A 144,179-nucleotide genomic window follows, 5' to 3' on the forward strand; every position below is an offset into this window, starting at 1 on the left:
CCTTTGCTACTTCACTCTTTACTCTCGGCTTCATAATGTAGTGTAGAACTTTTTGTCTCAGGCCACTCCTGGGACTGGTACAATGTACCTTGTGCAGGGGCCTTGGACTCTGAGCCGCACAGATCTCAGCTTAGATTTGGATTGACCCGTATCTTCCCCCGTGGGCGTCATAAAAGGTGTCTAAATGAAAACTTCTATGGCTAGATTCTTAGGCCAACGTTAGCATTCCCAAGGAGGGCTTACGTCAGGCTGGCGGCGACCGGTCCTAAAACTCATGGCTAAATCCCTCTGATACATTAACACCATAATGAGGTTCGAAAACAGTTTAGCAAGTGGTGTGACAGCGAAGGTTTGTTTGGAACACAGAAGGTGCGCGACGAGTGGGTCGGGTTCGTGGCGGAGCTCCGCGGGCCGCTGGTGCACGAGCCGCACGGGGTCATGCCGTACGTCGTCAGCGAGCTGGACGCGGACTTCGCGCCCGTCACCCCCACGCGCATCCTCGGCACCGTGAGCCTGTCGGCGCTGTGGGGGCCGGCGGACGGGCTGTGGCTGCACGACCTCACCGTGCACCCGCAGTGGCGCGGGCGCGGGCTGGGCGGGGCGCTGCTGCAGGCCAGCTGGCAGTGGGCGCTGCGCGGCTCGGGGCTGGCGGAGGGCGCCATGGTGGAGGCGCTGGTGAGCCGGCTGCAGGGCTCGGCGGCCGCGCTGCTGCACGAGCAGGGCTGGCAGACGCGCGGCTCGTACCGGCGGCCGGCGGGCGCGGGGACGGCGCTGCCGGTGCTGCGACTGTCGCGCATCCTGGAGGCCACCTGAACTCTCATCTCGACTTGTATCCGTTACTCACTATATTTACATAATGTATACCAAAAAATGTTACGTATTTCATTTGAAATGTTATATAATGTGTATACTATGTAAGTAGGCTATTAAGTGTTTTAGAGCTCAGTTAATCTAGCCTACGCGCCGCAATCTTGCCAGCCCGGGAGGCGGCAGCGACCTACAGTAATTAAACAAAATAGAAGCACCTAATTGAACATTTCCAATGTTTACTGAGGCTGACAGTCTACACTCAATATAGCACAACAACAACAATGACAAACGTACGATCAAAGACAAAACAAAATGACTTATAGGTCAGTGTGTTCTACACACACAACTTTACAAGTTGGATGGCACTAATCGCGTTGTGCTGTGTATGATCTAATAACCACCACAAAAAAGAAATAAAATGAATTTGATTGCATTGGTTGTCATATTGAGATGTTTACATGATTTTGCAAACATGGTGATGTTACGACAGCCGATTATTTAACAATTTCTTCACTGAAATTCGCAATAACTTTGTTCTTCCATCTACGAATTGTCTGTTTATGAATTTTTGGTTATTAAGATTACATTAACTTTCATGAGGTAAAGTAGCGAACCAAAAACTAATATTGTAGACATTAAAATGTGAAACAAAACAAATTGGAGTTCTTTTTTTAAATCTTTATTGTACACATAACAATAACAGTACAGGAACAATGCAGAACGGTCTGTACCGAAGGCAAGCTCATTCATGAGTACTTTGTAAAATCCGATAAATTCATCATAAACTTATTACTTGGAGACAGTTGATTCTTTGCCGCTGCTTAAGAACAGTTGAAGCATGGAGAGGTCGACCATCAACTGAAACACAAAACGTGAGGAATGAGGGGTGGGGGGCTTGCGTCGTGCAATGCCCGCTGAGTTTGTCGCCAGAACTTCTCAGTGGATCGCGTTTCCGATCCGGTGGTAGATTCAGCGAAGCACTTCTCGCTAGGGCCAGCGATAGCAACACCCCCGGTTTGAGCCCCGAGAGCTCACCTACACGCTAGGGTAACGCTGATATAGCTTCTCAAGGCTATCAGCATGGGTAGGTATAAAAAAATCGTGCAATCGAGACTCTAGATATTTGCCTGAGTGGACACGCTGCTTGCTATTCCGCTCCTTTATTCGTATATACCGATAAACACTTAACATCATAGCTAAAAGAAAAAGCAGTGGCGATAAACGTCGGACGAACCAAAAAGAATTCATTGCAGGTTCCGGGGCTCTTGTCCGAGGACAAATCTCGATTTAAGTATTGGATATTTATGAATTTATTCAAGTGTAAGTGGTATACTGGGTATATGAAGCCGAAAACTAAATGCTCCGTAAGAAAAATCGATTCGACCAAAAAACTATCCTAAGTAAATAGTTCCGGAATAAAGAGTACTTGAACATAACGAAAAACTGTTTCTGCCCACCCTTGAATTGTTTTACGCAGGTAGTATGGATCGTACTAACCATGGTAAGGTTCGTAGTGAAAAATAAGGCTGGCCACATATAAAAAAATGCGTTTTGTGTTTTTTTATTGGTCAGATGGGTGGCGAGCTCTTTGCCCACAGTTGGGATTAATTGGGCATCAGTTCCCAGAGTAAAAATTAGCTACTACCCTCTGATATCGCTTTCCTTAAGCACTTTTTGCTATGTGACGAACAATCTGTATCTTTTAAGTTGTAATTGCGTAAGAGCTTGTATAATTCTTATCTTACGAATGTTTATGTCTATAAAACAATTCTACGCACGGAATAGTAAAAAATATCGTAAAAACCCAAAAACTTCGGGTTCTGAAGTGTGAAACTATACGAAAACGCAGCATACGCAATAGTGCAGCAGCCTTCATCCAGCGCTTTCTCCGAACGCACAAAGGTGCACGTGACGTCAGCTGATTACACTGACGCTGACACACACACATAGTTCGCACTGATTCTTCTTACAAAGATATGATAGGAGACAAGATTACAACGGAGACTTGGACCTCAGGTCTCAAAGTAGGTGGTGACATTCAGACTATAACATCTGGAGTTCCGGTACGATAACCCTTGTCAGCTAATGTACAGGAGTAAAATAATATCGCCAAGTCTCTAGCGTTTGAGGACTTCGCCAGTGCCCGCAGTCCGCTTAGACGGTGTTGGTATATCAAGCAGTTTCTGTTGTCTTTGCAATAAAGGTGAAATTTAGTAACATTTGCTGTTATCTATGGTTCAATTTTTGGTCGTACTTATTGTTTGAAATATGTTTAACGAATTTCCTATTGTCTGCTTCGTTGACGCGTTTAACTGAATGAAAGGCCTAAGTGTATTAATTCAAGGCTGTCATCGGACAGCAGATCCAAATAATAAACAGGTAGTTACTGTATCAAACTACTAATTACGACTAAGACTTTGTTTTTATCGTGATCTACATTTTTGATACGTACTTCGGCTTAATATACCCATTGTTCGACACCCTGTATATGCTTTGCCCAATATATTGTATTGATTAAATTGTATTAAGCACAATTTTCTATACAAATAAATCAAGCAAATACAAGACGCGATTATGAAATCAACAAAGAAAAATTTGAATTTGACCAGTCTCGAAGAAATATTCGCGCCGTTTTATTCCTAAATATAGCGCAAAGCGCATCGGAGGTCACCTTGAGTCTAGTGCGCGAGTGTGCGTGCGGGCGGGCGTGCGCGTGCGCGTGCAGCGCGGCGCGGAGGGGGGCGCGCGCGGGGTCGGGGAGGGCGGGCACGAGGCGCGTGAGGCCGCGCACGCACAGCTCCCCGTCCCGCACCGCGGCGCGCCGCAGGGCTGTGCTGAGCGCGGGCTGCGTCGCGCCGCTCGCCGCGTCCGACACGTCTATCAGCGTCTCCGGCTCCCAACCGGCCGAACACACGACATGTCCTAACCGTTCAATCTGAAAGCAAACAACTCCGAGTTTGGTTCATTTCTTAAATACTTCATGACCAGTCATTTGACTCTTGTTGTCATTTGTTGTGAACACAACAAAAAAAATGGGCTAAGAAAGTATAATGCATAATAACCATAATTTCAGGTACATAATATATTATGATTAATCTAGTCTTGATGAAATTAAGTTGAAATGAATTATAGAAGTTTTGAAGAACCAGTTTTAGTCAATACTGCTGGATTTGGGCGAGAAGACAATCCAGAATAATTGGATACGACCACATTGCAAATCGATTTCACGAAAATATATGTTATACAAAAATGTAATGTGGTTAAATTCAAGTCGTATCTAAGAACTTACTGTGTGAACATTCGTTAGCGTTAGAGGGAGGGATCCTCGTAGGTACCTGCTGGTCCGTAGCGCAGTTGTCCAGGAGACAGCAGAGCGCCCGGGCGGCGTGGCGGCGCAGGGCCCGCGTGTCGGCGGCCACGCTCTGCACGCACAGCCACGCGCCCACACACACCACCTCCTCCTCACTCCAGCTGCTCTCCTCTGAGTGCAACATGGAACAGACACTAGACACCACCTGAACAATCCAGATATTAATGACTCGATAGAAAAGAATCAAGGAATCCCTTTATTGAATAATACTTTTGACTTGTGTACTGACTGAAGTACAATGTACTTATTAACCTTAAAGGAGAAACCCCATTTTGGGCCTAAGCGTTACACGAATGGGATATGTACCAAAAAATTCGTCTATTTTGCTTGATTAACCTATTAAAATCTTAGCTTCATTGACAATGGCCAAGTGTAGAAAATAAGTTGAATTCAATTTTTTGTTTTAAACAATCTTTGTAAACATCTGCAACACTTATTTCAATATACGTAACTAGCTCCACAAACGTGCGGATTAGAATTAGAACATCCATAAAATAGGATCGATTTAGTGGAAATCAAGTGTAAAAAATAATTAATACTCTTTTGCTTTAGGATAAATGACTGTTTTTATAGGTATTTTAATCAATGTAAATAGAGTATGGCCATCGAATCGTGACACAACTACTTACAATGGCGGCAATTCAAAATATCTACAACTGACAACATTAAATATAGCATGAAAGGGTAGTTTTGCATTTTTATATTAATGTGACTATGCCATAGAAAAACACAAATGTATCAAATCGTGTTATGTTATCTTTAATGTTGCCAACTGAAGATATTTTGGATTTTGCCGTAAAGCAGTAATGCGTTTCAGTTTGAAGGGCGGGGCAGCCGTTGTAACTATACTGAGACCTTAGAACTTATATCTCAAGGGTGGTGGCGCATTTACGTCGTAGATGTCTATGAGCTCCAGTAACCACTTAACATCAGGTGGGCTGTGAGCTCGTCGATGGGTATCTAAGCAATAAAAAATAAAAATAAAAAGGCATGAACTAAAATGAAATGAAATGTGATGAGATAATATGGGAGCACGTAATGATTTATATTTTATATAAAAAAGCTATCATATAAATATAGTTTTTCATATAAAAAAAGTTTTCAATAAAATTAAAATAAGACTGACCTAAAGGTCTTAGTTACCAGGTCATAAAATCCCTTAAAAAAATCATTTCGTGCGCAGCGCGTTTCGCATTACTTTGTTTTTAATTTTTGGCTTTCGTTCGTTTTCGTAAACAACCTAACGCGCGATTTCTCGTAACAGGTTCCATTTTTATTTTAAAGCAACCTGTTCCTGCAACAGGTTTCGTAAAAAATTACTCATCTTTAGTAGGAAATAGCCTCAAAAATATCGTTTTTATTAAAATATCTCGAACAATAAACATAACCTAAAATGTAAACATTGTCTGATTTTACCAATTTGGCCATTGCTGGGAGACCTGAAAATTGGGCTCATGAAACCTTCTTAGGTATTGTAACTTATGCCCAAATTCTAGCACTGTAACGCCAGGCCCAAGTTTGTATGGATTTCGGGTTTGTCCTTTGGAGAAACCCCATTTTGGGCCTAAGCGTTACACGAATGGGATATGTACCAAAAAATTCGTCTATTTTGCTTGATTAACCTATTAAAATCTTAGCTTCATTGACAATGGCCAAGTGTAGAAAATAAGTTGAATTCAATTTTTTGTTTTAAACAATCTTTGTAAACATCTGCAACACTTATTTCAATATACGTAACTAGCTCCACAAACGTGCGGATTAGAATTAGAACATCCATAAAATAGGATCGATTTAGTGGAAATCAAGTGTAAAAAATAATTAATACTCTTTTGCTTTAGGATAAATGACTGTTTTTATAGGTATTTTAATCAATGTAAATAGAGTATGGCCATCGAATCGTGACACAACTACTTACAATGGCGGCAATTCAAAATATCTACAACTGACAACATTAAATATAGCATGAAAGGGTAGTTTTGCATTTTTATATTAATGTGACTATGCCATAGAAAAACACAAATGTATCAAATCGTGTTATGTTATCTTTAATGTTGCCAACTGAAGATATTTTGGATTTTGCCGTAAAGCAGTAATGCGTTTCAGTTTGAAGGGCGGGGCAGCCGTTGTAACTATACTGAGACCTTAGAACTTATATCTCAAGGGTGGTGGCGCATTTACGTCGTAGATGTCTATGAGCTCCAGTAACCACTTAACATCAGGTGGGCTGTGAGCTCGTCGATGGGTATCTAAGCAATAAAAAATAAAAATAAAAAGGCATGAACTAAAATGAAATGAAATGTGATGAGATAATATGGGAGCACGTAATGATTTATATTTTATATAAAAAAGCTATCATATAAATATAGTTTTTCATATAAAAAAAGTTTTCAATAAAATTAAAATAAGACTGACCTAAAGGTCTTAGTTACCAGGTCATAAAATCCCTTAAAAAAATCATTTCGTGCGCAGCGCGTTTCGCATTACTTTGTTTTTAATTTTTGGCTTTCGTTCGTTTTCGTAAACAACCTAACGCGCGATTTCTCGTAACAGGTTCCATTTTTATTTTAAAGCAACCTGTTCCTGCAACAGGTTTCGTAAAAAATTACTCATCTTTAGTAGGAAATAGCCTCAAAAATATCGTTTTTATTAAAATATCTCGAACAATAAACATAACCTAAAATGTAAACATTGTCTGATTTTACCAATTTGGCCATTGCTGGGAGACCTGAAAATTGGGCTCATGAAACCTTCTTAGGTATTGTAACTTATGCCCAAATTCTAGCACTGTAACGCCAGGCCCAAGTTTGTATGGATTTCGGGTTTGTCCTTTGGAGAAACCCCATTTTGGGCCTAAGCGTTACACGAATGGGATATGTACCAAAAAATTCGTCTATTTTGCTTGATTAACCTATTAAAATCTTAGCTTCATTGACAATGGCCAAGTGTAGAAAATAAGTTGAATTCAATTTTTTGTTTTAAACAATCTTTGTAAACATCTGCAACACTTATTTCAATATACGTAACTAGCTCCACAAACGTGCGGATTAGAATTAGAACATCCATAAAATAGGATCGATTTAGTGGAAATCAAGTGTAAAAAATAATTAATACTCTTTTGCTTTAGGATAAATGACTGTTTTTATAGGTATTTTAATCAATGTAAATAGAGTATGGCCATCGAATCGTGACACAACTACTTACAATGGCGGCAATTCAAAATATCTACAACTGACAACATTAAATATAGCATGAAAGGGTAGTTTTGCATTTTTATATTAATGTGACTATGCCATAGAAAAACACAAATGTATCAAATCGTGTTATGTTATCTTTAATGTTGCCAACTGAAGATATTTTGGATTTTGCCGTAAAGCAGTAATGCGTTTCAGTTTGAAGGGCGGGGCAGCCGTTGTAACTATACTGAGACCTTAGAACTTATATCTCAAGGGTGGTGGCGCATTTACGTCGTAGATGTCTATGAGCTCCAGTAACCACTTAACATCAGGTGGGCTGTGAGCTCGTCGATGGGTATCTAAGCAATAAAAATAAAAATAAAAAGGCATGAACTAAAATGAAATGAAATGTGATGAGATAATATGGGAGCACGTAATGATTTATATTTTATATAAAAAAGCTATCATATAAATATAGTTTTTCATATAAAAAAAGTTTTCAATAAAATTAAAATAAGACTGACCTAAAGGTCTTAGTTACCAGGTCATAAAATCCCTTAAAAAAATCATTTCGTGCGCAGCGCGTTTCGCATTACTTTGTTTTTAATTTTTGGCTTTCGTTCGTTTTCGTAAACAACCTAACGCGCGATTTCTCGTAACAGGTTCCATTTTTATTTTAAAGCAACCTGTTCCTGCAACAGGTTTCGTAAAAAATTACTCATCTTTAGTAGGAAATAGCCTCAAAAATATCGTTTTTATTAAAATATCTCGAACAATAAACATAACCTAAAATGTAAACATTGTCTGATTTTACCAATTTGGCCATTGCTGGGAGACCTGAAAATTGGGCTCATGAAACCTTCTTAGGTATTGTAACTTATGCCCAAATTCTAGCACTGTAACGCCAGGCCCAAGTTTGTATGGATTTCGGGTTTGTCCTTTGTACGGTTCGTAAATGAATATTAACACAATAATTAAATAAATGTTAAGGATTAAAGTTCCAAACCACAATATTTATATTTTATTGAATATTTTGTTATTTATAAACTTAAAATCATAATACATAAACAATTATTTAAATGAAAGTGTTAAAACTACACTTTTAACCCAAAAATTTATTACAAGAAAAAACAATTTTGCTTAAAAAAAAAAACTATTAGATTTGAAGTTAGTGATTAAGCAAAATTGTTCGCTCGCTGTTTTTTCTTTTAATAAATTTTTGGGTTAAAAGTGTAGTTTTAACATGTTTGATCCGGCTCGAAGGACCAAACATGTTTTTTTTTTGTTTTTTTCTTTTTTTTTTTTTTTATAAAGAGGGTTTTCTCGATTTCGAGACGTCACCCTCAAAGTTTGCACAAAAAATTTAAACGCGACGCTTTATACTTACGTCTACCAACTTATATAGCATTCTGGCTGCCCTCGACAAGGGGGAGGTCAAGATGCTGTTATAGACGCCTACATCCATTGCACATAAATCACATTCTAACATAAAGCCACTGCGCTCCGCTTCACTCCGTACACACTCCTTCATTATGTGGGTTGCATCCTCGACTACTCCACACTCGTCACAGTTTGGTGAATCGCATATTTTCATCAAAAATCCAAAACTATTTAGAGGAATGTGTCCAGACCGAAGTCTGAAGGCAGTCACAATATGGTTTCGATGCATATCTACTCCTGTGAACCAAGGGAGACGAGAAAGGCTGGGCTGTATGGTTCTATACCAAATACCTTTAGTTCGTGATCTCTCGTCAAAATATTCTTTCCAAATATCTATGCATTGTCTTCTAACTAAATAAATAATATCACTAAAGTAAGGTAAACAATCAAGAAACAATCCGTCAGTGACGGCTTCTTTCGCTAGACGATCAGCTACTTCATTTCCGTACAATCCAATGTGAGCCGGCACCCATTGCAACACTATATTCTTTTTCTGCATTTTACTAACGGTCTCCAAGATCCTGTAGGCTATCGGTGCGCCTCGAAAGATCGAGGTACATCGAGCCAAGTGTTGTAACGCACTCTTGGAGTCCGTCAGTATTACAAAATTACCGGATTCAAATGACGCGACATAAGACACTGCTTCTGCAATTGCTAAAAGTTCTACATACATTATAGATACTTTAGCCGTTAGTTTAACTTTAATAGAACCTTGCGTCTGCGGGTCGAACACTGCCAAGCCCGACTCGTCCCCTTCCTGCGATCCATCAGTATAAATTGAATAATAGTTAGAATAATTTAAATTTAAATATTGATTGCATGTACGTTTTACGAAATCACAATTATAAGTACGTTTAGCCTTTTCCAAATCATCGATTTTAGTTTTAATTATATTAGATAGGTCCACACTGCTTACCCATGTATCAAGAGAGAAACATTCCATTTGCTGAGAAGTATAAATAGGATAGATATCGAGTGATTCATGTACTGTTACTAACAAAGGTTTTTTCCTCCGTCTCCAATATACTACGTCACGACAAAGTTCTACAAGTCGATTCAGTGACACAATTAGTTTGTTATCTTTGAATGATTTAGCTTTCAACCAAAATTTACCGGCTAGATAGTACCTACGCACAAATAATGGTTGCAAATTGAGCTCCCATTCCATTACATGTATAGGCGTACTTTTCACAAAACCACCAATCACTCTCATACACTGATTTTGGAGTCTATCGAGCTTAACTGTCTTACTCTTAACTGCGTTGTCATAAACTATAAAGGAAACTGCCATAGTCTAATCTAGAACGAACGATAGATATATATAATCGTCTTAAATGATCTGGATGTACTCCCCACCCTGAACCGGCTAAAACTTTAAAAAATTTTAATGTTTTCGAACATTTCTCGATTAATTCCTCAATATGTTTGTTCCATTTTAGCGAGCGGTCTAACCGGAAACCCAAGTACTTGACACAATCTACTACTTGTAACGGTATGTTGTTAATAAAAAGGTTGACATGTTCTCTTCTATACCCTCTTTTGAATATACATACTTTACTTTTAGATGACGAGATTTCCAAGCCTATGTCTGAAAGCGATGTAATCATTTTGTTTAAAGAAGTTTGTAGGCAATTAGCACCCTCACTAATATTACTAATGCTCGTATACAACACAAAGTCGTCCGCGTATTGAGAGATAGATACCGCATCATTTGTTATATAGCTGCAGATGTGCATAGTAGCTATGTTAAACAACAACGGCGAGATCGGGTCGCCTTGAGCTAAACCTTGACCAGAAGAACGGCAAATATATGAGTTTCCAGTGTATATTCTTAATTTTTTTATTTTTAAAAAGTTCCAGAGGTATCGACACATTTTATTTCCCACTCCTATTTGATCTAAAGTCTGGATTAACGATTTTATGTTTATGTTATTGTATGCGTTATCTATATCAAGAAAACAACCTATTGTCAAGTTATTGACTGAAAACGCTGAATGGATTTGCGAAACTAAATCGACGAGATTATTTAATGTAGAACGGCTTTTTCTAAATCCGGTAGTATCCGGTGAGAGTAAATTATTTTTTTCAATAAACCATTCTAACCGATTTCTTAAAATGCTGTGGAAAATCTTACATAAACACGACATCATTGCAATAGGTCTAAATGCAGATGCGCTGTGAGGGTCACGTCCGGGCTTAGGTACAGGTGTGATGGCGATATCTCGCCACTGGGCCGGTACGAAACCGGTGTCGTAAAAACGGTTATAAAGTGATAACAATATAACCAATGCGTTCTCAGGCAAGTGCTTAATCATTGAATAAGAAATATTATCACACCCGGGTGCGGTATCCTTTGCGCGGATACAGCTTTCCAGTTCATGACTAGTGATAGGAATTTCTAATTTATAATTACAAGAAGAAAATGATGGGTTTTTAGGGGAGACGTAATCTGGTGTCATACTATACAGAAGGGTACTAGCGTTTTCGTCACTGACGTATTGTTTAGAAGTTCTACGGCCTTTAAACCATTGCATTCTTTGCCACATCTGACTTTGCGTTGTTGCGCCATCTATTGCTGTACAATATCCCTGCCAAGCTTTATGTCTAGTATTTCTGATCAGTTTTTGTGAGTCACGTATTTTTTCATTAAGTAGTTTCAAGTTCCTAGGCGTCGGATTGCGTCTAAACGTCGAAAGGGCCAATCTACGTATCGCTACTGATCGAGACAAATCTGCGTTCCAATAGGGTTTAGGTGAGAAAGTACTACTGGGATCTGTATTATATCGAATATATGGAACATGAACGTCTGCTGCTATATTTAGATATTCTATAAAATGATCGTACCCTATTTGTAGGTTCTCCGACACGATATAATTACTACATAAAGATTCCAGTAATGTCATATAACCGTCCCAATCGGCTAACTTGAAATTGCGCCGTAAAATGTTCCTAGGTAAAACATCAAAAGAGGTAGTAATTTTTATAAATAAATGGTCACTGCCGAGGGTTTCGTTTAAAATACGCCAGTCAAATAATAAAGCTAAATCGGAGGAGACAAAAGATATATCAGGCGCGGAATGTTGCAACTGACTGTTATTGTTATTAGATCGTAAACGTGTTGACTTACCATCGTTTAGTGAAATGAACCTATTATCTGTGATAGCCTCAAAAAATTTTAATCCTCTGGCATCACTTTTATTAGACCAGTTAGTGTGGTGCGCATTGAAATCGCCCAAAATTAAAGCTTTTTTACTCACCAATGAAAATAACACATCCCAATCCTGTTGGCTAGTGCGTACCGATGGAGCACAATACACGGAGAATATATATTCAATATCCCTACAATTGTGAACCTTAATACCTATTATTTCTAAACCGGGGCTATTGTTTTGTATATCAAAAAGTTGTGAATTAATAGATTTGTGAACAAAAATGGCAACCCCGCCATAGCCGTCGTCCCTATCCCTACGATAAATAATATAGTTAGTTATTTTAAGACGATTGTTCGATTCTAACCATGTTTCACTCACGGTAGCAATGTGGACTTTCTCTTTAAATAAAATATTTTCAAACTCTAATAACTTAGGTCTTAAACTTTGAGCATTCCATTGTAGTATAGTTAATTTCACAGGTTTTTTATTTTTATCCATAGTCCATAAACAGATCTAATATGTTTTTCAATACTGGCCAGTCGGAAATATTGTCTACCGCAACCAAGATCAACCATTCGATGCAACACTTAAGTACACTTTTCACTTTCGATTCTAGCGACAATGTTTTTAAAAAAAAAAAATCTTTCAATTTATTCAATAACTCTACAAAATTCACATTTCTTCTTTCCTTCTGTTCCAGAGGCACATTTTTCCCGGGCATCTCTTCTATTTCAGCTTCAGCAGCCGAGTCCAATACAGATACATCAGGTTCCCTACGACGACGACGTTGTTTTTTCGAAACCGATCGTGGTGTTTGTTTAGCGTTTTCTTCTATGTGAATCTCCGCTTTTGTCTGTAAGACGCTAGCAAAAGTCGGTGCGTTACTCTGCAAGGTTTTTGGTGGCACGGATGAGATGTACTCCATTAGCGGAGGAGCAGGGGTAGCGGTGAAACTAAACTTTTTGGGCACCTGTACTGGAGAACTAGGGGCTACATACATCGTCAGAGCCTTTCTGTAAGTGCAATTAAATTCAGCCATGATTTCTCTAAGCCTCTTTTCTTTCAAAAATACAGGACAGCCTTTATACATGGCCATATGCCCCCCTTTACAGTTGACGCAGCTAAATGTAGTGGTTTCACAGTTGTTATGTTTACCTCCACACTTTGGACAAATTTCTTTGTTTGTGGGACATCTCTTTGTAGGGTGTCCTAATTTCCAGCACAACCCGCACTGGGATACTGGGAAGACGTATCGGTCCACGCGGATTCTTAGCCCCCCTATAGAAACATGCGCAGGTATGAACGCACCCTTAAAACATAACCGCACCGACTCACTAGGTACCCATCCGTCGCCCGAGCTACTGCGCCGGTTGAGACGGAATATAGATACCAGTTCTGCTGGTTTGGGGCACGATATTGTGTCAAAAATCTCTTTGTCGGATATTTCCAAGTCTATGTCGCGAATAACACCATATGATAAATTCTTCTCCATAGCTCTTTGTACACGCCAGCCTTTATCTGCTATCTTAGAACTTTTTTCAATCCTCTCTGCGCTCAGTGGGTTCTGTACATCGATACGTACTTTGTATGGGTTAACATATTTTACGCGGTCCACATCGGTAATATCCATCTCACAAAACATTTTCGCTAAAGAAAATTGTTTCGGCAGCGGCTCACTACCAGTTAAGTACATCTCTATTTTCTCAACTTCCGGTTTAAGCTTCTTCTGCTTCGATTTAATCGTTGTCCATTCATCGTCACTGTTAGCATCTTTTCTCTTCTCTGGTCTTAACCAATCTTCCATCGCATTCATCTCTTGCATAGAATTCTCTTCTTGATATTGTTCTACCTCATCACCAATCAACTCCTGCTCACTCAAAGTACTCCTGCTCGACCGCACCTCCATTGTTTCGTGTTGATTATCTACCCTCGTTATCAGCGGCGCGGTCGCCGGCTACCCAACGGTGTTGGGTATGCCCCCAGCAACGCGCTGACCGATGCGCGGAACGTATTTTTAAATAAACAACACACTAGCACCTCGTGCGAGTGCAGCGCAGAGACTGACCAAACATGTTAAAACTACACTTTTACTAACTACTAACTTTAGATTTTTTTTTTTTAATTTTTATCCAACCTCCTTTCTCCTTTTACAATTATTACTAAAAACGAGTTGTTAAGTCCATATTACTAGTTGAATTAATGTAACCAGATTTGAAGATTTTTACATTAAACAGAATGCTGTAGCTATGTAAACGAAAGAGGATAGTATACCGTTGAAGCTAGGTCTGGCAAGTATTTAGAGCACTACTACCACTGCGGCTACGACGAGGACAAGGCGGGGACACGCTGGCTGGGCAACGCCCTGTCCTCGTCGACAGAGTTCTAAGTCTCAGTTTTGTAATGCAACGGCTAACTCACCCTTCAAACCAAAAGGTATTACGTATATACGTAGCTTTATTCCTTCATCGTGGAAGTCGTTTATGCAAATTTTTTAAGTACGTACTTTACTACAAAAATGTGTACCATTTTTTCGGGCAGGAGGTCGAGCCTCATGCGAATTGTCCGCGTCTAGGGGCGCGCGAGGTATGTGGGATTTGGCGGTCTGTAGATGCCTGGAGCAGTCAGCGGACCCAAGGATGTTTTTAGGGCTCTACCTACCAAACGACTGCCCTCTTACTCGACGGCCGATCTGCGCCCGGAGTCAGAACCCGGTCAGAATAGAGGGGTTCCCGAGATCAAAACTACAACCAGACTCGCAGCGCCACCCTTAAGGCACCTGCCCGACGGGTCGTCGAGGCGATGTTCGATACACTACGTTAGCCGTCTCAGTAAAGCAGCCCGTAAGGCCGCCACGGGCGGTGCCGCTGGTATCCTGGGATACCCCGCCGCAACCGGTTACTCTTCAACAGCAGTTCCATAGAGCTGCCTCCTTTTCTTCAAGCCAAGTATCCGTTTAAGGATCCCACGCCGTAGAAAAGGGCTAGCAAGTGTTATCACGGAGAGATTATTAAGTGACCATAATGATTGTTTTAGGGAAATCGAAATCTACATCGACTTCGTCAGACAAGATTTTCGATATTTCGAACTGTCCAATCCAATCCAAAACATCCAATATTTCAGACAACAAGTTTATTTTAAAAGTATACTGAAAAGTTTTTGTTTTTAAAATATTTCCCCGACAATTAAAATGGTAGATAGGATAGGTCTGGATAGTTCGGGACGCCTCCCTGGGACCTGGAAGCGGAGGCGCTTGCTGCGGATTACGCGTGGCGATGTGATCTCCGCTCCAGGGGGGAGCCGCGTCCCGGCGCGGCGGAAGTTCGAGCGCGGAAGCTTCAATCTCGGCGTGCCGTGCTCGAGGCGTGGTCTCGCCGCCTGGCGGACCCCGCCTACGGGCGACGGACCGTCGAGGCGATCCGCCCGGTCCTCTCGGACTGGGTGAATCGCGACCGCGGACGTCTCACCTTCCGAGCGACGCAGGTGCTCACGGGACACGGCTGTTTCGGTCGCTACCTGCACCTCGTCGCCCGGAGGGAGCCGACGCCGAAGTGCCACCATTGCAGTGGCTGCAACGAGGACACGGCGGAGCACACGCTCGCGTGCTGCCCCGCTTTCGCGGAGCAGCGCCGCGTCCTCGTTGCAAAAATAGGACCGGACTTGTCGCTTCCGACCGTCGTGGCTGCGATGCTCGGCAACGATGAGTCCTGGCAGGCGATGCTCGACTTCTGCGAGTCCACCATCTCGCAGAAGGAGGCGGCGGAACGGGAGAGGGAGAACTCTTCCTCCCTCTCGGCGCCGTGCCGCCGCCGTCGAGCCGGGGGTCGGAGGAGGGCGTTTGTCCAGCTCCGGCCCCTATGAGGAGGCAGTCTCCTCCCGGTGATGGTCACGGGGCGACCTAAGGGGGCTGAGACTGCGCCGCACGCTACCGTCACTCTAGCGCGCTGGCATCAGGAGGACGGGACGACGCGTCGGCGGCTGCGGACTGCGATGCGGTCCGCATTTTCGTCGTCGCTGTCGTCGCCGAACATACTGTGGAAGAGCAACCCGGTCGGCGGTGTATCGCGTTCCGACCCGGCAGGCTGGTTCTGGCCCAGCGGGGTATCCCGGAACACCAGCGGCATCGCCCGGGCGGCCTGAAGGGCCGCCGTACCGCGGAGACTGACGTCGTTGGTCGTCGACTATCGCCTCGACGACCCGTCGGTCGGGCGTCCTCGGGGTGGCGCCGCGTGTCTGGTTGTAGTGTTGACCGCGGGAACCCCCCTACTCTGACCGGGTTTTGACCCCGGACGGAGATCGGACGCCGGGTGTAAGAGTGCAGGGGAGTCGTTTAGTGGGTGGGCCCTAAATTCCTTGGGCCCGCGGTCTGCTCTCAACACCTGCAGATCGTAGAGTCTCACATACCCCGCGCGCCCCCTAGGCGCGGGGACCTCGTAGGAGGTTCGGCCCTCGGCCCGGAAAAAAAAAAAAAAAAGGTCTGGATAGTTAATTATACTTTTGCTTTTTTTTTTTTTTCCTACCTAAGCTGTTTTTTTTTTATTGCTTAGATGGGTGGACGAGCTCACAGCCCACCTGGTGTTAAGTGGTTACTGGAGCCCATAGACATCCACAACGTAAATGCGCCACCCACCTTGAGATACAAGTTCTAAGGTTTCAAGTATAGTTACAACGGCTGCCCCACCCTTCAAACCGAAACGCATTACTGCTTCACGGCAGAAATAGGCAGGGTGGTGGTACCCACCCGCGCGGACTCACAAGAGGTCCTACCACCAGTAATTATGCAAATTATAATTTTGCGGGTTTCATTTTTATTACACAATGTTATTCCTTCACCGTGGAAGTCAATCGTGAACATTTGTTGAGTACGTATTTCATTAGAAAAATTGGTATCCACCTGCGGGATTCGAACACCGATACATCATAAACATTTATTTTAAATGATTGATTAATCACAATTATCTTAAATGTTTTGAGCAAATTGATTTTAGAAATCTGCAATTTATAAGGGCACTGCATTATTTTCTCTTCATCTTATTACTCTTTTTACAGAAGAGTTTCCCTTAGTCTATTTAATACATTTTATTAAAATAAGTAGCATTTACCTGTTTTGTGACCCTAATTTTACCAACATCATCGAGATGCTCAGTAGATTCCAAAAAGGTCTTTATGAAGTCATGATGTGGCAAATGTGGGCTCAGTGTATGGAGTAAAGCATGGACAGAATTAATTCGCTGGTCCCCTTTGTTGGTGCTGGGATGCTGAGAAGTAGGAGATTCCAATTCTGGTAGTGTGTGTAGAGCTTGGAGTTCTCTATCCAGCTCTTGGAGGTGAGCTCTCTCCTCTACAAGCTCCAACACAGATGGCATCACAAAATCTCCACTGTCTGGCTGACACTTAAAAATGAAGTTTTTGTTTTTTATTTAGATACTGAGTAGCGGCTGGTAGTTTTTTTTAATATAATGGTAGGCAGCAGCTTGGCTCTGCTCCTAGTATTGCTAACATCCATGAGCAGCAGTAACCACTATGTGTCATATGCTCATATGCCTACAAGGGTAAAAAAAACTAGGCTAGATAGTAGAATATGCCATAAGAAAATAGAGTAACAATTTAAGTTTTCACAATCATTTACATCTTTCATGTGAAATATATTTAAATAAATGGATACACGTACAAACGTGTCTCAGGTAGCCATACTATTGGAGTAAATTCTGGGTTTCGGCCATTAAATGTAAAATATTTATTTTGTCCACATTTACTTTCTTTACATTAGCTGATATACTTTTTTGTGAAGATAGGCCCTTAATTAAAAGGTCTAAGGTTAAGTTAAAGGCCCATCACTACTTACACTTTCAGGTATTTGCAGTGAATCTTGTGGCTTGTGTGAAGTTTCTTGTTTGCCACTTACTGAATCCATAGTACTAATTTTGTTTGGAAAAGAGAAGGAATGGAATGTTCGATGAAAATCGCAGGATAATTGAATGATTGCAGTGAAGCAAAAACTTTGTACCGGTTTTTACGAAAATTGCGCGGACGGAGGAGTATTCAATTTCCCACACTTATAGAGAAGGGCAGAATGCTAATTTCCGATTTTTTTTTTATTTTGCATAGAAAATACATTTTAAGTAGATAAGTAACTCAACAAAAAAATACATTGTACACACTACCTACATGCTACCTACCACAGGTATTTGACACAACACATATGTTTGAATGTTTGTTAATTGTCAAACTTTTCTTATTGATAGTCTGTGGTCAAATTGAGAAAAAATTTATATTAATATTGTTTGTCATTAATATTTTTTTAAGGGATTTTATGACCTGTGGGTGTACTACCCATGACCACTAGTATGGAAAAATATGCGAAGTGTTAGCTGTCAGAAGAATAAAATTCAACAAGTACCAATCTTTTTTATAGGCTGGTAATAATTAAAAGTTTACTTTTAATCATAGTTATAACACAACAAATATTAATATAATATTTAGAAAAGACTATTTGACTTATGAAAGACTAGTCATGCTCAGCGGTTTCATCGGCGTTAAATTGTAAATTCAGCTACTAACGAAGCACATTGCAGTTTAGCTTAGGTGAAAATTGCATTAATTTGGAAAAATAAAACAGTCACTGAATGTAGTTTCTCAGGTTTTTTCAAAGCCCACTAAGGTCTTTGTGAATAAGCACCATTTAAGACTTTATTTCATCCTTTTTTATCTGGCTTCTTTTCATATTATCTGTTGTTAAAGTCGTTAATGTAGTTAAATAAATTAATTTTATCTTATTTTATCCATACTATTTTTCACTTTATATTATTTCTTCATTTAAGAGAAATATAAAAGGTTAGACTCTATGGTATGATACCTTCGCTTCTGCTGTTGGAAAATTGAACTACTAGTAGATAGGTACAATTTATGGTGCGTTGACAGTTGTATTGATCTCTACCTAGTCTGTGCAGTGCACTACTGTGCAGTTGACAGACCTTTATTTACTAAAATCCACCTAAAATCAAAATAAAATCAAAGGCAAATAATAATCAATAAGTAAATATCAGATAAAACGTACAAACCTAAGAACTTAATAAAATTCAAGAAATAGTGTACCTATTGTTTTGTATTTAACTCTTCAATTTTGTGCAGTAAAGTTCGATAACAATATAATACGACATAGTAACATACAAAGTGCACAACTCCAGGTTCTATTTTTCATAAAAGCGAACTAAAAAGCAGTCAAAGTGGCAGGCGGTGCGATGTGGCCGGAGGGGAGCAGTGGGAAGAGCTCGAGCGAGTCTGCAAAACAGCAAGAAGCCATCTTCAATGAGCTCATGCAGGAGTGCAAATACAGTGCGCCGGGGGCTCGACTCTCAGCCCGACTGCGCACTGCGCTCGAAAGGTACTTACATACTTCTTGCAAGTTTTTCCGTTTGAACTGTTTATTTTTACGCTTTCATCTCATTTTAACATAAGTTGCTTCTATGTAAAAAAAAAGTAATAAATAGTAATGGAGAGAAATAATTAGCTTATGTCATTGGAACAATGGTTGAAGAAAACAATGAAACTATGTTTAGATTGTTTTCAATTGAATAAAAATGTATTTTTAGTACTTTATTGTAGACAGAGGGGAATCATTAAATTTGATAAATAATATTTATCATTTTTACAAAAAATAAAACTAGTTTCTATCTTTAAAATTTATAAGTATGTTGAATAAGACAAAAAGTAGGATTCTTGAAGTTTTGTTTTATTCAAATATACATTTTCTCCTATGGAGAAATTCCCCATTATCGATCAATGAAGGTGTTCCTGTTTTTATACATAAAATACATATCTCTATACTGTGTTGTAGTTGTTAAATACCTTCAAGATGTTAAATTTAATGATATGAGGTGGCCTGTGCACTCATCTGACTTATACCTCATTGAACAGGTATTGGGTGGGAAACAACAAGAATAATATTGGTGTATCAACTTGAGTATTCTTAAAAAGCAATAAAAAATCGTATTAATATTACAAAAATAGTTTAAATCTATGGATCAAATTGAAACCTAAGTTTTGTTAGTCTTTACTTTAAACCATGAAAAATATTAGGAGCACAAGTATGGTGAGTTGATGTTCTTCAAGCTATACTGTGCTGCAGGATGAAGCCGGAGCAGCGGCGCGCCGTGTGCGACCGCAAGCGCGACGGGTGCGCGCCTCTGTTCGTGGCGTGCCGCCGCGGCAACGTCGAGATCGCGGAGTACCTCGTGCACGTGTGCGCCTGCGACATGGAGCTGCGCGGCCTGTACGAGGTGCCCGACGAGCGTTCCGTGCACACCGTCACGCCGCTGTGGGCCGCCGCAGTCTCCGGCAGCCTGGAGGCCGTCAAGGTGCTCGCCGAAGCCGGCGCCGACATCAACGCGGCCAGCGACAGTGGCTCCACGCCCGTGCGTTCCGCTTGTTTCATGACGCACTTGCCCGTCGTGCGATACCTCGTGCAGTGCGGCGCCGACATCCACCGTCCCAACCACAACGGCGGCACCTGCCTCATCAACTCGGTGCAGTCGGTCCGGCTGTGCGCCTTCCTGCTGGAGCACGGCGCCGCGGTGGACGCCCGCGACACTCAGCACAAGACGGTGCTGCACTACGCCATCCAGGAGCACCGCCTCGAGACCGTCCGCCTGCTGCTGGAGCACGGCGCCGACCCGCTGCTGACGTCGCGCGCCGGCGACGACGCCCTGCGCACCGCCTGCCTCAAGGGCGCGGCGCAGGTGGTGCGGCTGCTGACGTCGCGCGTGTCCTACGAGCGCGAGCGGCTGGCCGACGCGCACGAGCTGCTGGGAGCCACGCTGCTGGACGAGTTCAACGACGTGGGCGGCGCACTGGCGGCGTGGCGGCGCGGCACGGCGCTGCGGCACTCGGGCGGCGCGTACCTGCGCAAGCGGCCGGCGGCGGGCGCGGGGGGCGGGGCGGGGAGTGCGGCGGGGGGCGCGTCGCCCGCGCTGCGTGCGGCACTGCGCGGCGCTCGCGAGTGGCGCACGCCGGCCGACCTGCAGGCGCTGATGCACGACGTGGACGCGCTGCGGACGCAGGCGCTGCTGGTGACCACTAGGATCCTCGGCCCTCACCATAAGGACACCATCTTCCGGCTCATGTACAGGTACGACCAACAGTGCTTTCATGATCAGGAGTTTCTCATCGGATCTTCTCAGTGGGTCGCGATTCCGACCCGATGGTAGATTCAATATAGCCCAGCTCTTGCTAGGGCAAAGGTGTTAGCAGAGCCTCTCAGGCCTAGCTCCGACAGCCCGCTTACACACCCGGCGAAACCAGTATAGCCCCTCGAGGCTACTGGTAATTAAATAGGCTAAAAAACTGCTTAATTTATCACAAATAACTAGCATAAAATAGGAATTTTACAATAACGATATATTACATTATGCTGTCCCCACCCCCGCGCCGCGATGCGCGCCGTGTGCTCGTCTCTCTACAATTGTTGACAGCTTCTAGCCTTTTTTAGGATTTTTATTGTAAAGCCCAATACATATAAATCACTAAATTAAGTTATTATTTTTGTATCAGTACCGAAATTTCCCCTTCAGCACCATTTTAAAGACATCTCTGGCCACACGTCTTGGATGCTTCCTGGGCCACATAGCCGATGTAAGGCCCCGTCCTCACACCGCCCCGACGCCAGCATCGTCGCGTAATAAAAGTGTTTTCACTTAAAACATGCAAAACCTCTAGGTCACATCCCACCGAGTAAGGTGGCCTCCCTATAACAATGTGAGAGAATTTCATAACGTCCACCAGTACACCTATTTTGAGTTTGTTTAAAATGAAAAAAGTTTCGGGAATCTAGTAACTACCATTAATACATTTCATATATCTAATTAAGTGGCTTCAAGAGTGCAATAAACCCAATATAAATTATATTAAATCTTGTATTTTTATGGTGTCCTACACATGGTATTCCTGAAGTACAGAGTGGATTGTGACGTTTGCGACCGACAGGGGCGCGTCGTACGCGGACTCGTTCCAGTACGACCGCTGCATCGAGCTGTGGACCTGGGCCCTGCAGCTGCGCGTGGAGAAGGAGTCCGTGCTGTCCGCCGACACCTGCCAGGCCGCCTGCGCCCTCACGCGCCTGCTGCTGGACGCCGCCGCCGCCCGCCTGGAGCGCCCGCCCCCGCCGCCCGCCTTCTCCAGCGTGCTGGCCGCGTACTGCCTGCTGGCCGACGACCTGCCGCGCTGCCGCCAGCTGCTGGACGTGCGGCCCTCCTTCAAGGCGCAGGCCGAGTCGTTCGACCGCGCGCTGCGCTGCGTGACGCACCTGCTGTACCTGCTGCAGCTGGCGGCGCGCACGGAGGCGGAGCGCGCGGAGCTGGCGCGGCGGGTGCGCGCGCTGGTGGAGTGCGACGTGCGGAGCGCGCACACGGGCGACACGCTGCTGCACCTGTGCGTGTCGCGGCTCAACGTGGTCCGCAGCACGTACTTCGGGGAGGAGGCGGGCGGGGGCGGCGCGGGCGCGGGGGGCGCGTTCCCCAGCGCGGCGGTGGCGCGGCTGCTGCTGCAGTGCGGCGCGGACGCGGGCACGCGCAACGAGGCGCGCTCCACGGCGCTGCACGTGGCCGCCATCCCGTACAACTTCTCGACGGAGCTGGTGGAGGCGCTGCTGGAGGGCGGCGCGCACCTGGACCAGCCCAACAAGTTCGGGGACAGCGCGCTGGAGCTGGTGGCGCTGAACCGCGGGTCGCGCGTGCGGCCGCTGCGCCACGTGACGCTGGCGTGCCGCGCCGCGCGCGTGCTGCTGGCCGCGTGCCGCGCCGCGCGCCGCCCGCCGCCCTACCGCGCGCTGCCGCACACGCTGCGGGACTTCCTGCGCCTGCACGAGCCCTAGGGCCTCTCTCACTATCGTACTTTGTAATGCTCAAATTATTTTGTTGCCCTCCTTCGGTTGCTCCGACGAATCACTCTACGGACCAGCACCGCTTGTATGCTTTTGTAAATAAAACTATTTTAGTTAATTCTTCTAATAAATAGTTAATATATGTAACGTAAATTGATATTAGATAATTATATTATTATATAACTCTCATTAAGTGTACGCTAGTGAGCGAGACGCGTGTCATTTGTCAAAACATGTTTTAAAATATTTATTTAGTAAATAAATTTCATCGACTTTCACTGATTTGTTTCAGAATGTCGTACTAAATTATTTGAATGGGATTGTTTTACGGTAGCGATATTAGTCAGCCATTATTGGCTCGCGGTAATGATAAAGAAGACACGGTAGGTATAGTTGTCCGATGCGGCGTGACGTCACGGCGCCGCTCACAGATCTTTCAATAAATGGCACATGTTTAGTGGACGTTGTTTTATTTACAAACCTCAGTTACATCCTACATACAAATACCGTACTGTGTTCATATTATCAATACAGTTACAGACATATTTGATAATTTCACCTCTAAACCAATAATAAATTCATGAGTATTACAATAATAATATGTACTAAGGCCAGTTTCTAGTTGTACTTTAATATAATGACCCCGAGCGACAGCGGCGGGAGTCTGTACAAAGATTCATTTCATTTTTAATACGCTTTTATTAGCTTCAGACGTATGTATGTTACGGAATCTTTGAACATGACTTTGAAATGTCGAATTAATTCGAAATTTGGCATACTTATTAAAGACCGATGACAATACAATATGTATTTAAAAAATAATCATTGACAAAGTTGAAATTCAATAAAAAAATGAGAAATAAATAATAGTTTTAAAAAATTAAAAAAATAACCTTTTATAGAAAATCCAATAAAAAAATTGAAAATAAATTTTAATAAATTTAAATTAAAATATTTTAAGAAAAATGATTTTATTGTAAAGAAGCGTGGGGTGCTTTTCAGGATATTATTAAAAAAGTACTGATAGCATGCATCCCACGCCCTGCTTCCGTCCTGCTCAGCGCCCGGACCCCTCGCCGTGTCGGTACCTGGAGCAGGTTCTCTGAACCTTTGTTTCTTCCGCTCATTGTCAGCTCACTACGGGTGTGAAGATCCCACAGCAGAATTGTGTAAAATAAGGTATTGCAGAAGCTTATCGACATATTATATTTTATGAATAGTTTCGGCGGCGCGACGAACGATCTGCAACAGTACATCTTATATCAGCATAAATGTTATTCAATTTGATATTTTTTGAATAAAACAAACAAACTTACTGTCCATGAACAGCGTGGAACGTGCGGCGTAGGAAGGGGCTGGATATCACCGGGCGGTGAGCGCGGTGAGCACGGTGAGCACGGTGAGCGCCGTGAGCACGGTGAGGGGGGTGAGGGGGGCGAGCGTCGCGGCGGCGCTCTTGCGGGCGATGTTCCGGTTGTGTCGGTCCACGATGTAGATGCGGCCGCCCATGCCTGCGCGGGGACACGGCGGTAACAACTAACGATCTTCGCTAACGTTCAAATTCATTTTGTTCGAGATTCATATTTCGATCCTGCCTGTCGCTGCTGTCCCTGGGCCCGGGTAGCGCACATTCCGCAAGTGTATATATTTTAAGGACACGTCCTTAACACATGAACGGGTTCCATGATGAAAGCATGACATAGTGGTTAAAAAATAAATGATTACTAACGTGGGCATAATTTTCAATAATATCGTGTGCTTTGTTAATTAGGTATACTCATAACTATGCTATTAAATTTATTACTTTGCTAACATTTGAAATGCGAGCAGTAGAGAGTAGAGATAGAGACCTGCGTGCGTGAAGGAGTTGTAGTACACGATGTCCGGCCACGACGAGTTCGGGGACACGGTGAGCGCGGCCGGGCTCGCCGACGCGCACTCCCACCGCAGCGACCTGTTGTACGCGCGGAACGTCACGTAGTCCGCGTCCCGCCGCCGGTCCGCCTCCTCCGCCGCGCGGCCCAGGCACAGCCCGCCCGCTGCAACACGCCAGCCCAGTTAGTCGCACGCACGCACGCACGCACGCACGCACCCGCACGCACGCACGCACGCACCCCCCGCACGTACCGGCCGTGGGCTGCAGCAGGCCGCGGCGCGAATAGTGCAGGCCGGCGAGCACGCGCACTTGTCGGAGGGCGGAGTCCGAGAGGCGCTCCAGGCCGCCGCCCTGCTCCGCGGTCACCACCAGCGGGTGGTACTCAGTGGCAGAGTGGGGCTCGTTGCCCCCGTACACCTGCACACACAATGTCCACTAAATAAATTTGTATATAAACAACAATATATAAGTTGGCTGTCACAATATAAACTCAAAAACAAGAATCATTTTTGGTGAATGTACACGTTCGCCAAAGCTAGGTCGAGGGTCGAGCGGCGCGCTGGGAAGGCGCACGCACAGTCGGGATGCTGTTTGCAACAGGGAGGAAGGCAGGAATGTGTGACGTACGTAGAAGGTGTAGGTGAGTCCGCGGCGCAGCTGGATGTCGGGCGCGAGCTGCCCGTTGACGTACCAGGCGAGGGGGGGCGCGTGCCCCTCCGCGCGCCCCGCCACCCCCCGCGCGCCCCCCGCCGGCCCCACGCGGAACTGGAACACGCGCAGGGTGGGGTCGAACAGTTGCGCCACCTCCCACGGACTCGGCCGCGCCCTGCTGCCGCTGCACCACACACATCACGCAAAACATTATTTCTTTATTATGATACCTGAATATTTAAGGTCAGCGGTAGGAGCAAACAAGCAAACAAACAAATTTTTGCGTTCCTCTAAAGGACAATGCCCATTTTATATGGGCGTTTGGGCCCCTAAAAAAAGTTGTCCTGTCATGATGGTTTTAACTTAATTTGATAGACAAAGAAATATCGTTTCATATTCAGAAAACGATTTTATATTCTCACTCAGGTTTAAGAGAAATCTGTTTTTTTCTGCAGCTAAAATTAAGTTGTTAATTGTTTTCTTCGAAATCAATAATCGCTCTCATAATTATTTACAGTATTAAATAAGTTAATTGTGGTTAATGTTGCTAGAAATAAGCCCTTACGTACATTTTATTATTATTATATCCTCATAATAATAATAAAATGAAATGAAAATCCGGAAGCCGGCAACGATATTGTTGTTGTTGTTTTTAAATTCACAAATAAGCAGGCAAAGAGCGTAGCCTATACAGCCTAGTCTGTCGAAGTTATATATTTTTTATGTCAATAAAAAGCCGGTGTATCTCTTTTTATTGCTTTTTGGGAGTTTTGACGTCAACTCGACGAATACCACATTGACTGAGCATGAGTTTACGCAGACCTTTTATACACAATATTACAAATACAAATAATACAAATTACACAATAAACTATTAAAAAAACATTAAAATAAAACTTCAAGTGACGCTTCACTCGGGTTGCTGCCAAAACTCTCTGATCATATTATATATAATAAGAATAGAGTAATGGTAGGCCATTGAGATTTTTACTAATGGAATCATTAATATCTAAAAATATTAAATAAAATTACTCATGGTTTTAAGTAATAATTATCATTACAATATATAAATATTGAATTGAACAAAAATAAACTAAAAAGTCTGTGAATTATAACCATTAGCTTTTTATTTGTTGTTCAAGTAACAGACAACTCTTTCGTTTGGCAGCATATAGGTTTACTATAAGGCTGTATGGACTAACAAGCCCTTTGCCTATTGACGAATTTAAAAACTATGGCACTAAGTTTTGGGATGTTATCAAATAAGTAATTTATTTTTTTGTAAAACAATACCCGGGCGAAAGAAATGTTGATACATAAACTAAACAACGTAAAAAAATAAGGCATAGTTTTTCAAGTACAAATAGTTTAGACATAAAGTTGGCCCACTTTTGGGCATTGTCCTTTGTCCGACAGTGTAATTTATATAGCGGTATGAAGTAACTGAGTGTGTCTAGTTAAATGATAACTGAACCAATTTGGAATACAGTTTCCCTTCGGAGTACTCACATGGTGAACTTGAAACAGTCATTATCCGGCAGAGTGTTGTTGAGGCGTATGATGACATCGTGGCGTGGATATAGGCGATGGAAGGCGGGCTCCATGAGGGAGTCCAGCTTCCCTACAGCCCACACTACATAAAGGTCTCCGTCTTTTTTCCACTCTCGGTCCAGAGCCTCGTCTTCGAATCAAAATATTTAGATTAGATTGTGCAATTTCATCGAGAACATATTGTGAATAATTTTGAATGAGTAAACATATAAACATTTGTGCCATAACGAATTCAGAATTACAAAGTTAAAGTATAGAGAAAGGTGAGATGTTACCGGGCTGCTGGTTGGTGCGGTAGGTGATGCGCGTGAGAGAGTCCTCCCGGGACGCGTACAGCAGCTGCGGGGAGTCCAGGCCGCCCACCGCCGTGTCGCGACACACGCCGCGCCACACGCCCAGCACGCGCACGCACTGCACACACGCGGGGGTGGGGGAGGTTCAGTGGGGGCGGGGGGTCGCGGGGGGGCCGCCGGGGGGGGCGCGGGGGGCTACGTACCGGCGCCACGTCCGAGATGTTGTAGTCGGTGACGAGGCCGCGCCTCTCTGCGAGGGAGTAGCGCGCGACCGCCACGTCGGCGCCGAGCATGGCGGAGCGCTCCGCCGCGCCGGAGATGCCGAACGACATGTACTCGTCCTCCTCTATCTGCACACGACACTCACTTTGTCAAAACCACATGTACGCATCACCTTAACTGATCGCCGAGAGTTTGTTCAGAGTCCAAAAAATCATTCAACATTTTTTTAAATGAGAAGACACAACCAGACTTAATAAACATTTGAAACGATGATCAATCAGTTACCTGTCCCGCGAGTTCGATGGTGATCTCCCTGCCGTGGACGTTCCACGAGACCTGGAGGTCGCGGTGCAGCTGCTTGCACTGACTCAACTTGCTCCTGCACGTCACATTTATACAATATAACTAATGGAAACATTAAAACATTGTATTCGCGTTATTTCGTTAATTTTATATTATTATTTATATTATTAATCATTTTCCCGAACGTATCATATTAATGGTGCACCACTATCTGAGGTAGACTCTATTAGGGATCTGGGTGTGACCATTGATAGTAAGCTGCAATTCAGCACACATATTCAGAATATTACCAGAAAGAGCTTTAAAACATTGGGATTTATATTTCGCAATTGCAAAGATTTCAAAAAACCACACACTAAGATCACAATTTATAATGCTCTCGTACGCAGTACCTTGGAATATTGCTGCATTGTGTGGAATCCTTACTATGAAATATACAAGAAACGATTGGAAAGTGTCCAGAAACGGTTTCTATGGTACTTGTCTTACAACTACAATCTGGGTAGGAAGTTACCCAGCTATGAAGATAGACTTTGCCACTTTAATTTGGACTCTCTTCTAAACCGGAGAAAACTAATGGGGGGTATATTTCTGTACAAATTAATTCATGGAATAACCGACACGCCTAATCTATTAACCCAGATAAAAATATCAGCCCCTAAGTACCTACCAAGAACGAAGAAATATAAACCGTTTATAAGAAAGCCCGCTCGTTCGAATTTAGGTGCTTACTCTCCCTTAAACAGAATCCTTTGGGACTACAATAATGTCCACGGTAGCGCGGTCTCCGTCAATGTTCCTTCGGAGTCGTCCGATTGCGCTGAACTTATTTTAAGTGAAATAGATGTTTTTTCTGATTGTCTCACTACTTACAGGAAAAATCTGTCGCGGATCATCTCCCAATTAAATTAATCATAAGCAATGAATGAAATGTATTCAAATCTTAGCTGTATATTTTTTTTATTTTTGATGTTAATGCACTGTCGATTGCACCTATAATTGAGGTGACATCAGCCATGAACTTTTGTCAATTTGTCAATGTTTTGTATTGATGATCACTTTGTTGGTGCAACTTAATAAATAAATAATAAATAATAATAATAAATAAACTAATTAAAATAATAGTGGGTGTTTTCCTACTATGCTGATGCCTTGAGAAGCTATTTCAGCTTCGCTCTAACGTTTGTAGATGAGCTCCCGGGGCTGAAACCGGAGAGTTGCTAACACTGACCCTAGCAAGAGCAGTGCTTCGCAGAATCTACCGCTGGATCGGAAACGCGACCCACTGAGGAGATCCGGCGAGAAACTCAGTGAGCTGTGTCTATGAGTTAATTTGCTCGTCGAGCCCTTCGTCGCAAGCGACGGGTTCGACAAGGACGGTGACCGGTGCTTGTGGTGCCTAAAAGCACCGTTAATGGATTAAAATAATAGTGATTATGACATCCAAGTACAGGGGAATAATCATAGGCATATTAAAAATATTTCAAGATGACGTGAGCCAAGACCTACAACATAATGAAGTCGTCGTGGCCTAAAGGATAAGACGTCCGGTGTAATCGTATGTAGCGATGCACCAGTGTTCGAATCCCGCAGGCGGGTACGAAATTTTAATACGTACTCAACAAATGTTCACAATTTACTTCCACAGTAAGGGAAAATATCATTGTGTAATAAAAAACAAACCCGCAAAATTATAATTTGCGTAATTACTAGTGGTAGGCCGCCTTGTGAGTCCGCACGGGTAGGTACCACCGCCCTGCCTATTTCTGCCGTGAAGCAGTAATGCGTTTCAGTTTGAAGAGTGGGGCGGCCGTTATAATTATACTGAAGTCGATGGGCTCCGGTAGCCATGTAAGGTGGGCTGTGTGTGTGTGTGCGTGCGTGCGTGCGGGCGCGGTTTACTCGTGCGGGTGCGTGACGAGGGCGGCGGGCGGCACGTTGAGTCCGTCGGGCACGAGCACGGCGCCGAGGCTGGCGCGCGCGGACGCGTCGTACACGGAGATCCAGTTCACGTCGAATATGGTCTTGCCGCCCGGGAGCTCTAGCCGCACGTCTTCGCCCTTGTACGCGCGGATTGGCTCCAGGCTGACACACAGATAATCAGATGTTTCTACATTATTTATATATTGATATGTATAATGTTAAGTTATACAGGGTGTCCCCCAAAAGGTATATGAAGCCGAAAACTGTAAATAATGTTCTACTCTAATAAACATAGTCAGAACCCTACTTCGACAAAGCAGCGCGACACGATAACCCTCTTGTCGGGACCGCCGCTAATTACTTACCCGACGCGTCGGGGCAACGCAAAGCCGCCGTCGCCCGAAACATGTCTTGTCGGATCCTCCGGATTCGCTCTCGATGCTTTTAGACCTCTCGAGTACTAGTCACCGTCCTCGTCGATTACGACGAAGAGTTCGACGAGCGAACTAACCCATAGACACAGCCCACTGAGCTTCTCGCCGGATCTTCTCAGTGGGTCGCGTTTCCGATTCGGTGGTAGATTCTGCGACGCGCTGCTCTTGCTAGGGCTAGTGTTAGCAAATTCACTCATGTTGAGCCCATGAGTTCACCTACCCTACTGGGCGTAGCTGGAGTAGCCTCTTAGGCTCCCAGCGAATAGGTAGGCAAAAACATGTTTCCTCTTGACATATCCTTTGTGGTGAACCCCATATACAAATTAGTACAAGTATTTTTAATGGGTGTACTGACTATCCATATTCATCAGGTATTTTGAAGCCTCGTGATGAAGGCTGTGGCCCGACTCCCGTCCAAAAGTAGGCTTCTTCTCCACGGCCGTCGTATCTGAATTCTGGTATTCTGAAATCAGAAAAGTAAATTTAAGTATTGTTAGATTTATGAATAATGTCCCAGTACATCAAGGTCTAAATTTCATGAACCAAAACATCTTTAACTTCACCAAAAAAGGAAACCTATGTACTTGTGAAATACAATGATTTTGTCATTGAAATAAATGTGACAAAGAAAAGTGATCTAAAGTAGTAAATAAATAATAACTCTCACAATATGGTAGAAGCGTCAAGTACTCTCAGAGGTTTACTTGTCACAGCAGCAGAGGAGAATGCTGCTAGTGACTGAGGTGCTGGAGCAGAGAAATCTTCAGGTATATACACATCCCCAAATGCATTCTGTGAGTCTATATCATAAACGGCAAACCACTTGATTCGGGATATCCGCTTGCCTTCTGGAAGTGTGAGTCGTACTTCCTCATTGTAGTATCGCTCCAGGACATTGGTTCTGCAATTAATAAAGGATATGTAAATATAAAGCATATTTTACTACTCAGCTTTTAATTATTAATAATATTTTATGAATAAATAAATTTTGAATTTCACTGACTTGCCAAATTGATCAGGGATTATAAAACCCTGTGGGCCTGGCCTCCCAGAATCTCCAGCCCAGAAGAATGTGTCAACTCCAGTACCATCATAGTTAAAATTCACCAGTAATAGGGTCCAGTCATCTACAGCATACACATCACCTGATACCTGGAGTATTCAGTTTTCAATTAAATTAAATATTTTCTATTACTAGTCTTGGACAATGTGCTTTGGTTTTCTAAGGCGGAAATGTGCACTGTCAATGCTTAAGTGGCTGAGTTCATTAGGAAATAAAATAATAGAACAATCAACATTTTCAACAACCTGCCTTCAAGGCACTAAAATGGAGTTCATCTTGAAGATGGAAAAAATTAGGTTCATACAATAATCTCAAACTATTCTCAGTGTGTGGACATGTTTGTGTCAAAGAAAATAATAAGGCTGATGATTTAGTAAAAATGGGCTCTGACGAAACAATCATATAACCTGAATATGATGATGATGATTATAGATAGGATGAATCATGATCGCTAGGAATTATCATCTGGGACAATGGTTACCTGAAGCTCTTGTATCTCAATTCTGTTGCAGGCTTATTGGAGGTGGTATTTGGAGATGAGAAGTAGAGAACAGAGGACTGATCTATCAGATCCCTAGTTCTGAACAAGACATACCTTACCTTAAGACATAACTAAGAACTATTATAATAAAGCTTAGAAACTTATAATTGGGCATTAATGACTACTGATAAAAGTGAATACATTTTTACATTTAAGTAGCTGTAAATTAAGCAGGTGAAAATTGAATTGAACCACACTAGCAATACTTTCAAATCTTGTTTGAGAAGGAAAAGTTTTGTACTCAACAAGAACAGTTGAGGCCCTTTCAATAGCTTGATACTATAATAATAAAAGTAAACTGGATATGCACTATTGATGAATTTATTCAACAACAATTCATCAATAGTGACTCAGTTATAAATAAGATGATTGAGTAATTTCAAAAAATCTATCAGACCTTGGAATATACTGTTAAGTTCTTGGAGATTTGGCTCTATGTTTGGAGTCCAGGAAGCAGATTAGCTGTGCAATTCAATGGCACCGAGAGAACCAGTAAACAAATAGTTTAAAAAAATATTATGTACTAAATATATGTTGAATATTGTAAAAAATGATAATTTTAGTAAATATGGGTAATTTTTAAGCATATGTAAGAACGCACTCTCTACTGCAGTTACTATTTGTACCAAGACTGCAGCAACTTAATGTCAAAGCCTTGAGTTAGCGAAATACGATTTCGCCTCAAAAACATTTAAAATTATTGGCAAAATATTTACCTGGTGGTGGTAAGTATTAAACTCGCCAATAGATCGTCCTAGGTAGGGACCATTATCATCCTGCGTATAACATTCTGAAACCATTCATATTTTTGTAAAAATGCTGCATAAATAATAAAAGAGAAAGTTTATTGTTTTTGCCATTTTAACACGACTTCAACTATTATAAAATACCTTTAGCAAGTCCTATGAACAAGATGAAACCAATATATAACATCTTTATCACACTTCGTTTCACTTATGACTTATATTTTAATACTTTCTAACTTGAAGAGATTGGAACATTTCAACTTCGCAAACTTAGTTTCGTTAGTTTTGTATTCAACTTATTTCCGGTTGTTTGACAAGTTTGACATGTCGCACAGAGCCTTCGTTCTCGATTCTGCAACTTAAGTTAGCTGTTCAAGGTTGTAGAGTAGTGATTGGTTTAATTGTTTCTAAGTGGAAAACAGTCCTTTCCTATTGGACGAAAGTACACAGCTTACATACATATAATTTTTATTAAGTATTATATTTTGATGCTAGTAATCTAGTCACTTCGACTAGTAGTTCTGCTGGCTGTTTATAGATGACTCTTACATTAATTTCTTTGTTACTTGAGCAATGAAGAATCACTCTATTATTATTTTATTTAAATGTGCATGTTTTTGTTCAAGTTTGGATTCTAAGATAGTTACGACTGAAGGGCAGTATTAGAAATAGCCTTTTGTAAAAACACTCCACCTGTGCCTCATCTCCGCCCCCGGTGAGCTTAACGGCTTATTACACTTGGCTAAATGTAGTCGACCGATTTCAGAAGTTTTAGAGCAAGTTAGAAGCTTCTGATTACACTGTTCTAAATTCAGTTACTGAATCAATTGTCAGTTTAAACGCGACGAAGTAAGACGTGTCGTGTGCGTAAGAGGATGGCCCCAGTATTGTCTAGACAACAATTTTTTTTTGTTTTTGTTTATTGTTTCACAGTGACAGAAATAAATACATTTTATTCGGAAGTAAAAAACAAACTAAAACGCCCTTACGCACGGAGAGCTATGGGACGACTGAAACCATTAAGTAACTAAATGCGATTACACCTTCCTAACTGCGTTTCTAATTAGCCTTCTAAATGATTTAGTCAGCCAGAAACCATTCTTGCTACTGAATTTAGTAGGCTAATTTAGGAGGCTTACTTAATGCTATTACACTTCACTAAGCCTTTTACAATCCAATTGATACTTTGTCCTCATGTGTGTCGCTATGCACTTGCAGTTTTGACCCACTCACCATCACGTAGATTACAGATCGCGTTACGTTATTAATGTGTGTGTGACTTCACACTACATACGTTACTAAGATATTAATATCAATTAACCAATAATAATTAGTATTGAAGTGTGACTCTTTATAGCAAAGGCTTGCGCGGTGCCACTGAGTTCTGCGAATGTTGTTTTTAACAATATTTAATTTCAATCGTCGGCTTAGGGTGTTCGGCGCCTAATTAAAGGGTAAATATATTAAGTAAAGCTTATCTGAGCTTACAAGATCATCCACGCGAGTGCGTACTCGGGTTAATGAGCGCCGCCTAGAAATTGAACACTTGTATGAAATTAATATGAAGTAATAATATAATTAACTTGACTTCCTTGTGTAAAAGCTCTCGAGATGTGCTTCGACGATTTTAAAATTTAATTACGAAAAGTTTCATTAGCTTCTATTACGGATTACACTATTGTGCTATTAACCTTTTTAGTGCTGAGCTTATTTTCACGTATTTTGCAGAAATTGCTAAAGGATTTTTGAAATAGATACCAATACCAAATACCATTAATATAATGTAAATTGTACCTATCTAAGCAATAAAAAAATATAAAAATTTTAATTAAAAAAGTACGTGTGGCACTCGGGGACTGCAGCGGTAAAGCTATTGCATAGCATTTTTAATCCACTTATGCAATTATAATTAGAAAATAATAATTTAATATTAAAACAATAATAAAATAAGACCGCGCTATATTTATAAACATTAACAAAAGCAAAACATTAACTGTCCCCTTCATAAGCCAGACCGCGTGAGAGAGAGATGGGCAGACTTTTCATGATGCGCATGCAGTGCGACGTCACGCCGCGCGTTTATTCACAAAGACTGCACAAGCGCAACGTGTGAATGTGTTGAACGCGAGCTAAATGGTAGGCGGAGTGGGGTGTTAGGTTTTATTTTCGTTACGGAATTTCTTGATTCGGTCGCCGCGATCAAAGCCCGCGATAATAGCTTAAAAATACAAAAATCAATGATAAATTCACAGCTAAGTAATTTTAAATGGTTATTTAGAAAAATTATTAACTTATTAAAAATGTTCTACCTGCGCGCGCTCAGTCACGTCGTTACAGGTCTATGCTTAATAATACTTAATCAAATTGCGCAAATAGTCGGTGTTCCGATCGACACTTTATACGCATTAACAGAGTCGATCTATCGACGGTTCGCGCTCAAGCGGTTAATAACTGGAGTGTGTTTACAGTTTACCCACGCAAACACACATACACACACACACACACACGCGTGCGTTTACTCTGAGTTGAATTAGATTTTTTTGGTTTTTGACAGTTCATTTTTTTATTTTTTATTGCTTAGATGTGTGGACGAGCTCACAGCCCACCTGGTGTTAAGTGGTTACTGGAGCCCATGGACATCTACAAAGTAAATGCGCCACCCACCTTGAGATATAAGTTCTAAGGTCTCAAGTATACTTACAACGGCTGCCCCACCTTTCAAACCGAAACGCATTACTACTTCAAGGCAGAAACAGGCAGGGTGGTGGTACCTACCCGTGCGGACTCACAAGAGGTCCTACCACCAGTAATTACCCAAATTATAATTTTGTGGGTTTCATTTTTATTACACGATGTTATTCCTTCGTCGTGGAAGTCAATCATGAACGTTTGATGAGTACGTATTTCGTTAGAAAAATTGGTATCCGCCTGGTATTCGAACATCGGTGCATCGCTCAACATGAATGCACCTTATTATGGCTTATAGTGGCTTATCCTTTAGGCCACGACGACTTCAAACGACTTGTAATTCACATTTTTATTTTATTTTAAGTGATCTCAGGCCATACCTCTTGCAGTAGGAGCACAAGGCGCACAAGGCTGTGCAGCCGACCGAGCGTAATATCAACATCAATAAAAATGTATTATAATATATTCCAGGATTCTCCCGAGCAGTCTCACGGACCGACGATGGCGGTCGCTGCTTTGCGACGTCATCGTCTACGTGGTCGGATACTGTCATGGCGCCACCAGGCTCACGTCGTGGCATCGTTCCATTATAACATTGCGCGCTTACTCAAGCTCCCTCATTTGGCAAACAATGAACAGAAGGGCCAGATAAATTAGTCTGCTCAGACTATAGAGCGACCCTTCGCAGTGACCGGCTCTTTCTTTCTTTTTTTTTTTTTTTTTTTTTTTTTCCCTCTTTCCTACGCTGATAGCCTTGAGAGGCTATTTCAGCTTCACCCTAACGTTTGTAGGGAGCTCGCGGGGCTCAACCGGAGAGTTGCTAACACTGACCCTAGCAAGAGCAGTGCTTCGCAGAATCTACCACCGGATCGGAAACGCGACCCACTGAGAAGATCCGGCGAGAAACTCAGTGGGCTTCGGCTCTTTCACTTACGAGTAGTTTTCCTTAATAACTAGTACCTTTACGGTTCAGTCGGTCTAGTTGCCGCGTCGAACGCTACTCAGTCGCACTCATATCACAGTTAGATTAAACCGTAAAAATATTTTTAATTGTACAATAGTGTACAGCTCGCTTAACTCGATGTAGACTAGTTCACCGTCGTGCAGGCTGTGATCCAAGCAACTATGGATGCCGGAAATAGATACTTTCGAATCTTTGATGAAGAATTTTCTTAATTATTATTATTTCATAAACCATCGAGATAGTATTTTGGTTATGCCTTGAAAAATATAGAGAATGTTTTTTAATTTTTTTTGTTGCTTAGATGTGTGGACGAACTCACAGCCCACCTGGTGTTAAGTGGTTACTGGATCCCATAAACATTTAATTAAACATTAAATGCGCCACCCACCTTGAGATTTCAGTTCTAAGGTCTCAGTATAGTTACAACGGCTGCCCCACCCTTCAAACCGAAACGCATTACTGCTTCACGGCAGAAATAGGCAGAGCGGTGGTACCTACCCGTGCGGCTCACAAGAGGTCCTACCACCAGAGATTTTGTAAATATTACCTAGTCAGTAATAAAATAAATACTGAAAATAATTTCTGTGGCGAAAGGGCTTAGCAGCATGGTCTGTTCGTAAGTTACAAATATCTGATTGATATTCGATTGTATTAGTGAATGCGAGCGATGCTGACGGTCCAGGTCGTGGAGAGGCGCGAGGTGCCCACGCTGGTCCGGCGGAGATGTGCAACTGTTGCATAACGACGTGTGACAGCAAAAGCTCGGCGGAGGCGCGCGCGCCTGCAGTCGGTCGCGAGCGCACGGCCACAGCACACGCCGCTCTCTGCTGTTCGCCGACTACACCGCCTACACCCACTACACCGACTACACCGTCTACTGAGTGTCCCGGGATGGGGTCGAGGAGCATCGCGCTGCTGCTGGCGCTCGGTGAGTTCGCAAGTGTCGCACATTGTACACAGCCTGCTGGCATCGCTACTGTCATCGTAAACATCGAGCTTCATGTGGGTTTTATTTGATGTCCTTTAATATGAAACGTGTCCATGGATTTTAGGAGTCTTACCGACTGCTCACTTCTCACCATCTTCATGTTGGTTCATAATATTATTATTTTTTTTTTTTTTTTTTCAAAACTTGCTCAATCTTTATTTTCGTACAGTTACATAATAATAATACAGATCTAATTTCGGTTCGATTTAAATACATTCAATAATATTGTATACAAACACACAAACAACAAGTTAGTAATAATTATAAAAATATATTAATAGTGTTTTATTGAGCCAGTAAAATAGCTTTAATAAAGCATTCGTAATAATGGACGACGTGAACCAATTAGAAACTTTCATCAATAAAAAACACAATAGAGTCGTTCACGCGGCGCTGTCTCTAGCTACTCTACAGCTGGTCGGTCGCTTGTTTCAAAGAACGTCGTTGTAATCCGTGATGGTTAACTGCAACTCTACAGTTGGTTACTGTAAAGTGCGTGTGTGCCCGCTCCAGCAGGGACGGCGTCGCCTGCAGAAACCGTACGAGCGTGTGTTGAGGAACACTCCCCGAGCATAGGAGCATGTTAATTTGTTTTAGTGCAACACGATAAGCTATCCAAAACAGATTATAGTAAAATCATATTTTAGAACCAGCAGTCAGCTTGATGTCGGTTCTCCATGCGGACGGCAACCTCTCGATCATGATCTGATTAATGAAAAGTAATGAAGTGACGTGACTTTAGTCGAGGTCCTCGGACGGGCAGTACGGATTATCTGACGTTGGATTTGATTTGCAGTATGTACGTCTAATGAAGCGAGGGTGGTGCGTGCGCTGCGCGGAGAGAACTGGCCCTCGACTGTTTCGTAAATGTTGTGTTGACCGCCTGACCATGGCTTCGTATTATCCTATTATTTTTTGTTCGTAAAACGTGATTTAGTTTTTGACCGCGAACCGACTGGATGAGTTTTCGAAATATCACGAATTAACCAAAATAAAGTTGATATGATCGACTGTTGATGCTGCTTTTTAAAATGATTGTTCTCAATTAGTTCAGCGGCAGAAGGTTCTCGTGAAGAGTGTATTAAAGCCTACGCGAATCGATGTCACGGCCCGTCCGCTACATATCAGTACTCTGATTAATTTGAGAATTCGTTCGCAAGTCAGATGATGCAAACATTTTAGTGGAAACTATTCTTAATAGCGCCTTACCGTTCAATGTAGCTGTATATTTGTACCTTTATGTTGGTTTTCTAACAAAATATGTGTCTATAATGGAAGAATAATTCATTGTTCATCTTGCTTTTCCATTGCGAAAGACGTTCGTCGGCATATTGGATACACGCTCGTACTAAGTATAACATTATGAACAAAAGTGAATAATTCCCGCAGGATCGAACCCCGACATGCGATACTCGCGGTGTAGGTGTCGGCGGACTGGTTCGGTCCTGTGGTTCATGGACAACAAGCACGACGAGTTACACTAGGGGCAAGGTGTTGGCGCCAGCGCGGGCGCGGAATGTAGGCGCCGCGGTCCTCGACTGTGGTACAAGTAACAAACAACCATTGTGTTTGTTTGCGTTGAGTAGCCGCGGTGAGGTTAGCGGCCTTAGACGACATGTCGCAGTTAACTATATTTTTGGTTAATAATACCTACCTTACTATTTACCTATTGTTATTTTTGTTAAAGTAACAGCTTATACCTTTAAATACATTTACATACATAATACATTCATCATCAAAACCCTTTAACGTAATGTCCAAGTTTAATTGTGGTGGCCTACAATTGAATAACTGTATTTCAAGTATATTCAATTTTACATTCAATATATTTAATAAAGCTAAACTGAATTACAATACTCAAAGGTTGTTTAAACAGTAAAGACAAGTAGAATCGGTTGTTTGTAATGAACATTACAAACTTAGACATCATTTTATTGCAATAATTTATCCGCTCCCTTATAAATCAGTAAGTTGTAAATTTGCCAATAGTTGGTAAGCACAGCAAACCGTCCGGAGCCACATGCGATGACACAATCAACTTAAACAAATTAAAGAAGCTGCACATCGACTGCGTTCTCATGACATTAAAGAAGAATTTCGATCTTCGCTTCAACATTAATCATGTTATTGTTTTCTATAGAAGACAAAATAACATTTTTACTCGTATAAATTGATTTCCTTCATGGAAACTAATGCAGTCAAACAGTAGTTACAAGTGTGTAAAAACATCATTTATGTACACGTGGATTTTTAGTTAATCGATTTATCGACTCGACATTTTGACATCGACATTTTTATAAATATCAATCAAAGTATGCACCCATGGTATCGAGGCATCTCTGCCAGTGCAGGCGTGATTTTTCAATCCAAGTTAAGCCAATTGTGGCGAACAGGAGCCAACAAACTCTTCAAAAAGAATTTTGTCTTGCCTTTCGGGTTATGACTTTTTATGCCTTCCCAAAAGTTGGGAGCCGTTAGTGAGGTATTGCTACCGCGACCGAACTTGTAGCACGTGCTTAATCGCATTTTTATCGTGTCCATATTGATGAAGAAGATACAAATGTAGTGAAAACAATAGACTAATAATTAAAGAAAAAAAGAATTTAGAATGTATAGCCATATAACGAAACATAACTTACGTTTGAAATAACTAGTACTATAAGACGGCAACTTGTTCAATCTATCATAAATGGAGAAAGCTGTATGTATGTATTTGGTATTAAATAAGGCAAACGTGAGAGATCAGTTACAAAAATACATATCAATTGGTGGTTTATCGGATAAGTAGCTTTTCCCTCCGGGAATTGGCAGTGTTTCATTAATTCTAAATTTAACACGGCTGATATCGAGAGTCACCTATACGTACTCGTAGTAGAATCCAGCATCCAGGTTGTGCGAGTGACGTCTGCGCCCCGGCGTCCACTCACGACTAGGTGCGCCTTGAGCCCGTTCATACCTATATAAAATGAGAGAAGCGTTTTTTTGACTTGAAGAATCCAATGTGGGTCGAACGCGGTGAGCATTGCACAGACGAGCGCGAGTATGTAGCGTTAGCTCACGGCCTGGTTGTCGCCGCAGTCACGCCACTCTTTGTACCTGTTCAATTTGTGTGTCAGATTAGCGAGATTATACTCGTAATGTACCCATCCGAGAGATTTGATCTCATTCCAACTTTCATGTGGTTTCGTAAATGTTTTGTTACGGGCTCGCGGCCGGAACGTACATATGTACATACATACTCGTGTGCTGTGTACGCGCGTCATATTCACTTGGGTTCCCATGTGCTGACGGCACGGGCAGCGGTGGAATAGTCACACGATTTAACTTGACTATTCTCCTGGCTGACAAAAGGCGTCATGAATAATTCGCAGTACAGTAATTGGGAACGATATCTTAAGTCAAATAATTTGATTTGCACAGTTTACGAAACGTGCGCACCGCGCCGGTCATCTCTCTCTGCGAGCTGCGGCCGCGGGCGACTGGGAGACCAGCCTTGACTTGCTCGTTCCACTCGACTCAAAGGTCAAGCCATTACAGTGGACCATCACTTGTGGTTCGGTTGGATATAATCTATCTACTGTTCTTATGTAACAGAAGCGACCGTGCATTCGACATATTTACAAATGTAATTGTGAAATAGTGACTGGACTTTTTTGTCCAAATATCGAAGATTATCAAATTATTTGTCTGATTGTTTGTTTGGTTGTTTATCTTTAGTTCCAAGATCGTCTTCATTTATTTTACAAACGATCGATACTAATGAAATTGTTACGATAAGGAGCACGATATCTAATGTATACTAGGAACTGCCTATTTCTGCCGTGAAGCAGTAATGCGTTTCGGCTTGAAGGGTAGGGCAGCCGTTGTAACTATACTTGAGACCTTAGAACTTATATCTCAAGATGGGTGGCGCATTTACGTTGTAGATGTCTATGGGCTCCAGTAACCACTTAACACCAGGTGGGCTGTGAGCTCGTCCACCCATTTAAGCAATAAAAAAATAATAAAAAAAACTGCTCTAAACTGTACGTACGGGGATGGAAGCCGCATACGATAATATCAATAAATGATGCTTGTTGCACACCAAACAGGGGCATAGGTGTAGGGTATGAGATGGGACTCGATTTCAAAGGCATTCTTCCTACTTAAGTTGTATTTAACGCGAGTAGACTATTTCTCGAATCAAGTTGATGATTTAAACTACACAGTACGGTGAGTGCGGGCCGCTGTCGCCCCTAGTGCCCCTAGTGCGTCGTTAGCGCTGGGAGGCGAGGCCGCCCTGAGCGCGCGCAGACGTCGCTCCAGCTCGCAGATTCATTGTCATCAACCTTCTCTTCGTCTTGGTCTTACAATACAATCTATTGACTTTTAACTGATAGTTGAAGCAATTATTGGTTGATTAAATTATGTACTTTTACATCTTTGGAATGGCGTCCGCCACAGAGAGTTCAGTATCCGAAAATCATTAATTCATACTATTATACAAAAGTAGAGAGTTGTTTTCAGTAATGAAGTTGATAGGCATTGAACTATAAAAATTATTATTAAAAAACCTCTAAAATTCAGTGTCACAATCAGGTCTCAATTTTCATAGCCCTTATCTCTCGGGCATACCCTCGTACAGTTTCACGCGTATGTGGCATGCGGTACACACTACTCCACTCAATATGGAACAAAACGCGTCCTCTCGTGCCGCGGACAGCTGTCGGATTAGCATTTCATGACATTTGATGAGTTCGGTTCGTGCCAAAAAATTATATTATGAATGCTGATACATTCCGGCATATATAACTAGTCTGGCCATAAATACTGTTACATAAAAACTTTTCTTTTTTTCAACTTTTTAATTATTTTGAATTTGGAACACGTATATTTTATTATTTTTAATACTTTTTTAGATTTTGCGCCATTTCACATATTTTTTCGTGTTCATTATCAAAAATCCAATATGGAATACGGTGTTAAAGAAAATAGGATTACAGTGATCACCTTGCATAAAGTGGAGATCGGGGCGGCCGCGTGCTGTTAGAACTACAAAGGCTGTTAATGCTGTTAAGCCCCATTAAGAAGCAAAAAATCTTATCGCGAGAAATGAAGATTCCCGCTATGACTCTGTCGCGTATTATAAAACAAGACGATAAAAGTCGATATAAATGGACATGCCCTAAATTAGTAATTACAATTAAAGAGAGTGGATAGATCAAAACGCCTTCTGTCGCGATACGCAGGTGAAAGACGATTGAAGAAAACTACAATAAGCAAAATGATAAAGTGTACGCTTACAGTTCTAAAGAAGCTGCTCAAGTGGTCGGAAAGGTACAACGTGGTCATCATCCTGCGTCAGTGAAACTACATTTTTTGAAAAAGGAATTGAAACAGGAGTGAAAACTTCAACCAAAGTGTATCAAGTCTTGGATCATGTTATGAAACTTCTCAGCAATACACTTTTTAAAAATATATCGTGGACTTTCCAGAAGGACTCTGCACCTGGTCATAAGGCACGAACTACCCAAGCCTGGCTTGAAACCAACGTTTCGGACTTTATAAGAGTTGAAGACTGGCCTTCATTTAGCCCAGACCTCAACCCTTTAGACTTCAAATTATGGTCAGTTTTAGAGGACATGGCCTACTCAAGACGACGGTGACACTGAGTCTCTTAAGAAATCTATGGAGCAAAGATAAGGCATATGCGAGTTGTGTAAAGTGTCACCTTGTTACGAAGACAGAGCTGCCTCGATTAGCAGTGCACGGTCTAGTACCGGCCGAGGATAAGCTATTTGAAAGTCGTGCTTTAAAGCGGCTTATAAGCAGTGCTTAAAACGAGCTTTTTGTAACAGATTGAAACAGATCACACACCGTCTGTCTTAGTGCACGTCTGACTCAGAATCTGCAGTGTTACGAGGGATCGGTGCTCTCCCGTTAGCCGCTACTTTATAACATAATGTATTAATGGGAAATTTTGAAAATGACTACTTATACAAGTATGTTTTCATTATAAACCAGTAGCAGGTAGCGTTGAGTGACGCGCGGGGTCGCTCGACCGGCGGCGACGCGGCGACTCAGCACTTACTGCCTGCCACTGCTCCAATAAGAAAACAGTGAACAACTATTAGTTGTGAAAGTTTTGCGGTTTCACTTTTAATGCTCCAAGAAAACGTTCAATGAGAGAAACTTTGAACTGCTGCGTGCTGGTCTGTACAAGAACATAAGCTACAGCAGCTCGTACTTGTGTGCCCACCCCGCACACTCACAGGAGTCACAGAGCGCGGGGCCGGACCTCTAGCACAACCCACATATTATTAGAAATTGAATTGCTCATAACATTACAAAGTATTTACTAACCCGGTTGAGCTTAAACTCGTTTCATTCCTAATAAAAAATAATAATAAACGAAACATAATCGTTTGAATAAAAAACATAAAGAACAATAAGTACTGTGATGAGAGGGCGGCGGCTGTGAACTGTGACCTTATGGTCGCGTCGCTCGGCGCCGCGGCCTGCCGTGCTGATGTTGCTATACATATTATATTAGCGTTTTAGTGTTGTTAGTTGCGCGGGACCTGTGCGCCGACGTGTCTGGAACCGCAGCCAGTACTTCATTAGCTGATCTCGCGATATTTAACCTGTTGTTTATCTGGCGACCTTAACCCAGTATCGCTCCCGTGAGCGGAGACCGATGCATCGATACATACTGTACTGTACTGTACTGCACGCACACTAAGGTACATACAGTACATATTTGCACGAGGATCATTTTGAAATTATACGTTCGATCGATCTTAGTTGATTTCAGACGATATTTACCAAAATAATCATAATTATCTGAATAAATATTGTTGAACTAGCTGACCCGCCAGACTTTGTAGTGCCTTAATCGATAAATAAAATACCTAAACTTTTGTATAAAATAAACTTAAACAAACAAAAGGAATCCGTCCGACGGAGAACACATCAAAGGAAAAAAAATATTGTTATTTTTATTTAATTCCGAGCATTTTCATATTTATCTACCTTTTAAACTTTCTCTGGACTTCCACAAATAATTCAAGACCAAAATTAGCCAAATTGGTCCAGCCGTTCTCGAGTTTTAGCGAGATTAACGAACAGCAATTCATTTTTATATATATAGATAAGAACAATGTTGTGGATATTTTGTTTACGTGTAGTGCGTATCAGCGTATCAGGAGCGCATAGCTGGGAGTCAGTGGGTCAGAAGACAACGGTACTCGCAGCGGTGCTCCCCCCCCCGGCGACCGCGCGCCTCGCCCCACCCCCGCTGCCGCCCTCCTGCTGTCTTTGAACCCGCTACGGCATTTCCTTTTGAGAAAACATTCTTAAACAATTTAGATAAAGGAAGTATTTCTCGAAAAACAAAAGCGAGCCAAAAGCATTATTCAAGTTTTTTTAATCACAAGTTTTGAATAATTTGTTGTTGGAATATAATTTAAATGACATGTTATTTTTTCACTCTTTGAAATACATAGTTTAAATGTACCCATTGTGAAGTATTAACGTGTTATTATATGTATATTCTGTTTGTCACGGCCGAGCGGGGCGGGGGGGCAGGGGGGCAGGGGGCGGTCACACCGGCCGCAGATACAGAAACATTTAATCATTTAGCTCAACCGAAAGCCAACTCTCGCACAGGTGACATAAGATGTAGAAGTAATAATGAATCACGTGTTACAGTAATGATGTTAGTAACATAATGTAAAGCTGCGTTCACACGGGATGGTTTACACGGACCGAGTGTGGGAACTCCCCTCACGCTGCACAATCATTCGGAGGGCAACGTACTACGTTGTGTAACACGTTTACTTATTGTTCTATGTATATTTGATCCGTGATATACTCGTAATAAGAGTTTGCACTAGAAACTACCACGGAAATGTAGTGCGCAATGTAACTGTTTTATGAAAGTGCATGTGGCTCCCTACCACTGTATGATGGGCGCCTCTCATATATCAACTAATAGATTATCTAACCATGCTGATACCAAATTTTCCTAGATCAACCGTATGCAGAGCTGATAAATGATTGCATTGCAAAGTAGCGCATAGCGTGTATAGCGCATATTTCAGGTGTATAGTGGTGTTGGTGCCTTTAGGCATTCTAAGCGCGGCGGCGCCACTGACCGTTCTCAGGATCGACATGCAACGTAGCCTGCTGAGTTTATCATCGGATCTGTTCCGATCCGTTAGTAGATTCAGCGAAGTACGGTCCTTGCTCGGGCTAGTGTCAGGGAATTCTCTGCGGCCACGCACACGCTTGGCGAAGCCAGCATAATTCCTCGTGTTTAATAGCAGCAAACAGTTAAAAAACATGTTGTTATTACAATTTATCATTAAAACATAATAGCGCACTTTCTAAAGTCAAGTCGGTTAATCCTAGAGAATTTAAAAAACGTGTTTGTACATGAGAAGCAAAGATTGTGGTCGGTCATGGCGAGTAACGCGCCGAGTGTGTCGCAGCCCCGCTCCGCCCCGCTGCCCCGCGCCGCACACCAGGTGAAAGTGTGTGACGTCATCGTGTGAACGCGTCCTTACTGATCAATGACGACTTTTACTTTGATACACAACCTTAGTAGGATGATCACGGAATGATCGGCAGGCAGCCTGCCGAGAGAGCATTGTACGTGTCAGCTATTCAGTGAATGTAATTAGAGGTTTGTTAAATAAAAGTGCAGCGAGTGTCTAGTACAGAGTACATCACGATTAGAGTAGGTACATACGTACGTATTTGTAGTGAACGTGTCGTATTCGTTCGTGTAGTAGGAACTCAGGGCTAGACGCTCTAAATGTTCTATGTCCTTTAAAGAGATAAAGGACAAATTAACCCCGCCAGTCTTCATTAGCTAAATGACGATTACAAATATAGAGGAAAGAGGAATCACATCCAAGCCATGCGCAGAAAGCCGAGGTTGGTTCGGATTGCACTGAAGCAGTAGTGCGGTAGTCGAAGTATGTCGGATAAGACGTCCGACGTACTGCTCTTTCGTTCTTCAGACTCGTAATGGATCAAGACATTTTTAATTGTAAATGGTTCGAGAGATCATGCTAGAAAATCCCCCCTTAAAGTCTCGTGAAACTACACAATACCGCTGACACTGTGCCACTGTGTACAGCAGTAGTGTTGGTGTCGTAGAGATGTCGTGTGTCCACACGATTACTGAACATGAGAGTCCGGATTGTTTACTTTTCTAGTAGCCGCCGACTGTAATTACGCAGAGTCCGTGCTCAATAGCAGTTTGATGTATTGTAATTACACAGACGTGGTCGCGGACGTCGCGTGGGAGGATTCGTTTAAAAAACGCGTTGATGTCTATTGTACCACGTTAATGTCTGTTGTACAATGAGTTTTTACACTCACATATATATAATATATTATATGTACATATATGTTTCATTTATTCATATTACTTCATTTGTACTATTAACATTATTTTACTATTTTTCCAACAGACTGTGACAGTATATTGTCAATAAACAGATGATTGATTATCGGCCTCCGTCGATTTGACAACGCTTTGATCTCTGGCTATTAATTTTACTGTGACTAGCACCGGTAGAAACACCTATTTGCCTAATGGGTAAGACGTCCAGTGTCGATGACTTCCACGATCAATGAATATAACATCGTTGAGCTGCTCCATCAGTGGCGGGAGGTCCGGTCTGCTCACAGCAAGCAATCACATGTTTCGGTTTGAAGGGGTCGTCCTGGCGCGTGTCTCACAGCACTAGTGCAATATACGTTACATTAGAGTTAATGGGAACAGCAGGTGTACAGGAGCGCGCGTAGCTGGACAGGAGATGCGCCGCCTGCCGTTGTCGATGAAGTTCATCACATGTATATTGGCACGTCGAGATCATCGCACTACATACGAGTATAACAGTTTCTTCACAAGAATGTTACTTTCGATATTCATGTTTAGGATTTACTATTGATAGATTGATAGCTTGTAACGTTACTTGAGACCTTAGAACTTATATTTTTAATTTTTTTATTGCTTAGATGGACTTAGGTGGACGAGCTCACAGCCCACCTGGTGTTAAGTGGTTACTGTAGTCCATAGACATTTAGAACGTAAATGCGCCACCCACCTTGAGATATAAGTTCTAAGGTCTCAAGTATAGTTACAACGGCTGCCCCACCCTTCAAACCGAAACGCATTACTGCTTAGCGGCAGAAATAGGCAGGGCGGTGGTACCTACCCGTGCGGACTCACAAGAGGTCTTACCACCAGTAAAAAGGTGGGCTGTGAGCTCGTCCACATGACAAAGCAATAAAAAAAAAGGTTTTTTCATAAATCAAAAAGTTCTTACAATGATCGTATGTCTCTTTCGGTTCCTCTGGCGCGCCGGGGCCCGGGATGTGCTCTATCGATACTTCCTCTCCGCGGCCCTAGCTCAATGTCGCATTTTTGAACGTAGCAGTGGCTTTAAATTCACTAGCAGGCGCCCGAGTAGACTATCTCCGTTAATAATTGTTCGTCATTCCAACAACGATCATTACAGAGCTCGTTTGAAATTATAATAAAGAATATGAAATTTTAATGAATAGTATTAACGGCTCACAAGGCTCGCGTGTGGCAGGCGACGCGGTTTGAAGGTTTGGGCAGTCGTTGTAACTATACTGAGATCTTAGGACCACCTGCAGAACTGATTATATTTCTAAAACAGATCCACACGAATTAACAGTTGCCTGGTCAACATTAAGTGCCTTTTTTCTGGCAGAAGGTCGATCCTCATACATGAAGTTTCCGCGCCTAGAGGGCGCTTGCGGTATGTGAGTCTTGATGATCCGCAGATATTAGGAGCGGACCGCGGGCCTAAGAATGTCTTAGGGCCCTACCCACCAAACAACCCCTTTTACACTCTATCATCCGATATCTGATCTCCGACGGCAGAACTCGGGCAGAGTTGGATTAGGGTGTGAACCTACAGCGCAAGAACACCGCAAAGTATGTTCATTGTGGGATCTCTCCGAACTGTACCCACGGAGGCTGTGCACGTTGTGGTTACCAGATAATACACGTGACACAATACGGGTCTCGAGAGTGTTTAGAAAAAAGGGTTTTCTCTCAAAAATAATACTCTGAACGTTCAAAAATACCTAACGAGCCATAAAACATAAAACAATAAAAGACTAAAGAGAAAAATTGGAGAAAGGTCATGAATAAAATGTAATTAACAAGCGCGGGTTCATTCTAGCGTCTCATCAATACGGCCGCATTCAAATAAACTCCGTCAAGGGAATCAAATGAAAAAGCTCTCGACTAAGCCTCGTATTTACAGATGAAGCTACGGTCCTATAGACGACTCCGCAGAATGAATGTTGAGTTGCGGTGAGCATTACTGAGACTTTGTTACTCACATTCATGGACGGACAAGACGGGCGGGGTCTCGGTGATAGCGATTATATTATAAATGCGTTTATTGTGTTTCGCATCGGATCATCAGCCTGGTCTCTCCGAACCCACATCGCTGAGTCCGGTCTTGGGCTCTCCTCGTCCATCTTTTGCCAGCCACCGCGTGAAGATTATCGCACCACTTAACTGGGTGGCGTCCCATTATACGTTTGCCGCTGAGTGCTCTCCACTCGAGAACCTGTTTGCTCTAGCGAACGTCGCTTATACGGCTTATACATACATATATCCAGGCCACTACCACTTCAGGTTGCCGACTCTCTGAAATTTATAATGAGTCGATGTCTTTAGTTATCAGTCAAATTATATGCTTCAGAGAAGTTCCAATGTTGGTTCATACCGCGATTCGTTAAAAAAATGTTTTTACTTTTAATTAATACATTTTACATTTGAAGCTATTTTTCCATCTTCTGTAAGTTGTGATACCGGAATCTTTGGTTTTGCTTCCACAATGTGTGTCAACGATAGATGTTGCACTAATTACTTGTTGAAATAACTATTCGCACTATAAGCAGCTTGTGCAGATACAATTAATATAATTTCTCACTTTTCACAGTTTTATGGGATTAGATTGGATGGAAATCTCTATTATTTATAGTGAAGAGAGAGGTTGGGGGACTGTTATAATTTGGTTACGTATGGTAAGATCATATTATTAAATCCTGTAAACTGGCATCACGCCCCGCGCGTGGAACAGTTCAGTCGCTGCAGAGATAATTACGTGCAGGTAGATTGCTGAGGTCACATCTGTGTTGCGCGGCTGTCTCACCCTCAGCGACGCATTCGACGGGGGGTGTTTGTTCCTTGGTTCTGGTCGAACATATGTGACTAGCGACACGACTGTGGACGATACGAACGTATACTGATGAAGATACGGCACGTCTAGTTTATTTCAGTTATTTTCATAGTGTTATGTCCTATGGCATTTTGCTATGGGGCAATGCTGCCGATGTCGAAACGATTTTCATCCTGCAGAAGAGGGCTATTCGTGCTATTTATAATATGCACCCGAGGGAATCCTTGAGGGACAAGTTTAAGGAAATCAAAATTCTAACTTTAGCGTCCCAATACATTTTTGAAAATTTATTGTACGTGCGTAAAAACATTGTAGAATTCCCCAGAGTCTGCGATTTGCATAATGTGAACACTAGGAACAAACATAGGCTTGCGTTGCCGGCGGCTCGAATTAAGAAAATAAGCAACTCTTTCAGGGGGCTGGGTGTACAGCTTTTCAACAAGATCCCACAAAACGTTCAACTACTACCTGTTCATAGATTTAAGAAAACTGTCAAGGAACGTTTGTGCAACAAGGCATATTATAAAGTTAAGGATTTTTTACTAGATGGCACCACGTGGGAATGAGGCGTTCGCTCCTGGCCTTTTCATTTTTCATTATTATTATTATTTATTTGAATTGTATTTTTTTGACTTGTTTTTTTGTATACTGTAAATATGTTTTCTTGCTTAAAAAAAAAAGAAAATAGTTGAGAAAATACAAAAAAAAAAAAAAGGCCGCTGAGTTTGTTTCGCCGGTTCTTCTCAGGACTGTGGCTTTTTTTGGAACCGGTGGTAGAGTTAACATTTTCTTTTACATTTTGACATTCAACAAGTGTGTTTTTGATGACATCCAAGTTGAAATAAATGATTTTGAATTTGAATTTGAATTTGATATTATTCATAAAACGGAGATATTACATCGGTAGCGCTCTTGTAGATCTCCGCTGTAGTTTTTATCAATAAGTCGCTAATGAGAGTTATGACACAAGCAGTTCGTAGAAAGTGCGTTGCGGATCACGTCCGAGCGAGAGAGTGAAGTTTCTAGGGGGGCTGCATATCAGATCCGCCAGGGTTGCCACATAATTTGATTAAGATTATGTATTTTAGCAGATTCGTTGTCTCGCAACTAACTAATAATGGTATTATTACTATTAACCTCATCAGATTTATAATGACATTGCAATAAGACTGTCTCTGCGCATTGTATATCTGAGCAAACGACGCAAGGGAGCATCTGAACTAACGTAATTATATAGCAGTTCATTTGCACCACGAACAGTGTCGACCTCATAGCTACTCCACTATGCTGCTATGGAATAAATACTTTATTAGTTATTACATACGTTGTGGTCTAATTGTCTTCGAAAGACAGAGCGTAGCGATAGATGGTACAGGTGCAGATGTAAGTTTACAGGTCTTCAGTATCTTTCAGCTGGAGATTGAATTACAAACTACGACCTAATTTACTAGTTTATTAGCTTACATAGGTAGAGCAGCTCACACAGCTCTGTTGATAGATAGTTACTGGTGCCCGTGTACATCACGACGTCAATGCCGTTGTCAAGCTTGAGGTATGAGTACAACAATGACTCTTCTCCTCGAAGCTGGGACGTATTCGTAGTTAATTTGTTACCAGCTCAGTACTAGCCCTAGAGCACATGGCATCTCTAGAGAACATTCACCTTACAACGAGCTGTCAGATGCTTACGGCAGAGTTATGTGGAACGCACACATCACATTCCACAATGTGCTACGGAAATCAATCTTAACTCTTACACGTAAGGCGCACGTACATCTCGGATCAAAGAGATTGTGCAAGGCAAAAGAGTCTTTACTATAAACGCAAAAAGTGTATTACTATTGTTAATGCTCTTTGTTGGTTTTTGTGCAGCTCACTGAGGCCTGTACCACTTTCACTGAGTGCTCGTTGAAGCAGTTAGCGGTGGCATTGTTTGAAATTACAAGTCACATTGATAAACTTACAAGTAACAGTTCCGCCTTCACCCAGCATTATCCTGCGACCTCACAGGGTCCTCGGACAACAGTGAGACGTGTGTCCAACAGTCGACGTCTTGCGGCTCATAAATATGTCATCATCGTTTAAAAGTTGTATTCTGTACTTTAATATGTGTTCCTGTATCGCTCTGACCACTCTATGTTTGTGGTCTGTTATAAGAAAACTCGTCATTATACATATTGAAAACTATTAAAAATATTTGATTGTTCGTTAATCAATATTGCGTTGCACTTGGAGAGGGAGAGCTATCCTCTTGATTGTTTTGTCTACCAAATACGCATATTTCATTAGATTTGAGTTGAGCTCTTAGCAGCGGGTAGCGGTTTAGCTGTCAGCAGTGTCGGTGTCCATGTGTGTGTGTCCGATACAAAACTAGAGAATTAACTGCAACATGTTCTCGTTCTCGTTCTCCTGCGATAATATGTACTAGTGGTCCCCCGGTAGTCGAAATTCGACTATAATTAATTGAAATTATGCTTTATACACTATTATGATTCTATTGTCAAAGACTATTTATTATACTTCTATAATCACAGATTTCGCCAAAACTACACTTTAGACAAATATTAATAAAGACAAACAATATTTAATCTATTCTCAATTTGACCACAGCCTTTAAACAATAAGAAAAGTTTGACAATAAACAAATAGCATGCATGCGTGTGTGTGTCAAATACATGGTAGTGTGTGTAATGTTTTTTTTATTGATTTTATGTATTGTTTGTGCATAATTAAAAAAATATTAATATTCTGCACTACTTTTCTGTATTTTCTATGTGTGGGAAATTTTATACTCCTCCGTCGGCACAGTTTTCGTAAAAAGGGTACAAAGTTTTTGCTTCACGTATTAATATATAGATTCTTAACATATCGGACACAATATTATAAACAACATGAAGCTCTTATTTACACACAGCGCGTCCGATCGTGTAGTGCCGCTCGTCGCACCGTCACTAGCTTAGCACTCGCTTTGTACTAGATGCTGCCCGACACGCACGACACGCACGACACGCACGACACGCACGACACGCACGACACGCACGACACGACACGACGTCGCCGCATCACATGCCGTCCGACACGAATGACATTCCTGATGTTCATAAACAGTACTTTATTATCATTTTCAAATTATTTAAATTCAATTATCATTCACTAAATTATAGTAAAAATAATAGTAATCACACGTACTAGTTACTAACTGTGAGCAAGCGCGATCACACTCGACCCACACTAGGGAACAGACAGACTAACTCACAACACACAAACATCAAGTTGTACTGTTTGCAGTTGTTAGGTTTCGTTCGGTGTCTAATTCAGTTTAATGTCCACTCGACACATCCACGTTACCAAATATCGAGTTGTCGTACCAGACTTTAGCACAGATGCCAGGGATTTAATACATTAATTGAATAATCAACAGGATGTTTCTAATATCTTATACATAGTTTGGCATTGTTTAAAAAAACGACACTGAAATAAATGTAACTAAAATAATGTCTCTAGTTATCAGCTTGTGACTGATTTCTACATGATAAAGCTAGGATCGGAAGAAGAATTCGTGGGAGGATTGATTTCCTCGTAGAACAGATCACCACGGGCAAATTGTGTGACATGATGTAACACACAAACATACACACATACACGCACACACACACGCACATACATACACACACACAGGGAGCCATGACGAACATTATAAATAATATTTGAATAACATAAATGTGTAAATTCCTCAGGTATTGCTGGTGGCTTCGCTCAAGCACGGTACTATGGCAAGGACCTGGGTCCGCTGTCACAGCTCCACCACGGAGTGCGGGGCAGGGTGTACGCCGTGGACTCCAAAACTCTGTTCATCCAAGATTTCCACTACGATGGAGAGGGACCTGGTGAGCTACTATAATTATATACTTCTCTTTAAGTTATTACACAATACACACGTACGTACATATGTACATATGTATGGTATCCTGCGATGTATGGTGCGCTCGATGGAGTGGCCGAGCACCTCCGCGCATGTTCGTCGTTCAAGGGGACGCAGGTTTGAGTTTTGATTTGTTTTTTTTTGCTGAATGTCATGTGATAGTAACGGGCAGTACGTACTAGTGCAGGGATGTAGTCAAGGGCTGGAATTAAATGAGTTTCTAAAGTCCTAACGAGTGTATCCCCGCTTAGTTTCCCCGCTCATTTTTTTACAATACTTTAAACAAGTTGAGTCGAGTCGTTTTTGAAATCCCAGAGGGATATCTCCAGTATCACGCTATATAAAATGATACAGTGATTTGTAAAAAAATATTTTTTTATGTCTTTACTTGAAATATATCACGAACAATCCTGACTTAAAGAGGAATTTCAGCAAATGGTGTGATATTGTGTATCTAGCAAGGATCTCGGCGTTGTCACCCCTGACGCTCCGCAATTGAACTGGGTAGTCCAGAGGAGCTCATATTGCAATCTTCTGTGATTCACATTATAAATTTATCTATTTACAATTCCTTAAGTCAAATATTAACAACGCGCGGAACTCCAAAGAGTATTTAATTTAAATGAGCATCTTCGAACAAGCATAATTTCCATTTATCCATTCGAGATACTCAAGTAAATGAGTGAACGTGTCAGTATTTGGTCCAGTAATGTGTTGAAGTTGTTAGAGTGAGTGTCAGCGGCCGGCGGGCCACGTGATGACATCGCGAGAAGCATCGCGGGCGACGTCGTGACGCCGTTTGCACTTACCAGGGGTGAACTTGCGACGGCTCCGCATAGTGTCGCGCCCTGACCCACACGAACATCGCGGCGGCCCCCGGCCAGACAAAAAAGCTCTGTACTTGCGATGCGATTGGTGGTAATTGCTAAATATGTGACTATGTAACTAGTGGTGGTGCAAGTGACTCTACTAACGTTTTATATTTGTCCCGAATTATGAATAGTATTGAACTTGGTTGGAACGATCTTCTTTGGATTATATAACATAAGCTAGATACATAGAGCGTAGCTTTCGAATTGGGACTTTGTGTTACGAAAACCATTTAATAAAAGTTAGCGATTTCAAATTATTAGTCAATCTGAAACTTTATAAGCAAATGACACGGGCCCTCAATTTTTAAAACACGAGTACTACCCCCGCCCAATGTAATCATGTTCAGTGAGGTGTACAAAAAGTTTCCGTTCGTCGCGTCGCGTCGTATTATGAGCTGTAATACTCGTAATTGTATCAGTAAAGTTCTGTAATGTGTTACAGCAGTAAGTACCGCGGCGGTCGCGCCCACGGTCCCTCGCTACAGTACCACCACCACACTGTTGCAATTATTTCGTACATCACTAATATATACATATATTTACTATTACTATGTACATAGCTAGAACTGAGGTCATATTGAAAATCTAGTTAAATATGCAAGCAATCAATTTTGTTTGTACGAGTCTGTGCGGATGATGCGTTAGTGATTAGAGGCTGTGGTCGATGTCATACTATTGAGATTTCGACCTCATGTCTCAAGGTTGGTGAACATATACCTTCTAATGTATATGGGTTCGATAACATGCAATAAATATATAGTAGCGATTGGAATACATTTTTATTAGCGATAAGAACGAATAATCTATTGTTACTTGGATTAAAAAAAAAAATCATGTATACTAAAGTATCTTAAGCTCAGTACAAGCTTAACGGAGCGTTTAGCTTAAGCTCAGCTTACTAAATAAGCTGTAACATGAAAAACTTGTGTCAGCAGCCCCAAGTTCCACTTAGTTAAGTGTTTAATGGCCGCGCTTACCTTAACTTAAATTTGTATTTTTTTTCGGACGGTCGCAGCTGTCGGACACGACAGTCCAGTTCGATGGGGGGTCCCAGACTTCACATGTACTATGTTTGTCTTTTGTATATTGTTAATGACACTGGCAATCGTAGTATTGTAGTTACCTTGCCCTCTGCCAGCGTTCAGCAATGGAGGTGTACGAGTGACCGCACTCGCGATAGTTCTGCTCGTTTGTGTGGCTTGTGTGGAGTGCGTACGTCCGGGGGCAGGAGAGCTCTCTTAACATTGGTTTTGCACTTCCCAAAAACGTTAGCGTTTGTTTGTGTTGTATGCAAACGAAACAATAAATAAATAAATGCATTTCTTTTGACGACGTGAGCCGATGGTTCTTTACCAGCTTTAAAATGGCACCTCACTGCATGCGTCTCGACAGAGAGTCGTTCGAATGGAACCATTTAATGTTGGGCGACGTTCCTTTCAACACTGAATCTCCGACACTTCACATTATAATTGTAAGTCACGTCTAAATAGGCCGTATGCTCGTCTGCCTACAAGGGCAATAAACAAAATCAAGATTGGTCCAGTCATTAAGGGGAGCTTTTTTCTCACATGGTTGGCTGAATGAACTCACTATTCCTAACAAATCTAACCGCAGCGATGAGTTTAGATGCCATTAATAAATATATCAAAGCCAGGCTCACCGTAGCGCAGTGCTCCAGCGGAGGGACGAGCCATGCTACACGTGCACACAACACTGCACTAACTTGCCTCTTGAAGTAATTACTAGTAATTTACACAAGCGAGACTACAGGGCAGGATTTGGATTCACTCTTTAGAAGGGGTGCGGTTTCATGAAAAAACTTACATGAGGTTGATTGTAAATCTGGTGACGGTTGCGGACAACAAGTTCAACCTGCGTAATTTTGATACAAAACATTCACGCGGGCTGGTTTTAAGGTAGGTCGGCCATTTGACGTTTTGAGAACTACCTCGACAGATATTTGAAGAATCTCATACAGAATATTTCATACAATACTCTTTATTATTCCAATTGCTATCGTGGTCGACTTTTCAACTTAATTAGTAAAAAGTTTATATGGAATTGACCTCTAAGTCCTTCACGTCTCCCTCTGCATCCCCCCAGCTCCCTCCCCCCCCCCCCCCTTGTCCCGGCGTGCGGACTATGCTTTGTGGCCGTCGTTAGACCGCGGCGCGGCGAGTGCGCTGTTTAGCATACCGCTATCTGCCTCAGCTATGTTAATCTTACTCTGTAGTACAGTACAAAGGCGACCATTGGAACAGTGGGGTCACGTGTAGAAAATACTTTAATTTTAATACTTTAAAATTTACTGATAATCATTTTTGTGGTCTTTTGAAGATTCTACTTAAATTATTGAATTATTGAAATTATTATTGAAATATTATTGAATTTTTTTATTATTGTTTATTACTTAGATGATTGGACGAGCTCGCAGTCCACCTGGTGTAAAGTGGTTACTGGTGCCCATAGATATCCACAACGTAAATACGCCACCCACCTTGAGATATAAGTTCTAAGGTCTCAAGTATAGTTACAACGGCTGCTCCATCCTTCAAACCAAAACGCATTACTGCTTCACGGCAGAAATAGGCGGGGTGTTGGTACGCTTATATGTTAGTACCCTGTGATTACTTAGCATAAAATCATTAGCTTATGTTTGTTCGAGTTTTCAGTACGATTTTGTATCTTTTTTAACTTTACCTATTTTTTGTTTCATAAAAATGGTACAATGTTCACATAGCCTTCCAAAGCAGACGAAGATACGGCTCAACCGGTAAAAAGTGACCACCGTCTTTTATTGGCGTCAAAAATAAAACTGACACAGCCGAGCTGCTGTTTATCTCTCAAGACTCTTTGTATTTGTCGTCGTAGCCTAAAAGATAAGACGTCCGGTGCATTCGTGTTGAGTGATGCACCGGTGTTCGGATCTCAGGCGGGTACCAATGATTCTAATGAAATACGTACTCAACAAATGTTCACGATTGACTTCCACGGTGAAGGAATAACACCTTGTAATAAAAATCTAACCCACAAAATTATAATTTGCGTAATTACTGGTGGTAGGGCCTCTTTTGAGTCCGCGCGGGTAGGTACCACCACCCCGCCTATTTCGGTCGTGAAGCAGTATTGCGTTTTAGTTTGAAGGGTGGGGCAGCCGTTGTAACTATACTTGAGACCTTAGAACTTATATCTCAAGGTGGGTGGCACATTTAAGTTGTAGATGTTTATGGGCTCCAGTAACCACTTAACATCAGGTGCGCTGCGAGCTCGTCCACACATCCAAGCAATAAAAAAAATTATTAGAGGCGCTAACTGCTGCACCACCACAGTGACTTAGTCACGTTGTGGTACACGTTCCACTTTTGTTCACAGAAGGATCCAACATTAACATTTTAAGCGTACACAGTGTCCATTGCACGCATAATACCATGGATCAGTAATTCGTCAAGTGTATTGTGCGCATTGGACGCGTCAATGCGTGGTAATTATGTGCGCTTACACCGTGGGAAGCCTATTTTTAGCTTTTTATTTTGTAATCGTACATACATTGAACGAACTCACGCCGGCTCACGGCCAAACTGGTGTTAAGTGGTTACCGGTCCATAAGCATGACATGTGAGTGCTACCACCTACCTTGATACACGAGGTTTAACTCTCTATCCTATTGTACAGCGGCTAGTGGACGTTGGCGGTAGAATATCTATCGGACTATACAAGTTTTATTCCTTCTTTATTTTCATAAATTATTTATTTATTACTAAAGGAGTTTTTCCGTTATAGTAGATTTTTTATTTATTACTAATTAGACTTAGCTCAAAAATTGGCTCCTGCTTATCACCAGTTGGATCCAGTTATGCCATCACGCTTTTTTGTGAACAACATGTGGGTTTCTTAAAAAACTAATTATTTCCGGTGTATTACTAAAGGTATCTTGCATGGGTCTGGTCGTTAAGAGATCAATTAATGTAAGTAGAGCATGTATGTATGTCAACGAGGGGCCACCGGTCTCAGCGCGTGAGAACATGTCAGTAAAAACTTTGCTGTATCAATAAATTTAATAGTTTTAGCTTCGAGTAACGGTTTATAATTATCATAATTATTATTGGTTTAAAGCAAGTCATTTTATTTAGATGAGTAAAATTTATGATAAAACGGGCTTACAGAAAAATTATGGGACTATAGCCTGTTATTTCAGTCGAACCCAACCCCGACCACTGAACACGGGACTCATCACGCGCAGCGCGGCAACGAGCGAGTCCTAATTGCAAGACACGCTTCGTTCCAAGACAGCCTTCATTTTACCCCCAAAAATTTATCTCTCATCCATTTTCTATGCCACGGTCGATGCTTTACTTCCAAACGTCACTTTGTAAATCACCAAAGTGTCATTGTATTTGTGAACCAAATATTTTATTTGCTAATAGTCATTACGGTAGATTTAGGTACGATTTGATTAGTGAGTATTAAGTTAGTATCTTTGCTCCAGCTGCATACTTCTACGTGGGCAAGTCCAAAAGTCCGGACGCCGCGGGGGCAACGCGGCTGCGGGACGAGCGCGGCGGGGCGGGGGCGCTGCGGCGGTACCGCGGGGAGCCCGTCACCGTCTCTCTCTCTGACGGACTCACTCTCAAGGACATCCGCTGGTTCTCTGTCTGGTGCGACGAATACGCGGTGAGTCAGCTATTTGTCACTTCGCTAAAACCTAGTCTACTACTACTACTGCTACTACTATACTACCCCGACTACACAAGGTACATATTATTTATACTAATGGTTATATTACATGTAAAACAGAAATTTTGTATTAAAAAAATGATAGTATATAAAACTAAAAAACAGGTTTTTATAGAAAATACAATTTAAATAAACAAATTAATTTATTGTAAAAAAAGAGTGGGGTGCGTGGTATGAATAGTTATAAATACATATTTAATCGATAGATATGAGTAGAAGGATTATCTTTTTGATAATATCTTGAAACACCCCATGCTTTTTTTTAAATATATGAGTTTCTACTTTTTAGTTAGATTTTCTGGAAAAGCGTGATTTTTAGTTTTGATAACTATTATTTATGAAATATGTTGTTACAATGAAACATCAAAATGTCAATAATGAGCTATTAATTGATGCAGCGGTTGAATTAGGCTTTGTTAGTATTGTGGAAGAGTTGTTAAAATTTTGGCTAGTTAAAAAATTGGGGCTAATCTCAACAAAAAATCTCTAATCCTGATTATCCTAGTAAGGATAACGAGTCTAAGAGTTTTAATTTGTCATCGGTTCTTATCAAGAAATTTGATAACTTTTGAGTTAATCCGATGTTTTGAAGGGGGTCAAAATCATGTTCAAAGTGAAAATATTTATATACATTCACACTAACATAACATAAAATATGATGCTAATAAAAGCGTGTTAAAAACTACATTGGTCATGGTGAGCTTTTAATTAAAAGCTACGATCTCATCGGAAACATTTATTTATTCTTCTTTTTGATTAATTAGCGACGATGCTTCTGGTGTCTAATAGACGTGTATGGATTTGTAAAAACATTGGCTTATTTCTACGGTATTAGTCTTCGCTAGAACCTACTAAATCACCAAAACAAAAGCCGATAAAAGGCGAAACTCCACACACCGTCGGGGGCTCAGGTACTAGTTAAATGTCATCAGGCATCTCGAGGTAAAAGCGGTTGTCTGGATGAGATCGTTCGGAGTGATAAGACCGCTCGTTGTAATCTAATCTTGATTATTTGCATTCATTTGTTTTTTATTATTTTGGCGTGCAATAAGGCATTCCTGGGAACGTGCTCGTCTGAACATCCGGGAGATAAAGTGAAGACTGGTCTAGTCTTCTGAAACCGTCTCGGTTTCTTTTCAATTTGTTTCAAGATTCGAGTAATGGTCACTCTAGCGTTCAGTGCGCATATATGTGATTGCTCACTAATAGAAATAGTTAGTTATTACAGAGAGATATAGCAAAATTTATTTCGTTGTTATTAATTTATGACGCGATGTTTTTATAGAAGTCGTCGTGGCCTAAGGGATAAGACGTCCGGTGCATTCGTGTTGAGCGATGCGCCGGTGTTCGAATCTCAGGCGGGTACCAATTTTTCTAATGAAATATGTACTCGGCAAATGTTCACGATTGACTTCCACGGTGAAGGAATAACATCGTGTAATAAAATTGAAACCCGCAAAATTATAATTTGCGTAATTACTGGTGGTAGGACCTCTTGTGAGTCCGCACGGGTAGGTACCACCGCCCTGCCTATTTCTGCCGTGAAGCAGTAATGCGTTTCGGTTTGAAGGGTGGGGTAGCCGTTGTAACTATACTGAGACCTTACAACTTATATCTCAAGGTGGGTGGCGCATTTACGTTGTAGATGTCTATGGGCTCCAGTAACCACTTAACAACAGGTGGGCTGTGAGCTCGTCCACCCATCTAAGCAATAAAAAAAAAAAAAAAAAAAAATAGAGTTATAGTAGAGCTTAATGTAGTTGGCGGCAGTGTCTATAATGTAGTGGACGATAGCGAGTCGAACATCAAATAGAGAGCAAACATCTGTCTATTCATTGAATAAAACGACGAAATAAACATATCCAAAGAAGCTTGTCGGAAGCTGTTGATCATAAACCTATATTAAAACATTTATTCTCAGGTGAATTTCGGGGACGTGAGCATCCCCCGCGACCTGGACTATCCTAAGCCGGCGAAGGTTGGAGCGCTGCGCGGCATCCACGGCGTCTCCTCCGACCAGATCATCGTGGTGGATGCGCAAACACTGCTCATCACTAATTTCTCTTACGACGGAGAAGCTCCAGGTTCGTCACGATGTCTTTAGGGACAGTTCATTTAACGTTATGAAAGTTTCGCAAAAACAATTATAACCAAAGCTAGAAATAATTATTGGAGCTTTTTATTGAGTAGTTTCGGAAAATAAAACTCTCGATTTGATGTCATGGAAATACTTCTATTCATATTTATTTACATTGATTCGATGAACGTCACATTAATCATGTTATATAAACAACACTTGTCACTACGTCTATTGTATATACGTTTTTCTTTCATCAACTTATTTTCTCCGAAGCTAAGCGAAGGGAACATTGCGATTGTACCTTCAGTATTTAGTATTCAACCTTTATCAACCTTTTTAACCTTATTCAACCTTTAGTATTTAGATCATTTTTATTACAATCGGGGCTGAGCACAATGAGTCAATTTGCGTAAATACTGGGGGTGGGGTATATTGTGAGTCCACTGGGGTAAGTAACGGTCTCCTGGCTTTTCTGCAGTGAAGAGGTTCTGCGTTCAGTTAGCACGGTGCCGCGCGTCGGAGCCGGTTTTGTTGCGAGTCATCACAATTGACACAAGTTAATACGGATATGTTCTCCAACTACCTTAAATACGAACATATATCAGTTTAGTTTATTATTAGTTCGTTTACATCAAGTTAGACGAGGGCCCCTCAACCACACACCTACAGTTTTGAATTTACTTTGAATAACATAAATAAAATGTAATAATAACGAAAATAAGTAATTTAACATATATTTCCTTATTTTTAAATTCCATCTGGAGGGCACGATGGGGCTGAGCTAGTTTCTAATGTAATTAATATCGTACAGACGCGAAGTTCTGGGTGGGTCGCGGAGACCAGCCTTCACCGCAAGGCATCCGCATCCCCGACGAGAACGGCAAGGAAGATCCGCTCAGGAAATATGACAAGAAGACCATCGTCCTCACTCTCCCTGGGGTAAGAAGATATAATTCTTGCTCCTTCTCTTACTATTAATTACTAGCTGACCCGGCAGACTTTGTAGTGCCTCAATCGATAGTTAAAAGATCTAAGCTTTTGTATAAAATAAACTTAAAACAAACAAAAGGAATCCGTCCGACGAGGGACATATCAAAGGAAAGACAAAATTGTTATTTTTATTTAATTCCGAGAATTTGCATATTTATCTATCTTTTAAACCTACTCTGGACTTCCAAAAATAATTCAAGACCAAAATTAGCCAAATCGGTCCAGCTGTTCTCGAGTTTTAGCGAGACTAACGAACAGCAATTCATTTAAAAACCTAGTCTTGCCATAAATACTGTTACAATAAAAATAAAAAAAAAATCTATTCCAAATAATATTTATTACTTTTACAGTGTGTTAGTTTAGTACATAAATATAAAACAATTTAAAGTATAAAAAGGTTATTCGAAGTGGTTGTTGTTGTGTCCATTGGCTGCAATACAGTCCTTTAAACGTTGAGGCCAGTTATCAATAGAAGCACGCACTCTTTCCATGGGAAAATTTTTCACTGCCAATCGTACTGGTTGTTTACGGGACTCCAAAGTATCATCATATCCACTCTGATGAAGTTCGAAACGTTCGTTTCCAACCAAGACTGCGTAGACCGAGCTTTATGACCTGGCGCCGAGTCTTGCTGGAAGGACCATTCTTGATTAATGAACATGATGTTGTTAAGGAGCTTCACTACCTTCTCAAGAATGGTATCTTGATACATTTGTACCGATGTTTTGATACCTTTTTCACAAAAGTATGGCTCAGTCACTCCTTCATAGTTAATACCCCACCAAACCATCACTGAAGTCGGATAGTGCCCACGTTGCACTCTCTCGACTAATTGAGAAGTTTCCTTAGAGCTTTGAGCATAAATACGGTCATTTTGTTTGTTAAAATGTTGCTCAATTGTAAAAAAATTCTCATCCGTAAACAAAAATTTTCTATGACCTCCCTTTGCGTACCGCTTCAGTAGTTGTTTCGATTTTACCACCCTATTCTCTTTTAAATTATCAGTTAAGAAATGACCAGTACGTCTCTTATAGGCTGCAAGTCCTAAGTCATCTTTTAAAATACGCGACATGGTTCTAGGTGCTATCTTCATCTCCCGAGATAAAATCATTTGCTTCCGGACAGGATTTCTTCGAATTCTTTCCCTTACTGCTTTGACCACCTTTTACGTACTAACACTACGTGGACGGCCAGATTTATTTCTGTCATAAGTTGGAGGTCTCATTGCACCTATTAATAGCCCGGTACACAAACATTTTACTAATAACAAGTGTATACAGAGTTTTAAAAATTGCATTTGGCTCCATACCTACTTTGTGTAATGCAATCATAGCGATTCGGTTCTCTTTATCACCCCACTCCATTTTAATAACGCAAAATATTGTACAATGTATTGGCGCCAAAATGAGAAATCTGAATGAGCAATCATATAAAAATGTCAGATTCCAAATTCAAATGTAATATTTTGTTTATTTTTAATTGTAACAGTATTTATGGCCAGACTAAGTATATCTAGATGGTTTGTGTGTTGGGTACGACAGCTGGGTATGGGCAGCGGTGCCACTATGTCGGGACCTACTAACACGATCCGTTTCCCGACCAGGATCTGACGGTATTCGACATTGGTCACTTCGGCGTGTGGTGTGAGGCCTTCACAGTGGACTTCGGACACATCACCCTGCCGAGAGCGCAGGTCAGCAACGTGCCGCCCAGCTTGAAGATGTTGGGGGTCTCACCGCAGGTACGTCCTTATGTCTAAGAGTGTAGAACATAATATTGCATATCTCTAAAGAAGATGATTCTCAGTCAGTCAATATATATTTATTTATTAAGTTGCACCAACAAAGTGATCATCAATACAAAACATTGACAAATTGACAAAAGTTCATGGCAGATGTCACCTCAATTATAGGTGCAATCGACAGTGCATTAACAAAAAAAAAAAAAACTAAGATTTAAGTTTTACGTTTGATTGATTGCCTAAGATTAATTTATATTTAATTGGGAAATTATCCGCGAAAGATTTTTCCTGTAAGTTGCGAGACAATTAGAACAAATATCTATTTCACCTAAAATTAGTTCAGTGATGTTTAATTCATTAGGTAAACAACAGTAAAGTACAGTATCATTATATACGAGAACAGAGTCGCGGGTTCGGGACCGGGCGCGCGTCGCTATGTGTTCAGTGTTGTTGTTGTTATCGACAGGCGCGCATCTACCGAAAAAGGCTAAATACTGATTGTTGTGCTAATAAATAAACGCGTCACTTTAAATACAACAAAAACTCGACTCTTTCGTTTCACGTTCTATACATAATCTAATTTTTTCTTGATTTTGCCCCTTTTTTTATTACTTAGATGGGTCGACGAGCTCACAGCCCACCTGGTATTAAGTGGATACTGGAGCCCATAGACATCTACAACGCAGATGCGCCACCCACTTTGAGATATAAGGTCTAAGTCTCAGTATTGTTACAACGGCTGCCCCACCCTTCAAACCGAAACGCATTACTGCTTCACGACAGAAATGGGCGGGGCGGTGGTACCTACCCGTGCGGACTCACAAGTGGTCCTACCACTAGCATTCATGTTGTGCCTTCTTTAGGCTCTGGTGAGTACTTAATAACAGGTGAATCGTGAGGAAGTCCATAGCAATAACAAACATACAATCCCGCAATTCAAACATTGTTTACCTTTTAATACTCGCACAAACAAGAAGCATTGCTTTAGTTAGTCGAGTTACCGCGAGCTAAAACTTGAGTAAAACTTAATTCAACTTGTAGATTCGGTTTGTTTTCAAGTTAGCCTTGGATGCTGCGGCTTCGTTTGATCCCGTGATTACACTTAACTTCCACATCAGGGAACAGCTTCCGTGCAGCACTGCAAACGAACGCACGACTCGTTATTGGTTAGAACGCTTCCGATATGGAAATGTTGTTCTAATAAATAAACCCCGTGGTCGCCCGAATGCTAAAGTCAACAGCGACGAATTGAACGTGATAGTGGAAGCTGACGATGCTCAACCTATCGCTGAGTTAGGAGACACGGAAACGAAGGAATTTTGAACTGCATTGTGTTTGTGATGAAAAATTGTTTTCTTTGATAATTGTAAGCGGTCTTCATGTTGGTTCAGCAAGTAGGCAATGCCTCAAACTAAATGCTACCCCTAAAAAGTCATGGTTACCGATTGGTGGTCTAGTGCCGGTATAATTCATCAGCTTCTTACGAAATGTACATGATAAATTTTATATAATAAACTAGTTGTGGCAGACTTCGTAGTGCCTCAATCTATAAATAAAAGACCTAAATTTTGTATAAAACAAATTTAAAACAAACAAAAAGAATTTGTCCGACGGGGGACACATCAAAGGAAAAACAAAATTGTTATTTTTTTTTATTTCGAGTGTTTTCATATTTATCTACCTTTCGAACCTTCTCTGGATTTCCACAAATAATTCAAGACCAAAATTAGCCAAATCGGTCAAGCCGTTCTCGAGTTTTGGCGAGACTAACGAACAGCAATTCATTTATATATATAGATAACTAACAATTAATTAATAACACTTCCAATTAACTAAATATTATAGTTGTACGGCAACACAGCACGCACTCACTGTTTGACTAAACAATTATTATAACAAAACGCGATTTTGAGGAGACTTTTCTAAAAGGGGCCTCTGTGCAATTGAAAATATCTTCAAACAAAAAGGCGAGAGGAATTCAAGAAATATTTTGTTTGTGCGCTCCTGGAGCACTCGCGAACTCCCTTAAAGCGATTATCCTTGTGTACATATCTCTATATCCACTTGTAAGTGTTTCGGTAGCGCGTTGTTTGTTAGTCAGCCCGCTGCTTCATAAGTTATATTATACTATTATGTTACGTCAATGGCGATTTCATAATTACCTGCTTAGTATCTAGGTACTGCCTACGTACTATGCAACTGAATACCATTTGTTGAGCTCGTCTACCGGCAACATCTCTGAGGCTTGACGATGAACGGAAACTGCTCGGTTGTTAGTGGTTCTGACACTAATTAGTGTGTTTGTAGTATATTGTCATAGTTAATGTCGTGAGTGACCAGTCAGTATCAGGTATCGATAATGTATTTTAAAGGTCAACATCTAAAGTAACTGTTTTAGTTAAAATAATAAGAAATGTTTTTGGCTCCTTAATTATATAATATTTTGCGCTGCTTACCGAAGAGAAAGTAATGAAAATGAAACGTTAAAATAACAGAAACAAATCGGTTCACTTAGTTAATGAGAAGTTGTCTCGAGAGATACACTTTCGTTGTATCCTTTCATTTACTTGTTAAAATTAACGTCTAATATATATTTGAGTTAACAAAGGGTGGTCGCGTGAGCTCTAGATAGAGTCTGTAGAGCGTTTATAAATTCGTGGAACTTCGAGGCGAGAGATAGAAACAGCTCGTGCAGTAACATACATGCTCTACAGCATGCTTCATCAAACGCGGACTCCGATGTCTCTTCACCAATCGAGTATATACATTCCTATGTATGTGTGTATGTAGTTAAAACAAATGATTATGTATTCACAAGTATGTCACATTTTCTCAGAATATGCAGCTGTAAACTGTATTAATCTGTAAAACTTACTCCAAATATTTGAATGATAAAAATTAGAAATTATCGAGTTATTCATTGGCTTCTATTTTATACTAAAACACTTTTGTAAAGCTCACGTTGTCGTGTGTCGAGGGACGACCTTGAACCGGCAGCCCTGGCCCCCTCTGTGCGTAGCGCCGGCTTCTCGCAGTTTCATATTCCACTAGCTTTGTTATTATTAACGCCTTAGTTCGTAAGTCAAGTGCCGATCGCAGACTTCAATTAGTGCTCAGTGTGACGTCTCAAGGCAAACACAGTGTAGGGGTCCGTACAGCCTGGCCTCACGTGTGCGTCTCCGATGTACTACGTCAACCTATCGGATAGCGTTCTTAGTCAGCGGACTCAGTGTTCACGAGTATGCATTTAACAAGAATAATGGAGTTATCTAATTGAGCACGTCCTTTTTTTATACATATATTGCTTTTTTAGACAGACAGAGTTGCTCCACGGCCCGGTAAGTGTTCACCGTAGCTCACAGACCTCAGCGACGCCAGGGATACAGCTGCACTGCGGTCGACGCTAATGAAATAGTTGTAATGTAGACTCTTCCCTGGTAACGCTCCGTAAACTCACAGAACACAATTATTGATTATTTAATTTGAGGTGAAAGGCTTCATGCACTCCAATCACTTTATGATAATATTTATTTATTACTTACACTCAGAAAATTTCATTAATTTAACTTACTTGTAGAAAACGTTATATATACTGAATAATAAATTTCTTAAAATACGTACGTCACATCAAAACAAAGCTGGCTCGTGGCGTCTCAAAATGGGTGGCAGGAGCCACTTACTATGTTGATGGGCTCTGCTAGCTACGTCACCAATCACGATGTTCGACCAGCCCATACCGTGGGCCCCGAAGGTCAAATATTTAGGCGTCACCCTCGACAGTAGGATGACATTCCGCCCCCACATCAAGACGGTACGCGATCGTGCCGCCTTCATTCTAGGACGTCTCTACCCGATGATATGTAGGCGAAGTAAAATGTCCCTTAGAAATAAGGTGACACTCTACAAAACTTGCATACGCTCCGTCATGACCTATGCAAGTGTAGTGTTCGCTCACGCGGCCCGCATACACTTAAAATCATTCCAAGTCATTCAATCCCGTTTTTGCAAGATAGCCGTCGGAGCCCCGTGGTTCGTCAGGAACGTCGACCTCCATGACGACCTGGACTTAGAGTCCACCAGTAAGTATATGCAGTCGGCGTCCATGCGCCATTTCGATAAAGCGGCACGACACGAGAACCCTCTCATCGTGGCCGCCGGTAACTACATTCCCGATCCTGCGGACAGAATGGAAAGCAGTCGACGTCGCCCAAAACACGTCATCTCGGATCCTCCCGATCTACTAACGGTGCTTCTAGGTACTTCAAGCACCGGTCACCGTTCTCGTTGAATCCGTCGCTTGCGACGAAGGGCTCGACGAGTAAATTAACTCCCAGACACAGCCCACTGAGTTTCTCGCCGGATCTTCTCAGTGGGTCGCGTTTCCGATCCGGTGGTAGATTCTGCGAAGCACGGCTCTTGCTAGGGTTCGTGTTAGCAACGTCATCAGGTTTGAGCCCCGTGAGCTCACCTACAAAAGTTAGGGTTACGCTGACATAGCCTCTCAAGGCTCTCAGCTTAGGTAGGAAAAAAAAAAAAAAGCTACGTCAGCTGGTCTGCCGAACTAAGCTGGATGTTAGTATAAATATCACTACGACTCTTGCTATGAATGGTGGCCGATGTATACAAAGTATAGACCGATTACTTATTATTATTATGTTTGAAAATATAATATCTAACCTATGAATAGCAATAACAGATACAAGTAAATGTTTTCCAATAAAGCATTCTTCTGTAAGAATGTTATAATAAGTTGTACAGCGCCGTAAATCGAATAAAGAGTTAGGATCGCGTCTGGAGAGGACATTACTGGCAGGCGACGCGACGTTACTGTCGATCGCGACATTACTGCAACCCCCTTATATCGATACTGGGAGATCGTGGCCAGGGACGCACTGAGCTCCCGTAGCGCGACACTAAATCAAAGATTTGTTTGTCGCCAGTGAAGGTAGCCCCACGGAAATCAATCAACATAAATATTTTATATTATACTCAAAAATAAATAATATGTAAATTAATTTATTATTATCGAGCGTAGGCGACTTTGGGGGACACTTGATGTTGGGGTAACTGCCCTGGGATACCGACCCGTGTCAAGTCACGTTCAACGGTGGACATTATGTTGTATCGCATGGTGGAGTTATTCGATATATCGCCGTACAAATAGCAGACGTGCGCTCCGGAGCTGCGGAGGGTGCGGTGACGAGGACGGCGCTTTGCTGCGCCTGCTTAAACATACTCTTCGCGGATTCATTGGAAATATAGTCGCCACTACAGCACTAAGCGCCGCGCTAAGTGTGTCCCTGTTCAAATAATACATTTCGTGTTCGCTGAGTTCAGGAGTGGATATCGGTGTCCACGCATGTCTCACATATGTACCAACACACATTGTATATACATTTTATATTGCTTTATTTTAAAAATCTCTGCAACATTCTGCCCTTGTGAATTCTGTATGAATACAGCCTTTTACAAGTGAAGCCTTTTATTAGCACTTGGCACTGGGAGATATGCTTAAACGCAATTCTGGTATTTTTACAAACATGAACATAATTATGTAAATGACTGACATCGTCCCGTTTACATATGCTGTTTGCTAGCCTAGATGAGTACGGGATTTCACTTAGTGGTGATTTCAAGACACGAGATTGAAGTCACAGTCGCATCATCATTACAAGGATTATCTTTCATTACAATAGTGTATGAGGCCTGTCTGTATGCCCCCACCCACCGAACATGCGACGCAGACCTCATAAATTCCGCTAAGTTCAGTCGCGTTATAACCTAATTCTAGTGTTTAAGCCAAAATAGTCTAGATTTGGACGAGATCCAAATCTGTCTGAGCAGCCCCCCCCCCCCCCCCCCCCGGCCCCGGCGACCTACTTGCGTACTCTACTGTTATTTGTCATTAAATACAATGCGAGTTTGAAAATTTTCATGTTTTATTTATCAAAATTACATTTTTGGCGATGTTTTAACGGGATCACTGATAGAAATACAGCCTCGTTGTAGAATCAGACTAGTAGACACGGACAATGTGCACGATGCACAATGCAAGTACTCACAGTGTGGAACTGCCTTATTGCTCACACAGGACTGTTTGTGCTCATCAAGCAGCGCTCTCAGGTTTCATATCTTTACGTATTTAATATTAACTTAAACGACAACTTGGGTGTCGGTATATTAACGCTGTAACTATTATTGATCATCGATGATTATTAATTGAAGATTAATTCTAATATCAAAGAATTTACATGTCAAGGCTAACTCTATAAATATGGTTCACAGTAAATGGAATAGGCCAGATGACATATTCAATAAACAAACCACTAGAATTAATTAAATAAGAACGACAAAGGTCGCGTCGTCTCTACGTAGTGTCGTGATTCTATGTAGAGAGCGCATGATTATGTAGAGTTGAGTACCACGAAATACCAGGGCCACGATGTAGAGACGGTTAAATTAGATTCTCATGAAAATCAAGTACATTAATAACTCGTCTGTTTTAGGTCATGTTTGGAAAGCTTACATTTAATTGTACTATAATATCTACTACGTCATGAATTTATTACCCGTACATGGATGTTATGCTGCGGGTGTGTGTGTGTGTGTACTGTGAGCACGGACGAGCAGCCAGTAGTGACTGCACAGTCTCGCCTGTCTTACTACTTTTATTGTACTAGCAATGCTGTCTAGTCAGAATATGTTATATGAAGAAGACTCTAGAAGTCGTCGTGGCCTAACGGATAAGACGTCCGGTGCATTCGTGTTGAGCGATGCACCTGTGTTCGAATCCCAGGCGGGTACCCGCAAAATTATAATTTGCATAATTACTGGTGGTAAGACCTCTTCTGAGTCCGCACGGGTAGGTACCACCGCCCTGCCTATTTTTGTCGTGAAGCAGTAATGCGTTTCGATTTGAAGGGTGGGGCAGCCGTTGTAACTATACTGAGATCTTAGAACTTATATCTCAAGGTGGGTGGCGCATTTACATTGTAGATGTCCATGGACTCCAGTAACCACTTAATACCAGGTGGGTTGTGAGCTAGTCTGCCCATCTAAGCAATAAAAAACAAAAACTTCAACATGAAACCCTAAAGGGCTTAGCGCCGTCACCGCGGTATTGCTCGCGAGGCCCACAACTAGTTGAAGGTTCTCGGGCCGCGAGGTCGCGTGCCATCTTCTCACCAGTTGCTATTTCAACAACAAGAATCTCACCTCCCACTAAAAAATATTTCGAAATTAGAAAGCTTGTGTCTATTTCTATTAATAATTTAACAATAATCTAAAGCCAACAAACTGCGCTAATAATGTAACCACGATCACTGCGAACATTTACAGTTACCGAAATGTTACGAGCCCAAATACAATTATTATTTGGTTAATTAGTATTTAGCTTTAGTGCTATTCTTTTTCTAATATGGCGACTCGAATACAATCAGAAATGTCCATCTTAATTTATTAACAACACGACAACAACATAACCAATGCCAATATTTTTTTTTTATTGTTTAGATGGATGGACGAGCTCACTGCCATCCTGGTGATAAGGGGTTACTGGAGCCCATAGACATCTAGAACGTAAATGCGCCACCCACCTTGAGATATAAGTTCTAGGGTCTCAAGTATAACTTACAACGGCTGCCCCACCCTTCAAACCGAAACGCATTACTGCTTCACGGCAGAAATAGGCAGGGTGGTGGTACCTACAGTGCGGACTCCCAAGAGGTCTTACCACCAGTAATTATGCAAATAATAATTTTGCGGGTTTGATTTTTATTACACGATGTTATTCCTTCACTGTGGAAGTCAATCGTGAACATTTGTTCAGTACGAAATAATTCAAGTTTAAGATTATGAAGCCAAAATTGTACTTTAAAACACAACTCTTAATAGTCCAAAATCGGTGCTGCGCTGAGTGAAACAGCGACGCAGTAGTCCGCTGCTAACCACTCGACTAATGAGGCAATCTCTAGCGAATTACGAGTATGTCAGAGGCTCTCATCGTTCGAGCGAGTTAGATCATACACTAATGTTATATCTAATTGATACCGCTTAAACATTTTCTGTGAATATCTTACACGCTTTCGGTAAAGTTTTAACTAAGCGGTGATCCAGTGATGAGACTGGGTTATAATTTAAACAGAATCATAAGATGAGTCAAGAGTGGCTAATGCCGGTTTGTCCACGTCACTCGTTGAAGTTCTGTTCAATGCCGTTTTCATTCTAAGTCTCTTAACGATATAGTTACACTTTTATGCCGTCGCGTTGTTTGTCGATCCTTGCTCCCTCCGTCCAAGTCCCGATCCCGAGTGTCGCTGAGTTGCTGCTTCCTGTTGCAGAGCCGCAACAAGGCGCTGGCAGCCACCGGGCGCCCCACCCCCAAGCCGACTCGTAAGCCCCTCGCCCGCCTCGACGCCACTACCTACCGCCCTCACCTGCGCCTCGGCACCGGCTTGCTGCAAGCCCTCACAGACCAGCCCGAGGACCACACCTCCCTCCACCGCCGAGCCGACGATTATACGCCGCCTAAACAACAACTAGTGGATGAACCGACCAAGCCGAGCGAGCAAGTGCTACAAGGAGACACCTTTATACACCAGATCACGCCTGTCTACATTCAAGACTTCGAACAGCTGAGTCCGGACCAACAGGTCTTGAGACAAGACGAACAACAGCAAGACTACACACAGCAGCATCAACTGGCACCGCAGAACTACTTCCAACAACCGACTCACGATTATTATCGGCGGCAGCTGATCGAGCAACAAGATGCTTACCTCCGGCAGCAGCGGTACCAGCAGATCCCTCAGTACTACCAGGTCACGCCGGGTCAGTACCGGGTGCAGAACGAGCCGTTCCAGTACAGCCTGCTGCTGCGGCAGGCGGGCGGCGCGCGGCCGAGGGGGGGCTCCGATGACCTTGACCCGCGTGCGTCGGGGCTGCAGTGAGCGGCGGCGACCGGTCGACGATCGCTTGCGTAAAGCTGCACTGTGCTACATCTCGTTTGCGAAACCCATCCTTTAAATGTGCACCGCATAAATCATCCTTTCATTCAGTTCCCATTGAGGCGTGAGACGGCTCCGTTCATGTTTACGTTTTGTTTTGCTCTCATTAGTTTCTCTCTCAACTAGGAGACTTTCATCATCATTACAGTGATGTGCGTTGCGTCATTTATGATCGGCGCGGCTGTCGTTCGGTCGCCGGATATTGTCGACTCACGATCATATACTTTTAAATTGAGTAATATTCTAATGTAACGACCATAATTTTAAAGGTTCAAAGACCTGATCTCTTCTGGCGACATTTCAACTGTGTTGCTTCATTATTACAAAGATAATCAAGTTAGTTGCGTCTGAACGACATCTCGACATCTCGTGCTCCCTCGCACTAAAAACTTATGTATTTAATGTCAAATTTAAGCCCAAAAAGACATGGTATACAAAAATTGGTTGTAATGTGAAGGGTGATTAGTTTGCGAGTGAATGTTTGGCGCGGTAGACATCTTGAATAATTATGAAGATGACTATTTTAATGTTTTCTTTGAGGATATTATATTTTTTTTGTATTCTCGAAACAAATTGTATTGTCTCATTTGTTAATATCTGTCCGTCCATGATCGCAACCTCCCTTACACAACAACCTCTCACCGGTGACTGTAACAGTGTTGAAGCACATATGTTTGAATTAGCGAATACTGCGCAGCATTGTAGGATAATATTGTTGATTTTCAAGGATTTCGTCGTTCAATTTAAGATCGCCCCTCTGTAATTATATCGATATCGAAGGTCACAAGCACCCGCCTTGTGCTCCAATAATTGATCAAATTACTTGTAAGTTGTTGTACTCGTAGCTTCACGGGTAAGTACCATCGTGCTCCCTCCGCGACTTTAACATCAAATGCCTATTAGAAGATGTTGACCTTTTGTTGAGTCGGCTCGTGTCTGCAGAATTATTGTTGAAATAGTAACAAGCGTAGCGAAGTCTAACCGAGTTTATCTATACCAATGTACAATGGATGTGGTGGATATGACTACTGTGTGAGTGAGGCTTTAACCTCACGACGACTTCATGACTTAACTCGTCTGAATAAAAAGTTTATCTATTATAGTATAAGATGCATGAAATTCAGTCTATCTGTTTGGAGGCCACGATGCCACAAACAGACACGGGTTCAGATAGTTCACTAGCTACTCGTAGTCCAGAACCAAAGTAATAATAATAATAATATTTTATTCAAGCCTGTTAAAAACAAACACGTACAAGAATACTTAACACTAGTATAATAATATACATGGCCTTTTTATGAGGTATCAAATAACAATATTCCCTGACTTTTATGCTAGGAAAACCTATAGTTGATCACCATTGCAACTTGTCTTAGAGTGAAATAAATTATTTGATTTACTATTCGTCCTACTTAACGACTATTACTTGTTTAATAACATATATTTTATGGGCGGCGGATGTCTTCCAGAAGTTCAGGATAGGCAGTCACTGAAAGGTTTTCAGCTTAAATAAACTGTGTCTATGCTTTGATTTGAATAAAGCGGCTGCACCTGGATGGATTTTGCAAGCACTTGCATAAATAAAACGCAACACAAACGAAGCCAGTAGTTACCACTAACTCATAAGTTTACTTAATAAGTGCCACTGTTTGACAAATTTATATTTTAAGATTATATTTCTTTACGCACTCGTGTGTGTGTGTGTGTAAAATAAATACATTAAACGAATTTTAGTCGGTTATTACTTCACACAATCCTCTCGTACAAAGTGACGTATTCTCACTGACTGACTGACTGAATGACTGATCCATGTCCGGCCCGTGGCAGAAAACGTTTGATACATATCTACAGGTATGTACATACCAACGTGTTACTGGCGAGAGTGTTGCTATTTTTTATTGTTTAGATGGGTGGACGAGCTCACAGCCCACCTGGTGTTAAGTGGTTACTGGAGCCCATAGACATCTACGACGTAAATGCGCCACCCACCTTGAGATATAAGTTCTAAGGTCTCGAGTACAGTTACAAAGGCTGCCCCACCCTTCAAACCGAAACGCATTACTGCTTCACGGCAGACATAATGGCTAATGGCGGGTCGCAGGAACTTCTATATAAACTTGTTTTAATTAAAGTGTATTGAGTAAATAAAGTAGATTTACTTATATACGAGCAATAAATAAAAATTATAATTCCAAAATCGACATTTAATACTACGAGACGTTGGACACCATATATGCTGAAATTGATAATGACGGCTCCGACATGGAAGGCGGTCCGTCACGAGGACTGGGGTGGATTGGCATACGCTGGGCATCAGCCTGGCTGAATCTGATCCACCATCGCTCCCGTTTAACCCGGACTCTACCCCGTCTCCTCAGGATACCGCTGAAGCCATAGACATCTTAACATCACACATCACCTCGACATTAGATAGGTCATCGAAACAAGTTGTAGCGGAGGACTTCCTTCACCGCTTCAAATTGTCCGACGATATTAGGGAACTCCTTAGAGCTAAGAACACCTCGATACGCGCCTACGACAGGTATCCTACCGCGGAAAATCGTATTCGAATGCGTGCCCTACAACGCGACGTAAAGTCTCGCATCGCCGAAGTCCGAGATGCCAGATGGTCTGATTTCTTAGAAGGACTCGCGCCCTCCCAAAGGTCTTACTACCGCTTAGCTCGTACTCTCAAATCGGATACGGTAGTAACTATGCCCCCCCTCGTAGGCCCCTCAGGCCGACTCGCGGCGTTCGATGATGACGAAAAAGCAGAGCTGCTGGCCGATACATTGCAAACCCAGTGCACGCCCAGCACTCAAGCACCGTGGACCCTGTTCATGTAGAATTAGTAGACAGTGAGGTAGAACGCAGAGCCTCCTTGCCACCCTCGGATGCGTTACCACCCGTCACCCCGATGGAAGTTAAAGACTTGATCAAAGACCTACGTCCTCGCAAGGCTCCCGGTTCCGACGGTATATCTAACCGCGTTATTAAACTTCTACCCGTCCAACTCATCGTGATGTTGGCATCTATTTTCAATGCCGCTATGGCGAACTGTATCTTTCCCGCGGTGTGGAAAGAAGCGGACGTTATCGGCATACATAAACCCGGTAAACCAAAAAATCATCCGACGAGCTACCGCCCGATTAGCCTCCTCATGTCTCTAGGCAAGCTGTATGAGCGTCTGCTCTACAAGCGCCTCAGAGATTTCGTCTCATCCAAGGGCATTCTCATCGATGAACAATTCGGATTCCGTACAAATCACTCATGCGTTCAACAGGTGCACCGCCTCACGGAGCACATTCTTGTGGGGCTTAATCGACCAAAACCGTTATACACGGGAGCTCTCTTCTTCGACGTCGCAAAAGCGTTCGACAAAGTCTGGCACAATGGTTTGATTTTCAAACTATTCAACATGGGCGTGCCGGATAGTCTCGTGCTCATCATACGGGACTTCTTGTCGAACCGCTCTTTTCGATATCGAGTCGAGGGAACCCGCTCCTCCCCACGACCTCTCACAGCTGGAGTCCCGCAAGGCTCTGTCCTCTCACCCCTCCTATTTAGCTTATTCGTCAACGATATTCCCCGGTCGCCGCCGACCCATTTAGCTTTATTCGCCGACGACACGACTGTTTACTATTCTAGTAGAAATAAGTCCCTAATCGCGAAGAAGCTTCAGAGCGCAGCCCTAGCCCTAGGACAGTGGTTCCGAAAATGGCGCATAGACATCAACCCAGCGAAAAGTACTGCGGTGCTATTTCAGAGGGGAAGCTCCACACGGATTTCCTCCCGGATTAGGAGGAGGAATCTCACACCCCCGATTACTCTCTTTAGACAACCCATACCCTGGGCTAGGAAGGTCAAGTACCTGGGCGTTACCCTGGATGCATCGATGACATTCCGCCCGCATATAAAATCAGTCCGTGACCGTGCCGTGTTTATTCTCGGTAGACTCTACCCCATGATCTGTAAGCGGAGTAAAATGTCCCTTCGGAACAAGGTGACACTTTACAAAACTTGCATAAGGCCCGTCATGACTTACGCGAGTGTGGTGTTCGCTCACGCGGCCCGCACACACATAGACACCCTCCAATCCCTACAATCCCGCTTTTGCAGGTTAGCTGTCGGCGCTCCGTGGTTCGTGAGGAACGTTGACCTACACGACGACCTGGGCCTCGAATCAATTCGGAAATACATGAAGTAAGCGTCGGAACGATACTTCGATAAGGCTATGCGTCATGATAATCGCCTTATCGTTGCCGCCGCTGACTACTCCCCGAATCCTGATCATGCAGGAGCCAGTCACCGTCGACGCCCTAGACACGTCCTTACGGATCCATCAGATCCAATAACCTTTGCATTAGATGCCTTCAGCTCTAATACTAGGGGCAGGCTTAGGGACCCCGGTAACCGTACTCGTCGAACTCGACAAAGAGGTCGACGTGCAACCTAACCCATGCATCAGCCCGCTGAGTTTCTCGCCAGATCTTCTCAGTGGGTCGCGATTCCGATCCGGTAGTAGATTCATTCGCGAAACAATTGCTCTTGAGTTGTTAGGTCTCCTTCGGAGGCGCTCGGGCAGTTGTTAGCAAATCCCACCCCTCTTGGCTGAGCCTTTGCTCGCCCAAGGCGGTCCTTAGTAAAGTTTTTCTCTCGATCGAAGGGATGTGACTTGATAACATGTTTGTAGGGGAAATCTTATTTCTTGATGTTCGCTCAGACGCTGATACCGGTACTTCCTCATGTAAATAATAACGTGTTTAAAACTTCACACTGTTTTAGTATCATTCCTTAGAAAGGGGTAAAAGAGTGGGATGGGCTAGAAGAAAACTGATTGGTTAGTCGGATTCAATGAAATGTTATATATGTGACAATAAATAACCGGGTGCCTGTTTCACAATAGTGTTAGTAGGTATGCATTATGCACAACAGCTTCTTGGATATACTCTGGCGCCACCTACCGACCGTTGATAGAACCATGACCATTATCTGGAGAGCCAACAACTGTACTAAGTTTCAAGCACCGGATTAAGTATATATGTATGTACACACGTATAAACGCATACGCAGCAGAACACACACAAACAAAAATACACATATTCATGCTTATATCGTGGACGTAGCTTAGTGGAAGTGAGCAGTGTCGTGTTTGAGGTTCTCAACATAGTTGGTAAAGTTCCATTGGAACATGACAACATATAGCGAGGAGCGTAGAGCGGTTTTGCTTTCATTAACTACTCGTCATTAAGTATTCTTGACTACTGTTAACTAAAAGCTATCATGATTATTATTTTTTATATACTTATCTAGTGTCAGATATTAGAAGCTTCATACCAAATACTACATTTTATTAACGATTACGAAAATAATACTGTCTGTCCGTTGTGTTTTCAAGCTTAAGCATTCTTTTTTTACAAGACTTTAATAAAATTTTGGATGGAAATAATTTGGCCCGTAGAGAAGCATTTAAACTGACTTTAAGTGTATCCAGAAGGCGCCAGCCAGGCTCGAGGGGCAGTCCACGTAGCGAGGCTGCGGACGGAATGTTGCTAGTTTCGAAATAAGCTGATAATATAATAGTTAACTGGCAATATGTATGACATTATCTTGTATTTGAAGTCGGATAATAAGCAGTTGTCATTTAAAATTAACATAAAATTAAAATTATAAAATACTGACTAAACGTTCAGTTTTCTAAGCAGAAAAAATCTCTAAAACATTTCTCAAGGTGAGCGATGACGTCGGGTGTCTTACCGGGACGCCTGAAAGATACACTAGTTTATTGTTTTTCTCAAAATATTTTAATTTAAAGAAAAAATAATTTTATAGTCATTCTACACGACCGCGCCAAATGTGAAATTTTCACGACTTCACAAGTATTTATCGCGAACACCTCGTAGTGCGCTACGGCACATTGGGAATTCCATTGAATAAACAAATTAAATACCTGGTCTTACTAATTATGACCTTGAAAACGCTCAAAGAAGTCGCTCCGCTTATGAGGTCGTCCAGAGCTGCCACACGCGATCACAGTGGCGTCATTGGATTACAGGCGGTCGTCAAGGCGACCAACCTCACACACCCTCGCATTCCATTCAAAACTTTTGCATTCCCAGAGAGTGCTGTGGGACAGTGGATAGGATAAACAGGCGTACTAATAGGTGATGCTTAAAAAAGCCTGCGTAGTCCAAGTTGGACTAGAGAAAAAGCAATTTACCTTTGTTCTCACAGCTAGTTTAATAATGAGACAATATGAGGCATGGGAACCAATGGAACCCTCCATAACTCGCATACGACGATACCAAGTTCCCTTCACTGCGGTGAATGATCTACCACTATCAAGTAATGTTGGCACAAAATAGACAGCCGATCGTAAAACTGTATCGCTGGTAATTTAAATATAAAACCGATGGTAACGAGCGCGCCGAGAGACAGAAACAAACAGCAATCTACAGGAGCGATCTTGATCTTATAATTTGGTTATCTATTAGTCCCTAAGGCTCTTTCGGTTCATATTTACCTGGTTTATTTTGGAAAAAACCGGGCTCGCTCCACTGTTACTGTCGTCTATTGCATTGGAGGACGTTGATTTCTCGCAAGTACCTACTCGTGCGCCACTTGTCATGCCTTGATAGTACAATGACATATCATTTGTATGAAGCACCAACAAAAACTGGGCCAAGTTCCAACTCCATCAGATGAATGGTTTACTAATAAATCCATAGAGCTACCAAGAAACACTGAATTTATGTTTATCTGTTGTCTATAGACGTATCTGACAAACAGACGTATTCAAGTTGCCTTGAACTCAGTCTAAGTTTGATATTGCGAACGAAAACATTTGTAAAAAAAAAACAACTCAAAGTCGTAAAAGTAGCATCGCTGAGTCTAACGCTAGACCCGACTTGGTTTTAGTTTGTAAATATCACCTCGCGCTCAGAAATACCCACTCAAATGAATTCGGCCTTTATTATTACGACATTAAAGATTTCGAATATGTTTGTATTATATATTTACTTATTAGTTAATTAAAACGAACCCTTTTAATTTAATGTCTGTTTGTTCGTATGTCACAGACAGTGGATTCTTGGCACTATGAAGTACTCGTATGTGTAAACTTGGATGCGTCGCCCGGTGTACTGGTATCGAGTGACACGACTCGACCGGTGCCAGAACCCACCACCCACTTTTGTAATGAAATATGTATTACCATATGTTCAGATATTACACAGAAAAATCAAACTCACTTAGGCGTTAGCGTAGATAATGAATGGCGTTAGGGTGTACTGTTGGCTTGTTCAGGCAGCAAAAAGCAGTCATACATATTTTGGCTTCAAGTATAGGGTCGCTGTTACATGTACAATACTTATGCTTCATGTGGCGTGTGTGGGTGGCGTGGACGCTGTGACCACTGAAGCTCTCCGCCACTGGCCACCAGCTGGCTCATCATCTCGTTCTCCCATCTCTTCAATATGTTTCGATATAGACGTTGTCACGTGGGTGTCCGCCTGTGAAGAAAACAGTGTGGCAGGTCTTCATGACTCTACGACAAGGTGCATTTTTCACGTGAATGTAATATACATATATGTAAGCTTGAGGGTAGACATTATTTTGTTAAACACCAAGTAAAAGGAGGTCACTTTTTGATTCCTGATTTAATCAACAATATGATAACTTAATTCACTTTCACTTATCCAATCTTTAACCAGTACGTACAACAGTCACTGAATCACACAACGTAACAACGTAGTAAGTGCACCGGGCAAACGCAGTCGAACGAATGTTCATTTCAAGGCACGTTCCGCCTTTTTATACTAGCCGGCGCAGCTGGCTTATGAGTCACTTCTGTTGCAGCTGTTGTTTACGAGTGGAACGACACGGCCGGCGCGCCTGGCTTGTGTGAGTCACTCCTATTGCACGTGCTGTATAACATAAATATCGTTAACGCCGTCACGGCCATACTGACGTGCGCTCGTCCTCGTGCGCGCATTCTTATGGTATGTCTGTGAACAACAAACGTGTTCGTTCATCCTGACATTAACGGATGCAACTTAAAACGTGGTCTATGATATTAACAATCTAGTACGGTTCGGTTCGCATAATTCTTCAGAAAATCCTATACTGGCTATAAATAACCTTCAGACTGCTTACATACCTGGGCCAGTTCATTTAAAACTCTTCAGGTATGTAAGTATGTCCCTTTTAACTTAGACCGGAATTGTTATCCCTTCAGTTTTTCGAACTGGACCGGATAATGCTAGACCGAATCGCAATCCATGTAGCTAATTGTTGTGGCTAATCTGGATGAAAATCCCTATAGCCAAGCCATTGGACCGGACAGACCCTTCAATGACTTCACACTTTTTTTTTTTTTTTTTTTTCCTCTTTTTTTTTGCTAGTCCGGATTAACATCTCTCTAGCCACATACAATTCTTTTTTTTTTTTTTTTTTTCTTAATCTGCGTGTACGGTAGCGTTTGTTAAAACATTTCTTAAACCAGAACATTTATACGGAATTTCTTCAGAAATAGTGCGAGACCGACCACCGTTTTCTACATTTCCAACACCTGCACCTGAGGTGCCTGAGCTTACAGACATTGTATCACTACCCACAGACTATGTTTGCTGTATCGCTATTTGCGGACAAAAATGTCGCTTCTATTGTCAGTGATAGAGTCATCATCATTAAGATCAGTTTCACGAACAAGATTAATTAACCCATCTGTGTACGCCGTCACGTCATCGTCACTATAATTTTCAGAAATTTCTAGTAGGCCTGACGGGCCTCGAGGTACTTCGCGTAAGTTTTCATGGGGAACTTTGTACACTAGAACCATTTACATATCTCAATTTATACCTATTGTTTTCCAAAACTGCAGATGATCGAAAGATTACTGGTCGCCCGGAGGCCTTTCCCGCTTCACCAGGACCGGTGGGCGAGCAAAGGCTCAGCCAAGAGGGGTGGGATTTGCTAACAACTGCCCGAGCGCCTCCGCAGGAGACCTAACAACTCAAGAGCAATTGCTTCGCGAATGAATCTACTACCGGATCGGAATCGCGACCCACTGAGAAGATCCGGCGAGAAACTCAGTGGGCTGATGCATGGGTTAGGTTGCACGTCGACCTCTTTGTCGAGTTCGACGAGTACGATTACTGGGGTTCCTCAGCCTGCTCCTAGTGTTAGAGCTGAAGGTATCTAATGCAAGAGTTATTGGATCTGATGGATCCGTAAGGACGTGTCTAGGGTGACTACGGTGACTTGTTCATGAAACCGCTTACCATTGAATAAATTACTATGGCTTTGTTTTATAAGACTACAGTCTGACCCTGAATGGAACATAAAGGGGGAGCCAAAACCACTTATCTGTAACACACTGAAGCTCTGGAACACACGTTGACGTCTCTGGTTGGACCTGCCACAGCACCTGGAGCAGTGTCGTTTTTCTTCTTGTAGCGCATGGAACACCCAGAAGCTACATGGCTCGCATCACCGCACACGTAACAGCCGACTTGCAGGCGAGAGCCGGGCGCCCACGGATGAGGAGGTTGTTCAGGTTTTGCAGGCTGTATTTTTGTGAGGCAAGTAGTAGCTCGAGCCTTAAGCGAATGTGTGAGAGTCAAAATTAAATCGACACCATCCAATACTTCAACTACTTTAAACGGCCCTTTAAACTTCGTATCTAATTTAGTTTGATTATGCTCTTCGTATTAATGTGTGGACGAGCTCACAGCCCACCTTGTGTTAAGTGGTTACTGGAACCCATAGACATCCACAGCGTAAACGCACCACACACCTTGAGATAGAAGTTCTAAGGTCTCAGTATAGTTACAACCGCTGCCCCACCCTTCAAACCGAAAAACACCACTGCTTCACGGCAGAAATAGGCAGGGTGATGGTACCCGTGCGGTCGATGGCACTATACGGAGCACCCGTCTGGTGCCACGTCCTTACCCACGAGAACGTCGCCGCGCTGCGACGCCGGCAGCGCGCGATCGCAGTCAGAGTTATTCAATGATACCTCACAGTCTCCTACGAGACGGGGCGCCCTAGCGCAAGTGCAGCCGGAGCGCGGGGGCTCCAATATCGGCAGTCCGTGCTGGAGGCGTGGTCTCGTCGTTTGGCGGACCCGTCGGCCGGCCTCCGTACCGTCGAGGCGATCTGCCCGGTTCTCGCGGACTGGGTGGGCCGCGACCGCGGAAGTCTCACCTCCGGCTACCTGTGCAGACTCACAAGACATTTTACCACCATGCAAACTTCTTACCGCAACAAATCTTACCAGCCACCACGCAAACTACAATTTTACGGGTTCCACCTCTCTTACACGATGTTACTCCCACACTGAGGAAGCCAACCGCGAACACTTGTCAAGCACGCACAAGCACGCACTTCACCGGAAAAACCTGCATCCGCCAGCGGAACCCGAACACCGCCGCATCGCCAGACACGAACGCACCGGACGTCTTATCTTACAGGTCACGACGACTTCAGATGTGTCAAGTTTTCTTCCCCACGGAAACTTGCTTGCTTTCTTGTTTGCTTGCTTGCTTGCTGGAGCCCGAAGTCATCGAACGTGTAGTGTTATTGGTATTGAATCGAGTAGATTCTAAAATTTCAGCGACAATTCACAGTCTCATGTCCTGGTTTACTGTACTAGTGCCATGTAACTCTAGCAGTAGTCATTGGCTTAAAAACGATTCGTGTCGGAACTACCCACTCGTCATGACAGATCCATTATTGCGATCGAAGTTTCACTTGAGATTTGCACTTGCCTTAATTTCTTGCAATAGCTTGTTACGTGTTGTATTTCCGTTAGTAAATGCCATGTGATGAAGTCGACAGTCAAACTGGGCAACATGAGCCAGAACGTAAGATGTGACGATTTCTTCGTGGCTCAGATCTTCCATCGAGGTAACAGAGACGTTATTACACGACTTACGTATGCTGCATTCACGCTCTTGTGGCGTACCACTACTAGTATTCTGATCTGCATCATGTTTTTTTTTTTGCTGTACTTCGAACATGTTCAAACACGTCACGTCAGTGAGAGTAGAGTCCTGATCTCACTTCTGATGTAAGCTTGAGGGTAGACATTATTTTGTTAAACACCAAGTAAAAGGAGGTCACTTTTTGATTCCTGATTTAATCAACAATATGATAACTTAATTCACTTTCACTTATCCAATCTTTAACCAGTACGTACAACAGTCACTGAATCACACAACGTAACAACGTAGTAAGTGCACCGGGCAAACGCAGTCGAACGAATGTTCATTTCAAGGCACGTTCCGCCTTTTTATACTAGCCGGCGCAGCTGGCTTATGAGTCACTTCTGTTGCAGCTGTTGTTTACGAGTGGAACGACACGGCCGGCGCGCCTGGCTTGTGTGAGTCACTCCTATTGCACGTGCTGTATAACATAAATATCGTTAACGCCGTCATATATAATAATTTTGTGGTATTGGAAAGGATTCCCACAAGGGAAACTTTGCAACCGTAACATCAATTACTTGTAGTTTGTCGTGTCTGGATGTGTACTACATTCTTGTCTATTTGTTTTGTGCCCCGAAACAATCAGGGATTCTGGTTTGGAAGGTTTTTGTATTGTCACGAAAAAAGACCACCCACCTTATTTAAGTCACATTGAAACTGAAATTACGTTTCAAGGTTTCACGCGGAAGTCATTTGTGAATATACTCATTACAAAGGTAATGATTTAGAAGCTACGACATGTTTATCGACAACGGGCACGACCTCACGACAAAACTTAGTTCGTGTTAAAGTTGATCATAATAATATTTTCTGCTCAATATTCCAACCGCAACACACTATCGGCTTAGTAGTTCTATTGCGGAAAGTTATTGAAGTACAAAGTTCAGTTCCATCTTACGACGAGAGGCGGCGACACTGCGAACTTTTAATGATCTATGAACCAAACTCTTAAAGTTTCAGTGATACCGAGCTTTTCGATTAGCTTCAGAAGTCGGACGTTGGAAAATGTGCCTTGAAATTCTAGGTGAACTTAAAATGAAAGCGGTAAAATTGAAATCTTTTTGAATTGTAATCTTTGACGATGTATTATGAGTCCAAACTAAGTGTGGTACCAGTCAGCCTATACCTGCCGCATAGCATTCGCGATTTCTACTTCAAAGGGTAAATATTCGCTACAATAAAGTGTGTGAATCTTCAAGATAACTTGGTTCAAAGTGCAAATGTCGCTCGCATTCAAGACGTGTTTATGAGCTCCGGTTATTATTTACCACTAGATATGTTAAACGTACGTGTTTGTAAACGCATTTTCTGTTTATATGTTGTTCTCGGTCCAGTCTAAGTTGAACTGCGAGGTACTAAACGAAGAGTTCGGGTTCGAGGTGCGGTGGGCCATCGCCGGAGACAGCATCGTGCTGCAGCTGGTCGCCAAGCTAGGTAAGTTGTTACGCACGCTGTATTCAACCAGGTGGCGGGTACAATTATTGTAATGATACTGAGATGCAGCCTCACGGAAACCGTGGCAGGCGTTGTCCTACAAACAGCTACCCAGTTGGAGTCAACACTGTTGCTGTTGAATAGAAAGTCTAAAACTGAGTTTATTTTTAAATTACAATACGTTTGTTAAATATATATATATAGGTGACCTTATCTGCGCTACAAAATCCATACGTAGACTAATATTATAAATGTAAAAGTGTCTTTGTTTGTTTGTCCTTCTTTTGTGTTAAAACGAGGCAATCGATTGATATGATTTTTTATATAGTGATAGTTTTAGGTCAGGAGGTATTTTATCACTAAAGAATATCTAATTTCCACCAGAAACTACACTGACGCTTTTCTTTAACCACGTGACGAATCCGCCGGTAATAGCTATTGTAACATATATTTAGTGTAGTTAAAGAGCACAGTATATCTACACATACTATGGAGTACAATTAAATCGCAGATATGCCGTCTTATGTTGTAATAACAACAGCTGTGGGGCACAAATGATCAGTAAGAATGTAAAATATATGTAGTTTTTTGTCTATGTATCGGTTTGTAAGCGTGTTGAAATAGGCTATAGTAATGATTTTCATTGTTTATCGCAGACGACGGAGAGTACATGTCTTTCGGTATCTCGGGGCATCCCTCTCGGGTGCAGATGGTGGGTGGAGACGTGGCCGTGGCTTGGGTAGACAAGGACAGCTTCATGGGATACTCTAAGGATTACTATCTGGATGCGAAGAGTCAGTGCGCCGGAGTTCGAGGGACTTGTCCGGACGAGAGGATTGTTGTAAGTTTTAGTGTTAGACTGACGGTAGGATGAAAACACAACAGGATGGCTCACCCAGTATTCTGCCAACATGATATTCGTCATTCAGGTGTGGAGGGCTGGAGATCTTTCTTTTTGGTTCTGTTAATTTCCGAGACATCATTGCCATAAAGTACACATTGAGTAATGGCAGAAAGTGGATTGATTTAATTTTAGTCTTGGTCACACCGATTGTCCTATTGATGCTATCTCATTTATTATCTAATATATAAAATTCTCGTGTCACAGTTTTCGTTGCCATACTCCTCCGAAACGGCTTGACCGATTTTGATGAAATTTTTTGTGCTTATCCGGTATCTATGAGAATCGGCCAACATCTATTTTTCATTCCCCTAAATGTTAAGGGTGGTCCACCCCTAAATTTTATTTGTTATTTTTTAGACAAAAAATTTTGTTTTTATTTTTTTTATGATACAGCATACAAAAATACATACAACCCTAAATTTTCACCCCTCTACGATCAACCCTTATTTTTTATTTGCTAATTAAAAACTTTAAAATTTTTTGCGAGAATTTTGTTTTTATTTTGTCATGACATAGAATAAAAAAATTCATATTACTCTGAAATTTTCACCCCTCTACGATTAACCCCTATTTTTTATTTGTTAATTATAAACTTTAATTTTTTTGACAAAGTTTTTATTTTGTTTTGTCATGACTTAAAATAAAATAAAAACATATTACTCAAAATTTTCACTCTTATACGATCAACCCCTATTTTTCCATCCCGATTAATATTTTTTTTATTCTATCCGCACACAGATCACAGATCCGCAATAAGGTTGCAAGATGGCAATCAAATATTATAATTGTAGTACGATAAATTCTTATTCAGAGTTCATAATTTCAATTTCCTTTAATTATGATTTTTTTTAAATTGAATTTGATCTCCCGCCGTCGCCGGTCGACTACTGATCAACTATCAATCGATCAGCTATCCCCGCCAGGTGTCACCACTCATCCAGCAAACATCACGTAGTAGGGATGGGGACGAAGCCGGTCTCCTGTCTTACTTACTCACTATACATCATAGATTATACACTTAATATATTTGAGAGCTATACAATACTATACATTTTTCAACCATGTTTTTTTGGTTTTATTTGTGTATCAATAGTATGTTCAGTAGGTCTGAGAATCGGCTACTATCTATTTTTCATACCCCTAAGTGAAAAGGGTTGTCCACCCCAAACATTTATTTTTTGGATATATTTTTTTGTTTATAATGAGGTATTATGTGGTTAAATGAGGTTTTTTTTCTCAGTAGAATTTCCCTAGAAATCTTATTTAAGGCAACACAACGTTTGCCGGGTCAGCTAGTCTAATATATAAAATTCTCGTGTCACAGTTTTCGTTGCCATATTCCTCCGAAACGGCTTGACCGATATTGATGAAATTTTTTGTGCTTATCCGGTATCTATGAGAATCGGCCAACATCTATTTTTCATCCCCCTAAATATTAGGGGTAGTCCACCCCTAAATTTTTTATTTTATTTTTTAGACAAAATTTTTAATTTCTATTTTTTTATGATACAACATACAAAAATACATACAATCCTCAATTTTCACCCTTCTACGATCAACCCTTATTTTTTATTTGCTAATTAAAAACTTTAAATTTTTTTGCGAGAATTTTGTTTTTATTTTGTCATGACGTAGAATAAAAAAAATCATATTACTCTGAAATTTTCACCCCTCTACGATCAACCCCTATTTTTTATTTGTTAATTATAAACTTTAATTTTTTTGGCAAGATTTTCATTTTTATTTTTATTTTGTCATGAATTTAAATAAAAAATCTGATGTTACTCTCAATTTTTCATCCCTCTATGATCAACCCCTATTTTTTGTTAGTTATAAACATTAATTTTTTTGGCAAGTTTTTTATTTAGTTTTATCATGACTTAAAATAAAAAAAATCATATTACTCTCAATTTTCACTCTTATACGATCAACCCCTATTTTTCCATCCGCAATAAGGTTGCAAGATGGCAATCAAATATTATAATTGTAGTACGATAAATTCTTATTCACAGTTTATAATTTCAAGTTCCTTTAATTATGATTTTTTTTAAATTGAATTTGATCTCCCGCGCTCGCCGGTCGACTACTGATCAACTATCAATCTATCAGCTATCCCCACCAGGTGTCACCACTGATCCAGCAAACATCACGTAGTAGGGATGGGGACGAAGCCGGTCTCCTGTCTTACTTACTCACTATACATCATAGATTATACACTTAATATATTTGAGAGCTATACAATACTATACATTTTTCAGCCATGTTTTGTTGGTTTTATTTGTGTATCAATAGTATGTTCAGTAGGTCTGAGAATCGGCTACTATCTATTTTTCATACCCCTAAGTGAAAAAGGTTGTCCACCCCAAACATTTATTTTTTATTTTAATTTTTTGGATATATTTTTTTGTTTATAATGAGGTATTATGTGGTTAAATGAGGTTTTTATTTCTACAGTAGAATTTCCCTAGAAATCTTATTTAAGGCAACACAACGTTTGCCGGGTCAGCTAGTTTATAACATAAATATAAGTCTCCAATCTTGAAATAAAATCTTTACAATGAAATAAATTTGCTGTAACGCGTGTGTCAAGACGTATTAAAAGTGCATTCTGATTTGCTGTTAAGAAGTCGTCAAAAGAAATATAACTTCAATTGGTTCTTATTCTTTTTTAGTCGAAGACTAGCTCCGTCCGCGTGCTCAACGCAGCGCTGGTGAACGGCTACTCCATAGTGACGTACCAGCGAAGTCTTCGCGCCGCTGATGAACTGGATCTGCCCATCTTCACTAACACTAGCCAGCCGGTCATTTGGGCCATTGGACCTCTCAATTCTAGACTTGAAGCGTCTTATCACCACACCTATCTCAAGGTAAGGAGCTGTGTTATAGATTCATATAAGTCTTGTGAGCCCACACGGGCAAGTAACATCGTCCTGCCTATTTCTGCCGTCAAGCAGTAATGCGTTTCAGTTTGAAGGGTAGGAATCCATAAAAGCGGAGACTTCGAACTCATGTCTCAAGGTTAATGTAACCCGCATTAACTTTATTGATATTTATGGAATCCGATGACCACCGATGATTAGCACCAGGTGGACCATGTTGATGAGCTCGTCCATCCATCTTAATAATAGATCAGATTAAAAGGGTCGTGTAGCATTCGTATGAGGAAGGTATTCATCAAGCGGAGGCTAACTTCATTAGAAGAACACATTGGTTGGTACAACGTGATCACCAACACCATCAGAACCAAGAGCAATAAAGTTTCATGAGCAGTTCCAGGTCATTGTGGCAGATTTGTTGGTGCTGTGACTGAACTCACGAACAAAGTGAACACTTTCTTTGTGCAGGAGGACAAGTTCATTGAATTCGGACGCCCTCCGATGTGGAATTGTCCCATGCCAGAGAGTGAGGATGAGGGGGTTCCCAGTGCAGTGCCTATCGCCCCGGGACGCCAGCACACGCATGAACACACACACAAGCACAGAGAGCCAGTCCGACCTGAGAGTGTAAGTGATGTCATATATTTGATCAGTTCAGTGGTCTGCTACTTCGGGATCCCCACTAAGCCTGGATCAACGTTCGCCTCCAACTTTGTTAAAGATGTTGGTATTGCTATACGTGCCTCCTGGTTTCACCCGCGTTAAACTTGTAAATCAGTAATATTGTGGCTCGTTGCATTTTCCCAGAGTAAAAAAATAGTTGTATTACTGTCCCGTCTATAAACTACCAGTCGACTTGTAAATCCATTGGTACCTAAATCACCAATCAACGGACATTGTCGTTTTTGGTATAGCTGATAAACCTCAGGTCATTAAAAATTAAAAAAAAGCTTTCTACGTTATACGAATATATAAACAAAGTCTTTGTGCATAATTTCATCTAAATCCGTTCAGCTATGCTTACGTGATTGGTTAACAAACATCTAAACATCTATTATGTTACAATAGAATCGTGGCCTGCGTATATTTGTCCATGGCCCGCATGTGTTCAAGTCATGAGTCCTAGTTTTAAATTCAGCTAAAACGGTTGCAAAGTTTATAATAAATACGCAATGGTGTTCGGACCACTGGAACTGAATTAATGTACTATCTATTGTTGAAATTAGTTTCGATAGCTCTGTACACCATTAAATGACTGGTATTGTAACGGCGATTTTACTTTTTACAATTTCGAAATTTATCAACGCTTTTTTGTTTGCGCGGTCACGAATGACTCGCGGCCGCCTAGTGTGTTTTAATCATGTAAAAGTCGAATGAAGCTAGTCCCACGGAACTACGTATATTATTACGTGTAATGAACAGGTGGATTCCGCTGTGGAGGTTCGCGTAAACTCAACAAACAATACATGTGCACTTACAGACAGCTGTAATAAAACCTAATCCGGTGCCGACTCCGAAACCGGTAGCGAAGGTCGTCCCCTGGGAGATCCCTCCGATCCAGTGCTACGAGCCTTCGGACGGTGTGTTCTACGCCCAAATGGGACCCACAGGAGGCAAGCACGGCTACTCAGCCATCACAGGTTAGTTACCACTTGTACAGTACAACTTTATTTTTGAAAAGTCCTCCCTGGATATACGCAGGGGTAGACAGCGGCTTGGCTCTGCCCCTGGTATTGCTAACGTCCATGAGCGACGGTAACCACTTACCGTCAGGTGAGCCGTATGCTCTCCAGCCTACACGGGCAATAAAAATTAAAAAATTACTCAGTAAGCCGCTTGAAACGCGATGTTCACCTGGACATGGCGCTTAAGGGAGCCGTTTCTGAAACAAATGTGGCTGCCCTCGTCAGATTGGACAACGCTTGGAAGAAGCGACTCTTATAAATATTTCAGCACCTTGTGAACTTAGTTTATGATTAAAACTGTTTTTAATTAGCTATATTATTACAAATTGTTTACTTTTATAGACATTTCACTTATTTCAATACTAGCTATTGCCGTCAGCGTGGGATAGTTACTTTGGCATAACGCTAAATTTTAGCGTTTTAAACTTAACTTTTTTTAGATCTTTTAAAAGGGAACAATTCTCTCATACATTGCTTTAGCGAAACTTTAACCGTTTCCGCAGCGCACGCAATGGAAGCTCTAAAAAGGGAAATAAACCCGAACGATATTATGATATTATACAGCCTTCCTCGATAAATGAGCTATCTAAAACTGAAAGAATTTTTCAAATCGGACCAGTAGTTCCTGAGATTACCGCGTTCAAACAAACAAACTCTTCAGCTTTATAAAATTAGTATAGATTTCCGTCCCAACAACCACCTTTCTGTTTACTGTTCTCATACAAAATTATAACAATTGACTTCATTAGGGCACGTCGGCTGGGGTATATCCTGGTACATCAATGGTTTGCTGATCCCGGAAATTAATGTGGTGAGAGGCAAGCAGTACACATTCGTTGTCGAAGGAGGCTCTAACCCTGAGATACCGGCCAAGTACCATCCGTTCTACATCACTAACGATCCTGTAGGAGGCTACTATCACAAGTCTGAGGAGGAGAGGAAGGTGAGTTTCTTAACTATAAAGGGTTCCGTTGTTCCCTCCAGTCGCATTTTTCGCATGCTCGCATTGTATTGAGTTCCAGACAGTAACAAAGCATTATACAAAGAGATAGTATTGGATACAATTAGTTAACGAATCGTTTTTATGGTAATCCAAAATAGAAGTAGGAAGCACACATTAAGTCACACTGCAAGTCTGTAATTTAAGGCATCACTGAGTTATTAAAGTTTGAACAGTTATTGTTTGATCAGTTGTTTGAAACTAGGATTTTAGCTAGCGGAAGTTAATATTATGATAATATTCATAATTTAAATTTTAGTAGGTTCTCACAGAATCACAGCGATCAACATTTATCATGTCAATATCAGGCAATAAAAGGCCTAAACTATTGCAGGGAATCCAAATATACGCCGGTGCTCGTCGTCTGCGAAGTGGAGAGGTCACACCAACAGGAGTTGGACGTATTTGCAACTGGACGCCAGATAGCCAAGGACCAGAAGCTGATGAATACCCAAGCTTCGGAGCCTATCAACGTTCTCTGACCCTGGTCTGTGAGACAGGCGATCCGGGAGTGGTCACCTGGACTCCCGACAGGAACACTCCAGACACTGTCTACTACCAGGTAAGTTTGTGGCGGAAGGACTGTGGTTCAGACCAAACAATAGGACGTTCGAAATATGTACAGAAATAAATGTCAGGTTGTTCGGTGCTGTAGCCAGTTTTATTTCTTGCTTAGATGGGTGGATGAGCTCACAGCCCACTTGGTGTTAAGTGGTTATTGGAGCCCATAGACATCTAAAACGTAAATGCGCTACCCACCTTGAGACCAACCACGACAACAATCACACCAACAACGGCTGCCCCACCCTTCAAACCGAAACGCATTAATGCTTCACGGCAGAAATAGGCAGGGTTGTGGTACCTACCCCTGCGGACTCACAAGAGGTCCGACCACCAGTACACTGTAAACAGTACAACGGTACCACGGCACAATAGCTATCTATGCAATCGATATGTACTTCTAATTTTATTAGCTTTCATCTTGTTTTAAAACATTTTCATTTATGATCGAATGTGATCACTGCATACTGTGTATAAAGTCAACCAACTATGACTCGTTGACTGAAAGCTGCTCTATCCTCATATCTTATTCCTAACGATATATTATTAATTATTTAATATTTTATAATTGCCGTATCATAACATTGTCTGGCATTATTTCTACGAGGCCCTCTACACCTCGCGGTCGTCGGTTTGTTGTGTTTGTTTTATTGACATTGGTATTCCTTACTTTCATTCCGTCAGTACTCGGTTCAATTAGCCTTGTCTCTATAAAATGAATATGATACGACATATGACTATATCTATCTTATCGCTCACCTTGTATATACATATGTACATATATATATATGTATATGTATGCATGTATTTACACATACATCTCTCATCTTTTTTCTGTTTCAGCCTTCCAAGCCTTCTAGGTGCATGAGCTAGCAGGGCTATCTGTATTATAATGGACGGTGATAGTTTTGTTTGTTTAAAAATGCAAAACATTTACTTAATATAATTTCCCGTTTTACAGTGCTTCACCCACCGACATCTCGGGTGGAAGATTAATGTGCTAGACGAGTGTGACGTCGAAGAGGCTGAGGAGAGCCGCGTTGTTGAGTCCTTAGCGCTCCCTGACGACCTGCAGAGTCAGGAATCTATACAGGTACAAAGTAGGGTCGCACCCGACGGCAATATCTTAGATCAGCGAAAAAAATTAGAAAAAATAATGCATACGAAAATGAATTATAACGATTTCAGTAGTTATAAAGATGGCGAGCTCACGGGAGAAGTGTACAGGGATGATAGGCACCGGTATAAAAACGGACAAGAGTATGAATTGCCGATCAGCAACAATCAAATCAAAGAGGTTATACAAACAGTAGAGAGCCTCGAGAGTAAAATGAAGGATGAGATCAAAAAGAACGTGACGCACCCGCAGCAAGTGCACCAGTACCAGGTACATGAGAACGTCAAGGAGATGTTCATGCCCGAGCTACCTATAAGAGAGGAAGATGAATATTTCGTTGAGGCTGGGAAATCCCCTCAAAACTATTTACTTCCGCCAAACCAAAAACCGCTTACTTTACAAAGTGTCTTAAGACCAACAGGACTTAATAGAGTAGTTGGAAACATGAGACCACATTTTAGAAGGCCAGCTCCTCCGGAAATCAAATTACGTCGACCGCCTCCTATGCATCACAAAGTCAATCCTTATCCATTACCAATGCCAAATCCTCACAATTCACATGGAATGAAGAAGCCAAGTCCATCTGCACAGCCAAACTATAAGCAGCCGAATAATAGGCCTATGCCGTTAAATAGACCTCTGCTCCCTAATGTACCGCCGATGAAGACATTTTCACCACCTCATATTAATAAACCTACGTTCGGTCAGATACACCAGCATCTGCTCAAGAATGACCCTAATCCGACGCAGCAGACTCCTTTATCTATTATTACGGCTAACAATAAACACGGTCCAAATAATATGCACTTGCCAGTGCAAACTTTGAGTGTAGGGCAAAGTGATATTATTGTTAACCAAGTGGTCAAAAGTCAAATCACTCTACCCGGCAGTAATGACGCGATTGCTCAACATAGCATACCACAACCGTATCACAAATCCGGTCAAATAATTTTGGGGAAGCCTATGGAACACCCTGTTCCTTTAGACCAACAAATGATTCAAACCAAATCACACGTCACAAGGACACCTTCAACACCACAGCCCCAGTTCTTTCAAACTTCTAATCCTCGCGTCAAACTAGAAAATGAATTGCTTCCACAAAACGTTATGAAGTCTTCGGATTTTATTGGAGAATCTGTTGACTCTTCTACTCTACCTCCGGCAATGAATACTGGATTCAAACCTGATTCTATTGTTGTTGAAAGTGGATTCAAACCAATAATTCGGGAACCGTTAATGGCGGGCGAAGATAGAATAGCAGAATATGATGGTAATTCAAACAGAAGAGAAGACACGAATGTCGAAGAAGATTATGAAGAATCGCCACAGCCCGTTGCAAATCATAAAGTACCTAGTGAAAAAATGACTGAAACATTCGAGCCAATGTTCATTCCTTCACCTCCAGACCATCTCCTTCCCACTAACGATCGGACCAAAGAAGTGTTTCCGAAAAACCACGCTAAAGAAGATAGACCTCATCCTGTCTACGTCAAAAAAGAAAGTGAACTGAATGCACTGTTCGGTAAGAAGAATATGGCAAAAGATGTACCCACAGATATGGTTATGGAATCGAATCGAGTGAGCCCGCACTATTTACCACCAGATCCAAAATTACCAAAAGAGCACTCCCAAAAATTATCAATGAACGAACAGACATTTACTACGTATGATGGTAAGACAGTTTCCGCAGATACTTTAACTAGTGTTCCAAATCTCAATAAAACAACGACGAAATTCTCGGCTAAGCTGCCTGCAAATAGTGAACTACTTTTAAAAACCCCACAATTCGGTCCATTCAAAGGAGAAATCCCACCACCGGTTGCTGCAGATATCATCAAAAGCTCAAGTTCAAATTTTAAGAGTGGTTCATCAGATGATGTTAAAACAACTCATTTAAAACTTGTCAATCTACATAAACCTGAGAAATCCAACGTCGAAGACTTAGTAGCACATGGGAGTGAGAAACATGAAGTTACAGAAGATGGAGAAGAGTTTGAAGAAGAAGAAGAATACGAAGACGAAGAGGACGAGAAGAGAAGCAAACGAGATACAAAGGCGACTCACTTCGAGAAAGGTGAAGCTGTGGAACAAAAGCCAACGAACGGTCACAGTTTACCTATGAACCAAATAGACTATGAGAGTGTTCCTTCATCGGGGTACAAAATGAGACTGCAATGTATCAGTATACTCGTAGTATTAATAGCGACGCGGATTGTACGCTTTTAGATTGTTACTTAATAAACTATTTATTCACTTAAATTAAGCCTTGCCATTACATGCATTTGAATTTCTGACTGAGGGTTTTGGCTGTGGGACGCGATTCAAGCGACTTTATATTTTCTAGCACCGCGTTATTAAGTGGCTTTCTTATATTAAATGAAAACTAAAGCAAACTCGTTACCACTATAGCACGCACCGTGCAATTCAATACTCTGTTAGTTTTTAATTTTATTTTGTTGTAAATATTTTTAGATTTAAATAAACATAGTTTTATTTCATTGGTATATTTATTGTATTTTCATTTTAATTATCCCTGATAATAACATATAATACAAGCATATTTACTTTAGTATATACATACATAGGCTTAGAGGTAGTCAGCTCTTTTTCTGGGTTGTTTCAATTGTCCATGTTCACAGTAGAGGTCGTAAACTTCAGCTGTCCCCCTTGAACAGTAACAATGGAACTATCGCTTATGTAATGAGATTATGGAATGTAAAAGTTGACTCAAGTCAAGATTCTTCAGAAGCTCCACACTTTCACCTTTAAGTAACTTTCCTGTGAAACTTTGTTCAAAGCAACTTGAGCATCGAGTGGATGTTGTAAACTTTTTTTGTGAGTCTAGTGAAGTTCGCCTGCGCCTTCTCGTGAGGATAGTTGCAATCCACGAGACGCAAGATGGAATCTCGGTTTTGACCACTAAAAAAAATGTAGAAGAAAGTGTAAATGTACGCATGATTCAAATCTTTGATAGTTTTTGAAATAAAGAAAACATGAACATGAATAAGGCCTAAGAAATTAAATTTAAGTTGATTAATTTTATTTAACAACTTGCATAAAATTAAGAGAAAGCTTATGTTCACACGTTAGTAATTATACTTATTTCACGCAGATGCTATACACAATAACTCACGTTCACACTTGTTCAAATATAATCTTACTCGTAAATAATACTTTAGTATAGCCACAATCTGGATACAAAATCTTTTAAGTAAAAATAAATAATTGACGTTTAATAAATCGCGTGCTCGATTATCACGCTCTGTTCTAACCGCCGGCGCCGCTTCCAGCAGAAGTACATATAGCTATAAAATATATACGGAAGATTGATTAAATTTCTCATATAATGTCTGTCTCTTTCTTTTACCCGAAACTAAAACTTACTATCTGTTCTTGAGTATTTTAGCGACGGAGGCGAGAGGTAGTCCGGCTCTGTCCTTCACATTGACATCACTGCCGCGCGCCACCAGTTCTTCGATGACGCTAGATTTGGCTCCTTGACATACTGAAATGAGACATCATTTTTGAAGTGAATCTGAATGTGAAATCAGAAGTTTCATATTTCCACTATGCACTTATACTAACTAGCGATCCGCCCTCGCTTCGCTTCGGAAACATTAAACTTTATTATTGATAGCTGAGTCCCGCGATGTTACCCGCGGTTATTGTCGTACCGCGGGTGGTGCCGTGGGGCAAAGCTAGTCTAAAAAAAGTAGCCTAAGTTACTCCTTATATCATCAGCTACCTATCAGTGAGTCTTGTCAAAATCGGTCCAGCCGTTGCAATTATTAGCCGGAACAAACAGACAGACAGACAAACAAACAGACAGAAAGACAAATATTGTAAAAAATATATTTTGGTGTATGTACCGTATATATATATTCATATGCATGTAGTAAAAAGCGGTTATTTCAATATTACAAATAGACACTCCAATTTTATTTATATGTACAGATAACGTTACGTAATTACTTGACTGGAGCATCACATTTTCTAGAATCAGTTACTATATGTACACTATTGAATTGTACTTTAGTCTACATGTATGCAATAATGTTTGTGTGTCCTGGGTATTCATGTGTATTTGCTGCGGTGCTCGCTACCCGGAGACACAATTAAAACTACTTGTACGGTTTGATCCACGCCAATAACGTATGCCGACTGTTTTGCAATAACTCACTAACACGCTCTAAAAAGTGGGGTCCAGCCATTGTTGTCCTCAACGGAGACATCACCTCCTTTGTCGAAGACATATCTGATCATACCCAGATCACACGAGTCGACTGCGTAGTGTTCTATGCGCATCCCGTTCCAGTCTCGAGCCTGAAAACACTTAACCTGAAGAATCAAACACTCTTAGTTGTTGTAGAGGCACCGTAGCTGTACCCACTCGTCATATTTTTGTAGGTTTGATTTCAAAACCCTAATTGGCACTTTACAACTTTAACCTTATGTTTCAGGAAAACATTTTGATTTGTCTATCGCAGGGGTTCCCAAACTTATTTTGTTTACTGCCTACTTTGAGAATAAATTATTTGTTAGCGCCCCTATTTTTTCACCTACTTAAAAATCACCATAGCGAGAGCTCAGTCGATGTCCTCCTAGATGAAATTACAAATCGCCTCCTAAGCCTCTACACAACGCCCACAAGGGGGCGTTAACGCCCACTTTGAGAAAAGCTGGTCAATCGGCTCAGGTAATTGCCAAACGCCTTCTTCGTCATGAGCTTGCGTATCTGTCTACACTTCAATAATTATTTAAGCTTTCTTACATGAAAATCAGCCCCTCTATCAATAAATAGTTCAGTGAGCTCTACGTTCCCCGCGAGCACAGCGAGGTGGAGAGGGGTCAGACCTGCGGCCGAGGGTTGCTCTAGATCAGCACCAGACAATAGAAGCAGGCGGATCGTGTTTATATCTCCTGAAACATATTAAAATATTAGGCTATATTATATTAATTGCTTTACAGAAAGTTAAAGTCATTGTTTTATAAGTATTGATGTTTCTTCTTCTTCCTAGCGTTTTCCTGGTCTAGTGCCAAGATCCGCTTTACTACTTAAACTTTGCCACTTATAAATATTATTTATTTCTATTATTTAAAACATGCACCCAGGGTATCAATGCATTTCTGCCTGCCTTGTGATATTTTCTGTGTGTTGTTAAGCAATGCCAGGCATACCCCAATGCGTTATCGTGCGGCACCCACTTATCAAGTTTTTGCCGTGCCAATTTGATAGAGTTAAACCAATATTGTTACACTGCTAACAGTAGATTGTGTATCGTCAGCTTCTTCACCATTGTCGACGTATTCGTCGTTTTGATTTTAGTTTCTGGGCGCCCACACTGCATTTTCTAGATCATAGCTTTCTAATTCAGAAGTGTGAACACTAACGACCAGTCGTACGTTCTTTTGAGACGGAACTGTTATTCCACAATTACTCGTATTTTTATCGTGTCCATGTCGACGAAAGGAATATAAATCCAGTGAAAACAAAACACTTATCAATAAGTAAGTGAATTAATTTAAAAAAAATCCATATTTTTAAATTAAATTCATTTGAATTTAGTAGTAGTTTCATTGCTCGACAAACATAAATGACGTTTCAATTGGCCAGAATTGTAAAGCGGCCAGTTCATTGGTAACGACTTATTATTTTATGAACATAAACTCATACTAAGAAAGTTAGCCTAATTTTACTAATATTATAAAGAGGAAAGATTTGTTTGTATTGAATAGGCTCCGAAACTACTGAACCGATTTGAAAAATTCTTTCACTATTTGTAAGCTACACTATCTCCGAGTGACATAGGCTATATTATTTTTTAACAAAAATTAGGAATCCTTACTAAAACACCAATAACGTAACCCAAGGTGTACAAAAACTACCTAAAATATACTTTAGATCGCGTGCGCTGCGAAAACTATTGATGATAGAATAAAATAATGCACAAAATTGTAGAACACATTATTATTCACAAAAAGTGTCGCGACAGCATGTGTCTAAACTATTATAATTATGCAAAATAGGTATATTATAAAACAAAACAAAGTCAAATATCGTGTACAGGGAAGCCCTGACTCAATTTGCTCAATGGCTTTTGTTTTGTTGTTAAAGAGTTTGTTAAAGACCCGAGCGAAGCCGGAGCGAACTGCTAGTCGTTCATAAAGGAAGAATACTTAAAAAACCTGGTGGTGGGAGAAATCTTTAGTTGATTTTAATTTATGGAATTTTCCGGCTGTGGTTCCGCTCGCATGTACTAAAACTCATATGGAGTCGGCACAGACCCGTGCTAAGCGGGGGAATGAAAGGTAGCTTGCAATATTTCCTTAGATTCTAATTAATATTACACCCTGCATTACCAAATTTCTTCGTTAGGCCAAGGCAACTTAATATATAGAAAGCTACTACTACTTCTTTACTGGTGATAGGACCTTTTGTGATTTCGCACGGGTAGCCTGCCTATTTCTGCCGTGAAGCAGTTAATGCGTTTCGGTTTGAAGGGCGGGGCAGCCGTTGTAACTATACTGAGACGAGTGTGGCTCATTTACGTTGTAGATGTTTATGGGCTCCAGTAACCACTTAACACCAGGTGGGCTGTGAGCTCGTCCAACCATCTAAGCAATACAAAAAAAAAACGTACCTATATACATAGTTACCTTGTCTGACAGCAGTAGCTAGCGGAGTATATCCATTATTGGAGTTGACAATGTTAATGAGACCGGGCCGCTCCTCCAACATACTTTGCACCTGAACAATAAAGTTACATTTTATGTATAAACAGATTATGATCGGGCAAAGCTACGAAAATATAAAAAGTTGAATATCAGAAACTAATTTGTGTTGCGTCAATTCGGTTGCATTTCATATTTGAATATCATCGCAGAACTACGATGGTGGTATTACAGTCCGCTGTGATCAAACACAGGTTTTTTTTTAATGCTTAGATGGGTGGACGAGCTCACAGCCCACCTGGTGTTAAGTGGTTACTGGAGCCAATAGACATCTACAACGTAAATGCGCCACCCACCTTGAGATATAAGTTCTAAGGTCTCAAGTATAGTTACAACGGCTGCCCCGCCCTTCAAACCGAAACGCGTTACTGTTTCACGGTAGAAATGGGAAGGACGGTGGTACCTACCCGCGCCGACTTACAACAGGTCCTACCACCAGTAATTACGCAAATTATAATTTTGCGGGTTTCATTTTTATTACACGATGTTATACCTTCACCGTGGAAGTCAATTGTGAACATTTGTTGAGTACGTATTTCATTAGAAAAATTGGTACCCGCCTGCGGGATTCGAACACCGGTGCATCGCTTAACACGAATGCACTGGACGTCTTATCCGTTAGGCCACGACGACTTCAAAAGCTGTGATCATTTAATAGCTAGTGGCAGGACATGTTCACTCATCCATCGTCCGTCTGTTCTGCCGCAAAAGACTCCGACGTTCTACTTTTTATTAAGATTTTGACCTCATATTCTAAGGTGGATATTTGACCTTGAGATATACGTCACGTTCGGTGAGTACTTGAGCCCATTTACGAATATGGGAATAAAGTTTTTAGTTGGCTCAACGAACAAAGTCTGTTTTTCTTCATACAAGGCTTAACGAGACTATTTTGAAGAGGGCAACGCACGGAAGCCTGTCCCTAGGGTTGCCAGAGCCAGTAGGACGCGATCACTGAATAATGGGATATAAAATTAAATAATAGCATTCCGTGGGAACAATTAGGACTCTTGCGTCTCTTCTCTTCATTATAAAGTCATCACCTGTTTCAAGTACCCGCATCTGACGGCCATCGCAAAGCAGACGGCAGACGTGCCGTCGGTGTCCGTGTTCGTCCAGGTTTCATCTGACCACTGGGACTCCAGCCACTTTGTCTTCAAATTGTTCATGCTCAAAGTCATAAAAGAGTTTATGTTAGTGATGGGCTCCGTGGCTTAATTCAGTAATTTAAAATTTCGGAATCGTCGTAGCCTAAAGGATAAGACGTCCAGTGCATTCGTATCTAGCGATACACCGGTGTTCGAATCCCGCAGGCGGGTACCAATTTTTCTAATGAAATACGTACCGTATTTAACAAATGTTCACGATTGTCTTCCGCGGTGAAGGAATAACATCGTGTAATAAAAATCAAACCCGCAAAATTATAATTTGCGTAATTACTGGTGGTAGGACCTCTTGTGAGTCCGTTCGGTTAGGTACCACCGCCCTGCCTATTTCTGCCGTGAAGCAGTAATGCGTTTCGGTTTGAAGGGTGTGGCAGCCGCTGTAACTATACTGAGACCTCAGAACTTATATCTCAAGGTGGGTGGCGCATTTAAGTTGTAGATGACTATGGGCTCCAGTAATCACTTAACACCAGGTGGGCTGTGAGCTCGTCCATCCATCTAAGCAATAAAAAAAGTCAATATTTTTATCCTATTCATATTAAGCATTAGTGGTTTTGACTGTAGTGTGACAGTTTTGATTGCAGTGGCGGTAGCGTTTTGACTGTAACAGCGATTATTTGTTTAGTAAGTTGTTATGAAATGAATGAAGACGAGTCGGTGTCTGTCAAACCAGAGGAAAATAAGGTAATTATTTGCTAATGATTCTTGATTAGCTCAGACTTACAGCAGTACAAACGAACAGGTCAGTAAACTATCTAGTGCTTCATTGCCAATCATTTTACTTTGATTCATGTTTGCTAATTACCGTTCTAATTAACACTAGAGGTCCCGCAGTAGTCGAAATTCGACTATAGTTAATTGGAATTGTAAGTTTGTACACCATTATGATTGTTTTTTATACTTCTATAATCACAAATTTCGCCAACACTACACTATAAAAAATATTCACAAAGACAAATAACATTAAATTTAATCTATTCTCAATTTGACCACAGACGTCAAGAACAAAAGTTTGACAATAAATAGTAGGTATGCATGCGTGTGTGCGTCAAATACATGGTATGTAGTGTGTGTAATGTTTTCTTTATTGACTTAATATATCTTTTATGCATTATTTAAAAAAAAATATTAGCATTGTGCACTTCTTCTCTATATTCTCTATAAGTGTGGAAATTTTCATACTCCTCCGTCCGCGCAATTTGCGCAAAAAGGGATACAAAGTTTTTGCTTCACGTATTAATATATAGATAATACCGGGTTGGTTAGCATCACAAATTAGATGAAAGCTACTGCCTACCTTTGGACATAAGGTCGAAATCTAAATTTGGATGATATAACGGCTACTTTATGATCAACCCTCGAACTGGACCGAACGCGGCAGAAATAGGCAGCGTGGAGATACTTACCCGTTATTTGCGCGTTTCTAATTCGTCCCACGAGTCAACTCATGAGGCTATTCATTCATGCAGTGCTTTATGTCCATAAGATTCAGCTTTCTCACCTTTCTTCTTCTCTCACTGTATCACCATTTGCATTTGAAGAGCCTGCTTTAGCAATTTCGACTTTACCGTTCTTCATATCTTCATCATTAGCAGAATCAATATTATTTCTCATATGAAAACCCTTTTGGTAAGTGTTGATTTTATTTTCAATGTGTTTATGGCAGTGCTCATAAATGGCCTGTTTGTTGACAAAATGTTCGAGTGCTTTCTCAGCCAAACTTGGTACTGTTTCTGTTTTAATTATAACTTTTATTCTAAACTTATGAGGATGTCTTGGAGCCAAGTTCTCTATAGTTTTGGTTGATTTACCGCCGCTGAGGAAAAGGATTACAAAAGTTATTTGTAGTAATTAGTGGTTAGTATTAGCCTGTGTACCACCGCCACTACAGTCGCAGTTGGTTTTATTTTTGCAATCAGTTCAACAATTTAGCGATCCGGCGATATCAATTGGGGCTATTTTACACCGGTTAACCTGAATAAATATAATACATTTGTCTTAACTTTGTTGCACAAGCTACTAATTTTGAGGTAACTAGTTACCATATAATAGGTTGGGAAAAAAGTGTCTTCGCATTTTTTAAGAAAATTCACAACATTTTTTAATATAGTTTATTTACCTTTAACTAAAGTATGTACTCATTTTGACAGTACGAAAAAGAAATAAAAATCAAACATTTCCCTAATTTGAATTTGGAATAATCTTCTTTAAAATTTAAACTTTTAATGATACCAAAACCAGCCAGATACAAATAGTATAGCCAAAGAGATTTTATTACAAGTTCATACATACTGTAATGCGAAAAGACTTTTTTCCCAACCTATTAATTCAAGACTTCTAACGGATGGCCAAAAATAGTAGCACCTTAGCTCAAAATAATTCTTTATATTAAATGAACCTGTACACAACAGTCCATTTCGGGATCTTGTTATTCTTTTCCACTCTGTAGAGGAAATATTTAGTCAGAAATTTGAATGGTTCGAGCTTGTTCCAGCACAGTGTAATATCGCCCTTGCTTCTGTTCAGTACTTCTGGCGCTGGAGGCTTCCAGCTCGTAAACTGTTGTATCAGATAGTGTTGAAGAGACATCTGTGAACTGAATGAAATTAAGATAAATATACGTTATTATCTCTATATATAAAAATGAATTGCTGTTCGTTAGTCTCGCTAAAACTCGAGAACGGCTGGACCGATTTGGCTAATTTTGGTTTAGAATTATTTGTGGAACCACAGAGAAGGTTTAAAAGGTAGATAAACATGAAAATGCTCGGAATTAAATAAAATTAACAATTTTGTTTTTCCTTTGATGTCCCCCCCGTCGGACGGATTCCTTTTGATTCTTTTAAATTTATTTTATACAAAAGTTTAGGTCTTTTATTTATAGTCGGCTGGGTCAGTTAGTATGTAATAAAAATATTCATTATGAGGCGATTGAGGTTGTGTTGTTTATGAGTTCAGTAACTATTTAAGATCTACTTAAAATCAAACTTCATCTATTAAAAATTATACTTTTTCTGTTTCCTAATGAAACAATTGAGACATCCAAGTCCACAGCAGGCAAATTGAGTCAATCATAAATAGATTTTGCTTTCGGCTAAAGTTACGTACTTGTGTGGAATCGACGCGCAATCTTGTTCCGATTGAAGTCGATCCGCCGACAGCCAAAACTGAGCGGATGCTGAGCCGATACTAAATGATTAATAATTCACAGAACTTGTTAATTGTTCGTAAGTTCTATCTCTCAGTGTACGATGTGAATTCGCAGAGATGTTAGATCAATACTTAGTTGTTATCTGTTGCTTAGATATTGTGTACCAGTGTTTGAACATGCGTAAACCTTAAGTTATCAGAAGACTATTTATTTAATATTATTATTCAATTGTGTTAGGGACCTGAGTGAGGCGGTGGCTACGTTTTTTTTTTAATTGCTTAGATGTGTAGTCAAGCTCACAGCCCACCTGGTGTTAAGTGGTTACTGGTGCCCATGGACATCTACAACGTAAATGCCCCACCCACCTTGAGATATAAGTTCTAAGATCTCAGTATAGTTACAACGGCTGCCCCACCCTTCAAACCGAAACGCATTACTGCTTCACGGCAGAAATAGGCAGGGCGTGCTACGTGCTCGAATCCCGATCGAAATGAGGGTCCTCGTTGAAGAAATTCAGCATTGAGGTTCTGATATTCCTAGTTCTTGTCTCGAAGATTGCCGACGCTCATTACACAGAAGAGAACCTTGGGTTATTGCCTCTGATATTATGATTATTTACTATTTCTTGAATGTCAGAAGGAAATCTCCCTTAATCGGTAACGCAGGTCTTTATTTCCGCGAGCCGCTGCTGTTTCTAGTTCTCTAGATCATGAGCTTGCCCACCGCCCGGCGAGCCCACGAAAGCTAAAAATATAAAATTATATCAAAATAACAATTTTGCATGATTTTTTGCATTTCGAATAACCGAATTATGTTTTTGCCACCCGCACAGTACGCATACGAAATGGCTCCCGTGTTCGTGAAACAAAAAAAGTTGAAAAGCTCCGTAACAAATGGTCGTGAGGCGGGCGCTGCTCGTGTCGACCCAAATAATTTTTTTTGAGGTTTTGTTTCACAAACTTTTAAGTGAGTGTGTTTGGAATTAATTTTCCTTTTTTTATTTGGCTAATCTTTTTGTTTCGTAGATAAACATAGTAGTCCTAGCGTATTGTGTAAGTAGCTGAACGAGGATGACGCTAAAAGCACCTCATCCTAAACGGTTTGTGAGATAGGTCGTCAAATAATATTACTATTCGAAATTCCAATTGCATTATTTGAAAGCTTTCGCCTACTTAAAGACTGGTGTTACTACTGATGGACTACTTAAAGTTTTTTCAATGGTGGTAGGGCCTGTTGTGAGTCCGCGCGGGTAGGTACCTCCGCCCTTCCTATTTCTGCCGTGAAGCAGTAATGCGTTTCGGTTTGAAGGGTGGGGCAGCCGTTGTAACTATACTTGAGACCTTAGAACTTATATCTCAAGGTGGGTGGCGAATTTCCGTCACATATGTCTATGGGCTCCAGTAACGACTTACCACTTAACACGAAGTGGGCTGTGAGATCGTCCACCCATCTAAGCAATAAAAAAATTAAAGTAAGTAGCATACGGTAAGTCTACAAGCTACAAATGAAACAGTAAATGGTGTAGTTTCTATTTTACTTGTTACTTCACGATGGCGTGACAAATGCAAAGGATACTATCGGAAAGGTTTTTGTCGTTAAAAAACCCAAACGCTGGTCCTCGCCGAGACAGGGCTTTGAAATTGCAAGGTGGCGACGTGTTGTCTGTAACTATTGCGTCGAGACCCGCATTTTTTTTTTTTTTTTTTTTTTATTGCACTTGTAAAAAAAAAAAAAACATGTTGAAACATACACGGAGCCTGAATGAAGCAAGGCGCGGGAGGAGATCGAAGTAGCTTCTCGTACCGGATTTTTTTTTATTGCCCTTGTAGGCAGACAAGCACACGGCACACCTGATGGTGAGTGGTTACCGTCACCCATGGACTTCAGCAATGCCAGGGGCAGAACCAAGCCGCTGCCTACTAAGGGCTCACGCCCGGCTCTCGGTCTCCATGCGACACGACGCGGTGCAGTCCCGTGGCAGCAATGTTCACGCAGTCGACATCGTACTATGCCGAGTTCGAGGTACCGGTGTGGTAGTAGTAGCGGTACTAATGTTACTAATTAATATGCGGGACATCTATTTTTGTTTTTATCCGGAGTGAAGGCGAATATAGCTAGATAATTTTTTTATGTTACAATGTTGTCAGTTTCAGTAAAAGACTTTTAAGAAAAAATGTTTGTGTGTGTATGTATGTGCGTGTGTACAGTAAAGAATGTCGCTAAGGTAAGCCGTGTGTAGTCCGTATTCAGTTAGTATCAAGCGACAGCAATGAACCTATTTAAATAGGACTCTATCTAATGTTGTTTGACTCTTTGTCTCACGTCATGGTTGTGAGATACTTTTAGTTTGGAAGCAGTTGAGTAGTTTTTGAGAACGCACGAATAGAAAAAGAAAACTAAAAAATACCGTGCCTTCAATACAATCAATGCCTTTAAATAATACATCGTAAATATGTTTTTAAAAATTATTAATAAGTTTATTACTTAGTATATTTTTATAATTATTATGCTCACGATCACTAGTTTGGTATCATACCTACAGACTAACTATTAAAATTGTGAAGTAATGGTTTATTTCTATCTTTAGGCTGACTTAAAATATGACAACGGGGGTTATAGAGCAATTGGAAAGTTTGAAAATAAGTAATGTAGTGTTATTACGCAGGAAGAAAACTGGATAAGTTCATACTGACAGGAGGCGAACTGTTTTCATTGCTCTGAATGGGCAGTTTGTTTAAGTTACATACGCATGTGTGGCTGCATTCTGTCACTTTAATGGCACGTCGCCGATATACATGAGCGCCGATGACGACTTACCATCAAATAACTATACTTGAGACCTTAGAGCTGATATCTCAAGGTGGGTGGCGTATTTACATCGTAGATATCTATGGGCTCCAGCCACTTAACACCAGGTGGGCTGTGAGCTCGTCCACCCAAAAAAAAAGTAAGATGTACGCTCTTCTTAGCGAAAATAAAAAAGGACATACGTTGCTGTTTTGAGAAAATAAAAATGTTAAATTGTGATCGATACACACATAAAACAGATCAAGAGACTGTTCATTGCAAAAATATAAATCACAAAGAAAGCCGTAAAATAAATTAATAATATCTATTTTATTTTATATTTATTGCATATTAATCCAAGTGGAACAAAAACTGATAAGAATTTTGTGTTTAATTATTTTCCACACACAAAAACAAATTAGATTCCCGATTCCCTGGCATCTCTCCCACACGAAACTAACAAAACAGCCAATTTGCAGGCATCGAAAAAACCTGAACGTCAAAATGTGACGTAAAACGGAACGTCGCATAATACAGCGTAAAGGAACGCACCGCGGCAATGGCGGCCGTTGTATCGATCGAGCTCCGCAGTCGGCGGCCTCACGTCGCCCGGGTCACGCGCGTCTCTGCATCACAACCGCCGCTAACCTACAACGCTCGCTGACAACGAAACGACTCTATGTAAGTACTATACACACATCTACGTACACCATACAATTTTTAGATTAATTTGTTTATTAATTTATGTGTGTGTTTGTGACACTTTGTGGGTTTCAAGTAATTAGATTAAGCGTTGTGTATAAAAGAGTGCGCTAATGAATATGAGTCATGTAGACTTTTACAATAGTTCATTCGTGTTTATTTCTTATATTAATTTTTCAGCTGTATTATAAAAAAAAATTTAATCAGCTGTTTTCTTGATATTTTTTAATCAAAATCTCTATTCATTTTTTGTCTACTGTTTCTGAAATGTACATTTTTTATAACTTTTTGTATTACAAATTTAAATTAGGCCAGATTTTTTGACAGTATTATTGTAGTAAATACAAAACGGAAACACTTTTTATATTTACACATTAATCTCTACTCATATATTATTATAATATAATACATAGAGTGCTCTATCCCGTTGATTTGAAAGGTTTCATCGGTTGTTTTTCAAGTTACAAAGTTACATAACGTTACAGTTAAATAACGACTCTATATAGTGAAGTGTGAATTGGATGTACAGCACACTATTAAGCATACATATTTATATAGTTTACATTACTTTGCATATAATGTTAACGGCGACTCTCCGGTTGCAATTTTGATATCAGGTATTTGGTTCTTGATTGAAAACATTGTGTGGACCGTCCTTTCGATTGTATGTATGATTTGGGTTGGTACCAGCATGCTTACTTCTACGGCGATCCTGCGAACAAGGAGGTAGGATCCGATATTGCAGCGCAGTTGAGACCCCGATCTAACATTTTATATATACGGATCCCGGTAGCCGCTTACCATCTGGTGGGCCAGCAGCTTTTCTACTCATCTATAGCACCAACATTACGTTCTTAGAAAATGGAGGCTGAAGTTTATAGCACTCTAATGTCCAGATTTTATTGATAGAGCAATCATGCTGCGTGCAGAACGTGGTAAAAATGAAATTTTGTTTTTAATTAGTAGTGAAAAAGCTCTTTGCCACGAAACAGTCATATGCTCGATTCGGAGGATGAGATAGTCGTAATTATGAAGGTATTGAGATGACTTTAACGTTGAGGTCTCAATGTGGTCTCTGTCGTTGACACTGTAGTGTATACACTTGGTGATCGCTGTTGCTGGTCGTGGGTCATACCCAATCCTGTAGACCGAATGGTAAACAGTCGACGTCGCCCAAAACACGTCATTACGGATCCTCCCGATCCATTAACGGTGCTTTTAGGTACCTCAAGCACCAGTCACCGTCCTCGCCGAACCTGTAGCTTGCGACGAAGGGCTTGACGAGTGAACTAACCCATAGACACAGCCCACTGAATTTCTCGCCGTATCTTCTCAGTGGGTCGCGTTTCCGATCCGGTGGTAGATTCTGCGACACACTGCTCTTGCTAGGACCAGTGTTAGCAACACTCCGGTTTGAGCCCCGTGAGCTCACTTATACGTTAGGGTGAAGCTGAAATAGCCTCTTAAGGCTATCAGCATAGGTAGGATTAAAAAAAAATTGTCTGTATGAGATGGTCCGTGAGCTGATCTGTGTGAACTGTCGGTGCCAGTGCGGTTCAGCTCCACTCCGGGCGACGGAACTGTCCAAATGTATTGCAGACCCGGTTCGTAGCCATAATTGCTCTACAACAGTCAAAATTTTGAATTACTCAAGGCTGAGTCTCGAAGTCTTTGTAAGCGAGTATGAAAATGCAGTATACTTTGTTTGCAAATATATTTTCTTCTTCTTACGTTCAAACTCATTATGGATCTCTATATATTGTAGAGATCGGAAAATACAAAGTAAGATACTTTAAATCTTTTTTATAAGCATCTACGCTATTATTTCTATAGCCCTGCGATACACAAAGTTCGAATTCTTCTAAAAAATAAAAAAAAAAAAAAATTGAGCTTATTTTCATCAGAGATGCACAGATTATATAAGTACCTCTACTGAAGCTAAGATCAGTGCGTATTTCAAATTATTACGTTATTTTATTTTCGCGTTTCAGTCTGCGTGCTTAGACAAGGACTGCGTGTCAAGACAAAACAGGACTTGCTCTTTAGGGAACATAAAGTTGCATGTGCTTTGTCAATAATTGTAGTGACATCAACCTGTACTTACATATACATACTCTTTGTTTATTGTTATAAATTTTGTTATTTTTTAAAGTCTGTGGTCAAATTGAGAATAGAATAATATTTTTTCTCTTTAATATTATTTGTCTATAGTTTAGTTTTGGCGAAATCTGTGATTATAGAAAAGTATAATGATAGTCTTTGAGAACGCTCCATAATAATGTTCAAACTTATAATTTAAATTAAATATAGTCGAATTTCGACGACTAGGGGACAGCTAGTATTACATTAATTCGTAACTATTTTGAAACAAGAGTCATTTTGCCTTGCATTTCGAATGGTTATTAATTTAATATCACTAGGTGTAAAGTACATGTATACATTAGTTATAAACAAAGTCTTTAAACATAGAAAGTGCCTATACATATATTATGTGAGCTGATGGCATCAGGTGTGGCACGTTTTCTTAATAAGAGCCAGTTATTTGAGAGCATCGTGTTAGGACTGTAATTGCTGAGAAAAGTTAGAGCTGACGTCCGTTGGCGACGGTAACCACTTACCATCAAGTGGGCCATCTGTCAACAAGGACAAATAAAAAAAAAGCTGCCGCATTTGAACGTCCAGTGTCCCAGTACCCGACCATTTGAAGCGTCCGTTGTACTAAGGGATAGCCTTTTTAGGTCCCTTGCGCTCTTGTTGTGTAGAGTTTTGCAATGCCACTACGCAGTCTAAGTACATATGCGATCCATATGTACATAGGTACATGTGTGTGTATATACCACCTACTTATTTATATTGCGAAACAGTACTTCTTCCCAATTTAGCAGAAGGGACAGCTTTTATACAATTCGAGTCAGCGAATGTATATAGGATCTGGACGCTGAACATAGCCCTGGGTGGCCCTAGGTGGGTCGTTCCAACAGAGAGCATATATTACAACATATATTATTATTATTTTTCTTACCTAAGCTGGTAGCCTTGAAAGGCTTGCCAGCGTAACCAAGCGAGTAGGTGAGCTCACGGGGCTCTAACCTGAGGACGTTGCTAACACTAGCCCTAGCAAGAGCAGTGCTTCGCAGAATCAACCGTTGGATCCAAAACGCGACCGACTGAGAAGATCTGCCGAGAAACTCAGTAGGTTGTCTCTGTGGGTTAATTTACTCGCCAAGCCCTTTGTCGCTAGCGACGGGTTCGCCGAGAACGATGACCGGTGCTTTAGGTACCCAAAAGCACCATTAGTGGATCGGGAGGATCTGAAATGACGTGTTTTGGGCGTCGTCGACTGCTTTCCATTCGGTCTGCAGGATCGGGACTGTAGTTACCGGCGGCCACGATGCGAGGGCATCGTCTCGTGTCGTGCCACTTTTTCGAAATGGGCTATGTTAACGTAATAAGTTAAGCTTAAATACTTGTTTTTGAAAGGTGAACCCCGTTGATACCCCAGGCGAAGCACACCTCTCTCGCCTGTCCCGCCATCACGCGGGCCCGTCCACCACGTGCTTCATCTGATTCAGTTACATTACGTGCGTTAGCATTCATATTTTACGACCATTTAAACCGTTGCAATAAGGTTCGACATAAGGTATTTTTAAATAATACAGACTAACTTATTTCAAACATATTGCTAAAATATTTTAAATAAAGTAAAACAAATATTTGAGAGACTGAAAAATAGGAGAGACTAGTTTTATGAAGAGAATTAAAGAAAAAGAATTCAATTTAATTTAAATTAGAAGGTTGCGGTCGCGGCACTAAATTAAACTTGAGTTAAGCTGAGTCTGCTCGTCTACTGAAGCAGGGACGTACTCGGGTGTCTCAGGGGGTTCATATTTTTGTTTTAATTTGAGTAGGCATATACATATATAGTTTTGTATATTAAATGAGGCTTTCTTCTGAAAGTACACATGGTGAGGTCCCACTCCCTTCCACGTCAGTGCTTTTAGAAGAGATTTAATTCTTCGAGGTCACTGAAGCCTTGTTTGGGTCAGGCTATTTAACCGCCGCCCGACATTCGGCGTTGATGGTTTTACGGTGGAAAGGTCGAACTCCAACCCAACCCTCCTCTTTTCTCATCTAGGCTCGGGATCGGTATCGGCAGAGTTAACAGCCGTTAACAGTTAACAGTCCACACAGCCGAGGATTGGCAAGAATGGCGCAGGATAATACAGGAGAAAGTTGAGGAAGAAAGAAGAGGAGGCCACGACCCTCAGCACTGAGTATTCTAACTGGTGGTAGGACCTCTTGTGAGTCCGCGCGGGTAGGTACCGCCGCCCTGCTTATTTCTGCCGTGAAGCAGTAATGCGTTTCGGTTTGAAGGGTGGGGTAGCCGTTGTAACTATACTGAGACCTTAGAACTTACATCTCAAGGTGGGTGGCGCATTTGCGTTGTAGATGTCCATGGGCTTCAGTAACTACTTAACACCAGGTGGGCTGTGAGCTCGTCCAACCATCTAAGCAATAAAAAAAATTATAAAATGTGTGCAATTCACATGTGGTAGAAGTGAAACCTTCCAAAATTAAAATACAATTATCCTAAACGTCTTAAGTATATGTAAAATTTTGTCATTAGTAAATAATTGTAAGGTAGCGCCCTCTGTGAATTGATATTTTAATTTCACGTATAATCCTAAATTAAAATTCACTACAAGAGCTTTCATACACACGTTAGTATTAAAAAATCTCACAGATGGCGCTGTATTAAATAGTATGTATATTTCTGTCTCATTCTTTGCTGGCTTCATCCTACACATTTTTGTATTTGTGTCTCTTACCTGTCGTTTTTTCCGTTGCATCCGGTTTGAAATCACAACGATTCTAAAGAAGTTTTCACTTCAAAAAAATATCGACGTAAGGAGGAGGATATATAGTTTAGACCTAGAATAGTATCACTTAATTTCTTCCTTGTCATCATTTACCCTGATTAACGCAAAGGAGACTGAGATGAGAAATTCAATAGAGAACGGTCAGTGTTCTTCTTCAGAGTATCTGTGGGGCAGACTTCGTGCAAGACAATAAACAATCCCATCTTATGTCTCGAAATGGGTGACGAATTTTGCGTTATAGCATTTATGAGCTCGGATAACCACTTAGTATTAGGTGGATTCTGAGTTGTCTGCTCATCTATCAAAGCCACTAGTTTTTGACTGGATTCCCTAAGTGCCTATTTGAGCTCCGAGACTCCACAACCTGAATAACCATTATGTCCATAACAGATATACCTAGGGTACCTTTTAAAAGTAATGTCATGGTCTCATTGTTTGTTTTACTGAAATTCAAAAAGCCTGTATTTTCGTTTTGTGCTGTAATATTGACTAAAGCCATCGAGTTAGTATTTAACAAGGAGCAATGTATTATGATAGTTACAAAGGACTGTAAGGTAAATTTATAATGTAGCACTGTGACCAGAAACTTGTTAATGCATCTTTGATTATGGATGTGTGTTTACATATGAACACAGAGTAATCAAGGGTATATTCGATTTAGTTGCTAGTTTGTAGCCTTGACTACTGTCCCATGTGCTTCAGGTTTGGTTTCCTGTCAAATTAAAATTCAAAATTAATTACTGTGTGTTTTTTATGTTGAAAAATACTATAACATCGGACATGTGTATATCACGTTTTAGCTAAAAAACTGTAGTTTGATCTTGCTTGCTTAAATTTTTTTTAAACTTAACGCCGCATAAATATAACTTAGGCTTAGTAACATTTTTGTGACAGCTAAAGTAAATCCACGAAACAATTCGTCATTTCAAACATGCAAAAGGTAGCCAGCTGCTATAATCCTGAGCTCACGCGGCCTCAACGCACCCATTCTTGTCTCCATAAATATCTTGATAAAGTATTTAAAGCGTGCACTGCAGCCCGAGGCATTGTTTCTCGTTCAATGGATCCCACATTAAGCCAAACGTCAAATGTCAAGAGGTTATCTGTCAAGCTTTTATTAGTAAGGCAATTATAGTCCGTGAGCAGGTGTTCGTAGGGGAGATAATGATGGAAACTAATTTGTTCTTATAGGATTAAGGATGTTAGAGATTAATTATTTATTTATTGGGTTACATTAGTGGTTTCCACATTACCTTTCTGTATTAGTTGGAAAACGTGAAATGTTTAAAGTTTCATTTTGAACCCCAATACAATTCCAGAATACTTCCCAATTTCGAGGCTAGATGTTTCGTAACTTTTAATTTTATGAAAGTACTTCAAGCGCTTGTCAGTTTTTCAAATGAGAAATAGGTACTGTTGTGGTTAATAAGATTTTGAGGAACTTCTGAAAATTTCCTTAGAACGATTCACTAGAATATTTATTTTTCTTATTTTACTAGAAGACAAGTGATCTGATTGCGTGAAGTAAGTATTCCAGAATACATGCCTGCAGTAAACTGAGCCTTTATTGATGTGTTATGTTGATTGATTGTTCTAAAGTAAAGCAAATGTTAACAATTTGTAGGCATGTTGCCGATGTGGGGCGACTGAGTTAGTCGATATCGCAGGTCCATAGCAGCTTACTAGTTTGGACCGAACCCTACAAATCACCAGAACCCTCAAGCGAATAGGTTATCGTTCACTTTTCGTATGTTCGCATTATTGTGACTTTACTGGTGGTAGGACCTCTTGTGAGTCCGCACGGGTAGGTACCACCACCCTGCCTATTTCTGCCGTGAAGCAGTGATGCGTTTCGGTTTGAAGGGTGGGGCAGCCGTTTGTTGTAAATATTAATAAATAAATATAAACTAACAATCACGCCACGTTAACTGGTCCCGTGATAAGTTCGTAAAGAACTTGTGTTACAGGTACCAGATAACGGAAATATACATATATTATACACATACATATATTTAATATACATCCATAACCCTGGAAAAGACATTTATATTTATCATACAAATATCTCCCCTTGGCGGGATTCGAACCCGCGACCCCCTTGTGTAGTGACCATGTCACTTACCACTACACCAGAAGGCCGTTAATTGAGACCTTAGAACTTATATCTCAAACTGGGTGGCGCATTTACGTTGTAGATGTCTATGGGCTCCAGTAACCACTTAACACCAGGTGGGCTGTGAGCTCGTTCACTCAATTAAGCAATAAAAAAAAAAAAAAACTTAGAAAACCAATCGGACTGGACCGAGATAGACATAGTACAGCACGCGTCTAGTAGTGACTACAGACCGCTGACTGTGTTAGCAGATCCAACAGTTATGTGTTATTATATCTACTAAAATATTGTAAAGTCCAAAAAAGTTCGAAGTCACGTCCTTAAGATCTGGAGTCACGTAATGTTTTCATGAAGCCGGCGCGGTACGGGGCGTTTTTATCCGGGACATATTTACGTGTATTACCCGAAGTATTTCGGAAGTAGCGCGTTTATCTAGATCGAGAGGGAAGTGTCGGTGTTTCCCATCTCCGGCGGATTACCCCAGACCGCACCAACTGCTCCACAATATGCTGCCCTGGTACTTACTGTACGTCGATATTTGACATTATAGCGTCTCTGTCTGTTTGTTTATGAAATTTGAATTAATTTCAATACAAGCGGTGTTTGCTTGTAACACTTCGCTGTGACTATCGCTAAATGCAAGAAAACATCGATTTCTTAAAAGTAATCACGCGCCATCACCGGTTTATAGTTTTTATTGATTAAAATACAAACATCGATTTTTTTTTTTATTGCCTTTGTAGGCAGTCGAGCATACGGCCCACCTGATGGTGAGTGGTTACCGTCGCCCATGGACTTCAGCAATGCCAGGGGCAGAGCCAAGCCGCTGTCTACCCCTGCGGACACCCAGAGAAAACTTTTCACAAAATAAAGTACCGAAAATTAAAAATTAAAATTATTCAAATAGATTATAAAGCTTAAGTAATAACGCCTGCTACAAGATCCGTGGAAACAGTAACAGAGAAAATGTTTATGAAATTGTTTACTTAATTCATTAAAAAAACGAGTGCAGCCGAAAGTGGAGAGCAAATAGAGCGTTACAAGTATTGGAGTTAGAATTATAATATGCAGAAACATTCGAACAAGTAAAATTAACTTTATTTTAATGGATTAGGGTATATTTTTAGAAAATCGTTATTAAATCGTAGCTACACCCTCTAGATACCAAATATTGGAATGTAATATAATTAAATGTCAATAATAATTGCAACCCGCGGGGCACGTCGGTCCGTCGGCTCCGTGATACGTGCGACCCTACATCTACATATTATTATATTGAATACTAACTAACCGGGCAGGCTTCGTAGTACCTCAATCGATAAACAAAAGACCTAAACTTTTGTATAAAATAAACTTCAAACAAATCAAAAGAATCCGTCCGACGGGGGACACATCAAAGGAAAAACAAAATTGTTATTTTTATTTAATTCCGAGCATTTTCATATTTATCTACCTTTTAAACCTTCTCTGGAGTTCCACAAATAATTGAAGACCAAAATTAGCCAAATCGGTCCAGCCGTTCTCGAGCTTTAGCGAGACTAACGAACAGCAATTCATTTTTATGTATATAGATTATATAATATATAGATTGAATATCTATTGAACATAATATGAACGCATACGAAACATACGTTCATTCTCACGACTAATATATTTGAAATATACAGAACACATATTATGTTGTATATAAACAATACAACACACAATATACATGCAATATATATATATACGTTTTATATACTTATATTGTAATATGGATCAAAATAATATAATAAAAAAATGTGATTTATGAATTATGTAATCCTGTTTTATAGAGATGTCATATTATTGTATTTTGCCCGCACTCACACTTTCAGCTCTTTACAAGCATGTCTCGTCAACTCGTAACTTATTACATTCCCGATCCTGCGGACAGAATGGAAAGCAGTCGACGTCGCCCAAAACACGTCATCTCGGATCCTCCCGATCTACTAACGGTGCTTCTAGGTACTTCAAGCACCGGTCACCGTTCTCGTCGAACCCGTCGCTTGCGACGAAGGGCTCGACGAGTAAATTAACTCTCAGACACAGCCCACTGAGTTTCTCGCCGGATCTTCTCAGTGGGTCGCGTTTCCGATCCGGTGGTAGATTCTGCGAAGCACTGCTCTTGCTAGGGTTCGTGTTAGCAACGTCGTCAGGTTTGAGCTCCGTGAGCTCACCTACTAGTTACGGTTACGTTGGAATAGCCTCTCTAGGCTACCAGCTTAGGTAGGAAAAAAAAAGTAACTTATTAGAAATAGCCCCCTGTATAATAGGCCCTGGTGGTGACATGCAGCGCACGTACCGTCACGTGTGCCCTAAACACGTCGGTACGGATCCATCAGATCCAATAACCCTTGCGTTAGACACCTTGGTAGTCGGGGCGGAGGAATGAGAGGGAAAGGAGTCTAGTCAGGCAATAAACGGTAAGCAGGTAGTTGTTTGTTGGTTGCACGAGATTCGTGTGTCACATATCTAGTTAAGTTCAAATTTTGTGCAGTTGTAATCGAGATTTTCTTTAACAAAAAAGCTTACTTCTTAGTGCCGTCTGCGTGCGTTAGGTGGCGTGGCAGTCACTAAAATATGTGCGTACATGTGAATGCGTAAGCGGGAACTCACTAGTGAAATACATATCTGGCGGCCTCATTAGGCGCAGCGTGAATACACACCCTTAAAGTGCCTCGATACGATACGTCTCCTTTGACGCGTGCACGTCACGGAGCCCTCTGTAAGCACATAACTTTATTCTAACTTTGTTATGGCGTCAAGTTGGGAGTCGCCATTCACACGGCGGGATGAGTTCGCGACTCTCTTTACAAACACTCATTTACATTTACTTCTCTGTTGTTTGGAACGTAACGTCGTCAAACGTCAATCGTCATAAGATAGGCAATGCCCCAGCACCCTGCCTATTTTTGACGTGAAACAGTAATGCGTTTCAGTTTGAAGGGTACGGCAGCCGTCGTAACTAAACTTGAGACCCTAATGCCCCAATGCCCTGCCTGTTTATGCCGTGAAGCAGTAATGCGTTTCGGTTTGAAGGGTGGGGCAGCCGTTGTAGCTATACTTGAGATCTTAGAACTTATACGCAAGGTGGGTGGCGCATATACGTTGTGGATGTCTATGGACTCCAGTAACCACTTAACACCAGGTGGGCTGTGAGCTCGTCCACCCATCTAAGCAATAAATAAATAAATAAATTGGTTAATTTCTGAAGTGTAAAAGTCTAGCACTGCGTGTCACTCGAACAATATTTTTGAGTATATTTACAGAAACCAAATATTAATGATATTTTACCATTAATTGAGTTGTCACGTTTTTCCCACGACCGACCGAAGCTCGGGTGACGTGTGCTTTATTACTACGTTTCATATCGAGAATTGAATTATGTGAAAATTTCCTTTCAGCGTCTGATCCTATATGCTTTCGATAACCCTGTTACCGGAAAGGGGGGTGGATTTTATATAACCAAAATGATAAAACGCTGCTAGTGTTAGGGGCTTGAGAGGGCATGACAGCGTGCACCAAATCTTCGACCTGATGTCTCAAACGTCAAGTGGACTGCGGGCTGGCCTGCTCCACTTCGGCGATAAGAAATTGGCGACATTCACATTGAAGTATTATACAATAAATAAATTTAAGAGTAAGTATAGCCTGGTCTATGTTTAAATAGTGTAATAGTGTATAAATACTGTTTGTAGTCTCGTTGATATTACTCGTTGGTATTTTCAGACAATGATGGACTTGTCTTGTAGTTTCATAAGCGTAAACAATATTACCGTGTCTAGACAGACTAGACAATGCCTACCAGACCACGCGCTCCTACATAATAAAATAATATATTAGGATTACAAGTTGTAGGGTAGGTACGTTGCCGGGTAGCCGTTCGCAAAAATAACTATTATAGTGAGGGGTAGATCTCAGGGGCATTTTTATTCGATAAAACTATGGGTATTATTAACTAGTCACTAGTATCGAATTTCCAATTCTAATTTTTTTTTAAACACAAACAATTTTTGATTTAAAAGTTTAATTACAACAAGACGCGGGCGCATGCTCCTCCTCCTCGCGTCGTTTTCCTCATTACTGAGAGTCGTGACTCCCCCGCTGCATCAGTTTCTCCCGTACGATTTCCCTCCATCTTCTACGATCCTTAGCTTTGTGAAGGGCATTGTGGAAGTTGATGTCTAGAGAAGATCGTGTTTGGTCCGACCATCTCGTAGGACTGCGTCCTCTGGGATGTTTGCCATCTACCTTTCCTGTCACCATCAGCTGTTCAACTACTCACTGCTGCACGGTACTCACACTCAAAACAGAAGCGCCCGGAACATAAATTATACACTCTGTTAAAAGACGGATATAGATACTAACTGTGTACAGCGAGCGGGTACGGCCGCGAGAGTGGCGCCAGCGCCATGGCGTACCTACAGGTCGGTTTGCTATACTATGTTAAAGATATCATAAAATATTGATGCGACCTCGGTATCTTGTTTGTACGAAAGCATCCGTCGGCCAATCCGGCCACTGTTTAATCCGATCACGTGAATTATTAGTGAGGGCCCGTGTCCGATTCCCGCGCTCTGAATATATATAATGCTTTTATGATGTTCACCGAGGGACAAACGCAAAATTTTACATTTAAGTCTCTTTTGTTAAAGTCGGTTATAATGAATTAATCTAAATACAAGAGTAAACACGGGCACGTGGTCCCCCGTTGTCTGGACAGCCGCTGCTGTATCTCGAGCCTATCTCGCCGATAATTGATAGTGTTATCAGTCGACAGTTTATGTAACTTCAAACAGTTGCTTCGTATCTACAAACACTAATTTACGTCAAATAGACCTTCTCACGGTATCTGGAATTACCAGCTTGAATGCTATAGAGTCAAGTTAAATAGTTTCCCAAATTTTAAAATTGCTTTATCTATTTTACGTAAATTACGCGAATTGTACGTTCCGGTGATATATTCTTTTCTTATACTACAGGTAAGTAGATGAGCTCGTGGCTCACCTGGCGTCTGTCGGTTATTGATCAGACCACTTCACTTTATGTATTTCTGTTCATACGTAAGTACGTAACAATGTCTTGTTAGGAACGCCTTCAAATTGACACTTAACGTCTCCCGTAAGTAAATTAAATAGCAACGTATCTTCTTACGGCGTTGCTAACGTAATGTGCTCAGGCGTTGTATCGAAGCGCCTCGCCGAGTGTCGTGTGGGTTGCAAGCGTGTGCTAATTGAATTTACTAAATAGATCTAATTTTTTTTTAGGAAAGATTAAATGGTATTTTTACTTGATCATTACAGATACCTAATTTTAAGAAATTATCATCCCTGCAGTTGACTATGCGTTGAATATATTTGCATCGATTGGAAGCATTTGTAAATACAAAAGTTTCTTGAAAAGGTTTAATAGGTAAGGCGGTCTGTGCGTGACTTTTGTGGTGACTCACATGTATTTATTTGTTTTATATTATTGAAGTGAAAACTTCTTTAGAATCGTTGTGATTTCAAACCGGATGCAACGGAAAAAACGACAGGTAAGAGACACAAATACAAAAGAACGAGACAGAAATATACATACTATTTAATACAGCGCCATCTGTGAGTTTTTTTAATACTAACGTGTGTATGAAAGCTCTTGTAGTGAATTTTAATTTAGGATTATATGTAAATTAAAATATCAATTCACAGAGGGCGCTATCTTACAATTATTTACTAATGACAGAATTTTAAGACGTTTAGGATAATTGTATTTTAATTTTGGAAGGTTTCACTTCTACCACGTGTGAATTGCATATATGTATTATTTTTTTTATTATAATAAAACTACACAACAATACATAATAATATATACTTCATTTTGTATCAATACATTTATTTATCACACAATCATACAGAACATTATTTACGCTCTTCCTTCTTGCGTCGGTTTCCTCATTACTGAGGATCGTGGTCATGGCCTTGAAACAGTTTGTTTTTTATAATGCACCGCCATCTGTTCCTATCTACAGCTGAGTGCAGAGCATCGTGCACTGTCTTTTATTTACACTAAACAAATTTAATTCACAAGTACAATCAGGCGATAACTGCAGTATAGCGGCGGCGATAATATTTCGCTAGTATCCATCGTCACGAGTTGAAATCTGACTTACGAGCGCGCATCCCGTGTCACCTTTCTGTGCTACGCCTTTTGAATTATTGCTTCTTGTTTCGTGTACCTGCTTGTGTTGCTTGGTCTATAATAATATATTTCTTGTTTACTTCTTTTTTTTTTTTCTTATGCCCTTGTAGGCAGATGAGCACACGACCCACCTGATGGTGAGTGGTTACCGTCGCCCATGGACTTCAGCAATGCCAGGAGCAGAGCCAAGCCGCTGCCTACCACTTAAAGTTTCTCCTTCTTACTATATTTTGTGTTCGTCTTAAATAAAAAAGATGTGTGGTGTCGTGGGACACCAGATAGGAACGAAGTTCTTATTATAAAAATATTAATTTTAAGTTCTATTCGAGGTATAAAGAAAATAATTATTCGGGTATACATTATTTATTATGATTTTTTTATTTATAAAAATAAAAAAATAAACTTTACAAAGTTATCAACTTTATTTTATTCACAATGATTTATAAAAATAGATATTAATAATATACTAATAAACAGCTATTTATATGAATAGTAATAATAACCGTCATCACGTAGACTATACATTAGACACTGTATAGCCATCATACTAAGACTATACATAAATAATAAAAATCTTACGTTACGGACGTTTTATCTCGGTTAGGGTACCCCCTCGCCATCGTCCCATAAGGAATTTCGTTCCAAAACTTTCTTAGTGTCTTTTTGTGTTTGTAACGAATTGAAAAGACATTATTATACTAACTGAGACGACTTCAGTCTTGTTTGCTCTAGGGAGAGATACTACACATGTACATAATAATATGTGCACGTCTATTATATCAAAGCCTTTCTCGATGAGGAACCAAATATATAAGTACATCAAGTACACAAGCTGTGAGAGTTCCAGAGTCACAAGCACATGTCATTCTATAACTTGTAATAAATGTTGTAAATTAGAAAACAATCTAAGAGGCTTGGCAACCCGAACATCGGTTGCGGGTAAATTAATTAAATTTTAATCAAAGCGACAGGCAGACGAGACGAGCTGCTATATTCATAATACTAAACTGTGTAAATGACAAATAGTCTTAAGTTATGTGCGGCTTAGAGATTACTCGAAATGTGTGGAGATTGAAAATGAAATAGACATATGGCATTCTGTTTGGTTTATTCGAATTATGTAGGTACTTATCTGCGTACGTGATGCGGCTTCCTTTCTAATGCTGTGAGATGCTGAACAAGGAACAAATATACTCTAGATTTGGTTCAATGATGACTGCGGTAACCCTTCGTCTTCGTGGTCGGTCTTTGAGGCTTTAAGATTAAGTTTTAATTTGATTGGAATTAGAAGTCGTCGTGGCCTAAATGATAAGACGTCCGGTGTATTTGTATGTGTAGGTAGGTATGTAGCGATGCACTGGTCTTCGAATCCCGCTGGCAAGTATCAATTTTTGTAATGAAATACGTTATTAACAATTGTTCACGATTGACTTCGACGGTGAAGGAAATAACATCGAATAGTAAAAATCAAACCCGCAAAATTATTATTTGCGTAGTTACTGGTGGTAGGAATAAAGTATCGTCAAAATCCGTCCAGTAGACTTTGCGTGAAAGAGTAACAAACACACATCTCATCAGAAAGGCATTAATTCTTGTGAGTCTACTTCTCCAAGGCGGAGGCAAGTCATTCCAGATTTTGGATGCGGCGGAAGAGAAACCACCCCCTATAGCTTTATTTATACAATTAGGCCGTCTGAGTAAGTTAACACGTTCTCTAAGGTTGGGTATCTGTTTTATCCATAGTATAGACATAGTAAGAGGGGAGCACAGCGTGAGTGCGCCGGACCCGGCGAGCCGCCTCGCAACACCCAGCCAGCGCACACGGGTAGCGTCGGAACGGCAGTGAATACATCCGCCCCAAACACAATATATACAGACTGTCGCGATCTAATGCTGTTTCTATTTGATTTTTTTCTCGGGAAGCACAAAAAGTAAAACTCAATTCATCATAAACATTTTGTAGGCGGCTCGTTTGAATGTCAGTCAGCAGTCAGTGTGGCGTCACAATAAGCGATTCAGATCACAGTCGACCTCCATCTCGTTCCGACGTGACCCCGCGGGACAGCTTGCGAATCTAATTTTTTTTGTATTATTTTATAAGTTTGTTTACGACGATGAGACAGATCAATCTTAAATTTTAATGTAGATCCATTTAAATTACGTTAGGATTGTTTATTGTAAGCTACCGAATTAAGATCGATAGCTCAACAAATTGCAAACAGGATGGTAATTGCTTTGAACATTCTCCGAAAGCTCGGTAGTCCGTGTCCATTTTCGAGCTTTCGCCTTTGTTTGCGAGGCACGCACGAAGCCGTCGCAAGCTTGTACTTATACATAATATGTTATTGTTAACCGCGGCAGCAGGAAGCAGCTCTATTGTAAAGTTGTTAGTGACATTACGTTAGGTGTGTCGTTCAGTCCAGACTACAATACAAATGTACGCTAGCTGTAAATTTGACTTATTTGAAATTTTGCATACCCTGAGTACACAAGGTAAGTTGGATGCAGAGCAAGTATTGTTCCAGAGGCACAGAATATTATTGGAACGAAGTTCCTTATGGGACGACGCTGAGGGTTACCCTAATTGGGAAAAAACGTCCGTAGCGTAAGATTTTTATTAGTAATGCACACAGTGTACGATCTAGCTTTGTAATAACGTACAAATTAGTAATGCACACAGTGTACGACTTAACTTTGTAATAACGTCCCAAAAATAACATTTTCTTTTTATTATTCATTGACCGCGATCTCAGAGCGTTCGTTTGCGCAATACACTAACTCTTATGCAAACAACCGTGAATGAAGTGTACCACAATAAGTTCGCACGTTACCGAATAACCGTGGGTTGTTGCGAAACCTCCAGTTTTATTTTCTTTATAACTCGAATAGAACTTAAAATTAATATTTTTATAATAAGGAACTTCGTTCCTATCCGGTGTCCCACTACACCACACTTTTTTCTTCATTATCTGTTTTATAACTATTTCAAGCCCTAACTAATATTAGCTCTTAGAACGTTTATTGGAGAAACTCACAAGAGTACACACAGCCCCAGCCCCGCTACGGGGCTCCGAAATTGATGTATCGGCTTAGTTTGACTTCACAAGTAACGCGGATCGACAGGGACCTATTTATTTTCATTAAACATTGAGACGACACGCAGCATTTGTACGCAGTTAATTTTGTTTTTGTTTTGTAACTTAGCTGGAGAGTGACTTAGTTGCAATTTTGTAGCGATGTCTTGGAAGGCATTCAGGCCATAATAAGTTTTTTGAAGTGAAACTTCTTTAGAACCGTTGTGATTTCTAACTCGATGAAACGAAAAAATAAGTCCATAGAGACACAAACACATAAATGTATAGGATTCAGTCGGCGAGAGAACGAGATAGAACACATTAGACGTTCTCGGTCTCCTCTTTGTGCGACTCTTCGTAGCATCCCCACTATCGTCTACTAAACATTGTCCATATGTATGCTCCTGTGTAGCGGGATAGTCAGTATATCTATACCTTATTTCTATTTAGTTTGTTATCAACAGATGTCGCTGCACGTAAATTCAACAATTCCTGAATGGCGGTGACGAGATGTTACACAGTTGATAGACTTTCTCGTATTTCTCTTGCTAAATCATACTTACCAGGCGTAGGGATACCGTGATGATGCAGATTGCAGACGGTTCCCCCAGGGTGAGGCTGCTCCATTACACTACGGAGTGGTTGAACCTTGCAATTACTTTATTTATTAAAAGTTTCACTTCTACCGTGTCTGACTTGCACACACACACACACACACTTTTTTTTCCTTTTGCTACGAGATTATATTATTTTTTGACGACTATCTCCGACTGTCGTGAAGTTAGTGCCCCCTCATTCGTAGCACTGACCGTAGATAGTGTTGCGAGTGCACACGGAGAGGTGCTGACGTCCTGCCTACTTCTGCCACCGCTTGAACAATCTGCAACTTAGAGTTTGAGCCAGTGGTGTTGAGTGCGGCATCTCTTAGACATGCTGCTGCTGCCCGTGTGCTAATGAAGTGTTGAGGTCTCAGTACCAGAGTCAGTGCGATAGTTATGTATGAATGTGAGAAGAGGAAATACACCTGTATTTATTACATGAAACTGTCCTTTGTTTCAGATTCCTGTCAGGACCTCATTCTTCTAACTCTAAGGTATGTACATACGTAGAATGTGAGGAATCCACACCCTTATTATTACATTAATTATTATTTTAGTGGCCACTTTGAATTATAATTACACGTGGTCTCTGAATTCCGGAATACGGCAGATTCGTGATTGTTTTTTTACAACATTGACCGTACCGAGCTTATGTTCCTAGCGTTAAGTATGAAATTTCAGTACAGCCAGAACGGCTGGTTCTGTTAACACAGTTTTATGATGTACCTCGAGACTCCGGAATGAACTCTCTACTAGTTTTTTTTAGTTTCCGATCTACGCCCGTCTTTCATACATATATGTGGTATTGTTCCAACGTATAGACCTGGGATAGGTGGAAGGAGTGTCATACATCTTCCGAAGCTTCAGCTCTCTTCGTCCATTTCTGAGAGTATGGATTGGAAGTAAATACGACTAGTACGAGTAGTGACAGGACAATTTAGTGTGTAGCACAGTTAGTAATTTGTTTAAAAGCGGACGTGAATGTTCAAGATTGAATAATTTGAATTATTTAGAGACATGAGATTAATTAGATAAAGCGTATACATTTACCAATAAATGAAAATATCGGATCGGGTATTTAAAAAGTAATTTATAAGGTTCCGTTTGGCTCGGCGAGGGACGGGCAACGGAGACTTTCCCTTTAAATTATAAGGGCGATAAATCTAGTGAAGCCCGGATCTTATCAGAACATCCCTCCTACTGACCAGTTTAATTTGATCCTTGATTATCGATGAAAACATTAAGGCCACTTTTTATAACTCTTTAGATATATTACAAGCCTTTAGCATCTTTTCTTTTTAAAAGTACTAAATAGAGGAATAAATGAAAAGCAATATGCATGAGTAGCGGTGGTTTTGTTCCCAACATACTTCAGACTGCGGTTTGGTGGATATATGTGCGCGATTCACTCTCATTTCTTAACGAGCTCCAGCTTTTATTCGTCAAAGGCTTAAAAATAAACATAAAAAATGTAACGTTTGTATAGCTTACTTGGAAGTTGAATGAGATTATTTACTGTTTACTGTGCTTTGTGACAAACAAAACGACAAACTGGTGGTAGGACCTCTTGTGAGTCCGCGCGGGTGGGTACCACCACCCTGCCTATTTCTGCTGTGAAGCAGTAATGCGTTTCGGTTTGAAGGGTGGGGCAGCCGTTGTAACTATACTTCAGACCTTAGAACTTATACCTCAAGGTGGGTGGCGCATTTACGTTGTGGATGTCTATGGGCTCCAGTAACCACTTAACACCAGGTGGGCTGTGAGCTCGTCCACCCATCTAAGCAATAAAAAAATATGAAAAAAAAAAAAAAAAAACTTAAACGTTGCACCAAAGTCAACCTCAAATCAAAATCAAAATACTCATGTCATTTGACTCAGCTATAGCTTCTAGTGGATGTAAAACCATAAATAATGACCTAATAAAGTTCAAGACAAAATTGGTAGCTCGCGAGCCCACGATCGGAAAAGATTAGCGGTTGCGTTGACCGTTATAGAAACAAGATACTTTCCGCCCGATCGATGTAAACACAATTTGTTACCCTGAAGGACCCTCGGAGGGAGAGGGTCGAAGATATTCTTTCAAGAACCTCTTACGAACGAATATGTAAACAACTTTGTTAGTTTGCAGATAATGTTTTATGACTTAATAGTAAGTGGGTGTCCATGTTTCAACAAAGCAACCCGGCTAACCACCCTTGGTGTCCAGAGCTATCACTTACCTCTCATTCGATCCGCCTCACAATTCCACTTGTACTGCTTTTAATTATAAAGTAACCAGGAAGGAAGGCACGGTACTAACCATACTACAAACTACGGAGATTTTGTTCAAATTTTTCTTAAATAGTCGAAAAATTTATGAATTAGCATAATCACTGATTAGCACAGAGCATGCTGTGAGCTAGCAGGAGATGAGGTCACCACCCAGCCTGTTTATGTCACCAAAAAAGTCGCGCGCTACCCTCTGCGGTGGGACAGCCGTTATGCAATAAACTGTACTTAAGACTTGGATCAGATTCTTAAGGCTTTCCCTCCGTGTGCCTTCAACGTAAAGGTAGCCATAAAATGATCTACTTGATAGAAAAAGCGTACTATAAGGCTCTTGTTGTGTTCTGGAAATAAACTCGGACGAGGGTGTGTCTTATCCACAAATTACATTCTTATGTCTACATAATGTACGTAGTTTGGCCGCAGCACAAGTTGCCTTTGGCTAGAGACTTGCCAAGGACAGACCCAGCCAAAACTTTGATATAGAAGTTCTTTTATGAGCAGCGCGATAGCAAAATTACTTTTGTTTATTGCTTGGCAAGTTTTGTGTTATTAGCATCCCATGTTTTTTTTTATTTTTTTATTGCGTACAGGTTTAGTGATAACAATATCTCCGACTATTAGGCGTACCGTATTGGTGCAGAACAGATTATTCTTTAGCTATCCATGGTGGTGTTTGTTTGGCGATAGTGACTTATAAAATATCTTTCACACCTACTTCTGATCTTTTAATTGAATTGTGAGCTATTAAACTTTTATTATTAAACGTGTTTGGGTAAATTTACTGCACTCCTAATGCTAAGCAATCACTAGCCCATAGTCACCATAAGGAATACCATCCAAGCATCCACAGTTCGGTGACTTTCGGTCGAAGCCTCAGTTACATTGACGAGCTTTCCACTATCAGATCGAGACACGTAAAACAGAAATTAAAGGTTCGCTATCCGAATATAATATATATGAATCCATATATGCCGTAGAACTAACGATCGCTAGAGCAAACGGGTTCGCGAGTGGAGACCGCGCAACGGAAAACGTAACTTAGGATGCCCCCTGGCTAGGTGGTGTGGTGACCTTCGAACGGTGGCCGTCAAGAGGTCGTTGAAGAGTCGAAGATCAGGCTCAGGGTCCTATATCCAGCAGTAGATGACTGTAGGCTGATGATGATGATCCGAAACGCGAAAATGTCACAATATTGTTTAGCTAAGGCGATTAGTTTATTTTAGTTAGCATAAATATATACATACATACATCCCTTTCCTTTTCAATTAAAGTAGGTTCATCGCAAGTTTGCAGATATGTTGCATTTTGATTTTTTCAAGTTCCCCATTAGCCCGCACATATCCTTTAGTTCGTTATAAATTTTGTCGAAATAACACGTTAACACTTTACAATAAACTCAATGACGGGTTAAAAGCAATTGTAAACAACAAGGCAACAAGGAAACCTTCCAGCCTCTCTCTATACAGAGTAAGTAAGTAGGACATTGTATACATTTTCCGATTTTCGGGACAAAGATCGCGATCGGCTACCAGGACCGCATGATGGCGAGGAGCCAAACGAACCAGCACTTTGGCTATGCGCCAAGTACATCGATCGGTGAACTAACAGGTCAACGGGGGCCGGTCGGATCGCGACAGTAATGGATTCGCCGCTATGGATTTTTGTCAACTTTTTATGAAGCCATTTTATTTTTAGTGTCGCTTGGGTTAGAATTATTTTTTTTCTTTCGATTTGTATGTAAATAGGTTTACCGTAAAATGTGAAATATAAAATGGGATTTCTCCAGAACCAAGTTTTAATTAACTTTATTGAATAATGTGAGGTCTGGGTTTTTTTTACATATCACAAAACTATCAAGATGCAACAAAGTAGAAATACTTCAGTGACTGACTCTCAGAACAAACACTATGTTGATCGATTTAAAATTAAAATAATTTTAATATTTTAATGGCCTATATGAGTGTACGAGCTTACAACGCATTTGGTATTAAGAGCTTGTTGGAGCTTATAGATCAACGACCTTAAGATCTGAATTCTAAATTTCGAATTGTTTATACCACGGCTCCCATTCGTCAAACCAGAATCGTAAAAACATACTGAAAACAATTTTAAGCCATAAAAGCCAGAAGCTTATTCAGAAATTGCTAAGCCATGGCTATAACACAACAAAAAAATTCAAATTCAAAAGCTCTCCGCGTAGTTGAGATTAGACCTTAATAAATTGCAAAAATTATTTTTATAGCCAACCAAGAAAAGGCTACGACATTTTGTAAGTAGAAGTCTTAATAATATGTTGAAGGCGCTTACACTTCGGGAACGAACAAGAGCTTAAAGAACCTTCTCGATGAATGCGCATATTGTACTAAATATATGTCACTGCTTAATGAAAATATTGTTTTGTGAGGATTATCAAGACTACAAACATTCAGTGCTCTCGGGAGATTTTTTTTCCTATGTGCTTATTTAGCTAAGACTGGCAGATAGTTATACGGCTCACTTGGTGTTAGGCGATCACCGAAGTTTATAGATACCACCACCTTAATCTTGAAATCATATAATTGTAGTCTTAATGTCGTTGGTACAATATGTGTCACATTTCAAACTGAAATTTATGATAAGTAGAACCGATAAGTATCTTAGAGAAGCGTCAGAACGCTACTTTGAAAAAGCAGCGCGGCACGATAACCCTCTTATCGTGGCCACCGCTAACATATCCGACCCAGCTGACGAGACAACGCAAAGCCGCTGTCGCCCAAAACAAGTCTTTTGTGGGATTTTAGGCTCTTCAAGCACCGGTCATCGTCCTCGTCGAACTGGTCGTTTCCGAAGAGTTGTGTGAACTAGCCCACAGACACAACTCGCTGAGTTCTCACCGGATCTTCTGAGTGGGTCGCGATTCTGATCCGGTGGTAGATTCAAAATGATGACTACGACCACTATGCCAAGATTGCAAACGACTGAGAAAAACGTAGATTAAGTGAAGCTCTGCTCTTGCTAGGGCTAGTGTTGGCAATTCTCTCAGACTGAGCTCGTAAGCTCACTTACCAGTCCGCGTGAAGTTGGAATGGCCCTTTAGGCTACCAATAATTAGATAGGGGAAAAAATCATGATAAAACATGATTTTGCCGCCTGCTTGACGTCAACCCTCCTTGGGTTCATGATTATTATTCAAACCCAAAACTAAAATATATATTTCAATGAGATCTTATTATAGATGACCATTAACAACAACCAAACCAACAAACAAACAGTTTCTAACGAATGTACGTTAGGCACGAAACGCTTCAATAATCGCGGTGGTGAGTCTCGGAAGTCTGCTTTAAGTTCGGAAACTTGTGTACCTCAACATCTGAGAGTTATTTTACGATCGTTTTGTATACCTTTTTTATGAGATGCCGACGACGTGACAAAAAAATACGTCACGTTACCTCATCACATTACATCACATTATAAGCACATGGGGCTGGTCGCGAGATCTGATGTTTATGGTTTTAGTTAACAAGATTCATAATTTGACCATCTTGTACAAAAGTAATAAGGTACAAACTTTTTGTTGGTCCCTCATGGTATCCAGGCTGGACGGAAACCCAAAGGCGCCACAATGTGACTATTGCCCCTCCACTTTGGGACATGAGCCCGATGGCTCTCTTATGCAGGTGAAGGCGACCTTATCCGCCAGAATGCATGATTGCTTTATGGCAGAATTAGATAGGGTTATGCTACCAATATACATGAGACTACCCAGAAGATATCTATTGGAAATTATAGAGAATTAAGTTAATGCCTGACCTCAATACAACGAAAAAGCGTATCATTTTGAGACAACGCACACTTTTGACAACCTTATACATTGAAAATGGTGCAAGTATTCCGTAGCACGGGCGTACATTATGTGTTGATTTGATTAACCGCCTGAACTAACCCTTCCGTGCTGCCGGGCTCCTTTCATGTTGCCGAAGGGTACAGTAAACGTGTCACCAATGAGCCCTTAGTATATTTCAGTTCATTTATCACGCAGTGGCTGGCATATTATGCTAGCGTTGATACGTAAGGATGTTTAGTCGATGAGTTGTTTGTCAGCTTTAATGAATTTTGTCTATGTCGTCTATTGTAAATGAGCTTAATGGGCGAGGGCCCTTAAGTTGAGATGTCCATGGGCTCAGTAAGCCACTGGATTACGTTTTGCACAAAAAAAAATCGAATCTTCATAATTGTACAACTAAAACTTGATTTGTGTGTTGAAACAATTTTATAATTGAATTTCAAGTCAGTTAAAGTTTAAAGGTAGGTGTAATTAAACTAGTTAATTGAGGTCATTTACGCGTTGTTACCTCTGACGGGAGCTGTGCGGGGAGGCGCGCGGCTGCGGTTTGAGACGTAGAGATGTCGTACATACTCGAATACAGAAATACGACTGCAGAAATTAAAATTTTATTAATGTGTTATACGCGCGTACATTACGTATGCTCATTTTTTTCTTCGTAGCAATTGAGCTGATTCTCGCGTTTTGTAACATGTACGAAAATATGAGCTCACGAGGCGCCTAGTGAGAGTTACTTTGCCAAAGTTCATAGATTTATGGCAGAAATAAGCAGGATCCTTGTACCCAGCACCTGTATCAAATCTCTCTTCAATCAATAATCACCTGCATTTCAATTAAATTTCATTAATCATTTCGTGAAAGTCTTCAGTAAGCACGTTCTAAGCTGGTGGTAGGACCTCTTGTGAGTCCGCATGGGTAGGTACAACCGCCCTGCCTATCTCTGCCGTAAAGCAGTAATGGGTTTCGGTTTGAAGGGTGGGGCAGCCGTTGTAACTATACTTGAGACCTTAGAACTTATATCTCAAGGTGGGTGGCGCATTTACGTTGTAGATGTCTATGAGCTCCAGTAACCACTTAAAATCAGGTGGGCTGTGAGCTCGTCCACCCATCTAAGCAATAAAAAAAAAAGTGCTAGCCACGTGTTTGTTCACAACAATTGGTATCTGTCTACAATAGTTAATGCATAAAATTTTATACTCTATGAATATGTTCCTCGAGCTCACCTGACATCAACTGCGGCTGTTTAAATCACGGTTGACATACAGTTGTAATAAGCAGTGCCGTGTTTGTCTTCTTAACTTCACCATATTTTTATTGCCATTGCGTCACTCCACGGAGTCTGTACATCAAGTACCATTATGATATTCCTTTCGGTATTAGCGAGTCGCAGACAGTTATAGCTACTTTTATTGTATAAGTTTTCACGATTACGGATGACTGCAGCAGTAGACATCACAAGACCGAGGCATCGGATATAATAAAACAAATATAGAAGGTTTGAGCGAGAATCAAGGCAGCTTCAGCCTATGAATAGCCTTTGATTAGCTGAAGTATTGAAATTCACTGAAATTACTGGTGGTAGGACCTCTTGTGAGTCCTCACGGGTAGGTATCATCGCTCTGCCTATTTCTGCCGTGAAGCAGTAATGCGTTTCGGTTCAAAGGATCGGGCAGTCGTTGTAACTATATTGAGACCTGAGAACTTATGTCTCAGGATGGGTGGCGGCATTTACGTTGTACATATCTATGGGCTGCTGTAACCACTTAACACCGGGTGGGCTATGAGCTCGTCCACCTATTTAATCAATAAAAAAAAATAAAAAAACCTTTTCAGTTATGATTAAACGGAAGTAAACACGCGGTCAAGTATCAGAATATCCAAGCTGCATCACTGTTCTCTGTGCGTGGTCATCATATACCTATAGTTGTGAATCGATCCGCACTACCGCGCCAAGGTTACAGTCAACTGTGCGCGGTTTATGGTCTCCATAAAACGCAGAAGTAATGGTGTTTGTTGTGCGGGGCCGCCTTCTGTGCGAGAGATGTCATACGTTGCTCAATTATTTAGATCGTAGCGTACCCGTCCGACACGATGAGCCGCAACGTTAAAAACGGATCAGAACATATATTATGTATCCAAATATATGTTACTAGCTGTTGCCCGCGACTCCGTCCGCGTGGAATAGTTACTTTGGCATAACGCTAAATTTTACCCCTCACTTCATTTACGTAGAAAGAAAATATTTTTGAATTACAGAATGATAAGGAGCTGTTTAAGCCCCGATTTTGAAACATTATTTATTGGTGCTCTTATCTTAGCGTAATGTTATATAGCCTATATTATACTTTTTCAATAAATGGGCTATCTAACACTGAAAGAATTTTTCAAATCGGACCAGTAGTTCCTGAGATTAGCGCGTTCAAACAAACAAACTCTTCAGCTTTATAATATGAGTATAGAGGTATAAAGCACAAAAAAATGCTTTCTCTTTCTTTGTTGCCTACAGATAGGTCTTCCGTCTCGCCATGGTATTCGTGACGTATTCAAATCACGTAATACAAAGTCGCGTCTATTACTAAAATGGGAACATTTCTGATAACATTGTACCTATGTATTGTATTCTGAATATCGACGGGGATTCAGTGGATTCTTCTTCTTCGTAGTGATTCAATACAATCAGTGCCCTGACGGCTGGGACTGAACATTGATACTCGTTCTCGTAACTTCAGTAATGTATCGGAGCTGTCGAATTGTGAATAGTGTTGATGAGTTGACGTTTCTTATGTCTGGACTATTTTTTTCTTAAGTGGGTGGACGAGCTCATAGCCCACCTGGTGTTAAGTGGTTACTGGAGCCCATAGACATCTACAACGTAAATGCGCCACCCACCTTGAGATATAAGTTCTAAGGTCTCAACTAGTCTCAAGTATAGTTACAACGGCTGCCCCACCTTTCAAAACCGAAACGCATTACTGCTTCACGGCAGAAATAGGCAGGGTGGTGGTACCTACCCGCGCGGACTTACAAGAGGTCCTACCACCAGTAATCCAGTTTTACTGTAACCAAGCTCACTGGAGTCGCGGCGAATGCGCCAAAAACATACATACATCGTCCTTCCGTTGGTTCAATGGTCAGTCACTCTGACTACTGGATGGAGCTCAGGTTTGAGTCTCTAATGATCTTTGTCAGATATTTGGTGTACAGCTTCTGAGTATAATGATATTTCTATATGGTCGCTAGACTCTGATCGCATTGAACTTCGTCTCACCCACCCACTGACCTGAAGCTAGTGAACTGAATGGCTGGTTCGTTCCGACACTAAATTGAATTTAGGTGTCACTCTGTTTGTTCGGAAGGGATCATTGTTCAAACACAATCCGAGACAGTCCTTTGTAAGGACGAGCTTTTCAATGTAACTGAAAAGGTTATTGCGAACATTATTAAGCTTTTTGGAAAGTACGAGCTTTGTCATAAGTATTAATATTTTATTTTATGAAATCTTACGAGAGCTGATATTAAAGCTGAAGCTTTTTTTAATATCGTTACAAGGGTATGGGTTATTTGATATTAAGTGAATCTCGTTTCGAAAGCCAAGATCCACTTCGGGTTACCAAGCCGGAGAAATAAGCGATGTTGAGTTATTATCGTAAGCCGCGGCCCCGATGTTCTAGACATCTCCCACGAGTAAATCGAGACATAAAAATGAAATTTCTGTCACTTGTCTACGTGAGACGCTTTGTTTAGAAGCCATCTTGTAATTCGATTTTGGGACAATTTTTGATCAGTACGTGGGCATAATATGAGGTCATAATTCAACCCTGCTTTATATTACATTGATCATCTGCATCTCCGCCTATCAAAACTAATAGGAAAATACGGACATACTTTACTAGCTTTTGCCTGCGACTTCGTCCGCGTGGAATAGTTCACAAATAATGCTTTATTTTAGAACAAATTTGATTAGCGTAAGAAACGTTATAGTCAGCCAACCTTAACATATAGACATATACTGTCGCGGCTTTTTTTTAGATTTTTTAAAGGGGAACATTTCTGTCATACATTATTTTAGCGAAACTTTAGCCGTTTCTTCAGCGCACGCAGCGGAAGCTCTCAAAAGGAAAAAAAACTCCGTTTTTGAAACATTATTTATTCGTGCTCCGCTTGTATTAGTTTTAGCGTGCGATATATAACCTATAGTCTTCCTCAATAAATGGGCTATCTAACACTGAAAGAATTTTAGTATAGATTAACTAAATAAAAGAGAAAGAAAGTATTTTTTCCAAACAACACAATAATAAAACTCAAATAACAGAAGAAAATCAATTTGCTGGTGCAGGCCGCGGCGCGTGTTGTGCTCCTACAAACACAGTAGTACGAAACACTTTGCCATCTATATGGAATGGTGGAAAGTATTTTAATATTTACTACAACAATATTATAGTCTGGGCTGTGAGTTTCGACTATCAGGAACTAGTAACCGGAAGGCGAGCTTGTCTGTGAACACATCCTTCATATCTATCAGCATTTTTTTTTTATTAGATGAGTGGTAGAGCACATTACAGCTCACTTGGTGTTGAGTGGTTACTGGAGCCCATAGACATCTACCATGAAAATGCGCCACCCACTTTGAGATAGAAGTTCTAAGGTCTCAAGTATAGCGGCTGCCCCACCCTTCAAACCGAAACGCATTACTGCTTCACGGCGGAAATAGGTAGGGTGGTGGTGCCTACCCGCGCGGACTCACAAGAGGTCCTACCACCAGTAAAGCATTCCTTAATCGTTATCAAAAATCATCAGCAGTGATTCTTGAGAGGGAACACAAGCCCCCCTGACATCTGATAAAGTATGAGGGGCGGTTGCATTATTATTCAGCTGCTCACTTCTCTCCCATATTCCGTATAAAAGTGAATTTCCCGTTGAAGTGAACTAGTGGCTGATGTAACGTAGTGTAAGTTGACGCCGGGATCGAATCTCATTTCCCTTCGCCATGAGACGGAGCTCGGCTGTGACTCTACACGTGCCCGATGTTCATTTCTTGCGGAACAAAGCGTTGCTTGCTATATTGGTTTATTTTTAATCAATGAATTTTGTGAAGTACTGTTCTTGCATAAGCTTATTACAGCAGATATACTTCTACTTAATTGTCCCAGGGTACAACAGAGTTCGCGAACATTGTTCTGTTCTAAAGGTTCAGTTATTACTTACCAATCAGCGAACTGATTCTGTACTCTGTATATTAAAGATTGTTGGACATCCTCGACGCTCGTTGACAACAATATGAATAATAATGAATATGAAGTGGTGAAGGTCTAAAAGATAAGACGTCCGATGCAGTCGAATTCCGCCGGCAGGTACCAATGAAATACTTACTTAACAAATGTTTACTATTGATTTCCACGGTGAAGAAATAACATCGTGTAATAAAAATGAAATCCGAAAAATTATAATTTGCGTGATTACTGGTGGTAGGACGTGTTGTAAGTCCGCAGGGGTAGGTACCATCACCCTTTTTTTTTTATCGGGCCGTGAGCCGACCCTCCTACGAGGTCCCCGCGCATAAGGGGCGCGCGGGATATGTGAGACTCAACGATCTGCAGGTGTTGAGAGCAGATCGCGGGTCCAAGGATTTTAGGGCCCACCCACTAAACGACTCCCCTGCACTCTTACACCCGACGTCCGATACCCTCCGAGGCCAGAACCCGGATAAGGTAGGGGGGTTACTGCGGTCAACACTACAACCAGACAGCGCAGCTCACCCCAAGGACGTCGAGCCGACGGAGCCTTCGAGGCGAATCGAAGGCTCTGAAACGTCGGCCGTCTCGGTACGGCAGCCTGTCAGGCCGCCCAGACGGTGCCGTTGGTGTCCCGGAATACCCCGCTGGACCAGAACCAGCCCGCCGGGTCGGCACGCGATACACAGCCAACCGGTCGCTCTATTACTCCTTGGCAGCGCGCTAGAGTGCTGGTAGCGCGCCGCGCGGCCTCTACCCCCTCAGGTCGCCCCTTGACCTTCATCGGGGGGAGTTCACCTCTGACAGGGGCCGGAGTCGGGCAAAAGCCCTTCTACGGCCCCCGGCTCGGCGGCAACGGATAGGTGCGAAGAGGGATGAGCTCTCCCTCTCTCGTTCTGCCGCCTCCTTCTGGGAAATGGTGTACTCGCAGAAGTCGAGCATCGCCTTCCAGGACTCATCGCTGCCGAGCATCGTAGCCACGACAGTCGGCAGCGACAAGTCCGGGCCTATTTGCGAAACAAAGACACGGCATTGCTCCAGCCATGTGGGGCAATGTGCGAACGTACGAGTATGCTCGACCGTGTCCTCGTCGCAGTCACATTGGTGACACTACATCGTCGGTTCCATCCGGGCGATGCGATGCAGGTACCGGCCGAAACACCCATGGCCGGTAAGCATTTGCGTCAACCGGAAGGTGAGACGCCCTTGGTCACGGTTCGCCCATTCCACGAGGACCGGGCGCACCGCCTCGACGGTCCGGAGACCGGCCGACGGGTTCGCCAAGCGGCGAGACCACGCCTCCAACACAGACCGCCGAGATTGGAGCCTCCGCGCTCTAATTGTTCCTGCTCGGGGACGTGGTTCCCCCCTGTCACGAAGGTCACAACGCCACGCATCATCGGCGGCGAGCGCCTTCGCCTCCAGGTCCCAGAGAGGCATCCCAGCGAGAACGCACGCCGCCTCGAAGGAGACGGTGCGTTACCCACGAATCGCCCTGACTGCGATTGCACGCTGCAGGCGTCGTAGCGTCACGATGTTTCTGCGAGTCAAGGCGCGGCACCACACGGGGGTTACCATCACCCTGCCTATTTCTGCCGTGAAGCAGTAATGCGTTTCGATTTGAAGGGTGGGGCATTCCTTGTAACTATACTGAGACCTTAGAACTCATGTCTTAAGGTGGGTGGCGGCATTTACGTTGTAGATGTTGGGCTCCGGTAACCATTTAGTTCCAAGTGGGCCGCGAGTTCGTCCACCCATCTAAGTAATAAAAAATGAGAAAAAAGAATATCACGGTGATTATTATTATTATTATTATTTTTTATTGCTCAGATAGATGGACGAGCTCACAGCCCACCTCATGTTAAGTGGTTACTGGAGCCCATAGACATCTACAACGTAAATGCGCCACCCACCTCGAGATATAAGTTCTAAGGTCTCAGTATAGTTACAACGGCTACCCCACCCTTCGAACCGAAACGCATTACTGCTTCACGGCGGAAATAAGCGGGGTGGTGGTACCTACCCGTGCAGACTCCCAAGAGGTCCTACCACCAGTGATTACGCAAATTATAATTTTGCTGGTTTGATTTTTATTACACGATGTTATTCCTTCACCGTGGAAGTCAATCGTGAATATTTGTTGAGTACGTAGGTATTTCATTACAAAAATTGGTAGCCGCCTGCGGAATTCGAACACCGGTGCATCGCTTCATACGAATGCACCGGACGTCTTATCCTTTAGGCCACGACGACTTCTAAAATTTATTAATGTTACATCCAAGTAGGAGTCCTGCCCTCTTTGATCTGACTGATGCAGCATGGCAGTGTAAGTACGGTAGCGTGCTCTACCTCAAGACAACCAACCATATCACCAACATCACTCCACATCTGCAGCCTCATGTGGTACTTTCAAATATACATTATTATGAAGTGAATGGTTGAGCGAGCTCACAGCTCACACGGCCTAAGATGGCCACCGAAGCACATAGCCATCACAACGCGATATCTTCTTCTTTCCGGTGGTGGAACAATATATTAAACAAATAGATTATAGGTGTTCTTTGTGTAAAAAATAGGTTGTTGCATCAATGTTCGTATACTTGACCATACTACATATAATAATGCGATCAAAACGTGAGATTAAACCGTAAGTAGTGTTAATTATGTCTGTGACTCGCGACAACCCAAGACTGTTATTAACTAATAAAATAACTGACGTGAGTATCTGTATATACTCGTAGTTGCACAACAAAACAAAACATATTATTAATGGAACGGAAATTTTGCACATAACAAAAAGTACCAGAAAATTAAATATATAGAATATTTGAAACTGAATAAAAACTGCAGCAAGCGTCTGTTGCTGCAATTAAGCCGACATCCCGCGCGCTCGGGGTCGTCTGCTGACGAGGGAATAGCGCGCAGTACCGACACACCGTAACATGCGCTTCAAATATTATACATTACTGCTTTAGCTTTTTTTTAACTCTATGCAATCAGATGAATAGACCGGCTTTCTTATTACTTAGATCTGTGAACGAGCTCACAGCCGACCTGGTGTTAAGTGGTTACTGGAGCCCATAGACATTTACAACGTAAATGCCGCTATTCACCTTAAGATATGGAGTTCTAAGGTCTCAGTATAGTTACAACGGCTGCCCTCACCGAAACGCATTACTGCTTCACGGCAGAAATCGGTGGGGTAGTGGTACCTACCCTAGCGGATGTGTGGACAAGCTCACAGCCCACCTGGTGCTAAGTGGTTACCGGAGCCCATACTCACCTTGAGATATGAATCACCAGTAAAGTACCGGCTTCACTAACTATCGACTGCCAAAGAGCCCATATATGTCATAATGTAAACGCGAGGGATGAAAAATCATAGGCAGCGGCTCGACTGTGTCCCTGGTATTGATGACGAGCGACGGTAACCACTCACCATCAGATGATCCGTATACTCGTGTAAAGGTAATAAAAAATATGAGAATGTCAGCAGTACTGGACTATATGATAATGGCGGTGACTGACTCAAAATGTCAGATGCAATAAAATAAAAATTATAAAGACGAGATTAATTAGAAAACGTAATTCACACTTCACAGGGAAAGTTTGTGTCTCGTTGACGCTGGATGCTATCGCAGAGAGATAGGAGGATGAGAAGAGAGAACAGGCATATGATCTGTCTGTAATAGGTGATTACTGGGGTCTGTACAGTCTAGGTCGGCTACATATCTTTTCAAACCGGAGTAATAAGATATATAATATTTTACGATAGGCAGATGAGCTCACAATCCAGCGGCCTCTAGACCCATTGTACTACATAGCAATGTGAGAGCCCTCCCGCATCCGAATATAAAATCAGAGTCATCATTCTTCAAATGTCTTTCGCTACACTTGAAACTGGATTAAGAAAAGGACAGAATGACTTGAGATGGGATTAAATAAGAAGATAATAAGAGAAGGCTTGCCGTGATACAAAAAGTCGTCACAATATTTTACTTCTCCGCGTATTGTTCATTTGCGGACTATGATGGTAAACAAACTGAAATGGCATACTGTTGTGTTCTAAAAATTCAAGCAACTTTACAAACGAGTAAGTATTTTATGAATAGTGTGCTTGTTGTATTTTACATAGTAAACAAAACAAAAGTCTTAGACAAAACCAGCGAGTACAATGAAAGAAACATTACAGAAATTAACCTTTTCGAATTCAAAACAATGAATCCTCTACGGCGTAGCATGTTCGTAGCTCGTAGCGCCGTAGCTATTCATCATTTTATTAATAAAAGGTTGACTGTTATTTTTAATGTTTTAGTATGATAATTTAATTAATAGGAAAGAAATTACGAATAATTATTTTTGAAATTCGAAAATTCGTCCCATATTCACATACAACATACTCACACACATATAATACACAAAGGCTATTAATCATTTTCGAAATTTTCTCGTAGAAAAAAAATTATCAGTTTGAAAGACAACATTTTCGCAGCTTTTTAGATGTACGTTTCTTTAAACTCATGAGTACGCCATTGCTCATAGATTCTTACCCATCCGATGGTTGTCTGGAAGATATTGTTTAGCTGTGAGATCGAATATTGTAAAATTTTCTTAGTTGTTTAATGCCTACATTGTCGTGTTCAATGCGGCACACTGTGCTTTACTCTACGTCGTAATTTGAAATAAATAGTTCTTTACATTTAGTATTTTTTTTAAAGTTTAGCGCATTCGAATCTGCGTAGTTGTACATACTCTATTGTAACGGAAGCTACAGTTTAAAGGTCAAGATATTTAATCTAATGCATTCAAATTATCGATGTTATTGTGTGTCGACAACTACCTAACATAAGTACGACGTAACCCAATAAAACGTAAAGCAATATTGGAAAGCATACAACTAATTGTAATGTAATTATGAAACAGACAAACCCCACGACATTATATAGATTGTTATACTCATAAAATTGTGTAATAAGTCTGTTTGCGTTGTCTATAACGCTTATATTATGTATTGTCACGAACACGCAGCGTTATCCAGCTATTGTTTAATTCCATTATTGACTTAACCATACAGACAATAAGGATGATTATTGTCTGAAATGGAGATGTTGATTTCGATTTCAATACGCTATCTACATGTTTGAGGATTAATAAGGTCGCATGTATCTACTGTTAGAGAGCAAACACATTCTTATAACGATACAAGTAAAAGTGGATTTCGTTTGACTTGTTATGGCAGATGGCGTACTACACATTTCGATTTTTTTTTATTACAATTGAAATTGGAAAGGGTTTTCTTATTCCTTTTGTGCATTTTTATAAAGGTTTAGTTGATGAGAATATTATGTGAATAGCAGCCGTGCTACACTTCGCAGTGAATAGTGCTGAAATTAATATGGTATTCAACCTGCTTGATTTCCGCCGTAGCTCAAATAGTGGGCACACACTATCGCAGCGTATACAGAAAAAAACATTCATTTACAATTTACATTATACAGATAACTGCCGTCTGGTAAGTAACATGGTCACTACACAAGGGGATCGCGTGTTCGAATCCCGCCAAGGGAAGATATTTGTATGGTAAATATAAAATGTATTTTCCAGGCCTATGGATATATATTATATATATGTAAGTGTATAATAAAAATATTACATTTATTTCCGTGATCTGGTACCTGTAACACAAGCTCTTTACGAACTTAGCACGGGACCAGTTAACGTGGCGTGATCGATAGTAAATATATATTTATTTATTAATTTACTTAAAAAAATAAAATGCATCAGTATATGTAGATAATATTCATTAACTTATTCTAGGGCTATCTATTTCCGAATAAAATAAAACTGACACAACCCTGAATCGCGTTTACGACATTATCAATGTACAAGCTCTGAACAATTAATTACATTCGGACCAAGCAACGTTACTCGGTCGGTGGGAATCTCTTCTGTACGCTACATTTGAAAACATGTTTTGTTTACTGCTGCCACTTACTGCCTAATGCTGTCACTGTTACTGCTGATATGAGCAACGATAACTACTTCTCATCAGATACGCCCCAAGCTTTTGTCACTTCGAAAGGCGCAAAAATCCTAAAAGGCTATAACTGAATTAGTTCACTTTGGAACTGATTAATAATAATTGAAAATTTAAGTTTCCAAGTCCGACAGGGATCTTGTAATGTTGTCAAATTGAAGAGGCTTGTTTCTGAGCTTTCGTTAAACTTTCATTATTGATGTTTTCGGTTAAGTTTAATCGCGAGATCGATTCTTTGTTATAAATGTTTATTGACATTGATGGATAGATGAGTTTCATCCCAATTGCGGGTGAGGATTTGTGGCTGCCATCCGAATGAAGCCGTTTGGAAATTATTGAATATTCATTTACAGAACAGCTGGTTTGTTTCGTGTTTGCAATCCTGCAATCCCTCAAAAGTTTTTCGGAGAATCGGAATATTTACAACTGAATCAATCCTAACAACGTCTCTCAGGATTAGTTAAGGCTATTTTACAAATAGTTTTCAATTGTTCAAGGTAGCAGCAGCGCGTAGTGTGTCTGGAATGTTTATTTATTTATTGCCCTTGTAGTTAGATGAGCATACGACCCATCGTGATGGTGAGTGGTTACCGTCGCTCTTGGCTGTCAGCAATGCCAGGGGCAGAGCCAAGCTCTCGCTTATCGCAAATGTAAATCTTCATAACCATCTGGATCTCAAACTGGCCCGGTGGTTAAAAACAACTTGGGATCACAGATAGCGATGCAACACGATAATGCCCCTATAGTCATCGCCGCTAGCTACAGACCTGGCTCGGCTCGTGCATCAGACAACCTGATGCACGACAACCTCCAGAAACTTTGATTCTAGTTAACTGCTTAACTGGTAAGTGTCTGTTTTTATCAAACATCAAGTGTGACGTCAAAGAGTTCGACGTCACACTTGGCCCACACCGACAGTCCGCAGTGAGCAGGGAGCTCGATGCGTTGATATATAATATTCAATTGGGGAGTCGATGTTGTGGAGCTATTAGACCTAGGGAGTCTTAATGGCTCAACATAAACTCTAAATCCCTCCCGACTGAGCCTCCAAGCTTGTCCAGCCGTCTTGTTAAATACTTAGATAGACAAATACTATTATACCTTAGGACTTAGCTTTTTGATTTTAAAGTCGTGCGAAAATCATCTGAGTGTTTCTTGCCTTTAACCAGTGATGTTCATAGCTTGAAAAATTAACAACAATCTTATTGCTGCTACTCACCTTGAGATACAGGTTGAAGCATGTCATTGTGCGCTGTCGCGTGTCCGCCCCACCATCATACGGACGGGAAGCAGTTCATCTGCCCATATTCGGTCCTTCAAAGTTTTTGCTACGGAAGGTAGAGTCTAATCAAACTGCAATATTTAATTAAGCCGAACATTTACCACCCAACGTCGTACAATAAACATTTTCCTAAGAAATGTTCGTGATAATACTCTCGGGAGATAAGTAGGAACATCTTCTGATCCTTTCCTTAATAAAATAAAATAGTATTACTACAATAATAATGAAATAAACCGTCATGGAGGCTGTAATGTTAGAGAGCTTTTACAACTTGAGCTTCGGTGCTTAAGTGATTGTTTAGCTTTTATTGAGGCTACGAAGGTTTTTTGTGAATGATTTTTGAAATATTCTTTATAAGTTCAAACAACACGTGGCTCTGTATTATCGTGGGCTTCCCTCGCGCTAGCCGTAGATTCCAAAGAATCTCTCTGAGAGCCTCTCTAAGACTCTCTAGACTAAATAATAACAGAGAGGCTCTCTGTTATTATTTAGTAAAAAAATCGGTTGTCTGTAAAGTCGGTTTACTGACGATAGTTAAACGTGACAACGTCATAAGAAAATACGCCTCAGAGTGAGGTAACGCCGCACGAGTCATGTTTTTTCGTGCGTGCAGCCGTCTCCATCGAATTATAAGACGTTGTCACGTCAAAAAATACATCCTCTATAAATTTTACGACAGACATCGTCACAGAGTAGTTAAGAGTGTAGTTATATCTCTCGAGGTCTGGTTCACGTTATAGAGTTCGTGGACCATATAATTCTACGTACGTTCGTAAAGTTGATAAAAAAAATAAACTAAAACTTCTACTATCTCTTCTAGCTTATACGTTTTGTTTTGGAGCTTGAACTTAAGGTAAATTTCCGAATCTTCATCGAAAAATTAATCTCGTTCCATAATTCATATACCGCTCACCGCAGTCACACCCGGCCTCCATTAAA

General features: G+C 41.1%; 6 protein-coding genes and 1 long non-coding RNA gene across 12 annotated transcripts in view; 4 read left to right on the top strand and 3 right to left on the bottom strand.

Moving 5' to 3' along the window:
• Positions 1–1,467, top strand: part of LOC114241577 (uncharacterized) — a 6,970-nt gene extending 5,503 nt beyond the window's left edge. Inside the window, exon 3 of the mRNA XM_089738740.1 lies at positions 367–1,467. Within this exon, the coding sequence (XP_089594866.1) occupies positions 367–813 (447 nt within the window). The 3' untranslated portion in view covers positions 814–1,467. The remainder of the gene's footprint in view (positions 1–366) is intronic.
• Positions 1–18,252, bottom strand: part of LOC114241576 (uncharacterized) — a 20,661-nt gene extending 2,409 nt beyond the window's left edge. Inside the window, exons 1-5 of one of the 5 annotated variants that reach the window (XM_089738898.1) lie at positions 18,122–18,252; positions 17,045–17,335; positions 4,146–4,325; positions 3,482–3,745; positions 1–1,668 (exon numbers count right to left, since the gene is read on the bottom strand). The exon at positions 1–1,668 is cut by the window's left edge and continues 2,409 nt beyond it. In XM_089738898.1, coding sequence (XP_089595024.1) covers positions 1,600–1,668; positions 3,482–3,745; positions 4,146–4,325; positions 17,045–17,308 — 777 coding nt within the window. In that variant the 5' untranslated portion in view covers positions 17,309–17,335; positions 18,122–18,252 and the 3' untranslated portion in view covers positions 1–1,599. Of the gene's footprint in view, positions 1,669–3,481; positions 3,746–4,145; positions 4,326–4,829; positions 14,926–17,044; positions 17,336–17,787 lie in introns of those variants that run through there. The other 4 variants (XM_028172440.2, XM_089738897.1, XM_089738896.1 and 1 more) reach the window with 4 other exon arrangements.
• LOC149499792 (uncharacterized) lies at positions 15,049–16,455 on the top strand. Its single transcript, XR_016325513.1, has 2 exons — positions 15,049–15,148; positions 16,418–16,455. It is a non-coding gene; the product is annotated as an uncharacterized LOC149499792 (long non-coding RNA).
• Positions 18,253–18,868: 616 nt separating the features above from the next.
• m-cup (ankyrin repeat protein mann-cup) lies at positions 18,869–23,275 on the top strand. Its single transcript, XM_028172328.2, has 3 exons — positions 18,869–19,326; positions 20,071–21,069; positions 21,924–23,275. The coding sequence occupies exons 1-3, from the start codon at positions 19,184–19,186 to the stop codon at positions 22,807–22,809; spliced, it is 2,028 nt and encodes a 675-aa protein (XP_028028129.2). The 5' UTR covers positions 18,869–19,183; the 3' UTR covers positions 22,810–23,275.
• knk (cytochrome and DOMON domain-containing protein knickkopf) lies at positions 23,272–32,782 on the bottom strand. 2 transcript variants are annotated; one of them, XM_089738888.1, is made up of 15 exons: positions 32,566–32,782; positions 32,392–32,465; positions 31,075–31,223; positions 30,739–30,972; positions 30,427–30,534; positions 29,617–29,799; positions 27,697–27,790; positions 27,393–27,539; positions 27,172–27,307; positions 26,855–27,026; positions 25,322–25,529; positions 24,946–25,111; positions 24,669–24,857; positions 24,135–24,329; positions 23,272–24,074 (listed from the first exon to the last, which is right to left on the bottom strand). In XM_089738888.1, the coding sequence occupies exons 1-14, from the start codon at positions 32,606–32,608 to the stop codon at positions 24,181–24,183; spliced, it is 2,052 nt and encodes a 683-aa protein (XP_089595014.1). In that variant the 5' UTR covers positions 32,609–32,782; the 3' UTR covers positions 23,272–24,074; positions 24,135–24,180. The 2 variants fall into 2 exon arrangements, with proteins under 2 accessions (XP_089595014.1, XP_089595013.1); XM_089738887.1 differs by having other exon boundaries at positions 23,272–24,060; positions 32,566–32,781.
• A 3,951-nt stretch (positions 32,783–36,733) lies between these two features.
• Skeletor (DM13 and DOMON_DOH domain-containing protein skeletor) lies at positions 36,734–95,700 on the top strand. Its single transcript, XM_089738880.1, has 14 exons — positions 36,734–37,001; positions 53,020–53,169; positions 58,563–58,747; positions 60,732–60,894; positions 61,702–61,829; positions 63,484–63,621; positions 84,952–85,051; positions 85,708–85,892; positions 88,628–88,822; positions 89,300–89,458; positions 90,312–90,471; positions 91,266–91,459; positions 91,851–92,078; positions 93,039–95,700. Exons 1-14 carry the CDS (start codon positions 36,797–36,799, stop codon positions 95,418–95,420), a joined length of 4,572 nt encoding a protein of 1,523 aa, XP_089595006.1. The 5' UTR covers positions 36,734–36,796; the 3' UTR covers positions 95,421–95,700.
• A 145-nt stretch (positions 95,701–95,845) lies between these two features.
• LOC114241489 (uncharacterized) lies at positions 95,846–103,685 on the bottom strand. The gene is made up of 8 exons (XM_028172327.2): positions 103,491–103,685; positions 102,594–102,908; positions 100,970–101,096; positions 99,852–99,942; positions 97,966–98,114; positions 97,379–97,517; positions 96,579–96,699; positions 95,846–96,113 (listed from the first exon to the last, which is right to left on the bottom strand). The coding sequence occupies exons 1-8, from the start codon at positions 103,679–103,681 to the stop codon at positions 95,987–95,989; spliced, it is 1,260 nt and encodes a 419-aa protein (XP_028028128.2). The 5' UTR covers positions 103,682–103,685; the 3' UTR covers positions 95,846–95,986.
• Positions 103,686–144,179: the final 40,494 nt, after the last annotated feature.

This window comes from Bombyx mandarina, chromosome 26 (assembly GCF_030267445.1).
Source record: "Bombyx mandarina strain Sakado chromosome 26, ASM3026744v2".
NCBI classification, from domain to species: Eukaryota; Metazoa; Arthropoda; class Insecta; order Lepidoptera; family Bombycidae; genus Bombyx; species Bombyx mandarina.

Excerpts from the sequence above, each read along its gene's own strand:
- m-cup (XM_028172328.2), top strand. The coding sequence starts at position 19,184 with ATGTGGCCGGAGGGGAGCAGTGGGAAGAGCTCGAGCGAGTCTGCAAAA. Across the intron at positions 19,327-20,070 it reads CTGCGCACTGCGCTCGAAAG|GATGAAGCCGGAGCAGCGGC; the intron begins GTACTTACATAC and ends ACTGTGCTGCAG. Across the intron at positions 21,070-21,923 it reads ATCTTCCGGCTCATGTACAG|GGGCGCGTCGTACGCGGACT; the intron begins GTACGACCAACA and ends TGCGACCGACAG.
- LOC114241489 (XM_028172327.2), bottom strand. The coding sequence starts at position 103,681 with ATGTCTCTTCAACACTATCTGATACAACAGTTTACGAGCTGGAAGCCT. Across the intron at positions 102,909-103,490 it reads AAATGGACTGTTGTGTACAG|CGGCGGTAAATCAACCAAAA; the intron begins GTTCATTTAATA and ends CCTTTTCCTCAG. Across the intron at positions 96,700-97,378 it reads GACCCCACTTTTTAGAGCGT|TATGTCAAGGAGCCAAATCT; the intron begins GTTAGTGAGTTA and ends GTCTCATTTCAG.
- Skeletor (XM_089738880.1), top strand. The coding sequence starts at position 36,797 with ATGTGCAACTGTTGCATAACGACGTGTGACAGCAAAAGCTCGGCGGAG. Across the intron at positions 53,170-58,562 it reads CTACGATGGAGAGGGACCTG|CTGCATACTTCTACGTGGGC; the intron begins GTGAGCTACTAT and ends TCTTTGCTCCAG. Across the intron at positions 92,079-93,038 it reads CAGACACTGTCTACTACCAG|TGCTTCACCCACCGACATCT; the intron begins GTAAGTTTGTGG and ends CCCGTTTTACAG.
- knk (XM_089738888.1), bottom strand. The coding sequence starts at position 32,608 with ATGTTATATATTGGTTTCATCTTGTTCATAGGACTTGCTAAAG. Across the intron at positions 27,540-27,696 it reads CCATCGAACTCGCGGGACAG|ATAGAGGAGGACGAGTACAT; the intron begins GTAACTGATTGA and ends TGTCGTGTGCAG. Across the intron at positions 27,308-27,392 it reads ACATCTCGGACGTGGCGCCG|TGCGTGCGCGTGCTGGGCGT; the intron begins GTACGTAGCCCC and ends GCGTGTGTGCAG.